Source organism: Dipodomys merriami, unplaced genomic scaffold (genome assembly GCF_024711535.1).
Source record: "Dipodomys merriami isolate MVZ:Mamm:240054 unplaced genomic scaffold, mDipMer1.0.p SCAF_1, whole genome shotgun sequence".
Lineage (NCBI taxonomy): Eukaryota > Metazoa > Chordata > Mammalia > Rodentia > Heteromyidae > Dipodomys > Dipodomys merriami.
In genome coordinates, this window is record NW_027202270.1 from 112,933,591 (window position 1) to 113,077,769 (window position 144,179).

At 34.8% G+C, this 144,179-nt stretch overlaps 1 pseudogene; it reads right to left on the bottom strand.

The window, feature by feature from the left end:
• Window positions 1-45,332: 45,332 nt before the first annotated feature.
• LOC138823728 (NAD-dependent protein deacetylase sirtuin-1-like) lies at window positions 45,333-88,947 on the bottom strand (annotated as a pseudogene).
• Between the last annotated feature and the right edge of the window lie 55,232 nt (window positions 88,948-144,179).

Sequence of the window (144,179 nt, forward strand, 5' to 3'; positions counted from 1 at the left end):
GTTTCCGATTTCTGAAATTCTGTCTGTAAGGCCACCTGGGCCTTCGTGGGCTAACAGCCCCACCCCTGCCATCTGACTGAAATCTTAGCCCAGAACTCGATGCTAGGGCATTCCATGGCCAAGAGCCCCTGTGGAGAAAATGTGAGAACGTTTCTTACAGGCACCCCCCCCCCGTCATTATTATGAGCCACATAGCAGTTATTTCACCTTCCCTGTAAAGAACTACAACTGGGCTTTATACTCTAAATGGAACTTTTCTGGCCCATGGCCAATGTGTGTTCTCCCATGTCATTCATGTTAACTGACCTTGTCACCTTGTCAGCGTTTTGCCTGATCTTTCCAAAAGCCTCTTTCAACAGGATAACATCCCCTGCCCAGGACACCACTGGGGAATGAGTCAAGGACATCCTGTTCCTACAGGCAACCAGAGACATCACTTACACTGCCCTTCCTTGCCCAACACAGACCCAGACCCTAAAGATCTCAGCTCCAGGGATTCCTTGATGCCCCTAGTCGAGCAGGAAGTAGCCAAAAGAGCCCATGACACCTGTTGGCTCTGGTACCTTTAAATATCTCTGCTACCTCTTTCTCAGGTTACTGTGAACCTGAAGCAGAAAAAGTCTTACTCCCCCTCTTCCAGGATGCTGGGAGTCAGGTACCATGCTATATCTCCAATCCAAGAAAAAAAGGCAATTTCAGGTCTTTGATATCCCCTTCTGGGAATCAATCTCTCTATGGCATATTCCTCTCTTGGGGTACTAACAACAATTTTTTTTTACCTTTTATTAATTGTGACTTGCATATTAGATAACTAATGCCAACTACTGCCAAGCAGATGCTTCTTGGAGGTACCTGGCCGAGCAACAAAACAGGGACGCCTGACTACTTTGTCCCTTGAAAGCAGGAAGTAGCTCCAGGAAAAAATGACCTCTGCCCGTACCCCCCAACCTGGTACCCCCTATTCTTATTAAACAACAGAGTGGGGAATGTTAGTATTATGTTCACCTTTGGTCCTCAACTCCACCCAGACCTGGTCCCCCCTCTCATTCCTGGAGATCCTTCTATACAGCTGGCCCCTCCCTCTCCACCCAAACCCACCTGAACTCCCATCCTTCAGACCCTCCTGCTACCTGGATGGGGACCATGTGCTCCCTCTTGGGGGAAATATGGCTCCTCTAATAAACCTTATAATAATCTCTCTCCTGTGCCTGCCTGCTTCTGGCCCCTTGGGATGGATGTGTGGGATCCTCCTTCACTTTCTTTAATATTTTCAACAAATTATTGTCTTCTTATTTAGATCCTATTGAAAGTTTGACATGAAAAATGATTATGCTCTTTATAGATTTTGCATAACATATAAGCCAGGTGCTAGTGGCTTGTGTTTATAATCCTAGCTACTCAGGAAGCTGAGATTTGAGGATGGAGTTTGGAAGCCAGTCCAGGCAGGAGAATCCATGAGACTCTTCTGTCCTATTAGATAAACAGAATAGCAAAGAATGGAACTGTGGCTCAAGTAATAGAGCAATAACCTTGAGGAAGAAAGCTCAGGAACAGTGCCCAGGCTCAGAATTCAAGCCCCAGGACCAACACTCACACACACACACAATATACTCTAACCTGTACTTTCTCAGCAAACTGATGTGATTAGAGAACAGGAAGTAGTGTGGAATACTCACCAATGAATCAGAGACCCCATTTCAAAATCAACTAATCAGACAACCTCTGGTAAAATCAGTTGTAAATGGATGCCAGTCATAACTAGAAACCCTCTTGGTTTTGCATTGTATAGTAAGATTATACTAGTCACAAACATGGCTACTCTGGTTCTAAGACATCTATACACTTTGTTCCCTTCTGACACTGAGATGTTGACAATATTCCTGTTCTTTCTCCAACACTAATTTTACCACCTTGGCAATTGATAAGATTGCTATGGATCTCTGAGAGGTCTCAGATTGCTATGGATCTCTGAGAGGTCTCCATTTATGTTTTCAAACAAAACTTTAGAATAAAAAGCTTATGGAACCCGATGTGGGAAAATCAGAGACTCTAAGACTGTCACATGTTATACAGAAAAACAAAACAAACAAACAAAAAACACCTTTCCAAAACATGATCCTAAGGCTTCTACAGATTGCCAGCTTCTCACTCCTCTGGGAGTTGGTAAGCCCCAGTCATCTGGTTGTTTTCATTATTTATTGAAAAGCACTGTAGAGAGCAATGTGTTGCTCCCATGGTGTTATTCAATAGATAATGAATTAATGAAAAGAGGAGTAGAGAGATTTGTGCAATAGAAGGGAAACAAAAGATATTTTTATGCAGCAAAAATAGACTCTGATCAAAAAATAGAAAAAAAAACCTTTCTAATACATTTGTAAGAAGAGCCTATATCTTGCTTTCTTACTTCACTGAAAAAAAAAAAGAAATATAAACTAGCCATCCAAATATAAAGAGGCCGGGTAGAAGAAGCTGAATTACCACAATTTGTGTTTTTTTTTACTGATCTAGTAAACAAATGTCAAAAGAAAAAAACTTATACAAAATGATTTTGTTCAAAAAACTGGTTATATGAAAATACATAGGTCAGTAGTATATAGCATTTATTTGAAATCTAGTATACTTGTGCCAGGTAAACAGGAAGACCAATACAGAAACTTAATATCATTCCAAAAAAATCCAAATTTTTACCTTAGTCCTGCTCTAGACTCTCCAAGATATGATGTTCTTTCAGCATGAAGATCTTTCATCCAGTCCACTGGGTCTTATCTATATGCTGTAAAATGTTATGGTGGGTGAGTAATCTTTTTCTAAAACCTGATTTCTAGTTACTTTTGACACAAACACATCTACAAAATGGTTACTAAATTTATATTTGCTTGTTTTACATTTACATTGTGGTCTTACAGATATAGCTTTTAAATATGTGGCTCAAAAACCTATCAATATTAAGTTAAACATGCCATAATAAATTTCTAATGTATTATCATCCTTAAAATTAATATGAGAAGCACACATTTAAAAATCAGTGTTCAAAAATATTTACCAAATGGAATTCCTGTCCAAAGTATGTTAAATATAAAAGTCAAACATAAAAGCAACACTCATAGCTGGTTGCTGGTGGCTTGTGTCTATAACCCTAGCTACTCACGAGGCTGTTCAAAACTACCCCAGTGTGGGTGGCTCATGCCTGCAATCTTAACTACTCATGAGGCTGAGATTTGAGGATCACAGTTCAAAGACAGCCCAGGGAAGGAAAGTCCATGAGACTCGTATCTCCAATAAACCACCAGAAAGTGGTGCTGGGGCTCAAGTGGTAGAGCACTAGCCTTGAGCTGAAGAGCTGAGGGACAGCATCCAGGCCCAGAGTTCAGGCCCCTCAACAGTCAAACAAAACAAAAACAAAAACAAAAAACAAAAAAATCCCTAGCCCAAGCAGGAAGATCCATGACACTTCTTATCTCCAATTAACTACCAAAAATATTGGGAGTGGAGCTATGGCTCAAGTAGTAGAGCACTAGCCTTGAGCAAAATAGCTTAGAGGCGGTGCTCAGGCCGTGAGTGCAAGTTGCAGGACTGGCAGACACACAAACCACAGCATGAGTAATCAATATATGTTTAAATAAACCTGACTAAAATGTGTATACATATATGCTTTTAAATATACAAGAAAGAAATATGAAATTTGTTGGAGGCAGTTAAGGTGAGTCTACTAATGATGTGAAAAGTAGGAGACCAGAGTGGATTAAGAGGGTCATCAAAGGGTTAAACATGACAAAAGATTATTATGTTCATGTATGAAAATGATATAATAAAGTCAATTCTTGTGGACAATTAAAATCCACTATCAAAGGCTAGAAATGATTACAAAGAGGAAATAGGAATAATAGCAAAAATCATTAAAAGCATTTAAATTAGGAGCTATTCAAGGATGTCGTAAGAATGAAGAGAACCAAAGCAACAAATGTCAATGTCACTGTTCTTATGTTGAAAATTTTAAATGCTATATATATAAGAAAGTTACTTTACATGACCTGCTTAACAATAAGCTTAAGCACATGTAGCTATATCAACACAAGTACCCTGGTGCATCTAGTAAGGTGAATGTTAAATACCAATAGTTCCTTTATAATGAAGCCCATGTTCCTCTATTTATGATAGTGAAAATCATCTAATATCATAAAGAGTAAAAATCAGATTCCAAATATTAGCTATGCCAGAAAACTACTTTGTACATTAGAACCCAGAAGCTGAATCTATTTAAAATATGTGGGTAAAATATCTGATATCAGTAGAAACTTTTTAGCCAGAAGCTACATAAATATGTAAAACATTTACAACACCTGGCACAAAATAAATGTTAGTAATATTACTGATCTTATGATGCTTTAAATATTCATAGTTATTATCTCATTAGGTAACATGATTTTAGGTTAGTAATGTGTTTTTCCTGGCATTTATTTAAATAATATAAAATATTGTATTTTTTTCTTTTATTTTTTTCTGGGTTTAAAAAATTATTTTAGCCATGACTGATGTTTCACATCTACAATCCCAGCTCCTTTAGAGGTAGAAGTAGAAGTAAGAGGACCAAGGTCCAAGTAGAGCCTTAACAAACACATGACTCTCCTATCTTAAAGCAAGCAAAAGCAAAAAAGACTGGGGACATGGCTCAAGTGGTGCTTGCCTAACAGGCATAGTCTTAAGTTCAAACAAAAACAATTGCTTTCAATGCTTTTTATAAAAGTCAGTTTTCTTTTTTTTTTTTTTTTTTTTGTCAGTCGTGGGGCTTGAACTCTGGGCCTGGGCACTGTCCCTCAGCTCTTCAGCTCAAGGCGAGCACTCTACCACTTGAGCTACAGCACCACTTCCGGTTTTCTGGTGGTTTATTGGAGATAGGAGTCTCATGGTCTTTCTTGCCCGGGCTGGCTTTGAACCGCGATCCTCAGATCTCAGCCTCCTGAGTAGCTAGGATTACAGGCGTGAGTCACCAGCGCCTGGCGTCAGTTTTCTTTTAACTGATGTACAAACCACAAAATTATACCTATTAATGGGCAACAAGTTATATTTTGATATTTCTGCATTGTGAAATGTTCCAATTTAGCTAAGTATATTGATCTCTTCAAACACTCATCATTTCTTAATTGTGAATGATTTTCAAATCCTTCTAGCTTTTTGAAATGTACAGTTCATTATTATTTATAATCCTCTTAATGGGCAATAGTATGCCAGAACTTTATTCTACCTAACTATAACCCTAAACCTATTGATGGAACCGCTCCATCCCTTCCTCTCTTCTACCCAGCAGCCTTTGGATATTTTACTCTCAACTTCTGAGATCCACATAAAAATTGCGCTGGGTCAAATGTTTAGTTGAAAATTTTGTCATTCTTTTAGTCCATTTTGTGTCTTTGATCCATTTTCTTTATTTTTTTACTCAATTTATTCTGTAACCAAAATATTTCAATTTTCTCATTTCCATTAAAATCTTTCCTAGACAATGGGAAAACAGCTATGCTTTCCAAATGATTCTGTAGCCATTGGGCTCATTAGAATTACACAAGTAGTGTAAGGGGCTTTCCACATTGTCATGACTGACTGCAAGCCTGTGACTGTGACATGAATGCTAAAGTCAGAAGCCAGGCTGTTTCTCTTCTTCCATAAGGAAAAGTTCCATTTCTGCCTAACCATTCCAGTGATGTTTTCCTGCTAGCCTTTGTGAAAATTTCCACAGCTGTGATCTGGCTGAGGCTCTCTGCCTTTTCAGATATCTTCCATTTAATTCTTCTCACCATTTTTACTGTGATCTCTGGAAACCTGCAGAAGAGTGCTGATAAATTGTCTTGCTTATTCATGACTTTAGTTCAATTTCCTTTTATGCTGAATACAAAATTCTGCCTTAGTATTTATGAGGTGTCTTTGGTGATATGACATAACGTTCAGTTTGTATGATTCATCCTATTTGAAATAAAAAGAAATTCTGTCAAACTCTCAAATGGTTTGCATTTTGTTTATGGATATTTATTTTGAGTATGGAAGCACCTGGTATGTATTCAGTCCATACTTTTCACTCTTTTAAAATATATGCAATGAATATTAAAATTTTTAAAAACCCAACAATTTAAGAATTTTTCATGAGAACAGAAAGTAGAAAACACAGATTAAAAAAAACAAAATACACACACAACACTGTATGGAGAAATGGTAATTGATGTATGTAACTTGAGATTCTTTTATGTATGTAAATAAAACAATAATATGGATTCATTATTATAAAGATTATATATAGTGAATGTTTCATATGTGATATAGATAAATATTCAAATCCTTTATCTTTATTTTTGTTCTAAGTTTTTTTGTTTTCTACTTGGTTCAGCTGCTTTATCATTTATGCTTAAGTTCTGACCACATCATATTTCACATATTTAAACTCCCTCAAGGAAATGTCTGACATTTCTTTTCTTATTAAAAATAGAATCCCAGCCCGGTTCTAGTGGTTCACAACTGTAATCCTGAGAACTGAGAACTGATTCTCCAAAATTGAAGCCAACCTCAGGCAGAAAACTCCGTACAAATTTATCTGCAATTAACCAGAAAAATGCTGGTTTGCTAGCTGTAAGCAAAATAATATGGAGCAGAAGTATGTGGCTCTGAGTTCCAACCTCAGTACTGCTCCCTGCCAAAAGTATCTCAGTTTTTCTTTAAGCATTATGCCCACCTTTGGTCCTCAACTCCACCCAGACCTGAGCTCCTCCCTGCCCTGGAGTTCCTGCCACACAGCTGGCCACTCTCTGTGTCCTCCCAGACCCACCTGAGCACTGGATCTATCTACCTCACTTCCTACCCCCAGATCCTGCTCCTACCTAGATAATGGAAGGTGCCATGTGCTCCCTCTCCAGAGGAAATATGGCTCCTCTAATAGACCTTGTAATAATCTTTCTCCTGTACCCGCCTGCCTCTGCTCATGGATGTGATGGATCCTTTCAATTTCTATCATGCATACAATAATATTTCAGTATGTCTGGTGTCACTATACAGCGAGTTTCCATTCACATTGAACTATCTGAAAATTAAATATGATATACAAGTATGCTTGGCTAATGTTTCTACATATTTTTGTACATTTTAAAAAGGAAGCTGATCATTCTGTGCTTTCTGATAACAACCACAATGCACAGAGATACAAAGGTCACAAAATTCAGACTTAATTCTTGCTTTTCTAAGAGAAATGGACTCTAACATGGAAAGCTTTACTTCTAGTTCTTCGTATACAATTTAGAGTTCTCAGAATACCAGCAGAATTTGATCATAATTTTGTGATTTTCACATGATACAGTAGGGCAGGAAATTTTAAGTTTATAGTCTTGGCTACTGCCTGTTAAAAACTTTTACTTGACTTTTATTTTATGCTAATCATTTTATCCTACATATATATCAAGTGGTGATCAAAGCTTTAGTGCTTTTTTCCTGTAGTTCTCAATCAACATCTGTATTAACCTGTTTGCCATTATTGTAGCAAGTCTTGATGCTTGGTAACTTACAAGAAAAGAGGTTTACTTCACATGTCTAGCGGTTTGCAGACCAGATGCTGGCATAGGCTTGGCTCTGGGCCAGGTCATTGTGTATGTTTGTAAGGAAAAGATCACACAGAAATGCAGAAAAGCAGAGTCCAGAGAGTAGCCTGAAATGTCTTCCCTCTAGGCCCAACATCTTTTTTCCATGTGTGTGTGTGTGTGTAACTACAGAATTTATTCTATTTTGTTTGTTTTGTGCCCATCCTGGGGGTTTGAACACAGGATCCCTGTACTATCCCTGAGTATTATTGCTCAAGGCTGGTTCTTTAACACTTGAACCACAGCTCTACATATGGATTTTGGTGTTTAACTGGAGATAAGGGTATCATTTTCCTGCCTGTGCTGGCTTTGAACTGTGAGCCTCAGATCTCAGCCTTTTGAGTAGCTTGCATTACAGTTGCTTACCTTAAGCCCAACTTCTTAAGAGTTTTTCCCATTTTTAACATTGCCTTGCTACTTAGGACCAACCTCCCACCACATAAAAACATCCTCAGGCACACACATTTCATATAAAACAACATGTTTTACTTCTATGTTTAAGGCTTAGGTCATTCTCACAGTACAATATACAATCATTCCATCCTTAATGATGTCAATATATTACTTTGTTCCAGAATTACACAAAAGTCCAGGTTTATAGTTTTATCTGAGACTCAGTTAACTGCTTCCATTTGTTAGTCAGAAACCACGTCACCTCATTTCAGTACACAATGGTACAATTGGATAGAATTAATGCTCCTATTGGAAAAGGGAGAAATAAAAAAGTTGAAAGAAATGAGTATGGCCTTCGGTCTAATAGCTTACAAAAACTATCTTTTCCATCTAGCCTCAAGGTTTTTTGTTTTGTTTTTGTTTTGTTTTCTTGCCAGTCATGGGGCCTGAACTCTGGGACTGGGCATATTCCCTCAGCTCTTCAGCTCAAGGCTAGCATTCTACCACTTGAGCCACAGCACCACTTCTGGCTTTTTTCTGTTTATGTGGTGCTGAGGAATGGAACCGAGGGCTTCATGCATGCAAGGCAAGCACTCTACCACTGAGCCATCTTCCCAGTCCCAGTAGTTTCAAGTTTTTCTACTTAGCCTTACCCTGTTCTTCAGAGCCATCACAGAATCACTCCCAGAACTCATTTTACAAGACTGTAAATGTTTCTTACCATTCCCTCAAACTCTGGGGTAATTACCACAGTTTTGGGTTACCACATTTCTGTATTACTCTATTTTAAGTTACTGTAACAAAATGAAGGCTGTGTAATTGGTTACCATTAAAGGCTAATAGAAGGTAGTATTAGAATGAGAGAATCAAATGGGAGAGAGGAAGGGATCCTAGGCCATACTAGGGACCAAACTCTTAGCACACAATTCCTTAGTCAACAAATTCATATCATATTCAAACCAAGGCAGCAGCATCTTGTGAAGCAATCATCTTGATTGCCTGAGTTCAGGAGAATAGATGGAACTGGAGATCATCATGTTAAGCAAAATGATCCAGTTTCAGAAAGGCAAACACCACATATATTTATTCTATATATGTATGACATGAATATAGATGTGGAACTGTGGTGAGGGAATGAATGGGAAGAGCAGGAAAGAGGATGATGAAGGAATGAATAATATCAAAATTTATTGTGGTTTTGTATGAAGATGTCACAATGAAACCCATTGCAAATTGTTACAAAATAGTAAGGAAGGTCTTAGGGAAAAGAAAGAGCAATAGAAAATAAAAAAGATTAAGCTTATTAAAATACTACATGTGTGTGGTGTGTATGTGTGTGTGTGCATGTGCAAATGTTGTAGTGAGACCCCATTGAACAAGTAACATACACTAATAATTTTAATAAAAAAATAAAAGTAAGCTGTTTAGTTGTAATATGTTGATCACCCTAGGGTTGCAAATTATGATAAAGGAGTGTCTTTTATTGTCTAACTAGAAACAACTCATAAAATATTATTCTTATAGCATTAGTTATTGTTATTTCTATAGCAATTGGTTGCTTTTAGTTGTTTTTAAAACACTTAGTTGTTCCTAAATTAGTTTCTGAATTTTACTCCTGTCAGAAGAAGTAAGTTAATAGTGAATGCTAGCTTGAATTCACGCTCACAAGTATTGCATCAAATGCTGAAAGCAAGGGCAGAGCTCAGGGTCAGTAGTGATTTGCTTCACCTTGGAAGTGGTTGGGGATAACAAATACCAGGGACTGAGGAGAAATGGCAGCTTTCCACTCGCATGAAGATCACCTGGGCCAGCAGGCTCGGCAACTGCTAAAATAAAGCCAGACAGTAAAAAGAGTTGAACTCATTCCCAAAAAAAGTCTGTGGTAATTAATAATTCAGTTAATGCTAAAATGAGTAAAAAAAAAGTAATATGTAGGAAAGGACAATTTTTGTGAAATATTGTAAAATGTAAAATGCCAGGTAAAATTACAGCTCCCAATATTTTTTTAAAAGAAAGGAAATTAGAAGGAAAAATGATGAAGACAGGAAAAGAATAAAGCCAGAGTTGAGGTGAGTATATGTAATACATGGAATCCTATCTGTCAAATTTAATCTAGATGGGCTACAATTCTGCCTCAAAAAGCTTAGAGGTCAAAGCAAAGTGGGGAAACAATAAATTATGTGAGTCAGTTGTTTTCCTAATAAAACAAGTTGCTGAATTTCTAGGTATTGAATGTTGAGAAAAATAGTTCTCATAAAGAAGACTTGGTAAAGTCACTGTAAAGTCATATATAATGTAGTTTCAAGACTAGACTTTATAAGGAATTAGAGCACAGTTAACAAGGCTCCTTATAATATGGTAACATATAGTGAATCATCAAAAGGAAATCTAAAACATCTGGAAAAGCAATCTCAAGTTACACTCATTTATACTTGCATAGGTATTTGCTTATATGTAAATACATGGGGCAAAAAATTAATATCAGATGTTGCTACAGCTGCAACTGCAACTACTACTATTATACTTATTTCTATTATTCCTATTATAGTGTACTGTCTTATTCTAACTATTAGTCTTCATAAATTTTAACAAGGGTTGTAAAGGAAGCTAGACTTCCATGTGCTGTGTGGAGACTACATTCCATACTCCTAAATTTATGATTCATATGCTGTCTTAAATTGTAACAGCCAAAAGTGTCTATATTTTACAAAGAAAGAAGACTGTTCTCTTCAAATGCCTGCTGATATTTTAGGAATTTAGTTCTAATGTTCCCATTTAGCCACTTAATCATATAAACTGTCCTTTCTCCATGTTCCAGTATTAATAAAAATAAACTGAATTACTTACAGCTCCAATAAGAATTGTGCTAGATAAAAAAAGTTATGTGTGACAAAAAAGAGAGAAAACAAAACTGCTGCTATCTATTTGAAAGGGTCTTGGGCATGGCTTTGTCTCCACAATTTCCCCAAAGTTCATTTAATATAACTGTCAATACAGAATTATAGTCTATTCTGAATATTAAATAATACAAGAAAAAGGTGATGTGAAGCTAGTATTTAGTTAGCAAGATGCCATGGATATCTATAGATTATGACTGGAGTCTTTCTTTCCTTTCTTTTGGGATAAAGCTAAAGTATTTCAGAATGAATTTCTTCATAAACTCATTGATCACCACAATGTCATTTCAGTCCAGCATCAAAATAATACTTTGGCTGAATTCTAGACTTCAGAAATTTCTTTTAGCTGTTGCTGCTGTCTTTGTAGCAAAGGTGATGCCAGTAACAAGAAAAAGAATTGAGCAGAACTTAGATTAAAGCAAATGTTTGTTATTATCATCAGTATATGTTTAATTAATTGTTTAAAATTAGCTTTGCAGTCAAACAGTGAGGGAAACTGCTTTCTGTTGTTAAAGACTGAATTAGTCAAATAACATGTAAAAGGAAAGATTGTCAAGAAAAATCATAGGATTGAACTTGTGCATTCATATAAGATAATTTGTGTGAAACAACTAAATGCTTTTGTGATTAGAAGTGAATATGCCTATGGTCAAAGGTCATATATAATATCTATTGAAAATGACACACACATACACAGACATAACTTCTTATAGGAATGTCAGGTAATATTTTTATAGAAACACCTTTCTACTGGGCCCATTCTATAAAATCTGAATAAAAATATTGTTAAAACATAATTTCTGCTGGGCGCTGGTGGCTCACGCCTGTAATCCTAGCTACTCAGGAGGCTGAGATCTGAGGATCGCGGTTCAAAGCCAGCCCAGGCAAGAGAGACCGTGAGACTCCTATCTCCAATAAACCACCAGAAAACCGGAAGTGGCGCTGTAGCTCAAGTGGTAGAGTGCTTGCCTTGAGCTGAAGAGCTGAGAGACGGTGCCCAAGCCCAGAGTTCAAGCCCCACGACCGACCAAAAAAACACAAACAAACATAATTTCTACTGTGATAAGAATTTATGAGGGCATTTTTCTTTTTCTAAATTTTATTTTATTATAATGATGCTGTACAGAGGTGGGCTTTTTCTTTAGAAGAAAGATGTATTCATCCCTTGAAAGTTGAAAACTAAATATTTAAAGTTAATTTCTCTGTGAGACATTGTTTCTCTTTTAGAGAAGCAAACATTTAACCTATAGCATATACAATAAATAAAAAGTTTACATGATTGCCAAGAGCCAACATTTCATAACAAAGATGGTAATACAAATTACTTATAGAAAGCACATCTGGGAATTATGAATTTATTTTTTTGGTAGGTTGTAGGGCTTGAACTCTGGGCCTGGGCACTGTCTCTCAGCTCTTCAGCTGAAGGTGAGCTCTCTACCACTTGAGCCACAGCATGACTTTTGGTTCTCTGGTGGTTTATTGGAGATAAGAGTCTCATGGACTTTTGTGCCTGAGTTGGCTTTGAACCACGATCCTCAGATCTCAGCCTCCTGAGTAGCTAGGGTTACAGGTGTGAGTCACCAGCACCCGGCTAAGAATTTAAAATGAATGGTAACTTAACATAATTGTGCATAATAAATTCAAGAAATTAGAGCAAAGTAACAGAACAGTACTGTCCAGAAATTGTTTCCTCACCAATTTCAACCGTGATCCCTAGGCAAAATTATCTTCACAGGAGCAAAGGAAATCAGATTGGAAAGTAAAATACCTGAAAATGGCATATAAGGCAATATATACTTGTGAGCACAGAAAGTACAGCTTACCTTATGTGGGTTATCTTTCTCTCTGCCTTAGAAACTTTCAGGAAGGAAAGGGAAGCCATCACTGGATTTGTCCTCAGACCCAACTTATCCCAGCACCGGGTAATCTCTGGTGGCAAAAGATTATAGGACTTTGGAGTCCAATTCAGCTTCCCAGCCTGCCCTGGAGGCAGGAGGGATCCTGAAGCTCCCAACTGTAAACCTGACAAGAAGCTCAGACTCTGGGATTCACTTCCATTCTGTCCTCCAGCCCCTCCTCCTGTCTTTGGTTTCACATCTGCTCCACCACTAGATGGACAACCCCAGTTGCTATTCATAAGGCAAACATAACCTTACCAAAAGAATATGATATTCTCATGTACTTAACTCTCTCCAAACAGAAATACCAACTTCATAACAAAAAAAATAGTGATTCCAAGAAAGATGAAATATAGGCAAATGATCCAATGAGATCAAGAAGACAATAAATTACCAAAATAAAAAAAAGGTTAACCTCTAATGGAAAGTTGTGTAGCATGGTGGCTAGCTATTATTCATAGGTCTCTCTCCATTGATTCACCAAACTAAGGAGTGAATCTGAAATCCAGCATATCCAGGAAAGCTAAGACAATCAGGACTGGTGCCACAGAGGATTTGTTTATGCTAGCATTATCACAAAAAGCTAGGAGTAGAGACATGGCTCAAGTCTGCCAGCTGTGAAGGAGCAATTAACACACACACTAATCAAAATGAATATTGGGAAATTGGAATACGACTTATCTGGGGAGTAGGCACTCATGGAAGACTGACAGAGAGAGGAAAGGATTGTGCATATAGTCAAAAAATTTTTTCTACATGTGTGAAAATTGAGCAGTATAACTTTCTGGAATTGGCTTGGATAGAGAAAGAAGGGAAGAAAAGGGAGAATGACAAATGGGTGTCTCTTATCAAGATGTGTTATTTACATAAATGGATATGTTATACAACTTGCTGATGCTAATTAAAAAGAAAACATTGACTATTACTTTACTAGATAAAAATAATGAATAATATTACAAGTTAGCAGAGTGCTTTATTGGAGCTGGGGGCAGGGAATAGAGTTGCAAAGACATATAAAATTTATTGGAACAGTTACTGGTGTGTGGGTAATTTTCTGTATTGATTCATTTGGTAGTAATAAGTCGTGCTTTTGTGATAATTGAAAGTTTCATGCTTGTAAATGTCATATATTATAAAGAGCTATTAAATTTGAAGTGAACAGCATTAGACTCATGCCTATAATATTAGCCACTAAAGAGGCTGAGTTCTGGAAGATCTCAGTTTGAGGACATTCTAACAGCAAACTTGAACTATTCTCCATAAACAAAATAATATGCATATATATGTGATATGACTGAAATTTTAATAGTATGCCAAGATTATTTCTCTAAATTGATACTTTTTGCTCATTTTGCTTAGAAGGGGCATGTGAGCCATCTCTGATGAATATTTGTGACCTGGATAATATAGATAAGGTCAGCAAGAGTGTGGCACATCATAAAGTCCTATAAGTTGAAAAGACAGGACTTTATCTCATAATTTTGGCTTTGTCAATCATCAACCTAGTGTTTCAGGAGAACAGAAATAACAAATGGTCTGTGGAAGAGAGGAAGAAGAGCAGGGTATGTATCTCAATGGACAAGATGTATATGAGGATGTTCTGAGAGTGAGCATATGCAATACCTCATGATACAGATCATGTGGCACTTTGTGAGAAATGTTTGGAAACTTGTGATCTATTCAACATAGTCATGAGAAGCAATAGAAATACTTTAGTTTTGACATTATCACTAAGATAATTCTAGCTAGTGAGCTAAACTGTGGACATAGTTTAAATTATATTTGAAGGTAGACTATACATCATTTTGTGGTTAAAAATTTTTTTAAGCCATGTAAGAAATAGTATATGTCATTCATAGTGTACAAACAGAGTGAAATGGGGAAGACTTGAGGAACATTGAGATTTAGTGTACTGGGCCTGAGGGCTTCAGAGTGAAAAAGAAGATATGGAAGAATGGTATCAGATTTATAATTTTTTTTTCTTTGATGGCATGAATTGTTTCTATACTCAGAAATAAAAAAAGGAGGAACAATAAAACAGAACTATGTGATATTTTGCAAAATCAGTTTAAGATACAATAATGAAGGCTTGATGTTTTACTTGCAATGTTTTCTGAAATTATGTTGTGGTATCTGTTACAATCAATAACAAAAATTAGCTCTTTTTTGATAGATTCAATCAGATTAGATCTTAGAGGACTTGGGATGTTGTGCTCATGCTTAAAAAAATCTCTGCGATTGGAGAGCTGAGAAGCTTACACTAAACACACTAATTTCATAGCAGGTAACTTGAATAATCTAACTAGGCTTTGTATGACAGCCTTTTGTTACACATTTCAAGGGGATCCTATTACCTAAAATAAATTTCTACAGGTGGTCTGTCAATCTTTCAGCTCTATGGCAGGCATCTGATAATCAGAACCACAGAGGACTGAAAGTGATGCATGAAATAGAATGCTAACATATCCTGAGAAGTAAAAGGGATGCACATACTACTTACCAGACTGTCTCCTTTCATAAAGAACCAATTTTTGACAATCAAGTAGCAATTGTAAGTAGGAGTCATAGGAAGTACAAGAACATACTGTATTTCTTGTTTTGATAGAAAATACTGAGACGTAAAACTTCACCTAATTTTTCACAATGTAAGTTGTTCCATTATATGTGGACTACCTTTACACAATTTCAGTATAAATTGATTACTTGGAATTACAAGTGTCTTATAGCTGAAATGATCAGGAGTTAACAGTTGTTGCAAGTGACAAGTTAAAGAATCCTTTTTTCCCCTACAACAGGGTTTTTGCAGAGCAATGAGAATAGACCTTTGCTGTGTGCCTAGGGAAGAGCATGTGTTCCACCAAGCTGAGATGGTTTGTATGAGTGTTGCCTCAGAGATAGTGTTGTCTTACCATAGGATGGCAGACACCTGACTCAGTGTGTTATCGTGAGGATCCTGAACAGAAATGTCTCTTCTGCTACTACTCAGTGCAAAGTTAAAAATAGCTCATTATATACCGTGAATATTATACATGGCAAATTACTTTGATTTAATAAAAAAATAGATTCTTCATATAGCTTTGAAAATTTTTAAATAAAATCATATTGAACCAGAACACAAAAGAACTAATGCCTGATAGTGGCTTGAAACTTCTACTGAAGTATTTATTTATATGTCCACCTGTATCTTGACTCACAATGACATATCTAATTGGATTGTTCTAATTCTGTTCATGAAAAATAACGCTTCCATTTTATCTGATTTTGAAATTTCTCACTGCATCCTGTTACACCTGTTTCAGGCAAGCCTGAGGATAATATAGAGAAAGGAGGGCAAGGAAGTTTGCGATAATAGAGGAATGCCATGCATCAGGATAAAAAAACATTTTAAATTAATAAGACTGAGTGATGATCTTATCAGAACATCTATAAAATGACTTTTCATATAAATGCTCCAGAAGCTTTTGGGAACTTTATTATTTATCAATTGCTAATACTATTAATTTTTATTGAGTTCACATTGTAAGAATTATGCCCACCTTTGCCCCTCAGTTCCACCCAGACCTGAGCTCCTCCCTGCCCTGGAGTTCTCACCATAGAGCTGGCCTTTCCCTCTCTCCACCCAGACCCACCTGAGCTCCCATCTACCTCACTCCCTACCCCCCAGATCCTGCTGCTACCTACAGCAAAGGCTGCCATGTGCTCTCTCTCTCTGGGGGAAATATGGCTCCCCTAATAAACCTTGTAATAATCTTTCTCCTGTGCCTGCCGGCCTCTGCATGGTCCCCTGGCATGGATGTGATGGATCCTTTCATTGATCTTTCATTGGTGGCCATACAGGACTAGGTCCCCTGGTAGATTTGCTCCCTCCCTCAACTTCAGATGGGGGGTCTGACCAGCTTCCTTGGGACCTAGCCTGAGATCCTACACACCGATCACCACAGAGGACCAACAAGGTAACTGTCTCCTGACCAAGCACTCTACCTGCTGCCCAACACTGGCTAATTAAGTCCTACCCCAGGTCAGTGCCCAGTTGACTGGAGTTCCGGGTTTCTGATTTTTGCACCCCCGCTGTCTGACCAAAATCTTGGCCAAGTGTCCGGATCTCAACCCCCCACCCTCCACCCAGGCCTTCTGTGGCCAGTGACCACCTTGGAGAGGGGCGACCATCCTTCCACGGGTAGGTCCTTGTTGGAGCTACATTGCACTGCTGAGGATGCTGTGCAGCTAGCTTTTGGCTCTTGTCACTTACCATGGAAAAGGACAGAACTAAATTTTCTTAAAATCAAATTTGGCCCCTAATTAAAAAACTCCACTTATGTGAGCACTGGGACAGGTAGAACTCTCTCTCTCTCTCTCTTTCTCTCTCTCTCTCTCTCTCTCTCTCCATTCCAACTGAAGGTAAAAGTATGGATGAGTTTGTTTAAACTTCTCCTCTGCAGCCTCCCCCGCGAGGCACCCTTCTTTTGCAATCTCCTCCACAAGGCACCCCCCTGTTTTGCTGCACCCTCACTGTCAAAATCTTCAGCTCTCTCTAGCATTGACCATGTGGCCGGTGCACCATCTTGGCATTATGGGAGCTCACTTGCTATTTCGTGCAGACCTCAACTTAATTCTGTGACCCTTCTTCCTCTGACCTGACCAGCAGAGACATTATATCATGTTTCGTGTCTGTCCTTCTCTCCTGTTTACTAAAAGTTTGTTGTTGGCAAAGTTTGTGTTTTAAACTGACCATGTGGTTCCATCATAATTAGGCAAAGTAAAATTCCAAAAAATCTTAAACGGCTGATTTAAAAAATTTAAGCACGCTCTATAATCTGTGTCTGTCTGTCTACTTGTCTATATGTAAACAGAGTTTCAGGGTTACCAAGTATTCTGGTTACTAAAAATCTTTGTCAATGGAAGTTGTGATTTAATCTAATTTGCTTTAAAACTTTGTGACCTGACTATAAGCCAAAGAAACTAAGCTAAGGTTTTAATTCTTTGTTTTCTCTCCTGTGTGCACATCAAGGGGCCACAGACAAATGCCACAGCCTCACCCAGACTTGGGCCTTGTTCTATCACACATGACCAAAAGCCTGCTAATTTGGGGTAAAACACAATCCACCTTAGATATTTGTTTCTGTAATGTTAATCCCCACAAGTTAGACTAAGGGGTATATAACCAAATGATAAATCTTTGGAGTAGAGGTAAAGGGTGCAGCACAGTGTTTCAATCAAACATTTAGAAAAAGGGATTAAGCTCTGGGAAGGTGGCTCAGTGGTAAAGCACTTGCCTTGCATGCCTGAGGCCCTGGGTTCAATTCCTCAGCACCACATAAGCAAAAAGAAAAAAGCCAGAAGTGGCGCTGTGGCTCAAGTGGTAGAGCGCTAGCCTTGAGTTGAAGAGCTGAGGGATAGCGCCCAGGCCCAGAGTTCAGGCCCCACGACCGACCGGACCCCCCCCCCCAAAAAAAAAAAAGAAAGAAAAAGAAAAAGAATTTAAAAAGGATTAAAAATGGCATCCCCTTTGTAAAAATTTGGGAAGTTGTGAGGAGTGACTGGCCTCCCAGTCAAAAAAGTTTAAAATTAAAATTGTCCTAAAGGTTTATTTCAATGTAATTAGAATTACCAGGGACCTGAGATTGTGTCCTTATTGAGATCTGCCTAAATCAGATTCCTCAGCCAACCAGAAAAATGCTTTTTTAAACCAGAGTGCTAAACAGGCTACCCTGCTGAAGCCTAAGATATAAACCACTTTAAACAGGCTGCCCAGAGGCAATGGGCGGTACTTAGACTTCCAATCAGTGTCAGTTAAAAAAAAAAAAAACTACTGGGTTTATTAAAAAACTCTGACAAGTAATTGTTATTCAATTGTTAACAAGTTATAGGTACCTCTATCTCATTGATCTCCTTGTTGCTTTAATTGGAAATAAAAAGGGCTTTTGTAACAAAGATTCCTTTTGCCACAGTGAAAGCCATGCCAGGCACAAGAATCCCTCTAAACCTCCATCTCCCAGCTAATCAGCACAGAACCAGGCTGGAGGCCTGGCTCAAGACTTACCTCTAAGACTGAAAGTGGCATTCTGACTCTTAAGAGGTAGAGCACTAGCCTGGAGCAGAAGTGTTCAGGGACAGTGCCCAGGCCTTGAGTTCAAACCCGGTAAATGCCAACTGGGATAAGCTATCCCAGCCACAGATGCTGAGATACCGGCCAGGACAAAGTCAGTCCTGACAATGGAAAACCTTGGAGAGGAGTAAGAGGAGCTGACATCCTAAATGGAGTCACATTATGCTCACCCTTCCAAAATTAATCAGAGCTGGGAGAGGAGAAATAGTTGTTTGTCCACCTAATGTCTATACCTGTCTACCTTCAAACTGGACAGAAAGTTAACAGTCTTGCTTTTGTTACCTGCCATTTGTATCTATAGTAGCCTCTGACCTGTACTCTCAACCAGTCCATTATGCTCTCCCCTACTCAGTTGCAAATGACCCTAGACACCATTTCCTGCCCTCCATGTCAGGAGTCCAGTTATTCCTCCTTCCCTGTAATTGGGCTTATACTCCAAATGGAACTTTTCTCACTCATGACCAACGTGTGTTCTATATCATTCATGTTAACTGACCTTGTCACCTTGTCAGCTTTTTGCCTGATATTTCCAAAAGTCTCTTTCAACAGGATAACATCCCCTGCCCAGGAACAAGTCAAGGCCATCCTGTTCCTTCAGACAACTAGAGACATCACTTGTATTGCCCAGCACAGACCCAGACCCTAAAATCCCAGCTCTGGGAATTCTTTGATGCTCCCAGGCCAACAGAAAACAACCAAAAAAGCCCATGACACCCGTTGGCTCTGGTACTTTTAAATATTTCTTCTACTCCCTCCTCAGGTTACTGTGACCCTAAAGCAAGAAAAGTCTTACTCTCCTCCTCCAGGATGCTGGAGTCAGGTAGCATGCTATGTCTCCAATCCAAGACAGAAAAGGCAATTTTAGGTCTTTGATAGCTCCTTCTGGGAATCAATCATTCCATGGCATATTCCTCTCTTGGGGTACTAACAACAATTTTTTTCCTTTTAATAATTGCCTTGCATTTTAGAAAACTATTGCCATGGAAAATGGAGGACCTTTACCAACCACTGTCAAGCACATGCTTCTCAGATGGTACCCAGCCAAGCAATGAAACAGGGACCCCTGACTACTTTGCCCCTTTACAGCAGGAAGTAGCTCTAAAAGAAACAACCTCTAACCATACTCCCCCAGCCTGGTACCCCCTATTTTTATTAAACAACAGAGTGGGGAATGTAAGCGGTATCAATATGTCTTCTATGTGAAATTTTTGTGCTGTAAGAAAGTGTCAGTGAAGTTATTTCAATGCCATCACAATTTGTTGTTGTTGTTTTTAGTATTGGTAACTACAAATAGACAACAAAGAAAAATAAAAAGACTCTGGGAATGTGGCTTAGTGGTAGAGTACTTGCCTAACAAGCATGAAGCTCTGGGTTTGATTCCTCAGTACCACATAGACAGGAAATGCCAGAAGTAGCACCATGGCTCAAGTTGTAGAGTTCAAGCCTTGAGCAAAGAAACTCAGGGACAACACCCAGATTCTGAAGTTAAGCCAAATAGGGAAAGATGAAGTGAAACTCTCCCTTTTTGCAGATGACATGATCTTGTATTTAAAGAACCCCATGGACTATACTCCCAAGCTGATCTGAAACTTTGTCAAAGTAGCAGGGCATAAAATTAACCTTCAACAATCAATGGCTTTTTTGTATGCCAATAATGAGAAGAGCCCTGCTGAAATCAGGAAAGAAATTCCCTTTGTAATAGCCACACAAAAAAATAAAATACCTACAAGGTAACTAAAGAAGTGAAGGACCTCTGTAATGAAAACATTAAAAAACTGAAAAAGGAAATTAAAGCAAAACTAAAAGTAGAAAAACATCTCATGCTCCTGGATTGGGAGGATTAACATCATGAAAATGGCAATACTGCCAAAGGCTATCTAAAAATTCAATGCAATACCCATCAAAATCCCAACCTCATTCTTCAATGAAGTAGAAGAAGCAATCCCAAAAGTCATATGGAACAATAAAAGACCCCAAACAGCAAAAGCAATCCTTAGCAGAAAGAATGGTACTGGAGGAATATCAATACCAAACTTCAAACTCTACTACAAAGCCATAGTAATCAAAATGGCTTGGTACTGGCCAAAGAACAGACCTGAGGAACAATGAAATAGAACTGAAGTCCCAGAAATGAACCCACAGACATATAGCCACCTAAACTTCAATAAGGGAGCCCCCCTAAAAAAATATAGAAGACAGCCTCTTCAGTAAATGGTGCTGGCAGAATGGGATAAACACCTGCAGAAAACTAAATTTATATCACCCTGAACCAGAATCAATTCCAAATGGTTCAAAGACCTCAAAGTCAAAGCAGACACCTGAAAGCATTGCAGGAAGGAATAGGAGAAACTCTTGGGCTACTTGGCACTGGCTGAAATTTTCTTAATAAAAACCCAGAGACACAATAAATCAAAGAAAGGTTGGACAAATAGGATTGCAATAGACTGCAGAGCTTCTTCATTGCAAAGGACCTAGCTAGAAGGATCAATAGAAAGTCCATGGATTGGGAGAAGATCTTCACTAGCCATACAATGGAAAAGGGCTTCATATCTAAAATATACTTAGAACTCAAAAAATTAAATCCCCCCAAAACAAGTTCTCTAAGAAACAGCTGCCCCATTAATAAATGGGCTAGACCCCGAATAGCAAAAATAGGGATACAGGTTGACCCATTGTAACAATGAGAGGCACAATACAGTATGTTGAAAATGAACCTTACAATTTAGATGAGGGGGGGAGGGTAAGGAGAAGTATAGTTGTGGAGTTGGGAAGGAAGGGATGGTATTGGAAAAACAAAGGAGGTGGTAACAATGCTTGATAGAAAATGTACTCATTACCTTGCTCATGTAACTGTAACCCTTCTGTACAGTATTTTTACAATAAAAATGTGTTCAAATGGGCTAAATACTTAAAGAGAGACTTCTCTAAAGAGGAAATAAGAATGGCCAATAGACACATGAAAAAGCATTATTGTTGACAAGGATACTTTGACTTAGAAACTCTTTTTTAAATTCCTGTGTCTAAAGAGTATCAATAATAAAATAAGAATCCACAAAGAGAAATGTTTCATAATCATAGAAGAAGAACATGTCAAAAAGATTCTAAAATTCTAGCTCAATTTATTTATAAACAAAAGATATAAAAATATATTCCTTCATATTGAGTACAAAAAATGAAGTCTTAACATTTGTGTTTGCAATGTTGGTTGGCTGTCCATTCAACACAATACCTCAGCTCTTGTTTCAAAAGACATTGCACTTTGGCTAATAACTTTACCATAAAAGGAATTCAAATCTAAAAACAACATTGAGATTCCACCTTGTCCCAGTAAGAATGGTTATAATCAAGAAATCCAATAACAACAGATGCTGGTGGGAATGTGGCCAAAAGGGAACCCTATTGCACTGTTGGGAGTGTAAACTTGTTCAACCACGCTGGAAACTGGTATGAAGGTTCCTCAAAAGACTCCACATAGTGCTTTCCTTTGACCCATCAATCCCACTTTTGGGCATTTACCCAGTGATCACAAACAAGGCCATGCTAAAGCTACCAGCACAACTATGTTTATCACAACAGTATTCACCATAGCTAAGATATGGAACTAACACAGATGCCCCTCAGTAGATGAATGGATCAAGAAAATGTGATATATATACATATATACATACATACATATACGTATATGTATATGTACACACACACACACACACACACACAATGGAATTCTATGCTTCCATCAGAAAGAATGGCACTGTCCTATTTCTTAGGAAATGGAAAGACTTGGAAAAAATCGCATTAACTGAAGTAAGCCAAACCTAAAGAAATATAGGTCCTATGGTTTCCCTTATTTGCAATAACTCTTATATGCTAGGATAATCTTTTTTTTTTTTTTGTCGGTCATGGGACTTGAACTCTGGGCCTGAGTGCTGTCCCTCAGCTCTTCAGCTCAAGGCTAGCTCTCTACCACTTGAGCTTAATGCCACTTCCGGTTTCTGGTGGTTTATTGGAGATAAGAGTTTCTTGGACTTTCTTGTCCAGACTGGCTTTGAACTGCTATCCTCAGATCTCAGCCTCCTGAATAGCTAGAATTACAGGCATGAGCCACCGGCACCGGCATGCTAGGATAATCTTATCAGATGAGCAGAAAACCTCAAAAGCTATGTATATATAACTATATAAGATAATGCTAAGTGAAATCAACCCCAAGATATGGACGCAAGAACTTTTCCTTTGTTGTTGTTGTTTTTAATGTACTATGTGATTTTTTTGTTAATTTTGTATGTTCTTCCTCCCTTGTATATCCCTGTTGTCACTGTATTTTATTTTATCACCTTGCATCTTATATATACATTTCTCTAATTTGGAGAGGGGAACAGGAATAACAAAATACTGAAACTTGGACACAAGATGACCCATTGCAACAATGATATTCATAAGAAACTACTTTGGAAATGACCTTTACAACTTTGGGGGGAGGGGTGGGAGATGTGGGGGAGGGAAAGGATAGTGGGAGAATAACAAAGGAAGGTGTAACAGCTCAACCAGAAATGTATTAATTAGTCACGTACAGCATCTTTACAAGAAAATATTTTAAAAAAAGAAAAGAAAAAAAAAGGCTAGGCACCTGTGGCACATGCCTATAATCATATCTACTCAGGAGGCTGTGATCTGATTGAAGTTCAAAGCTAGCATGGGCAGGAAAGTCCATGAGACTCTTATCTCCAATAAGCCACTCAGAAAATCAGAAGTGATGCTGTGGCTAAAGTGGTAGAGCACTAGCCTTGAGCTGAAGAGCTCAGGGACAGCACCCAGGCCCAGAGTTTAAGCATGACTGAAACAAAAACAAACAGAAAAAGAAAAAAAAGAAAAAAATACCAAAACTGTCACAGTAAAAAAAAAAATAATAATGCTTCACTGAGTAAACATGCTACATTGAGGTATATCTTTAATTTTAGAAAAACATTAGAAAAATTCTAGAAAGATTTTAGATCTAAAATAATACAAAAATATAGAAGGCTATGACACATTTAAAGTTGCAGAAGTGATTTTCAAATAAAATTACACAAAGATAGACCGTCAGACACACAAAAATATACATACACAAAGTGGGAGGTTGGGAACTACAGGCTCACTCTGAAATAATCCCCCAGTTTGAAGCCAGCCTGGGGTGGGTGGTCTAGCTCAAGTAATAGAGCGCTAGCCTTGAGCATAAAAGGTCAGGGACCACACTGAGCCCTGAGTTCAAGCTTAGGGCAGGCATGCGTGCACACACACACACACACACACACACACACACACACACACACACACACACACACACAAACACACACAAATATAGTTAGCTATAATTACTGAAAGGGCTGCTTTAAGAGGAACTGATATAGACTTCAGAACATTGACATAATGAATGAATTGGTGAGTTCTTACATGAAGTTTAGAATGCCTGAAAATCTTAAAGTCTTATAAACTTATCAGGGCAGAGGAATTTTTGCATTAGAAACAAGATATCATTAATCTGTTTAATTTTTGTGTCATACACACTTGTCCAATAATCCTACTATTTTATCATAAAAATGAGGAAAGAAAATGATTTCCATGTTTAGGGCAATAATATTTGAAGTATAGTTATTTAGTGTATTAGTCACTGAAGACAGAATGAGTAAGAAACAGCTTAGGTGGTTGTTACATGAGTATTGAATAAAATAGCACTTAGTTTTTAATTCCATCTGTAGCTACTCATGGTTTCAGCTTGACACTAAATATAAGAGTCTCAGGAACACATTTTACTCAGTGCTGTTTGAAATGTCCAAAGTGCTCTGAGGAAATGTGAGCAGGATCCACTCCAACAAAATTATTGTGAATAATACTCTCTGAACATCAGACATCTCTTTTTCCATCCTTTGATTAACTTCAATATGATGGAAAAATGTCAATTCAGAGGAGAATGTAGTCACTATTTTTTCCTTTTTAAAAAAATTATTATCTTTAGGTAGTTGTACAAAGAGTTGCCATTTAACAAAGCAGTTTATGAATACATCTTGATCAAGGTAACCCCATTGAACACTGTCACACATCCCTCCCATATCTACCCCTTTCCTTACTCTTTTAATTTTACATTAATACTGATTTTTGTTTGCATTCCCCCCTTCCTCTTCATTTGTCCATCATTTTCCCCATGACCCCACCCCATCCCTTAGGAATACCAACTTCCTGGTATTTTATTTTGCTGAACTTTGATTTTGTCTTTTATTTTATTTCATTAATTAATATTATTTTAAATTTATTATGAGATGGTGTACAGAAGGGTTACAGCTACATAAGTCAGGTAATGAGTACATTCCTTTTTGAACAGTGTTACAACCTCCCTCATTCTCTCCCAGTTTTTCCAACCCCAACTCCCCTTCACCTCAGGTTGTATAGTTCATTTCCACTTCTGAATTGATTCAGCTTTGTCCCATTGTTTCTGTGCCTCCCCTTTCCTTCCCCAAATCAGATAAACTTATATACAAAAACAAAGGGTACAGAAATAAAAAACAGAGACAGGAGGGAATAAACCAAAGTAAAAAGGAAAGAAAGAAACTACAAAAGTACAATAAAAAACTTCTTGTTTCCAATATATGGAGTTCATTTCATTCATTAAGCATCATTTTATATGATCATGTGCATACAGCTATTGAGCCCTTGTGATCTCTCCTAAGAATATACTCCTTTGTCCTCACTGTGTGAATGTTTAATTGCTATTTAATTAATCATGTCCAAGTGTAATTATTTGTCTTTTACTATCCATTGGGTTTACTTGTAGATTTATAGACACATTATAATTATTACAAATGAGGGAAACCATGCAGTGTATGTTTCTTTGGGTCTGGCTTACTTCACTTAATATAATTTTTGTCAAGTCTTTCCATTTCCTCACAAATTGGGGCAATATCTTTCTTTCTGATGGAAACATAGAATTCCATTATGTATATATGCCACGTTTTCTTGACCGATTCATCCACTGAGGCACATCTGGGCTGATTCCATATTTTAGTTATGGTAAACAATGCTGCAATGAACAGGTTGTGCTGGTGGCTTTATTTTTAAAAACTTTTTTATTGTGAAAATACTGTATAGGGGGGTTACAGTTATGTGAGCAAGGTAATGAATATGTTTCCTATCAAGCATTGTTGCCTCCTCCTTTGTTTTTCCCCTATCATCTCTTCCCTCTCACCTCCACAACTACACTCCCCCCCACCCTACCTAAATTATAAAGTTCATTTTTCAACATACATTTTTTAACACCAAATACAGTGAAAAACAGAGGTTATTCTGTGGAAGGAACATAGAAAGAAACAAAAACAATCACATGGTACATTATAAATATGTTAGAAACAATGGCAAGAAAGAAAAAAAAAACACTGGTGTCCCTATCTTGGGGTTCATTTCATTTTTCTGCTTGTTCCAGACAAATACTAGTTATTGCAAATAAGGGAAGCTATGGAAGACCTGGCTTACTACACTTAATATAATTTTTCAAAATCTTTCCATTTCCTAACAAATGGGGTGATGTCATTCTTTCTGATGGAGGCATAGAATTCAATTGTGTGTGTGTGTGTGTGTGTGTGTGTGTGTGTGTGTGTGTGTGTGTGTGTGTGTGTGTGTGTATTACATTTTTTTGATCCATTCATCTACTGAGGGGTATCTGGGTTGGTTCCATATGTTAGCTATGGAAAATAATGCTGCAATAAACATAGTCGTGCCAGTAGCTTTACTGTGGTCTTGTTTGTGATCATTGGGGTAAATGCCCAAAAGTGAGATTGCTGGGTCATAAGGGAGCTCTTTATGGAGTCTTTTGAGGAACCTCCATACTGCTTTCCAAAGTGGTTGAACAAGTTTACACTCCCACCAACAATGCAGTAGGGTTCCCTTCTGTCCACATCCCCTCCAGCCAAAGTGGTTGAACAAGTTTACACTCCCACCAACAATGCAGTAGGGTTCCCTTCTGTCCACATCCCCTCCAGCATCTGTTGTTTAAATTAGAGTTCTTGATTCTAGCCATTCTAACTGAGGTGAAGTGGAATCTCAATGTTGTTTTCATTTGCATTTCTTTTATGGACAGAGAAGTTGAGCAATTCTTCACGTGTCTATTGGCCATTCTTATTTCCTCTTCAGAGAAGTTTCTCTTTAAGTCTTTAGCCCACTTATTAATGGGGCAGTTGTTTCTTTGAGCATTTGTTGTTGGGATATCTAATTTTTTGAGTTCTAAGTATATTTTAGATATGAAGTCTTTGTCTATTGTATAGCTAGTGAAGATCTTCTCCCAATCCATGCAATCCCATTTGTCCAACCTTTATTTGATTTGTTGTGTTTCTGGGTCTTTATTAAGAAAATTTTGGCTGTCCCAAGGAGTCCTTCCTGTAATGTTTTCAGAACATCTGCTTTGACTTCAAGGTCTTTGATCTATTTGGGGTTGATTCTCATGCAGGATGATATATAAGGGTATATATGGATCTAACTTTATTTTCTACAGGTGTTTAACCAATTTTGCCAGCACTATTTACTGAAGAGGCTGTCTTTCTTCCATTCTGTTTTTCTGGCTCCCTTATTGAAGTTTAGGTGGTTATAGGTCTATAGGTTCATTTCTGTGTCTTCAATTCTATTCCATTGGTCCTCAGGTCTGTTCTTGTTCCAGTACCAAGCCATTTTGATTACTATGGCTTTGTAGTAGAGTTTGAAGTTTGGTATTGATATTCCTCCAGCAGTGTTCTTTCTGCTATGTCCTTTGCCATGCAGAAACTCTTCAGTTTGATGTAAATTCATTTATGCAGGCTTTCTTTGATTTATTGTGATTCTGGATGTTAGGAAGTTTACCTTTCTAAGGAATTACACTATTTGAGATCTCCCTTAAGTACACTGTTTATCAGTTAATACATTTGCATACACTGGCACAACACCCAACATATTTATTTACAAATTTATAAGCTAAATCTACCTTCCTTCCACATAGAATAGAACACATGGATCCTTTTTCTCTCTGGGCCTAACTTACTAACCAATTTTTTTTTTAAGTTTAAAATTGTGGTAAGAGAATAGCATACAAAAGCTGCTCTCTCTGAAGAGATTTTTTTTCTTATAGTTTCTGTTATGGAAGTATCTTTCAGGGAAAAGAGAATTCTCATTTCCTCCAAAAGAAGAATGACAATAGCATGTGATGGTATGCTTTGGTAATCCCAACATTTGGTAGCAAGAGTCAGGACACAAGTTTGAGGCCAACCTGGGCTGCATAGTAAGATCCTGTGTGAAAACAAAATAAAACAGAACAAATAAAATGAGAATATACATACTCAATATTTCTAGAATAACCTGAAATTAGTTCCATGGTGAAATGTTGACGATATTTTTTTAAAGTAGGGGCATAGTGCCCAGGGCTTATATGTAAAACAAAAGGGAAACATGTAGAATGAAGCAGATTTGCTTTCCTGAATTTTCTTGAAAGAGAAGCTAACTTTCAGGAAGTTGTTTTGCTTTCAAACATCTGTTTGAATTTGTTCTCCTGTGATTCTAACAGTTGGTTTGATTGCTAGCACTGCTTCTGGGTTTGCATAGACAGAGGTGATTATGAGTCACAGTGGGAGTGAGGACATTTAAATTTATGCCTGGCAATGGAGAGAACAATGCTGCTTTATGACAGGACAAAGAAGGGTCAAAAGCATGCACATATTAGAACCATTCCCAAACACAGAGGGTGAGCTCTTCCTTAAGTACCAGGTGGCATTTATTTTAATGTTCTGTAAATGCACCTGGATCCTACTGTTCAGAGCTGCATGCCCTAGACCATCTACATTTTGTGTATAACACATAGGATGTTGAGCTAATCATGTCTCATTCTTACACAGCTATTAAATAGCAAAAATATGTTTTCATTAATTAGCTGACATTTAATTAATATAAAATATCCATCTGATTAAATCTCAATTAGATGCCTATTGAAAACAGTGACATTTCCTGTGGCATTGAATAACCTTACTGCCCACACAGATGGCATGCAGTAAAAACATTGGCCAAATATTATACCACAACTGGTGGAACAAACTGAAACACATCTATCTTAATAAAATATATTATAAATCCAGTCTTTGCAGTACATCTAACAATGAAATAACTATCCTAACAGACTGGCATTCACTCTGACATATGTTACCAATCAAACATATTTTGTGTTTGTGGACATAACATACAGAATTCAGAGGTCTGATATTCCATCTTTAATATTGAGTACATTTTATTAGTATTAACCCCCAAAGTGTATGGATTATGAAGTGATGAATCTGCAAAAAGGCAATGACTATTCCAAATACGCCTGAAAAATATGCTATAGAAATCATTAAATAAAATTATCTGCTAAGATTATCCTAGACATATACTATTTATTGCAAATGAGGCAAACCATGGGACCTATGTTTCTTTGGGTCAGGCTTATTTCACTTAATATGATTTTTTCCAAGTCTTTGCATTTCCTTCCAAATGGGGAAGTGCCATTCTTTCTGATGGAAGCATAGAATTCCCATATATATATATATATATATATATATATATATATATATATATATATTATATATATTATACATATAATATATTTATATATTATATATTATATATAATTTCCTTGATCCATTCATCTACTGAGGGGTATCTGGGTTGGTTCCATATCTTAGCTATGGTGAATAAGGCTATGATAAACATAGTTGTGCTGGTAGCTTTAGTATGGCCTTGTTTGTGTCATTTGGGTTAATGCTCAGAAGTGGGATTGTTGGGTCATAGGAGAGCTCTATGTGGAGTCTTTTGAGGAGCTCTATGTGGAGTCTGCTTTCCAGATTTCCAGAGTGGCTGAACAAGTTTACACTCCCACCAACATTGTAGTAGCATTCCTTTTGGCCACATCTTCTCCAACATCTGTTGTTATTAGGTTTCTTGATTATAGCCATTTTAACTGGGGTGAAGTAAGTCAGACCCAAAGAAAAATAGGTCCCACAGTTTCCCTTATTTGCAATAAATAGTATATGTCAAGGATAATCTTAGCAGATGAGAATAGTTCAATAGCTATGTATGTTTGACCATACAAAATGATGATAAGCGAAATGAACTCCAAGACATGGACACAAGAGGTTTTTTTTGTTGTTGCTGTTTTTTTTTTTTTTTTTTTAACGTACTATGTGATTTCTTTTCTTTTTTTTTAATGTTCTTCCCCCTATGGTATATCCCCTGTTATCACTGTATTTGATTTTTATACCTTGGTATGTTTAGACATTTATCTGAATTAGGGAAGGGAAGGGGAAAAACAAAATGGTGAGAAAAAAGACAAATGGGGAACCAATGCAACTGTGCTATTTACAAGAATATGTCTGTCCAACTTGAGGAAGAAGGAAAGTAGGAATAAAATAAGGAAAGGGGTAACAAGTTTGACAAGAAATGTACTTATTACATTACTTATATAACTATAACCCTCTGTAGATCAACTTGACAATAAAAAATTATCAACTTGAATAATATTTTCTGTAATACTCTATTAATAACAAATCACTTTTCATTATTTTGGATAAAATGTTTCTAACAAAAACAAATTTATGAAGAATAGTCTTAATCTATCTTCATTATTCACGTATATCATGTATTCTAAGAATTTTCCTAAGATTGAATACTTCACAACAAAATAAAAAATTAGTTATACTTAATATTTTTCTAATGGAGAAGATAAATACAAACAAATGGTGTATATTCCTCCAAAGTTATATTGAGTGAGTCATGTTTTTTAGGATTCAGATCTGGACAGATTGAATCTAAAACATATAATTTAATAAAAACCCTATAATTTAAGAAATCTGCTGGGCTTCCTCTTTGAATACATTTAACCCAAACCAAGATATCAATGTTGCTTATTGAGTGTTAGCACCATTCTCTAGAGAACTGCTCTGTAGAATAATCTTTAAGGTCATCATGTAAAAAGGAAATCATTTATATTGATTTCTGTAATCCAGTTGCCTAGCCTAGTGCCTAAACTAAAAATGGCCATTCAATATGCTTAAATGATTTAATGATTAAGCAAATGAGCCATTGATGGTTGAGTTGCACACATAAATGATAGTGTGCTGGGAAGCCCTGAAATTTTAGGAATGTCTGCTTGTCTTATCTTCACACAGAATTGCTGATTAGTTGGGCTGTAACTATTATTAAATGAGTCATCAGAATTTTATATAAATTCCATAGATACAACTATACATTTATTTATACACACATCTGAATATATATGGGATATCCATATATATTTACATTGAAATATATTTTATGTATTGTTGTAATGATCAACAGAAAAAGTTATACTGTCTACCTTTTGCTCCTATATCTACAAGCAAAAACTTTAGAATATAATATTGGAACTGGAGTGTATTTTGGCATGAATGAAGGTTGGTGACTTATCACTTTCTCTGTGGCCGGAATCTCTCCCATACATTAACTGGCAAAAGTTCTTTTTCTTCTTTTTGTCCAGTTTTACTTGAATGATGTAGCTCTATTTACTGTTTCTTCTCAAACAGTGAGTTGGTGAGTTGAATAGCATTCATGTAATCAGTGTTTTGACTATGAAAAATTACCTGCTGCAGTACTAGGTCATTTACTAAATAACACAATGCATTGTTATTAAATACTGAATAAAATTCAGTGATATTGTGTAGTTGATTTCCATCTTATTTCCACACATTCTTAATTAATGGAGATATCAAACAAAATGATTCTGCATTTTTCAAATTAATGTCTCTGTAGTTCACAGAAACACACTGTTCACCGTTGAATTTTTATAAACTATTATTTGGAAAAATTCCAGTTTTTAGTGCATTGTTAACACTTAACTTCAAAAGCAAGCATTTCTTTGATAAATACTGGTCTCTCCATTTTCTTCCAGTTTTTTCAAATTCACTTTCCACATCACTTCTACATTGATTTGGCTTCTGAATGTGTCTCATTATGTATCTACCCATCTTATAAAATATTCCTAATTACCATTGCTTTCAGGGAGAAACTCCAGGTTACCACACTGAAAGATAAATGGACATCATCGAAATTGGACATTCTTTTACAGCACTCTAGCTCCTGAATGTTTATTACCTTTTGTCACTGGCAGCAGTGCTCTTCCCTAATTAGTATTTGACTTTGATATAGAGATTACTTAAATAAGCTTCAGAGAAAGTTGCAATTGGAGGTTGAAGAAAAATATTTAGATTTGTAACCCAAAAAGGAATCAAAGAGGTTTTTGAACCAAGGATTCCAGATTATATTCAAGAAACAAGCAATGTTCATATCAGAAGCTAATTGTGTACAGAGGATGGTGGGAAGACAAATACTGGAATTAGTGTAGTCAGTGACTGGTCTCCATTACCTCTCAGACGTGTTCCAAGGCCAGATGTCCAACACAACCAGTGACACAGAAGGAGTTCTCTAAGGAACCAGGTTGAAATCATATAGTAGGAATACATGCAGATTAGCCTTCTTTCTGGGGACAAGAGAAGTTATCATTCCAGTGCCAGTTCTACTAGGTAAAGTCTTAGAGCCAGTCTACCCACTGCCATATAGGACTCATGCCTATCAACAGGGAGTCTACTGTGGACCCAAAAGTAGTCACCCAGTCCCACTCAAGTGTACTTTGAGGCAATCCCATCAGCCTAATGAGTCAGCAAGAGAAAAATCTTCACCTACTGCACTTTGCAAAGACTGAAAGAGGCTTGTTTTACCACTCTAGAAAGCAGACTAAACTTAGAGCTTCCCTATGACTTAGCAATCCCACTCCTGGGAATATACCTTGATGGCCACAAAAAAGGCCACACTAAAGCCACCAGCACAATCTGTTCATTGCAGAACTATTTAGCATAGGTAAGACAATGAATCAACCCAGATGCCTGTCAGTGAATGAATGAATAAAGAAAATGTGTTATATTCTGTTCTTCCATCAGAAAGAAAGACAATACCCCATTCATAAGGGAATGGAAAGACTTGAAAAAAATATATTAATTGAAGCAAGCCATAACCAAAGAAACATAGGCTGCATGGTTTCTCTCATTTGTAATAACTAGAATATGTCTCATTATGTTTCATTATTAAACCAACACATACTTACTTTATCTAAATTAGAACCTGGACACAATTGAAAAACAGCAAAGGAAGGCTTTTAATTCTCCAAGCAGAGAAAATTAGAGCTGGATTACAAACTCACATAATCCTATTACATACTTCCATATAGGTTGTAAAGGTCTTTCCATATTAATGAATATTAATGACCCAAAAAATTCTTAATGGGTAAAAATAAATTGTTGCTATTTTTACATTTTTTTCTGTATGATTACAATCAAGACCATATAGTATATTCCCAGCATCATTTTCATGAATGAATTGTTGAAATGAATACAACAATTTGCTGATTGTTCCCTAAAAGCATTTCCCTGTACTCCTATGAAGAGTGTGCTTCTCCAAGCTTGATCTAATGGCCCAAGCCTGTCACCCCAGATTTCCTACGATGAAAGAGGGGTCTCTCAATGGATGAGAATACAAACATTAACATGTACTTACAATGTAAGGCAGTAGAATATACTAAATGTTATGGAAACATATGGCAATACAACATTCCAACATCCCTGTTATCCTTCTCTTCTTTATAGCACAAAAACACACATATATCTATGATTAATGAAAGTAATTATGAACTCACTGTTAGTCCAAGATTCCAGGGCTAGACAACTAAGTGGTAATGGTGCAAGGATTCTTTGAGTGCTGGTGTTTGTTTCACAAAGACTTTAAGAGCTAGCTTTAGTTAATTAGAATAAAGAAAAACAATGAGAAAATAATCTCTTTTTTTTTTTCTTCCAGATGTAAAGGAGGCAACCTGAACCTCCATGGTAAGGGAAAAACTTTCCAAAATCTGACATAGAAATTGTATGTCCCTCCCCCACAGTATAACCCTGCTATCACTGTATTTGATGTTGGTATAATTTGTGGAGGGGAAGGGAAAAACAAATCATTTAAATAGAGATACAGGTGGACCCATTGCAACAATGAGATGTACAAGTCGTAATGTCAAAAACGAACTTTACAACTTTGGTGGGGGATGAGGAGGATTGGTGGAGGGGGCGGGAGGAGGATGGGATGGGAAGGGGAAACAAAGGGAGGCTACAATGCTTCATAAAAAATGTACTCATTATCTTGCCTATGTAATTGTAAGCCCTCTGTACAGTATTTTCACAATAAAAATATGTATATATATAAAAGAAATAAGTACAGGGAGTGAACAACATGGGAGGCAGATGCAGTAGCTCCTCAGAAAACTTAAACTTTTGCTACTGTTGTTGACATACCAGATCAACCAGGCAACAAGCTGTTGCTGTATATTGTAGGAAACAATGCATAAACAACTCTACTGTTGTTCAAACCATTTTAATTGTATTTTTCCTATTTGCATTCAATAATGCATTATATTTGTTTAAGCAATTTGTGTTAGTTTTTTTTATTACTTCCATTAAATATCCTAATGGATTCCAGCATCTCTGTTTACGTGCAACCTTTCATTGCAAAAAAATGTTAAGTAAAATTGGAACTCTATCTACAAGTGATATAGCCAACAATGCAATAAGGACATGAAGTGACACTAACATGCATAAAAGTAACAAAGTACACCGTGTAAGATAATTTTTCAAAGCCATTTTCAGTCTTGTAGGAAACTTTGTTTCCAAATATGCCCATTATAATAGAAAAAATGTGATGATATTTATTATAAAAACAAATGATACATTTAATGCAAATAAATTTAACACATAATGATAATTACTTCAGAAAATAAAGTTAATATTATACAGAAAATTTATTAGGGAATTGGAATTATTGCAAGGATATCAGAATATGTCAAGACTGAAGTTACCAAAATATAATTTATTATCAACATAAATTCTATTGCAAATTCATTAGCAAAATGTGACAAATATTTTATTTTTCAACTTGCAAAAATATTTTGAATAAAGACGTCTGTGTTTACAGTGTAAAGTTCACACCAGATGGGCTCCAAATATCTCGTGTTTCATGATGGTTCAACAATTATTAATTATATTATATTATATATAATGCTTATTATGTATACTGTACTATGCAATATTCTATGTTTATAGCATTGAGGCTAATTGCTATTTCAAAAAAAATGTGTTTGCTTTCAGAAAACCAGAATCAAAGCCTCACATCTTGTAACATATGCAGAAAAGCTTGATCTTGGTAGTCAGTAAGGACAAATAAATTAAGTCATCAATAACAAACAACTTTACCTCATGAATTAAAAAAAAAATTAATGGAGCCTGGAAGTGTGTCTCACTGGTAGAATGGGTGCCTACCATTCAATCCCTGGCTTGAACTTCCAACACACACACACACACACACACACACACACACACACACACACACACACACACAAATAAAAATAACAAGGAGGAGGAGAGAAAGGGGAAGGAGATGAAAGAGAAGTGAAATGTTTATACTAGAAGCTAATTGAGAAAGTAAACTTTCAAACATGGCTAGCTTTTCTTAAAAACAATTTTCCAATATCTTACATTATTTTAATGTATTTAGGCAGAGTCACTATAATGCCATGAACAATTAATTAGCGATATAGAGAAATATTTTTGGAACATTTTATGAAAAGTAGGGTCTTTTTTTGCAACAGTTCCTACTGAAGGACTAAAATAATACATGCCAGGATGGAAAGAGAGATATTAGATATTTATATTAGAAAAGAAACTGGTAAAGAAAATGGTAATTAGAGATCGGAGGAAGATGGTGGAGGAGAGGCTAGGAGCTAAGCAAGCCCTCCCATAGGAACCAGTATTACTATTCCAGTGGAAAATCTAAAGCTAGAGAGATACTCCAAGTGTTTACCATCGTACAGAGTGTTTGAACAGAGAGGAAAAACTCAGAGAGCTTAGTTAAGGACACAGATTTGAGCACGCCCAGTTCACAATGGCAGCAGATGTGGCTGTCACCGGCTGCCATATCAACAGAGGGAGTCCCAGGACATAGGCGCCAGAGTTGGTGTGTGAGCAGATTCTCCTCACCACCAGCTAGAACTGACAAGGAAAGGAAATCTTCATTCCTCTGACCACAGACAGTCGCAGACCATGGATGGCCCAGAAACCAAAGGAAACCTATGAGTATGCCCAAGATACTTTCATTGAACAGTGGCAGGAAGGCAGCCCCTCCCCCACTACTGGAGAAAAACTCCATCTTTGATACAGACTGAGATCCAGCTAGAGCAGCTAGTGTAACTCAGGTCTGGGAAGAAGACAATAGGAGCCATTCAACAGGTCAAAAGAATTTGACCTACAGCAGGACTCAGCTCCACCCCTGGGGAGAGTTGCAGAGTCTCCTTAGTGGGTAAACAGAGCCAGAGGCTACCCTACTAGGTGCTGCACAGGAAGCAACTCCAGCTTTTGAGCAATTGGAAACTTGTTACACAGAAATCCTGAGATTGCCTTGAGGCTGGGCTGAGTCTCTCAGGAGCTAGCCCATCAGGGTAAAGCTACTGATTGCTGATAGGCCACAGCCTTACCTACAACCTAGCACTACACACAGCAACTCAAAGCTAGAGGAAACAGACACCTCCCTCTTTTGTGATACTCAAAGTAGATCACCCTCCCACTGAACTAGCTTGGGAAGAGGGACATAAAGTCCCAGATAAGGCAGAGCTTCCTTCAGCCTGCTCAAACAAACTGATTTAAGAAACCAACCTAAGCCACAGAACAACCAAACACCACAAGCAATCCAGAGTCTCCACCATCAAGACTGGTTACTGACATAGGGGAGACACAAAATTGGCACCCCCCAAAAAAAAAAATTCAAAGAACTTTTTTCTACCTAATTTTTTTAAACTGTTGTCTATTTTTTTTAATTTTAAGTGTTTTGTTGTTTTTTGTTGTTGTTGTTGTTGTTTATCTCTAATATTCTTTTTATACTGTTTTCCCTTTTGGTCCTTTTAGGGAGTTTTTTTTTTTTTTCCTTCTTACATAATTGCTGTTCTATTCATCCCCAGATATATACCTATTTTTAATTATTAGACCTTATCCTTCATTGTGTGCATACTTAATTCAGATATTGATTACTCAATTCACAAACTCCCAGATTTAACTCCATTAATTGTAGAATTATTTCTTTATACTTATATAATTTTTAAGTGTTTCATTTTAAATTTTTTATATTTTATTTTTATTTTTCCTTTTTCTTTATCTCCCTTCTCCTTTCCTGCTATCCCTGCCCTTTCTCAGAATCGCTCTCTCACTTTCCCTCTCTATGTTTCTCCAATCTTATGTTCTCCACACAATTATCCCTAAACCTATTAATTTCTGGTCTTCTGACCCCTTACTTGATTACTCTTAGTTCATTGATACCTAGCTGTTTGTAGTTGAACTAGATTGTATCTGTTGAACTAGATTATATCTGTACCCATTTTGGCTAGATCAAACAATCTGTGCAACCACAGGGCTCTGGTTGATGCTTGCCTTAAAATAGAGTTCTAGCTCAGAATCTGTTTGGCTATCATACCCAAATGGCAGAACAAGAAGAAACACAAGAAAAAAGGAAAATATGGTAATTCAATTTCCACTCATGTCAATCAGGCAACAGAGCAGTCAATGAATAACTGAGAGGAAAGTTCCCAAAATTCTCTACAAACACTACTGGTAAACATGTTGATTGAAAAGTTTGAAAGCCTGCAAAGGTCTCACTGTGAGTGGGATAGGGAAATGTCTGAGCCTGATGATGCTAACCAAAGATTAATACAGGAATATTGCAAGCCTGATGAGGCTAACCAAAGATTAATAAAGAATATTGCAAAAATGATGAGGCTATTCTAAGATTAATAGAGGAATTGCAAGAGTGGGATGAGAATAGACAAAGATTAATTAAGGCAATCATGGAATCCACAAAAAGACAGCTGGAGGAATCCAGGGAGACCACAAAGGAAATGCTGAATGAAGCCCAACAGAAGGAAAAGGAATCTAATGAAACCATAACTAATCAACCAAGGGATTTGAGAATGAACACTGAAAACCAAATTAAGGAGGTAAAGAAGTCCATACAAGATTTAAAACAGAGCTCCAACAAAGAATTTGAAGCCATCAAATCTGACCAATTAGAAGGAAAAACAAACAAACAAACAAACAAAAAATACAAAGTAGAAAGTCTTGACAGTAGGTTAGACCATGCAGAAGTTCGAATCTCTGGAACTGAAGACAGTCTAGATATTATAGAGAAAGTACATAAAACTATTCAGTATAAATTCAAGAAATGTGATAGAACTTTTCAACATCTAAAAGACAACATCAGAAGGCCTAATTTGAAGATAATGGGTGTAGAGGAACACCTAGAGACAGAAGTTAATGGTCTAGGAACTTTATTTAACAGGATTCTAGCAGAGAACTTCCCGAACATGCAAAAAAAAAAAAAAAATGAGCCTATTTAAGTACAAGAAGCCTTGAGAACCTCAAATAAACCAGACCAGAATAGGACATCCCACCATCACATTGTAATCTACATGGAATTAATTCAGACCAAGTAAATGTTCCTTAAAGCTGTCAAGGAGAAAAGATCTATCACCTGGAAAGGGAAACTAATCAGAATAACTTCATATTTCTCAGCAGAGACAATTAATGCAAAAATAGCCTGTAATGATGTATGCCACGCCCTAAAGATAAACAACTATCAACCAAGAATACTGAACCCAGCTAAACTATCCTTCATAAAAACCTTCCATGGCAAAGAAAAACTGAAACAATATATCTCCACCAAACCAGCCCTACAAAAGATACTTAAAGATGTCCTACACACAGAAAACCAACAAGAGCACAATAAAGGCCAAGTAACAGCCCCCAAACAAAGAATCCAAGAAGCATAAGAGGAACCCAGTTGTCACCCTCAAGGTGGATAACATGGCAGGAACTACCAAATACTTCTCAGTCCTAACTCTCAGTATTAATGGACTTAACTCTCCATTTAAATGACATAGATTCTATTTAGATCAAAAAGCAAGATCCTTCTATCTGCTGTCTTCAAGAGACACACCTTGCCCACAAAAACAAACATATTTTGAAAGTAAAAGGCTGGAATAAAATCTACCAAGCAAACGCCCCCCATAAACAGGCGGGAATTGCAATCCTAATATCAGATAATATAGATTTCAAATTAAAATTAGTGAAAAGAGATAAGGAAGGTCATTATATACTAATTAAGGGATCTCTCCTTCAGGAAGATATTACAATTCTATCAAACAACAGAGCACTCAAACTTATCCAAGAAACACTATTTTCCCTAAAATCACATATAGAGCTAAAGACATTGATTGTTGGGGATTTTAACACATCATTATCACCAATAGATAGATCAACCAGGCAAAAACTCAACAGAGAAACCACAGATCTAAACAACTGCATAGATCAACTAGATTTAACAAACATCTACAGAATATTTCACCCAGCAGCATCAGAATACAAGTTCTTCTCAAAATATTCCAAAATTGACCACATTTTAGGTCACAAAGCAAATTTGTCCAAATTCAGAAACATTGAAATTATGCCCTGCATTCTCTCAGACCAAAAGTGAATAAAATTAGAATTCAACAATAAAATCCACCAAAGAAAATCCTGTAACACATAGAGGCTGAACAACACACTGTTGAACTACCAGTGAGTCATAAAGGAAATTATAAAGAAAATTCAAATGTTCATGATATTTAACAAAAATGAACACAAAAATTACCGGCTCCTCTGGGACACAGTAAAGGCAGTACTCAGAGGCAAGTTTATAGCTCTGAGATCCTATATCAACAAATTGGAGAGATCTGAAACCAACAATTTAACAAGGCACCTGAAACTCCTTGAAAAAGAGCAATAAGCTAAACTCCAATCCAGTAGATTAAAAGAAATAATTAAAATTAAATCAGAACTAAATGAATTATAGTCCAAAAAATCTATAGAAAGAATTAACAAAACAAAGAGTGGTTCTTTGAAAAAATTAACAAAATTGACAGACCTTTAGCAAATCTTATCAGAAAAAGCAGAGAACACACCCATATAAACAAACTCAGAGATGAAAATGGTAACATCACCACAGAAACAACCAAGATTCAGAATATTATAAGGGAATACTTCTCAAACCTTTATGCTAAGAGAACCTTTAAGCATGAGAATCTGGAAGAAATGGATGAATTTCCAGCAAATATTGACATGCCCAAACAAAATCAAGATGAGTTAAACCAACTTAACAGATCCATATCAAGCACTAAGAAACAGCACTAAGAAACCTCCCACCCTAGAAAGTCTAGGACCGGATGGATTTACAGTGCATTTCTAAAAGGCCTTGAAAGCAGAACTCACACCAATACTCCTCCAACTCTTCAATGAAATTAAAAGAGAAAGTTTACTACCAAACTCCCTCTATGAAGTCATCATAACCCTCATCCCAAAACCAGGCAGAGACTCATCAAAGAAAGAGAACTATAGACCCATTTCTTTGATGAACATCAATGTAATTTTCTCAACAAAATTTTGGCCAACTGACTTCAACAACTCATCCAAAAAATCATACACCACAATCAAACAAGATTCATTTCAGGATCAAACAAGATTAATTTCAGGGATGCAAAGCTGGTTCAATATACACAAATCAATTAGTATAATTAATCACATCAACAAGAGCAAGGATAAGAACCACATGCTTATGTCAATAGATGCAGAAAAAGCATTTGAGAAGATCCAACACCCCTTTATAATGAAAGCTCTGGAAAAACTAGGAATCCATGGAACATTCCTCAATATAATAAGGGCTATCTACAACAAACCTACAGCTAGCATTATACTTAATGATTTTAACTCAAATGACCACAAACAAGGCCATACTAAAGCTAATAGCACAACTATGTTTATTGTAGCATTAATCACCATTGGTAGCTATGGAACCAACCTAGATGCCCCTCAGGAGATGAATGGATCAAGAAAATGTGATCTATATCTATATCTATAATGGAATTCTATGCCTCCATCAGAAAGAATGACACCACCCCATTTGTTAGGAAATAAGACTTGGACAAATTTATATTAAGTGAAGTAAGACAGACTCAATGAAACATAGGTCCCATGGTTTCCCTTATCTGCAATAACTAGTATATGTCTAGGATAGGCAGAAGAGGTCAAAAGCTATGTACATATGACCATATAACCTGATGCTAAGCAAAATGAACCCCAAGATAGGGACACAAGAAATTTTATCTTGGTTGCTTTTCTTTTTTAATGTACTTATAATAAACTATGGGATTTTTTTTGTTCCTTTGTATGGTCTTCCTCCCATGTTACAACCCGTTGTCACCGTATTTGATTCCAGTGTCCTGCATCTTGCATATACATTTTTCTAATTTGGGGAGGGGAAGGGAAATAACACAATGCTGAAAGAAGGATACAGTATGACCCATTGTAACAATGAGATGTACAGACAGTATGTTGAAAACGAACTTTACATCTTTGTGGGCGATTGGGAGGTGGTGGGAGAGGGAAGGAAGGAGTTAGGGAGGTCGTGAGGGAAGGGATGGTAGGGGAAAAATAAAGGAGGATGTAACAATGCTCCATAGGAAATGGACTCATTACCTTGCTCATGTAACTGTAACCCCTCCATAGCGTATCTTACAGTAAAAAAAAAATATATATATATTAAAAAAGAAAATGGTAATTAGTCTTGAATAGGCTCGAATACAAGTTAGCAGTTGTGACAAATAGTGTTTTGTTCCATCGAACACAAAACATACCACCTAAAAATGGTCTTCATCTCATAAGATATCATTAAAACTGGATCATCTTGGCAATTCTGTCATGAAAAAAATTATGTTTCTTCTTTACCTGCATACTTTGCATGTTTACACATGTTTAAGAAGTTGGAAGTGCCAAATGGTAGCTCATATCTTTAATCCCAGGTGTTTTAGAAGCAGAGATTAAGTGGATTGAAGTTTAGGGGCAGCTTAAGGCAAAGATTAGTGAAAGATACCTTTCATTATCAAAAAGTTAGACATAGAGTTACATGTCTGTAAAATAAAATGAACCACAGGCAGAGTTTGGAAGACAGCCTTGATTAAAAAAAAAAAAAAGACTTTTTCCAAAGAATAACTGAAGCAACACAGGCAAGTGGAAACCCTAGAAAAGGGAAAAAATATTAAAAATTTACTAGCTTCTGCTCCCAACTACAGTCTTGGGACCTATAATCATTTCATGCTAGAGCTTGAGAGTAGCCTCTTATTTAAATAAAAAGAGTCTTTTGAGTAAGAGAAAAGAGACATTTTAATTATTGAACTGAATGTGTTTTTTGAGTTGAAGTTAAGTGAAACTTTTTATTACCAAAGGGTGATTACCAAATCATGAACCTGGGATGAGGCAAAGAGATATTCCCTCAACATAAATATAAAAGGAAAAACAAACTAAAGCAGTGTTACCTTCTTAATTTCATCTCATAGGTTATTTAATGTACATCATTGCATAGTGCAGTTATTAGCACCTAAAATAAAATAAGACATCTTAACTATTAGGCAGTAGAAAATGTTTAAATAAGTTGTACCTCATTTTGTTTGTGTATAATGTATATGTATTTAGTGTATATATATATATGTATGATATAATAATGTTTAATAATTCAAATCCATGGAGGATTTGAATTAGTTTTTCTTAAATTTTAACCCAGGATGGGAAGGGGAAACAAAGGAGGAGGCTACAATGCTTGATAAGAAATGTACTCATTATCTTGCCCATGTAATTGTAACCCCTCTGTACAGTATTTTCACAATAAAAAAATAAAAATTTAAATTAAAAATTTTTTAACCTAATATTGATATTTGGTGACATGAAGAAAGATGGAAAGATTAACAATGATAAATCCTGATAGAAAATATAATAATTTTTACTTCAGCATTCTAGATACTCAAAATCAAATTGTAAGAGTGGAAAATTAATTGAAGTCAAGTATCTTAGGAATTTCTGACTAATAAAGAGCAAGAAAATAAGTGAACTCAAGGTAAATGCAGAAGACAAACAGATTAAGTTAAAAAAACACCTCGCAGAAAGTAATTATCCAAATCAATTAGAATTGGCAATTTATCAGGGAATATTCAATAATAAAACAAAACTCATCCACTCTTTGTGGGAATAATTCTGCTGTCCTAAGAAAATCTATCATTCAGATATCCTCACAATGTCCATGAACTACCTAGGAGACAAAAGCATTTTCTTGTAGCTATAAAGGAAGAACTGCCTGGCACTCTAATAATTAAAGCATGCATAGGCAAGTACAACCTAGGGGAGATTAAAGAAATATAATAGAATCATTGAATTGTTCAAAATATACTATATGCTTTTGTGGAATCATCATCATAAAACTCCAATGCACGCTATTTAAAAAATACATTTTTTTAAGTAAAAAGAATCAGACAATGCCTTGGAGTATAGAGAGGTTTTGAGTGACAGAAGCACTTTTAGTTAAGGGAAAAGATAAATTAGCTTGACAAATCCTTCCCCCCAGATAGCGTGAGTACTATAGATTTTTACACAAAAAAGTGTCTATAGCACAAGACAGAAAGAGAGTGAGAGAGAGAGAGAGAGAGAGACAGGCAGATAGACAGACAGACAGACAGACAGACAGAGAGAAGAAAGCATTAACAGTTAAACTCAGAGTGATAATTCACTATTTACTTATGTATTTATTTCATTTATTCATTTATGCTGGTGTTTGACTCAAGGCCTCCTGCTCACTAGGCAGGCATTCTAAAGGTCAGTCATGCCCACTTGGTAGGCAGGCATTCTAGAGCTCAGCCATGCCTCCAGGCCTTTTATTATGCTGGTTATTTTGAGATAGGCTCTCACTTTCTGCCCAGGCATGCATTTACATAAACTTTGATGAGGAGAATGATTCAAGCTTATTCAATTTGTGGCAACTAACAATCTCAACCATATATGTTCATATGCATTATAAAGCCAAATGTTTCCAAAAGTGAGTAAAACTGGGCCTGGTTGTTTTAAATAAATAGAAGAGAAAAAGCAGTGATAGCATTTTTAGAATTTCTTCACACTCTTGCTTGATACAGCTTCTAACATCTGAATTGACTCTTTCATTGCTTACAAATAAGAGGAATAACATAATTGCGTACAGCGTAGGTGGTAGAACTTCCTGTGTGTGTAAATTCTATTTGTTACAGATATGACCTTCAAGAAGCATCTATCTGAAGGATGGCAAAGTGAACAAAATCAAATTTCTGAACTTAATAGGAATGTCAGTGTAGCTTATGAACCCCTGACAACGTAAGCATAGCCATCTGGTGAGGGCATGGTGCATGTAATGTGTGGCTAGCTTCAGTGATCTTCTGAGTTCTCTTTGTGCTGCAATATATATGTGGCAGAGTGCCATGAAGACTAAGTAGAATCACTCAGTTTCCTTGAATATCAAGTTAGAACCACAACGCTTGACTAGGCAGGCTAGTTGAACATGAATTTTGATTCAGATGCCCAGTAAAATGTTTCTGATAACTTGTAACAACCAAAAAAAAAAAAAAAGAACTGAAGAATCAATAAAGAACAACTTATTTCTAGAGAATATACAACTATATTGACACTGCAATAAATTGAAAACATAAGCACAGTTTTTTCATTATACATACATATATATGTATATATATATATATATATATATATATATATATATATATATATACATATAAATACGGGCATGCTTTAAAATTTTACCACTTAAGTATGCAGACTCCCAATAAAGGAAAATTACACATGCTTGGACTTCAGGCTAACTGCTGTTGTTATGATTTTGTGGTAGTTCTAGTGCTTGAACTTGGGGCCTGGACGCTGTCCCTAAGTGTTTGTATTCAAGGTTGACACTCTACCACTTGAGTCATACCTCTACTTCAAGCTTTTCTGGCTTTTTTGGCAGTCAATTGGAGAGAATAGTCTTACAGAATTTTCTGCTGGGTCTGGCTTTGAAACAGAATCCTCAGATCTTGGTCTTCTGTGTATCTATGATGACAGCAACAGCACAAAGCTTAAATGCTAGTATTTAAAAGCATATTAATTATTGGTACTTTTCCAGTCTCATGCTTTTCAATTAATAGGTAGAATCCTTAGGGTTGGAGCAATGGTAGTTTTGGAAAGTATCTCACTTCTACTGAATGAGCCATGTCTGCATCCAGCAAGATTCACATGAAGGACTTTGAGGATTAGGAATCTTCTAGAAGACTGATGGATAGAATGAATCCCTCCAGGTACCTTCACAGAGGAATGAAGCCACCCCCTGTGCAAAAGTGTCAAACCAGGCTTGTCACAGTGAGGTGACAGAAAAAAAATTACAGTTGTTTTCGTGAATCCAAATCATCTACACAAAAAACAAAGAAATCAGGCAGGTGAAATAGAGAAGACAGAAGAACAAATATCAGCTCAAATTATAAAAAACAATATTTAGAAAATTAGAAACAATCTCAACAATGGTTAATATTTAATAAAAATGAGTTAATTTGAATTAGATGATTATCACTACTGACATTTAAAACCAGAAAAAGGCATAAAAAACTGTATTGTTACAATGTAACAGCTGGGCACCAGTGGCTCTTATAATCCTAGCTCTTTTATAATCCTAGCTACTCCGGAGGCTGAGATCTGAGGATTGCCGTTCAAAGCCAGCCCAGGCAGAAAAGTCCCAGTAAGATTTACCTCCAGTTAACCACCAGAAAACTAGACGTGGTGCTATAGCTTGAAGTGGTAGAGCTCTAGCTTTAAGCAAAAGAACCTCTGTACAGCACCCAGGCCCTGAGATCGTGCCCCACAACCAAACAAAAAGCAGAAAAACAAAAAAAATTAAAAATACAACAACAAAAGAAAATTAAGAGACAGGGCTGGGAATGGAGCTCATTTGTATAGTGTTTGCCTAGAATAAGGGAAACTGAAATAAATAAATAAATAAATAAGAAATAAAATAAATAAGAGTCAGAGGACAAAAGTTAGTATATTGGGGAGATAAATAAAGGAAATCTAACATAAAAAGAAATATCTGATGAAACATACCTTCTGTTTAGAGAGATGATATGGAGAAAATAATTTCATGTCAAACTAACTCAAATAAGTAAAGCAATCAGACTTGGTATTTGCAAGGTGCATACTTGCATAGGTGAATCTTTCCTTTCCTTTTTCAAACTCAACTAACTCAGTCTCCTCCTTTTCTTACATGCATATTGGCCAATATTCTTCTCTGCATCAGGAAGAATGTGAGTTGTGTCATCTCCCCTGGGGGTCTCTTCTTCTCTGCACCTATCTACCAGCAACAAAGTTTCTACCTGTAAAAGGATGAAAATAAATCCAAGAATAAAGGTGGATCCAAAAGAATAATATAATACACTAAAATAAAACCTCTAACAGCTAAAAGAAAAGATATTAACCACATAGATTCGTGGAGGTAAAAAAGAGGAAATCTATGTAAAGGCAAAAACTCATTAATTAACACACATAAACCATTTGTAGGTTCTTATTGATGAATATAACATAGTCAAACAATTGAGAAATCCTGAAGAGATGATTATGAATATAATAAAATGTGAAATTCTAACAACATCAAAGGTTATTTTGGGAAGGTTAATATCTTAAAAAGAAGGAACAGATTAAAATTTGAACAGAGAAAGAAGAATTTTATGTAATGACAAAAGAGACACTTTTGTAATGTCTCTTAAACAAGATGATAAATATTTAAATGAAGAATGACACAGGAGGAAATTTTAATATAATTACAACGAGAATGATCAGTTTTTTACTAGGAACTGAACCGCATTTTTGTGCATCTAGTGCACAAAAATGAAGGACAAGTAAGATCTGACAGATGTGGTGTAGAATCTGCTGTTCCATAAAAGATGCAGGGCACTGACATCGATTACAGTGAAAACAGGGATTATACCATGGGGGAACAACATACAAGAGAAACAAAAGAAAATCACGTATTACATTTTAGAAACATTAAAAACAATAGCAAGAAAGAAAAAAAAAACCCAAGTTGTGTACCTATCTTGGGTTTCATTTCACTTAAATGGGGAAGAGAAGGGAAATAACAAAATGCTGAAACAAGGATACAGCATGACCCATTGTAACAAGGAGAGATACAAGACACTAGGTAAGAACAAACTTTACAACTTTGGGGGGAGGGGAAAGTTGGGGAGTTGGGGAGGGAAGGGATGTTAGGGAAAAAACAAAGGAGGAGGTAATAATGCTCAATAGGAAATGTATTTATTACCTTACTCATGTAACTGTAACCCCTCTATACACTATTTTTACAATAAAAAAATAAAAAATCTGCTGTTCTTTACAGGTAAGATATAAAACACCAGATCCTGAGTCTGTATTTTTTAAGTCCATGCAGCATTAATAAAACTCAAAAACAAATTTGGCCATAAATAAGTTTTCCACCTAACTAAAAGATAGCTTCATTCTTTAGTCATAATCCAATTAAGGAAGAGAAAAAATAAGTAAGTATGATAAATTTGTTTTATTTGTGCTAGTATCAGGCCTTGGGCTTTCCTTAAGCTTTTTTACCACTCATGGCTAGAACTCTGTCACTTGAGCTATACCCTGTCTTACATTTTGTTGGTTAATTGGGAATGGGATTTTTAAATGCAATTTTTAATCAGATAAGAATACATTACTCTCTCCCAGTTTTTCCTTTCATTCCCATCCATCAGTGTGTATAGTTCATTTTCAACAGTGTCTGGTGAGTACCGCTGCTGCATTTGTTCACCCTTTGTCCCACCATTTCTGTAAGCCCATATACACCCAAAGACAGAAGGAAACAAAACAAAACAAAACAAAAGGAAACAAGAGGGTTTTTTCTTTGTTGCTGTTTTTGAAGATGGAATCTTATAATAGTGTTCTGACCAGACTGGTCAGAAACTGAGACTTCAGCCTCCTAGGTAGCTAGATGATAGACATCAGCCACTGGTTAAAGTAGTCAATTTGGTTGGAACTTTAATAAATGTACAGATACAGCAAACAACATATCAAGGAATAAACAGCTAAAACTTAAATATCCAGAAAAGAGTACCTTAACTTCAATGTTATAATATTGGTAGGAAACTATACTGAAAAGTTTTAAAGACTCACCAGAAATTTAATATCAAAAGTAAATAAACCAGAAAATATACTTATAGAACAAAGCAACTTAAAAACATGATAAACATGATAGGAAAATGTTATACTAGATCAAACATAATGCATTATTTTAAGGTGGAGTTTATTTCAGAAATATGGATTGATTGTATCAATATTAAGTAGGTAATCTAAGAAACTACTAAACGAAACGAACTAATTGGATAAAAATTAAACACTGCTGTGTGCTTAAGGTAAGTCTGATGCATTTTTAACATAGACATTGACTACAGGTTTTAAAACAAATAGAAAAAAATAAGTCAATTAAAGGAAATTCCAAATTCCAGCAGCAATATACCAGCACTGAAAACAACAGAAGTTTACATTTCAACTAAGTGAATAAGCTGCCTATTCTCATTATTACTAATCATTGACTTAAATTCCTTAGCTAATACAAAATAGCAGAAATTTGAGGAAAGAAATGAAACTGTATTTTTGTTTCTATTTATTATGTATGTCTGAGAATACAAAAGCAATAATCTACTATAATTTAAAGAACAGATAAATAATATTAAATAGACAATTTTCTCTCATAAATTTAAATACAATAAAAATTAAACAGCCTTTTCTTTATTGGCAATAAGTACCCAGAAATATGGAACAAATAATAATAAAGAAGTATTAAATAGGAAACAATTAAATACGCCAGAACACCAATATAAAGAACAATGAATGGACTGGAATAACATTTTCAGTTTCCATAATATTAAGATGTTCATAAATGCAATTCTAATGTGAATTCAAATAGTGTTTTCTGACATCAATATAAATAAGATAATTTTACACCTAATATTGAAGAATAAATGCAATATTATCCTGCAATCATATGAAGAAAAAGAATATTTAGAAGAAAACATCAAAAAACCAATATGATGAAAGGACACTTTTGAAATATATTTTAAAACATCCTAGTGTCTAAGAATATATGTTGCATATTGGAGTTATTAAATAGTATTGCCATAATTGGCTACTAACAAAATGTACAAAAGAAACTGTTATAATAATAAAACAAATCAGAAAGTAGAAGGAGATTCTATGGGTAGGAATTTAGTTATACACATTTACATAAATGGGATGTTATGACATCATTAGGCAAAAATAAAACAAGATTTAGAAGAACTCTTGTTACAAATATATATTTTTGTCCACTACTGAACTCTAAATTTACTATGTTTACATAAATATGCATATAAGATTAGACAGAAAAATAGGTAATCATACATGTCATTATTAAGATGTTTCACAGATAGAAAGATAGATAGAAATATAAGGAAAGAGAAAGGAAAAAAGGTAAAGATTACTTTGGAAAATACCACTCAATCATTATAGACTTTCATATGGTACTTAAAAGTTTAAATTTAAAAAAGTATGTACTTGTGTTAAGATAAATTTGAAAAAAATATTTGCTATGAGATTTACAGTACAATTGTATTTTTAATTACTAAATAAAATATTGTTTATAAACTAAAATTTACAAAGAAAATACTTAGGGGTTCACTCAATAATATTGAAGAGCACCAATTGATGGAAGATAATATTTAAATTGAATACACAAGATAATATTTAAAGTATTTTCAAATAGCATTTCTTCAAAGAGTAAATCTAATATTCAGAAGAAAATATTTAGTGTTTAGAAGAAAATGTTACAAGTAAAAATGGGTTATAAGCATAAAAAGCATTAAAGTAATCAGAGATATGTGTAAGGAAACTCTGGCTTACTCCAGTAATTCGAGCTATTATTATCTAAAATAGTATCTTATCTAATAATTTCTTATTCTATTAATTGGGAGGCTCATATTGGAAAGGTTGACATTTGAGCCCTGGCAAGGTTAAAAGCTAATGAAACTTCCTTCTCTGTTACCCTACATAGATAGGAAGATTTATATAGGGAAATTGTGTTGGTAGTCTAGCAAGGAGTAAGAAAGACCTGTCCCAATATAACCAGCAAATATCAGGATGGGAGGCATAGATCAGTAGGAAGAGTACCTGCTTAGTAAATATGAAAACCTGAGTTCAAATCCTAGTACTGTTGGGCAAAATAATGTATGACCACACTTTCTATATCTGAATGTGGATAATGTATTTTAGTTCTTTGGAAATCATTGTATTCTATCTGGCTTCTTACGTGTGTCAATGCTAGTGGATAAGAGAACAAATTAGCCTCACCTCCAAAACATTTATCTGAAAGAACTCAGTCAAGAATTCTTCATGGAATTACCTATATGGCACATGACATTATATGAAACTAAAATAAACTTTCTGAAATGGGTTTGTTTTTACTTACAAAATCACTAGTTTCTTTGTTCCATTAAGTTAAAATAAAACTGTGTATTTCCTAGAGACATTTTTTGTTATTCTCAACTTTTGTAGCTTATTTTCAACTTTATTAAAATATAAATTTCAAATAAAATTGCATATATTTATATTGTCCAAAATGATGTTTTGATGCATGCATGTATATTTCCTCCCATTTCTTTAAATAGGAATCAAGTAGTTGTATAAGGAGAATTATTTTGGTATATCTCTGTATACATACAGTGTACCTGGATCTTACTCCTCAATCACTCTCTCTCTTCTCCCTCTTCTCTTCCCAAACCAATTCTACTAAAGTTGACTGTTCCATTTTCAAATATGTACATAAAATAATTTGTCCATATTTAGTCTTCTTCACCCTCTGTATTCTCCTATCCCCTTCTCCCATTAGTGCCCATAAGCAGGACAAAAATTTACATTCCTTTTTTTGGTGGGGGGGGGGGGGGAGTCCGGTCGTGGGTCCTGAACTCTGGGCCTGGGCACTGTCCCTCAGCTCTTCAGCTCAAGGCTAGCGCTCTACCACTTGAGCCACAGAGCCACTTCTGGCTTTCTTCTTTTTGCTTATGTGGTGCTGAGGAATCAAACCCAGGGCCTCATGCATGCAAGGCAAGGGTTCTACTACCGGGCCACCTTCCCAGCCCCAGAATTTACATTCTTGTCATTATTATTATTATTTTTAATGTATGCTAATTTTCAAGAGATTTTTACTTTAGTATTTCACATTAGCATATACATTACTTTAATTATGTAGATGAGTTCACTTATTCTCACTTTCCCCATCCCCAGTACACCCATTGTTCAATAGCTTCCAGTGAGTTTAATTTTGCCATCTTCACTCACAAATGCAATGTATTTTGGCATTGTTCAACTTCTTACATTCGCTTAATTTCCTCAATAATTTAATCAGTCCAGACATACATTGCCTATGTACCACACACCAGGTCTATCACTACGGATACAAAGATGGATAAAAGAACCTGACTGAAAGGAGTTCCAATTCACTAATGAAAATAACTGGAGTAATTTACAAAGATTTTTGTTGTTGTTTTGATTGGTTGTGAGACTTGATCTCAGGGCCTGGGCACTGTCCCTGAGCTCTTTTGCTCAAGGCTAGCACTTTACCACTTTGAGTCACAGCTCCACTTCTGGTTTCCTAAGGGATAACTGGTGTTAAGAGCCTCAAGGACTTTCCTATTTGGGCTGGCTTCAAATGGCAATCCTCAGATCTTATCCTCCTGAGTAGCTAGGATTACAGGCATGAGCCACAAGCACCAGGGTACAAATATTTTTATATACAGAAAGCATTATTGAATCTCAAAGACAGCTAAATAAATTTTGAGTGTGTCAGGAATAATCTTCAGATGGTAATTCAACCTAATTTTCATCATGTATATTTCCTTGATAATTTTTCTTCAATCTTATATGAAAAATGAATATGAACCTACCTGCCTACCCAGCAAGGAATGAAGTGCAGAGTATAGTTGACCAATCTTTTCACAATGTAGAGAGCAGAGAGTGAGGGATAGAAATGCAGGAACAAAATGAGTTCTCTTTCTCCACTCTGTCTAAACTACAAGTCAGCTAGATAATGAATATGTGAAGGGCTGGATTTGTTTTTGAAATAGAAGCAAGAATAGCTGGCAAATTTAAGGGGAAGAAAACAACACACACATGTATATAAGTATGTATATCAGTTGAAGTGGTAGGACATTTGCCTTGAAAGAATAACTGAAATGCACATTAGATAAAATAAGTTGAAGGTAGAAAAAAACAAAATTATTTAAGATTATATTGATTTAGGGACTTAGAACCTTAAGTCAATACCAAAAAAAGGTTAAAAGTCCTGCTGACTTTGCCTTCCCAATTCATCAGTTGAATTTTGCAATTGATTTTGAATAGTTGATCTTGCTACTCTGTTTTTCGAGTCTGGTCTTCTGCTACAGTAGGTCACTTTCATTTTCCCCCAATCTGATAACGTTTTATAGGTCAAATGTGTGTTTCTCTGTAAAGTTTACATGGGATAAGAGTAAAATTTTGAATGTAGTTAAAAATTCTGCATCCAATTACTAGTCCCTTTGGCAATTATTATTTACCGAAGACTTTGACATGTGTTTTCTTCTATCACTAAAACATACTTTGAGAGTTAAAAAAAATAAATTTCAAAAAAAATACAGTAGCCGGGCGTTGGTGGCTCACGCCTGTAATCTTAGCTACTCAGGAGGCTGAGATCTGAAGATCGCGGTTCAAAGCCAGCCCGGGCAGGAGAGACCTTGAGACTCCTATCTCCCATAAACCACCAGAAAACCAGAAGTGGTGCTGTAGCTCAAGTGGTAGAGCGCTCGCTTTGAGCTGAAGAGCTGAGGGACAGCGCCCAGGCCCAGAGTTCAAGCCCCATGACCAACAACAACAACAAAAAAAATACAATGATTAATTCACCACATTATTCTCTCTTTTTTTTGTTAACTATCCAAGTGGAATTGAGTTCTGGAAATTTAATTACTTTCTTGTAATTTACAGCCACGTTACCAGTTAACAACATTTACCACAGAACTACACTTCATTTTTACGTGAATCCAAAATGAGTTACTTTTTTTTAAGTTGAGAAAAGGGGGAGGACCTTAGAAAATGAGATTTGTAGGATCAAGCTAAGGTAAATATGTGCAGAAAGAAAGTGAGAAATAAGAACATTTGTGTTCTGGCTACAAAGTAAATTGGTATTATTTCTTCCATTTAATCTTATTGTCCATAATTCCCATAACATATTGTTGAAATACTTATTTAGATATATTTTTTGCAAAAGAGTTTCAGATTTCTGTTTAATTCTGCAAGATAGAGTTCTGAAATTATTTAATATTACAAAGAAAATAGTGTCATAAAATGACCAGATTATTTTACTAACATTATCAACCTATGAATATTTTGTATATATATTCTTAATATATTTTACCTATATTTGTGTAACTACAGTTAATTACATTTATTTTAAAATGTAATTCTTATTGAGATTGAAAGATCTGATTTACCTGATTCTTGAGTCAAATTTTAAATTATTTACCGAGCATTTGAAGTAAATGTAAAATGTTATCAAATTGAAATTTTATATGAAGTTAGATGAATAACTTTTCATGAAGTCTATGCATGATGACAGCAGATAGACTTTTGCTTACCATTATGATATGGAAACATGAGAAGGAAAAATACATTCTGTTCTGCACCTGTCATTAACAAAAACATTGCATGTACGGCCAAAGGGAAAATTCATGAAACAGAAATAAAAAGAAATCATTGGAACTGTTTTCAAGACAGCCATTGATTAACTTAACTTGTCCTTTCAAACTTCCATGAAGACAGAATTGGAACAGTGCACAAAGAAAACTTTCCCAAATTTGGAAAGAGTTGATGCTGTAAAAACAATGTGGGAATTCTGTAAGTGAAAACTATTTCTTAAAAATATAAAGAAGGTAGTAGGTTAAGTCAAATTATCTAGAATTAATTTCAGGATAATGATTGATCCAGTTATATAATTATTTTCCATAGAGATAAGTCATATGTGTAACAATAAATGATTTTTATCAAAATTATTATCATTTTTTAGAAATGCAATAAGCCCAGACAGAAAAGTTAAATTAGGCATTGGCTGTTCTCCCTAGCAATTCTTAGGGAAATAAATCTTACTTAAATAGGTAAAATTATATTCTATTTGAAACTAGTTCTTTTGTTCCTTCTCATGAATTTTTTAAATAAGAAAAGAACATTAAATGTTCTTCAGATCCCCTTTATAGCATTGTGGAAAAAAATTATTGAAGTGTGAATGGTGGTGCATGCCTGTAACCCTAGCACTTGGATTCTGAAAACTTGAAGCCAGCCTTTGAAATGAAATGAAACCCAACGTATGTATGTAGCATATATGTTCTCCAGCTTAATCCCCATCATTGAGCAGAAGATAATTAGTTGATGCCAATGCCATGTATTAAAAAACTAATGAAATGATAAATCTATGAAGCCAATGAGTGTCATCTGTGAAGTAGATTTTTTCTCATTTTTGTTTGCCTCCAAATAACAGAGCAAGAGTGCCAAACCTAAAATAAGAGCTGGCTTAATTAAACTAAGAAACAACCTGTCACTTGAGTTAGGTCAGTCAGAGGAATATTAAGAAATGAGGATGCCAGGCAGAGATTAAAGACAGTGGACAAATCCAGTGAAGCAGCTATGAGGCAGCTGAGATCACAGTTAAAATAAAATATTTATGTGTAAAATGGCACTAACCATAAGGTCAATGGTACAGCAGTTTTATTTAAATTAAATCTGATAAGTGTCTTTACAGATGGTAAATATCTAAATATTATCCTAATTTTCCTTTAAATGTAGGAACAATAAAGTCCAGTATATTCATACTTGAGTACTATGTTATTTTGACATATATTTGTAGACATTTAAATAGAAGCTAATTATGTTTGTGTGCTTTTTGCTAGGTGTAAAATTCATTGACTTGATTAAAAAAAAGACTCAGTAAAGACATATTTAGATAACCAGGGAACAAAGAGTTGAAAACAACTAGTATGTTTTCAAAGAGAACTTGGGGTCACAGCATAGAACAGATGTCAAGCAATGAATGACAATAAGATCAATTTAATTTTATAATGAAAAGAAGTTATCTATAACAGTGGTTTTACAACAGCTAGATGATAGTCATCGCAAAATAATTAGATTTGACATCAAAAGATGGAGATGAAAAATGTTATTAGTAAGATAAAACACAAAAGGTAGAAAGTGCAAATTTTTTCACATTAAAGGAATGAGGAAGGTTAATTAGGAACAAGAATGAAAGAAGAATATTAATAAGAATTTGAAATCATTCAGACCATTGTTGACAAACTAAAACAAAGGTGAATCAAATGTGTCCATTTACTAATATCCACATGTAAATCTCTCTCTGATTAAAGAACATGGAAGTAGTGATGAGAATTTATTATGTACCTATTTTATAAGAATATTTAAAGAAATGATAGTAATTAATACTTTAAAAGGTTGTCATTTACTGAGAAGACATTAGGTATCTATGTATGATTATGATTACATTCCCACAATATTTATCCAAGTCTATACAATAATTGAATCTCTGTACAAGTTTCTATTTTTGGTAAGCCTTGAATAAATATCAACAACAAGTTTGCCAGGGACAAGAAATACTCTTTGAACATACTTCTTTGGGCAATATTCTTGATAGTAGATTCCCAACATCCAGAAAGTCTATTTCTGCTAGAAAAATAAGAATAAAATAAAAAGTGAAGACCAAATTATACCTGTTAAATGGAAAAGTTAGTGACATATTTTTTCAGGTCAGAATTTACAGTACTTCATAATAAAATGCATTTCTTTGAAATTTTATATTCAATCTTACTTGAATATTCCAAAGTTGCATTATTGAAATGAGGTACTCAGATATTTTTAAAATCATGTTTTATTGATTTGGTTAACTAAAATATGGTTTTATTTCCCTTGGGTATTCTATTATTTAGTAATTCAGTCTCAAATGGAATGTCTATACTTTCCCCTGTAATTTTATAAGATTTCTGGCTCAAATAGAATTTGTCAATGGTAAACTGACTTTTATTATCTTCTACTCACCTTACTTTTTATTCAATGGGCAATAATTGACAAGAAATATTTTCTAAAATATTAAAACTGATTTTGAGTTTCTTACATTTGCTTCCTAATTTAGAAAACGAGGACTATGAAGATAAGATAACTAATGTGATAATTAAACAGTGCCTCAACATATGAATCCAGCCTGGGCACAAAATATTTTTAGACATAGCTACTTACGTTAGTACTACCTGAGTACCAAAGGGTTGCTTTAAGGAATGAATTATTTTATCATAGATCACAGTTTTATCATAGGACACAGTTGAAATAAAAAGCAGACTACAAGATAGCTAGTGTTAACCATGAAAACAAATATGAAATAACAATATATGAATAAAAATTTATTTGAACTGTAATCTAGTTAGACAAAATGTAAACTACCTTTAAAAAATATTACCATTAGTCCATTAATTACATTGACAGCATTTCACAATGTACTATATGCTGGCCACTATGAAAAACCTACAAGCCACATGCCCTCTGGGAGTATCAATGAAATTTAATTGGTTTTACTGAAAATAAATGATTGTAATTTTTATGCCTAGGTACCCCCATCGAAAAAGCAAACAGAGAGGGTGAAGGAATATGAACAGAGTCAAAATACTTTACATGCATGAGATGGATCAATAAAGATTGTTTGGAATTGTTAGGGGAGAAGGAGAAGGTCAGGCATGTTGAGGAAGGTACAAGATGGGGTGAATCTGGTCAAGGTCAAGGTATATTACATGCAAATAGAAACATGTCAACGTAAAATTTCCTTGTAAAACTATTGTTGTCAATGAACACATGAAGAATTTAAAAAAATGCATGTGGATATTATCTTAATATAATAAAAAAGCTACATGTGAACAATATAAATTGCTTTCCTTGCAGTTTACAGGAAGAATTCTAAACTTTGAATAAACTAATCTCAATCATAGAGAATTAAAAAAATAAAAAATTAAATCCTCTGATTTGCCAAATATGAATGAAACTCTAGATCATTATGCTAAATAAAATAATCCAGGTGGAGGGAAACAAGTTAGCACTTCATATCAGTCATATGTGAGATCTAAAAAAGTTGGTATCTTAGGTGTTGAGATATAGTGGCATTTATCAGTGGCTGGGGAGAAAGAGGGAACACAGAAATGGAATATATCCATGGGTATGAAGTTACACATAGGAGTAAGAAGTTCTTGAAATCTATTTAATCATATACTTCAAGATAGTCATAATATACTGTATATTATCCAAAAGCTCAAAGAAACACTTTGAAAAGTTTTCATCACTAAAGAATGATAAATGTTGAAGAAGATAGGTTTGTTTGTTAAACTGGCTAATCATTGCACAATATATCAGACAAATTGTTATTTCATCCTACTAAGATGTGTAATTTTACATTTTCAGGTAGAAAGCAAATTTAAGAAACAATTTTCCAAAAATAATTTCTTCAGTGTTATAACATTTTAGATGCTATAACTTAAATTTATTATAAATTATTAATTTCTGTAACATTTATACCCTATTATGTTACATTTATTTTAGTTTGTTACCCATCAAGAAACATTGCATTCTATGTTGTGGTTAATATAGAGAATTCTCAGTTACACATATGTTAGATTCCCTAACCACACAGAGATTCAGCTGTATTCATTTAACAGAGGACATTTCTAAAGATGTAGTATTTACTTCTACTTGATTTTGATAGCTTTTATCTCTAACTCCTGTGATACTAACCATCCTTAAATTTAATTAGCAGTTTGGGAATCTGTACATAGACAAGTGTCAGGTAGATAGATAAATGATAGCTAGATGATAAATCCATAGATACATATATACCTACACACATCCACACATATTGATGATATGTAAGCCTACACTTGTACATGTATGTATGTATTAGCACAGTTATTTTCATGATAAATTAAACTTACTTCAATTCTATCATATAGTACAATCTCTGAAGGACTACCTTTGTATTTAAAACAGTGAACAATGTAAGCTATAGATTTTAAATGGGGGTTTGATATGCACAAATTACAAAATTTGAATATAATCATCAAGAGTGGAATGTCATTTCTTTAGGTTACTTTTTTGAAGCTAAGAGAAAGCTCAAGAGTAATCATCATTACTGAATGTTTTATGACTATTATATGATAATTTTGTCATGTTGATTATTTTTGTCTCTATACATAATCTATTAATGCAAGTGTATGGTATGAAAGGACCATATTTTGAATATCAGGCCAAAATCTGGCACACCTGGTAGCAGGTAAGTTTGGCTAATGCAGTGTTTGAAGATTGGGAAATGACTGATAAAAGAGTATGGATAATTTTAAAATCACAAATATTTAATAGAGAATGACTGGCTACCACCTTCATCAGGGTGTGGGAAGCAAGGTAGCAAGGGGATGATATTAATGCTCTCTTTCCAAGGTTTTGAAACCAAAGCCCTTGGTCTATGAATTTCATCCCAGGGATCTGAGACTCTCAATGTTGGTCTACAGAAGCTGTGTTAGTAGTGGCATTACTGTAGGTTAGCAATGAGCCAAGTAGAGAAAAAAGAAAGTGCAAGCCCAATGTTCGACCTACACTACTAGTTTTCTTAACTTAGGCTCTCATCTGAGTTATTTAGATAAATTTAAGGAGTTAGGGAGTAAAGCGGTGCTCAAAGATGAAGAGTAAATAATATTTGAGTCCTTATTTTCTTTTCAGTGATAGAAAACAAAAACCCAATCAGCTTTCTTTCCTTTGATTATTTTCATCTTGGATTCATTTCCCTTCATATATAATAACTATTGTATTCATTAAGGCAAGTAAAAGATGAGAAGTAATGGCTTAGAACTAACTAAATGTAGACTTTTCTTATTTACAATTTCATTATTAACCATTAGCACATTTTTTCTATTGAGAATTTTATAATTAATACATTTGAAAGAGAACTTTATTTCTTCAATGTTATCAAAGCATTTTCTAGCAGCATTATTTTTCCAAGTATTATTTTATTAACACCTACTAATAAAACTTAAGGTATCATTGTGATTAATCCATATTTCATTGTGTTTATTCTAAGCTACTCTTAATCAAAATGAGTACATTAAAGCCTCAGCATTCAGCCCAATTTTCTCAGGGAAATGAAAGTTAACAAAGATAATGTGCTATGGTACTACAATTTTTAAAAGCAAGTAAAAATAGTTCTTCCCTTGTTGGTTTTCTAGGACAGCTAGAGCTGGAAGGATTTGAGGTTTTTCTGTGGAAAAAAAATGGACATAAATTTTGCAGAAGTTTAACTTAAATGAATTCCAGCACAAGCAATAGTTAATCCCCTAATTTCAAACTTATGAAAATTAAAGTTTCAAAAGAATAAAGTAATTTTATTCTGAAAATGTGTATAAATCTGTACTTTATTTTCTTTTTGCATATTCTAAAAAGACATTTTGATTGTAAATGTGGTATTATATACTGATATAATATTCTTCATAATCAGATTTTAATTGTTGTCAAATTTATTCCTGCCCTCAATGTAATATATTTATTAAAATTACATAAAGCATTGTCATGAAATTTTCAAGAAGCTTCATCCAGGTTTCTAAAATGTGCCATTAAGTTAAATTCTAATGCATATTTTTACTTCCATCCTTTGTTACCTTCTGTCTCTTTATATTTGGGGTCATTTATCAAAATACAGTAATATATGTTGTAGTACAAAAGATATCCAAAATATCAGTAGTTCAACTGGATAAGTTTATTCTAGAGCACACCATAGTTCTACATGGGTCGGGAGGAGCTTGGGTCTATAGAATAGACTCAAGTAGATTACCCTGTTCTTTAAGGCTTTGCAATATCGTTGGCTGTCTCCCTCTCCTTGTCCCTCCCTCCTTCCCTCTCTCCCCCCTTCCTCCCCCCAACCTCTCTCTCTGTCACACAAGGGTTAGAATTTAGAGTTTCATGATTTGCAGGCAAGCTCTTCACCATTTGAGCCATGGTTCAAGTCCTTTGTGTTCCATATGTAAGTTTTAGTCAATGTTTCATGCTTTTGCCTAGTGCTAACCTTGGTCTTGTTCCTCCTACCTGTAGCTCTTGTGCAGCTGGTATTATAGATGTGTGCCAGTATATAAGACTGGTTCTTGGAGGTAAGGTCTTAAATTTTGCTTGAAGTAGCGTTAATCAACAATCCTCCTACTTCCACCTCAAGTTTTACAGCTATGAAACATTGGTTTTAACCTCTATTCATATTTCATTGTCCAGAAATAGCAACATGCCCTCCATTGAGTTGCTAATAGGTTATGGAAGATGTGGGAAAAATATGGTGAACACCATTATCTTTGTCATAGTGCTTTTTTTCTCTGTTGAACAAATTTCTGCTTCCCCAAACCACAGTATCTTAGCAACTGATCTTTCATTCCCCTCTGTCCCTGGTTGATTTTCCAAATACTGTCTTTCTGTACCCTCTGCTTCACTTTTGCAATACTCTCTTGATGGACCTGTGAAAAAATGAGAATTTCTTACTTACTGTTTCAAAAATGAATATTATCATTGAGAATACATAAAATATGGGAGAATCTCAGAACAGAAATTAAAATAAATTTTAAAATGACCCTATTCTAAAATTTAGAAAACTTTTTTATTACCAACAATCACTTCTGACTCTCTGCCTCATAGGCTCTTGGAAGAATGAAATCCTTCAACAACAGGCTAAGAAAGATGAGAAATAGTAATTCTGATTTAACTTTTCCTTTTCCTCTTCTTTTCCCACTGTTCACCATCTTCCTTTTCCAGAACATAATTTCTTCTTCATTCATGTGAACTTTAAAAAATGTTTTATTAGCAAAAATTTATTGTACAAAGGGGACTTCTTTGTGATACTTATGACAGGCCTAAAATGTAATTTAGTAAAATTCTTCTTATGTACAATAGTCTTTCTTAATCTCTTTCTTTCCTTCCTCCTTGCCTGTTGAACTTTTAAAGCATATCGAGAAATAAGGTACAAAATAAATAAGAAATGATCTAAAGATTTGGTTTATATATTGCATTACCATTAGTGGATTTGTTTCTGGGATTTGTTTCATATTTTATGTAGTGAAGACTCTGGTAATGTATAGGATCATGGAGAACTGTTTTCTGCTGCTTTCATCATGACGGATGCAAAATATGTTTATATTCTAAAGACAGGCTAGGATGGAGGAATAGGGTGAAAGAGGTCTGAACTCCTTGTACCTAAACTTTTCAATCAAATAATCATTGCTCTGTCTTGAGGAGAAAGTGGTAAAGAGGAATATTTGCATACCCTCTGCATAAAAAATAGAAAGAAAGGAGAAATATTTTTAAAATATTATCGTTTAAGACTTACTAGCTATGAATATATGGTTAATGCCCACCAGGATCTGTTTCAGAGACTGACTTCCTGAAACAAACATGGCTTCCTTATGTCTCCTGGAAGAAGGGCAGGAGACATCTGCTAAGAACTATTAAGGAGTCAAAGAGTAAGATGGTAGCTTATGGGAATATTCTGATTCCAGAATCAGAATGTTGAGTGGATTTTCCTCTTTTATTTCCAATCTGAATGTATGATAAGAAAGATGGAATTAAAGGGACTTGATATATCCTCTCTAAACTTGTTTTGTTTCTATTCTATTTTTATGTATACATATTAATTATATATGATCATGGAACTCTCTGTGATGTTCGTTTGGTTAGTATGTTTGGTTAAGATTCTTTCCAAACTTCTTCCACCCTTCTTCCTTAGCTCCCCTTAAGATCCTTTCCTATTCTTAGTACTGTCTGTTTTCAGTTTTATTTTAGATTCAATATGTGAGAAGAGAACACTACATACTTGTCTTTGTCGACCTTATTTTGCTTTGCACGATGCCCTTCAGTTCTATATAGTTTATCACAAATGGCAAGGTTTCATTCTTTTTTAAAAAATTCCAACCACTGGAGATGACTAAGAAGAACATGGAAATGAGAAGCAACGTCAATTCACATTTGCCCATTTTACTGTCTTGAAAGAGTTCCAAGCTCAGTGCAGAGAGGGACATCTGAGGTGGAGTCTATATTTGTCCTCCATTAAGCTATGTCTGTGAAAGTCTGAGGAGCAAAACGGCTAATGCTTCTAGAAGAGTCTAGAAGTGAGAACACACCACTGAGCATATCCAGGGAGCATGCACTGAGTCCTCCTAGAATGTGAGGGATTCATCTCCACACGCTTGAGAAGACAGTATCTGTGGCCAGGGAAGTAACCAATAAAAACCCCAACCCAAACCCAGCAACAAAAGTAGCAGCAGCAGGGTCAGTGGTACCACCAACGAAAACTACACTAGTAAAATCAAGTTAGAAATGTGAATAAATGCTCTTCCTACTAGCTAATCTAGGAAAATTAACTTAATGCAGCAATGTTCCAGAGTGTCTAGCTTTAGAAATTTGGAATAACAATCTCTGGTTCCTATACTGCCTTAAAACCTACACAGAACATCATAATAGCAAACATATACTCAATCAAAATCAAGGGTAAGAATTTGAATTTGAAGAATAAAAAATTATATAGCTTGCAAAGATGACAGCATATAACTAAGTGGCTCATGCGAGTAATTCTAGTTACTCAGGAGGCTGATCTGAGGATTGCAGTTCAAGACCAAACTGAGCAGGAAATTAACTTCTCCCCTGCCCCCCCCACATAAAATTTGGAAGTGGAGCTGTAACTGAAATGGTAGAGTGCTGGGTTGGAGCAAAAGGGACAGTGCTCAAGTGTTGCATTCAAGTTCCAGGACTGGCACTAGAAAAAAAAAGATTATCACATGTTCAGAGGCAAGGAAGAACAAGTCACAAGAAGGAGAAAAGGCAAAACAAAACAATAAAATAAGATCTGGAGCTCATAAAGATGTTTGAATGATCAGAATAAATCATAAATCTGTTATAAGAGATTATGATTAAAAGGCAGAAGTAGGAAAGACATCAAACATCTGAACATGAAAACTAAAGGATCTGAGATTTTTAAATTTCTGGATGTGGTAATGAAATATTAGACACTGGAAAATATAATAAGGATTATAAATATGAACAATACCAACTACTCAAATTGTTATACAGAGAAATAAATGTAAAGAAATGAAAATCATCAATAACATAGGTCAATTTCAGACAGCCTACTATATATTTCATTGAAAATTTGGTGGAGAGGGACAGAACAGACAAAAGAATAAAACCTGAAAGAATAATACCTAATATTTTCTTCAAAGTAATTATCATTTATATAATGCAAAAATTATTAATAATATAATCAAAAATTCTTAATTCATCCAAGATACAATACATTAGCCAGATGCCAGTAGCTCACAACGAATTTCAGGAGTCTGAAATATGAGGATCAAGGTTTAAGGCCATCTTGGACAGAAAAATCCATGAGACTCATCTCCAATCAACCACAAAAAGAAGAGAGAGAGAGAGAGAGAGAGAGAGAGACAGACAGACAGACAGACAGACAGACAGACAGACAGACAGACAGACAGTTCTAGAACTAGAGCTGTGGCTCAAGAAGTAATATTATTTTACTACATCCTTTGATGATAACTGTGTTGCATAATTTATTCAAAAAGAAAATTTTAAAACAGCTGGAGAAAAATGATAGGTTTTATACAGAGATTAATATATGTATGAAAGAATTTTTTTGTGTGTGTGCCACTCCTGGTCATTGAATTCAGGGCTTGGGCACTGTCCTTAAGCTTTTGTGCTCAAGGCTAGCACTCTAATACTTGAACCACAGCTCCACTGCCAGCTTTTTAGAGTCTCATAGTCTTTTCTGCTCCAGTTAGCTTCAAAACGTGATCTTCAGATCTCAGCCTCTTGAGTAGTTGGTGCCTGGCATAAAAGAGCCTTTAAAAAATATTAATGGGCCAAGGAAACAGAAATGAAGTACCTATTAAATAGCTGAAAATGTTGGGGTCAGAGTGTAGGGTTGTTATAAAGGCACAATTTTTGTGATGTCTGTTGTAAACTGACTGAGGTGGTAAGACAAGTTTCTGTGTATTTGTCAGAACTCAGAACTGTACTGTGTGGAGGGGGATCTTTTGTATACATAAAACACACACACACACACACACACACACACACACACACACACACACACACACACACACAAATAACATAGACCAAATATGGGGAAAGATTGAATGAGGACAAATATGTATAAATGTTAAAAAACAATCATGTTGCACACTAACATAAATGAAAAAGAAAATGGTGAAATGAAAATCAGTGTTTTATCTACATAGTATAAGGCTAAAAGTAAAATATAAATTAGAAGAGTCTCCAACCCCCACTGTTTTCTGTTCCTGTTTTTCTTCCATTAATATGCAGGGCTTGGCTTCTATTGAGTGTCCAATGAATGATCACTAATATTTCTTACTTGGGCTCTTTATGGTCATGTACTTCACAAAAATGGATAAACCAGCATCCCAAATTTGAAGACTGCTTGAAATTTGGTGTGACAAAATGATGGATTATGAGAAAAGCTGTAAAATTAGCTTTGAAGAATGACAGGAAGACCCTAATTAGGATTTGGCTGCTATGTTACATGCAGTATCCTCTAGGATATAACAGTTTGACTGGACAGGCACTAGATTATTGCTGTGAGGAGGTTGATAATTCCAATAATAACAGGCTAAAAATATGGAATGCTAAAAATATGCTTTTAATCTGTGTTGCATGATTCAGGATGACAAAATAAACAAACACAAAAAATAGTATTTATTTCAGTATTCACAATATGGAGCTGTTTAAGTATCTGATGGTGGATATGTAAATAAAGAAAATGTGGTACATATACAGACACAATAAAGTATTACTCAGTCATAAAAAAAGAAATTCTGTCTTTGGCAACAAGCGAATAAGCCAGATATAGCAAGACAAATCCAGTTTGATCTCACTTCTCTGTGGATTCTAAACTATTCAAATTTTACACAAATGGAAAGTAAATGGAGATTGCCAGGGTGATAGGGATGTGGAAATGGAAAAGCATTGACCCAAAGATACCACATATTAATTCTACAAGGAAAATAAGTCTTGGAAATCTAAAGTACAACACAGTTAACTACGTCACCAATATTGTAATGCAAACTTGAGATTTGCTAAGATGATATATCTCAAATGGGAAGAAGGGATGGAGAGAAGGAAAGAGAGAGGGAGGAGAGAGGAAGAAAGGAAGGAAGGAGAAATAACTATGAGAGATAATAGATATGTTGACTATCTTGATTATGTTGATAATTTCTTTTGTAATGCTTACATATAACAAATCAAATTTGACACTTTAGTAAAGTTTTTTTCACATCTTTATATTGTAAAAATAATGTACAGAGGGGTTACAGTTACATGAGTAAGGTAATGAGTACATTTCCTATGGAGCATTGTTACCTCCTCCTTTGTTTTTCTCTTACCATCCTTACCCTCCCCACCTCCCCAACTTCTCCCTCCCCCCCCAAGTTGTAAAGTTCATTTTAACATAGTGTCTTGTACATTTCATTGTTACAGTGGGTAAACTTATGTCTTTATTTCAGCATTTTATTATTTCCCTTCCCCTCCCCCAAATAGTAAAATGTATATACAAGATGCAGGTCACAGCCGGGCGCTGGTGGCTCACGCCTGTAATCCTAGCTACTCAGGAGGCTGAGATCTGAGGATCGCGGTTCAAAGCCAGCCCGGGCAGGAGAGACTGTGAGACTCCTATCTCCAATAAACCACAAGAAAACCGGAAGTGGCGCTGTAGCTCAAGTGGTAGAGCGCTCGCCTTGAGCTGAAGAGCTGAGGGACAGCGCCCAGGCCCAGAGTTCAAGTCCCACTACCGACCAAAAAAAAAAAAAAAAAAAAAAACAAGATGCAGGTCACCAGAATCAAATCCAGTGAAAACAGGGGTTATAGTATAGTCTTGTTTGTGATCATTTGGGTAAATGCCCAGAAGTGGGATTTGCTGGGTCATAGAGGAACTCTATGGGGAGTCTTTTGAGGAACCTCCATACTGCTCTCCAGAGTAGTTGAACAAGTTTACACTCCCACCAACAGTGCAGTAGCGTTCCCTTTTGTCCACATCTCCTTCAGCATCTGTTGTTAATAGATTGCTTGATTCTAGCCATTCTAACTGAGGTGAAGTGGAATCTCAATGTTGTTTTGATTTTATTTGCATTTCTTTTATGGCCAAAGAAGTTGAGTATTTCTTCCTGTGTCTATTGGCCATTCTTATTTCCTCTTCAGAGAAGTCTCTCTTTAAGTCTTTAGCCCACTTATTAATGGGGCAGTTTTTTCTTTGAGGATTTCATTTTGGGGGATTTAATTTTTATTTATTTTTAATTTTTTCTTTTAAAATTTTTATTAGCATAAATTATACAAAAGAGTAACATTGAATACATTCACCCACCTACATTACTCTTTTATAGTCTCCCTTTCTTCTGGCTCTTCTTTTTTCTCACTAATAATTTTTTTTTATTGTGAAAATACTGAACAGAGGGGTTACAATTACATGGGCAAGGTAATGAGTACATTTCTTATCAAGTATTGTTGCCTCCTCCTTTGTTTCCCCTTCCCAAGCCCCCCTACCCCTTTCCCCCTCCCCCCTCCTTCTTTCCCCCTTCCCTCTCCTCCCCACTGGCCAAAGTTGTATGTTTTTCGACATAATGTCTTGTACATCTCATTGTTGCAATGAGTCCACCTGTATCCCTATTTAAACAATTTGTTTTTTCCCTTCTGAGGGATTTAATTTTTTGACATATTTTTTAGATATAGCACAGGTGTATTTATCACAGTATTATGCACTATAGCTAAGATATGGAACCAACTCAGATGTCCCTCAGTAGATGAATGGATCAAAAAAATGGAAAGAATGACACCACCCCATTTTTAAAGAAATGGAAAGACTTGGGCAAAATTATGTTAATTGAAGTAAGCCAGACACAAAGGAACATAGGTCCCATGGTTTCCCTTATTTGCAATAATTAGTATACATCTAGGATGATCTTAGCAGATGAGCGGAATAGCTCAATAACTATGTATACATGACCTTATAAGATGATGCTAAGTGAAAGGAACCTCTAGACAGGGATACAAAAGGTTTTTCTTTGTTGTTGCTGTTTTTAATGTACTGTGTGTTTTTTTTTTGTTTCTTTTGTATGTTCTTCCCCCTCTGGTATGTCCCCTGTTGTCACTGTACTTGATTTTGGTACCCTGGTATTGTATATACGTTTATTTGAATTAGGGAAGGGAAGGAGAACAAAAGAATGATGATGGGGACCAATATAACAGTGATACACACAAGACAATATGTTGGAAATGATCTGAATAACTCAGGGGTGGGGGAATTGGGGGGAGGGAAGGTAGGAAAAATGGAGGAAAGGGATAACAAGTTTGACAAAAAATGTACATTTTACCTTAGTTATGTAACTGTAACCCCTCTATACATCACCTTGACAATAAAAAAGAAATAATTCAAAACATTTTACACTTTAAATTTGCCTCATTCTGATTTGTCAATTATATCTATATAATGCTAAAAAGAGAAAGAGAATAAATAAAATTATACTGAAAAAGAAAGGTCCTAAGAATCAAATCCTCAGAAGGACCAAAAAGCACTTAGTTAGGAAATTTGAAAATATACAAGTTAATCAGATTATATTTTTTACATGGAAGATATTGCAAATACAGTTGTTTATTAGTAAATGGTCATATAACTTTGTATATGATTTACAGTGTCCATATTGGGTAATTCTATTGGATGGACTTTCTTGAAGAATATCTTAGTGAAGCAAAACTTTCAAATTCTGTTGACATAAAAGCAGAGATATTGAGTTACTTTGAAGAACCTAAACTCTGTTTCTAAGGAACATGCTGTACTTAGCTGTACTTTGATTTGAAATAGCAGATGAGGTCCAACATACTTGCAGAAATGGCAGGTTTTTATGAAGAAATCTGTAGGTTGCCCCATCTTTACTATGAGGAGGATTGTGCTAGGAGACATCCTAGATGTTACTCTTGGGCAGAGTCGGATTTTTGTTATGGGCTCAAAAGACTGTCTTACAGTTGTATGTACTAAGCCTATTCTCCAAGTGTCTGTCCTGATTTAGTCAACCAGATAATATGAATGGGCTTCCTTACCAATAAGGTTATGCATTAAAGAACAATGTAAACGGTTTGGAATGCATCCTGAATAATGGGCTTCAGGAATAACATGGGATTTCCCTTGTGAGGTGATATACCTCACTGTTTAATGAAGGATGGAGATTTGGTAAGAGCCTCTATATGTTTGTCATCGAGACATATTTTGTCATTTATGTCCCTTCTGGAAGGCTGTTCTTTCATCTCAATTTTTTTTGGGGGGGGGGAGGAGGGAGTTCTAGGGCATAAGCACAGGGATTCACACTCTCATTCATCTTTCTTGCTCATGGCTGATGCTCTGTCACTTGAGCTATAACTCGAGCCTTGCGGTTTTTTTGGTTTAGTTAGAGATAGAATCTGATGTGCTCTTCTGTTGTAGCTGCCTTGACTTGAGATCCTCAAATCTCAGTCTTGAATAGCTAGTTTTATAGGCTGGAGTCACAGGTGTCTGCTACATTTCAGATTTTTGAAAAAGAAATTTTAGTGCTCGCACCATAGTTAGTCTTGTGAACCCTTTATGTTAAACTATGGGTCCTAAGAACCACAAAACAAGGTGGGACTGGATCCATTCCAACAATTCTGTCACAATATCTATTTTTTAAAAAAATAATTTTGTAACAACTTGCATTTTAGAGCCTTTTTCTTTAAAGAATAAAAAGCAAAACCCAAGCATGTACTAGGGTGTAAATTATTAGAAAACTGAAGGGGCAAGTAGAAAGAAGTGTTGGAGATGTGTGTAAAGTCTCACAGTATAGTACTGAAGTATTGCATCAAGCTGTGGGTAACCTTTCTGAGGGGTGCTCAGAATGCTTCCTAGAATATCAGCTGAAATATTTACCCATGCTTCCAATGACCTGTAAATACTGTCACAGGTGAATCTGCTTTTTTACAATGAGGATTATAATCAATATGAATTTGGGGAAAATAAATGTTTTTCAAGCCATCACGATTTTCCTAATAGTGTGGGACCATCTTGCTATATTTTAATATCTATTACATACAATCAAATCATAGATAAGAAATTTAAGACTTATATAGCTTTCAAAAATGCTAGTTTTCCGGAAAAAAATAGACTCTGGGAAATTTTCAGTATTCTATAACTAAACCACCTATAAATACAACACCTTTCCCTATTTTATTTTTACAGTTTGGTATACAATAGAAGAAGTGGTTGGGTCTAAAGAGACTTAGATTTAGAGCTGTGACAGCTCTGCATTTGTTCTTTCAGAAATTAAATGTATCAGATTTTACAAAATTCAAAGTTTTGAATTTTGTAATCCAAACCAGGAAAATTAACATCTAAAGAAATGAAGAGAAATTTAACATAGACATAGGATTATCTAATCAGTAACATGGATTCAGTTTCTTGGATTCTCCCAAATCTAACGTTTATCTCTTTTTTTATGCTTTGTATTGAAGATCCAATCCATATTCATATAGGAGAATTTGTTTTAATGTCTCATTTAAAAATTATTATTTGGGAAGATTCTACTGCTGTTTTTTGACATCTAAATCAATGAAAATACTGGCATTTTCAGAGCCTACTCGAGTTGCTTTTCAGAATCCCTTACAATCTGATTATATTGCTTCCCAATAATTATCTTCAGTAAAAATCTTTGTCAAAGACAACCTGCAGGTGCTATCATAGACATTTCACATTGTACTTCACCAGAAGATGGGCAGTGTTAGCTTTTCTGGTATTGAAAGTATTAAATTAAATCACTTGGTTTAGATACTGTGCTGATTTTTAGGGTTCAGATTATTATTGATAATACTTATCCATTAATTATTAATAATAATATAATAATTAATAATAATATAAATATAATTATTAATAATAATTAATGAATAAGTTATAAATGTGATTCTGTCACCTATAATTGGTAATATAATTGTTCCCAATAATGTTTTATTGATTGGTTTAAGAATTCATTTACTTGCCTGTGTCCTGACCAGAATAAATTATTCTATCAATGGATATTCTAATGGTGGGTTTTTTATTCACCCAAGCCTTCAATCCTATATTTGTGCTGATGGTTAACTTCCTCTTTTAACTGTTGCTATGAACTATTGCTAAGTCTTAAAAATCCATGATTATGATTTATTCTTTTTGATGTCCTACTTGTACAAACTTGGCAGGTAAAGCCCATCAAGCCATGTCCATTCATTCTTAATTCTTTGGACTTTCAAGGTCTCAGGATACTTGATAAATCATATATCATTTCTAACATATGCCTATCTCTAAATAAATACCTGGTTCTTTGTGTTTGAGACCACTGCATTTGAAGACAGTCACTATGTCTGAGTTCTAGTTATTGACATTCAACTTTCAGACTACATCCAAAACTCTGATCAGATATTAAACAAAAGTTAGCCATGGTGACTCATGCCTGTACTCCCAGCTGTTCAGGAAGCAGATGTCATAAGGATTGTGGTCCAATGACAGTTGAGTTAATCAGACCCCATCTCAGCTAATATGCTGAGGATGATGTTTCATGCCTGTTACCCCAGATATGCACAAAGCTTAAACAGGAGTATCAAAGTCTAGGGCACCTGGAACAGAAGAGAGAGAGAGATTATATAAAATCTATCTAAAGCAAAAGGGTTAAACATGCAGGACTGTTGGAGGCATCAACTTACATGACCCCATCTGAGTTCTTTTGTGCCACAAAGGTGCATGCTAGCATGCATTCCTCTGGGGGAAGGAGGGGAGGAGGGCGCCCCTTCCTCCATGGGGGGCAAGGGTTCTGAGCCTGGCATCAGATTCAGGTGATGGTTTGTGGGAAGTGTCATTCGTGCTCCTCCTAGTTAGCCCTGTAGAATAAAGCCTTGAGACTCCCTTTGTGTACACCTGTGCTTTACCTACTTTTACAACCTCTGATTACTGGAACTGCTCCACATTTCTTGACAAGGATTAACTTTTCCTGCTTACTAACTTAAAGTTAAACTCTCATTGTCTGTGCTCCGGTCTGCTTTAAGATTAACTCTCTGCCCCCTGACTAAAGATTTGCTTCTCCTGCCTGTGTGCTGTATATAAACATGTGATGTTTCAATAAACTTTGTCTATATCCTGCATGGCATGGTCCCTTTCTGCCTACCAGACACTGCGTTCCCGAGTCTTGCTGTGTGAACAGCAACACAAGACTCTGAGTTGAAGTACTAGTATTCCCCAAAAAGTAAAGAAAGGAATTACTAGTTATTGCAGTCAGTAAGATTTAATTAATTAAGGCAAAATGTGTCTATGGCATCATAAGTGCCACCGTATTTGATAAGAGATTTAGTCATTCATACACCTGGGAATGTTCATCCAGTGCTTCCCTTGTCTTCCTCTAAATCTTTGGATCCAACGATATGCTGAGAACAATTATAATCCTGGCTAGAGAGCATAAGAGAATCTCCTTGAGCTAAATCATTGGTTATGATATTTACTGTCCTCAGGTGCTGGATTGGATCTATTACTGAAAAGCAAGTTGCTTTCCTTTTCTTTCCTTTTTTTGTATCTTTTATTATCCTGTCTTTTATTCCAGGTAATCAATTCATGGCTTCTGTCTCTATTTGGGGTTTCTGTGCTTGCCCTCCAGCCAGTCAAAGCTTAACTATACAAAATTCAAACTAGAATTTATCTGTAGCTATATATACTTACTATGTTTGTTTGTGTGTTTAAGTGCTAAAATTACCCTTCCTAACACTAAAGAAACTTGTCCGCATTCATAGAATTATTGGAGAAGGAAAAACCAAAGATCTAGGATCCAGTTTATTTCTCTGTGAAACAATCCTAGTTTGGATTTGTGTTGCTGGGATTTAACACTGCATTTATTGGTGCATTATGTCATGATGTATGCATCATGTCCACATAATAGATTTTAAATTAAAATAATTTGATTAGAAATAGTAATAATATAATTTGGTGCCAGAATTGGATTTGGATGTTATTTTGTCCAAGGTTTCCTGTCCAGGAAAAAAGTCTGTGCCACATCCCTGACAGAAGATAATTCAAATTTTATTTGCAATCTCAAAGACAGTTCCCCCATCCCTGCCAAGTACGAAGTTTGATGCTATTTTTCACAAAACAACTTCTATGAAGCTATTAGTTATTAATATACGGCTGAGTTACTAATATATATGATAATGATAAAATTCCAACTTCTATCTTTCTATTTATCTATCTATCTGTCTGTCTGTCTGTCTGTCTGTCTGTCTATCATCTATCTACCATTCATCCAGGCATTCATCCCTGTCCAAAGGCTAAAACCTGACATTTGACATTTATAGGAATTGGTAACAACAAAGAAAGAACTCGTTCAAGAACTTTGCTTGTGAGCATGAGTAGCATTCCTTTTTCTTCTACTGATTTCACCTGGGCCTTTAGTCTACTGGATGGTGTTGCCCACACGTAGACAAGATCTCCCCTCAGTTTGTTAACATACATGCCAATTATATCTGACAATACCCTCACATACCCAGCTAGAAGTGTGCTTTACCAAGTTTCTTAGGCTTCATTCAATCTAGTCAGGTTGATAACTAAGATTAACAATCACACCATCTATCAATCTGTCTGTCTGTCTAACTATCATTTATTTTCTCTGTACTTAGGAAAAAAAGAAAACTAAATCCATACACATTCCAAATGTACATTAAGAAAAGAACACTAAAAGATGAAGGAACACAAAAATTTTAATCACATACAAAAAGAAGTATGATAATACTTTTATATGACAGCTGAAGTGTGACATACATAAATAGCTTTTCCCACCTGTAAATGTAATTATAGTTGAGCATCTTTCATACTTATAATTCTCTAGAAATTCTTTTACTGAGCTTTCAAGAATTTTTATTGCTGCAATAAATAACATTTTGTAAAAGGTTTACCTCTGATAATTGCACTAGTTCCTATACTAACAGAAAAAAGAAGCTGTACTCAATGTATATGTATGTATATGTATATGAATATAGGTATGCATCTCTCCCAACCGCCTAAGTTCTGTATCATGGCCAAAATAAGATTTAATTGTGTAAAAATCTGTACTCTGATGAAACTCAATTTAAGAAATAGTCAAGAGATACTCATTTTGGAAACTATTTTATTTATGTGGGCCAGTCAATCACTAAGGTAAAATTCCATAAAAGACACTTTTGAGGTTCAGATTAATTTAAGGATTTGTAACTTGTTAATATATTATTGAGATAAAATTAAATGATTTAAATAATTATGAAGGCCCAATTACCCTTCCTTGCATTTTCCTTTGCTTATAAAGAAAATGTTCAAACCTAAACACTTAAGAGGGAGTTTTGCTTGTCGATTTTTTTCTAATTAAAATTACACTACAAATATTGAATTAATCCTACCATTTTTAGTGTTTATTTCTATAACATAGTACTAGTTGTTTATTTCTATAACATAGTACTAGCTCTAAAGACTTAAAGAGAAAATTTTCTGAAGAGGAAATAAGAATGACCAATAGACACATGAAGAAATGCTCAACTTCTCTAGCCATAAAAGAAATGCAAATCAAGTTTTAAGTTTATTGAAAAACATCATTTTTGAAGTTCTGTAGCTGTGCCTCCTGGGTATCTTCATTTTGTTTGTTTCTTTCTCTGGGTCCTGTTTACTTTACTTCAAATATTTCTCCAAGTCTTTCTATTTTTCTTACAATGATACAATATCATTCTTTCTAATGAATGAGTACAATTCCACTGTGCATATACCACATTTTTCTCAATCCACTCATCCACTCAGAGGCCTCTGGGCTGATTCCATATCTTGGCTATGGTGAATAGTACTGCAGTAAATATGATCATGCTACTGGCTTTCTGTCATCTTCTTTGGGTTCTATTGGATAAATGTCCAGGAATGGAATTGCTGGGTCATAGGTAGTTCAATGTTAATTTTTTTTGAGGAACCGCCATACTGTTTTCCAGAGTGGTTGAATAAGTCTAATTTCCCACCAACAGTATATTAGAGTTCCTTTTGGGGCACATCCTTTCCAGCACTTCTTGTTTGTTTTCTTGATTTTAATGGTGTGGTGAAGTCTCAGTGTTGTTTTAATTTGCATTTTCTTTTTTTGAGCAGTGCTCTTTATCAGAGTTGGAGTATACAGATACAATGGTTTGGGGTATAACCATATTTGGCTAGCAATTTATAAAGGACATAGATGAATCTTGGGGAATAATATCAATTATTGAAAGTTAAGTCATGTAATGAATTCAAGTTCATTTATGTCCTATACACATGATTCTTATAGCAAATAAGTACAATCTCTGTCACCATATATAGAGGTATGGAGTTGACAATGCTTTTTAAATTTAACTTGTTCTGCATCAGTGTAGTGCAAGTTTGCATTGATTTTCTTTCTTTGAGCGGTAACATAGTTGTTTTCAAGCATAACAATTTTTTTGAAATAAATGAGCACCAACTCAGTGTATGTTTTTACTCTTACAGTACATACATGCACACAGACACAGATACATACACATACACATTGTTCTGTATTACTATCTGCAAGTATAATGATGGTATTACTTACAACAGGGTTTTCTAATATTAAGCAATATTTCTCAGATTAGCCTATATGCATGTATGTGATTTAGCTCATTTTGAGCTTCATATTTAACATATATTCTAATATGTATGCATGCATGTCAATATACATGCATGATAGTTTAAAACATATTTATCAAGGCATTTATAATTTTAAAGATTCAGATATTGTATATATATACAGATATATATATATATATATATATATATATATATATATCTGTATATATATACCACTAGAATGAATATATATCTTTGGGCATGTATTCAAAGTTTCTTTATAGGTTATATAACTAAAATAGAATTATTGGGTCACTTTACTATTGCATTCAAAATTGCAGACCTAAGTGGTTATGCAAATTTAGACTTACTTGAACATTGTCTAAAGGTTTCATTGTTTTGCAACCTTGCCAATACATTGCATTGTAAAACTTAGATTCTTGCCAATTAATATATACAAAATACGGTACCGATTGTGTTTCATTTATGAGCAATTTTATAGGGATTGTCTTTATATTTTTATTCATATTTTTTGTCCATTTTATTTAATTGTATTAGAATTAAAATATTTATATACATATAGATTATCTTTTGTCCACTTGAAATTAGGATATTGGTCTATGTGCATTTAAAATTATTTTTTATTGGTATTTTAAAATGTGAAAGCTGTACCTATTACTGAGTTTCTGTCATGTTACAACACATGTATACATTGCATAAAATTTAAATAGGGTTATGCATATCTTTCTACTCAAATATATATCATTTACAATAAAAATGTTCAAAATCCTTTTTTTCTTTTTTTAAACATACAGCATATTATTGATAACTATAGACACCTTACTATACAACAGCACAGCAGAACTCTCTCCATTATTTATTTGAAACTTGGCAAATGATGATGTTTGAGATTCCAATAATATAAAAATGTTACTATTTATATTTTTTATTCTTATAATTGGCTAAGTTAGATTATAAGTATTTTGTAGTTTGCTAATACTTTAATAGATTTTTATGATATCTTTGTATCAATGTTTTATATTTTATTTTCAATATTATCAGACTTTGGAGATATATAAACATATATATACGTATATATATATGTGCATATATGTTATAAATATATATGCATGTGTATATATATATACATACATATATACACATATGCATATATTTGTATATATAAATATATTGGATGTATATGTGTATATGCACATGTAAATATATACATATATGTATGTATCTATATGTGTGTGTGTGTGTGTGTGTGTGTGTGTGTGTGTGTATGAGAGAGAGAGAGAGAGAGAGAGATCCTGGAGCTTGAACTCAGGGCATGAGCTTTTGTGCTCAAGGCTAGTGCTCTACCCCTTGAGTCACATTGCCACTTCTGGCCTTTTTGGTGATTAATTGGAGATAGAAGTCTCACAGGCTTTCCTGCCCAGGCAGGTTTCAAGCTTCATTTCTCAGATCTCAAGCTCCTTAGTAGCTAGAATCACAGATGTGACCCATTGGTATCTGGCTAACAGTATTTTTAAATTTTATTTTACCATCTTAATTATAAGATAATGTTTCACCTGCTATTTCAAATACAATTACTAGTATTTATTCTAAAGTTTTAATAGTTTATATATCTACTGAGGATGCACATCTCTTAGCAGCTTTGTTTTAGCTATGACATATACAACAATATAGTTTCATCTCTGACATTTACATTCTATTCTAACTCCACATTATTCTATTTAGCTATATCTTTATATTAAGTCTAAATATCTAGTAGTTTCCAGAATTGTACTATCTATCCCTTTTTCTCTCCCATTTCTTCTTCTTTTACTATTTCTATCTTTTCCTTGTCTTTAGCCTGAATGCATTCCATGCTATTATCAATTTTACATTTTGTGTAAAAACACTTTAAACTTTTAGTGGAATTACAATAAACATCCAGAATATTTTAGAGAATATTAACTTACTCTTGCATTTGCCAGTGGAATAACTTCAGTTCAAACTCAAAATTTGATGGAGAAAAAAAATCTATATTCAGTTGAATAAAATGATAGTATCTTCTCGAAATCTTCTCAGAGATCAGAAATATTTCCAAGCTATCTGTTCATCCTTTAGCCCAGTCAAGTTGACACATAGCATGAACCACAACAATGTCTTCTAAAGTACTTCTTATGCTTTCTGAAAACATTCACAGTAATGCCATTGCAATTAAAATCATGATCATGAAATTTCTCCAAGATCTTCTGAAGTCATGTTTGCCTCTTCTTGACTATCATGCAGATAGAATCATGCAACATGAATGATCCTGAGTTTAACTTTTTTAGCTTAGTGTAGGATATGAGGTCCACATTATTGCATATATTAGTAATTTGTTCTTTTCCTTGCTTATTACTATTATAGGACTGTAACACTCTTTAGCTCCCTACTGGTTGCTGGTTGATGTTTACCTTGTTTCCAATTCTCTTTGGTGATTATGAAGATGGAATAAAAACAATTGATTTATAGGTATTATATGAGTGTGTTTTTTCACTTCTCTGTTGGTACGAAAGTAGGAAAGAAAATACTGGAATATATGATGAGGAGATTTTTAACTGTATAAGAAACCTGCAAACTCTTTCAAAGTGCTGTAAAAATCATGAAGGCCCATTATAGTGTGTGAGAGCTCATGACTACATTGCCACCAATAGGTAGTTATCATCATTTTTCTTAGCCATCCTTATAGGTATAAGTATTCTCTTGAGATCTTATTTAATTTCTAAAAACTGACTGGCTTTAAAAATATTTAATCACATTTTCTTTATTTTCAGTATAATCTCTTTCCAAATATCCCATTCATTATTTTAACAAATTTTTGGATTCTTATCATTGAATATGAGAGTTGTTGTACTTTTAGATATCATTCTGTAATATGTTGATTTCTGGGTGCTCCCCCACATCATGTGTTAAATCCAAACCTTCAAATTGATGAACAGAGGTGGGTATCTGAACATTGATTAAGTCATGATGTTTGTTGGAGCCCACAGGAATGATTGTAGGACATGTCTTTGTGTTTCATGTGGTACTAAAAGAATTGCTTAGAGACTGGGAAATTTATAAAACAGTAGAGATTTATTTCTTTACAGCTCTGGAGTTTGCTGAGTCCATGATTGAGGAGTTCACTTCTGACAAGAATCTACTTGCTGAGTGATTCCGTGATGAAAGGCAGAAAATCAAGAGGTTTTTATGTACAAGGAAGCAGAAAGGCAAGCACATCATTTTATCAAGAGTTCCCTTCCACAGACTGGAAACTACTCCCATAATTATGGTGATCAACTAATAAAGGCTTGCCTTCTTCACCTAAACATCTCTTTACGATCTCACCTCTTAACACTTTCAGTGTGGATTTTCCCAATACATAAGCTTCTACTAACACATTAAAATCACAACCACTGCCATGTTGTCAAAGGAGAGCACAAGGATGAAACACCTAGATATAAACGAAGAAACCACCCTCATCTTGAAGGTCTAAGCTCCAGAACGGTGAGAAATTTATGAGCTATTAGGCAAGTGACATTTTGTTATATCAGTTTCACTGGGCTAAAATATACACCTTTATTAAATATGATTTTTCATATACATTATTTTTCAGTTCATGGTTTATATTTTTATTTTTCTGACACAAATGTTGAATGTTAATGAATTTCAACTTATTTTATTTTATTTTATTTTATTTTATTTGTGAACATACTGTACCAAGGGGTTACAATTACATGGGCAGGATAATGCATACATTTCTTACCAAGCATTGCAGCCTCCTCCTTTTTTACCCTTCACATCCCTTCCCAGAACAACTATTTTTATTGTAGCAATATTTACCATAGCTAGGATATGGAACTAATCCAGATGCTCCTCAGTAGAAGAATGGATCAAGAAAATGTGATATACATATACATATATATTACACACACACACACACACACACACACACACATACACACACACACACACACACACACACATATAATGGAACTCTATGCCTCCATCAGAAAGAATGACATCGCCCCATTTGTTAGGAAGTGGAAAGACTTGGGAAAAAATATACTAAGTGAAGTAAGCCAGGACCAAAGAAACATAGGGCCTATGGTTTCCATTATTTGCAATAACTAGTATGTCTGGGACAAGCAGAAAAGGTCAAAAGCTATGTACATATGACCAGATAAGATGAAGTTAAGTGAAATGAACCCCAAGATAAGGACAAAAGTGGTTTTTTTCTTTCTTGGTATTGTTCCTAATGTATTTATAATGTACCATGTGATTTTTTTTGTTTATTTGTATGTCCCTCCCCCACGGATTAACCCGTTTCCACTGTATTTGATGTTGGTGCTCTGCATCTTGTATATACACTTCTCTAATTTAGGGAGGGGAAGGGAAAAAAATTGCTTAAATAGGGATACAGGTTGGCCCATTGTAACAATGAGATGTACAAGACACTATGTTGAAAAATGAATTTTACAATTTAGGTGGGACGGGCGAGGATGAGGGGAAGGGGAGAGTAAAGTTGTACAGGTGGGAGGTAAGGGAGTGGAGCATAGGGGAAAAACAAAGGAGGAAGTAACAATGCTTGATATTGTACTCATTACCTTACTCATGTAACTGTAACCCATCTGTACAGTATTTTTACAATAAAAACATAATAAAAATAAATCTGACTCTCTTTAGTTTTTAAAGTTTCTTTGAAAATTTCAATAATTTTTATTAAGACTATAACTGAAATATTAATTTTTGATATGTTAACAGTTAAGGATTGACATTTGTAAGAATTCTTGCATCTCTTTGCCATTTGCTAAGAACATTTAATTATTTTATAATTATATAATATTTATAATTATATATATTTATATAATTATATATATAATTATATGATTAAATAATTATATATATAATTATATGAATATATAATTATAGTATATAGATTATATAACTATGCATAATATATATATAACTATATATAATATATGTAACTATATATACTATATATAACTATATATAATATGTCTATATATAATTTATATATTATATATTATTATTATATATAACAGAATTTATACTTTATAATTATATATAACACATATAATTATATACAATTATACAAAATTATAATATATATCATATATATTATGTATGTATATATTATATATTATATGTTATATATTATAAATTATACATAATTATAATATATAAATATATAACCATATGTAATTATAATTACATATATTTTTATATAATATATAATTGTATAATACACATTTATATATTGAACTATATATAAATATACATTATATATTATATCATAGAATGATATAAATATAGATAGTTCGATATAATATATGTATAATTATAATTCTATTTATTTTTATTTACATTTATATGTATAATAATATATCATATCATATAATATATAAATATGTGTTATATAATATAATTATATATGGTCATATGTATTTATATAGGAATACATATAAACTATAAATTGTTATGTGCAATTATAATTATATATAGCTATATACAATTACACATAAATATGGTTACATAATTGTCCATAATTATATAAAGTCATATAACTATATTTATGATCATATTAAATATATAATTATATAAAACCACATATTACCTTGTACAATTATATATAAGTATATATAATTATAATTATACACATATAATTATATATTTATAAATATATAAAAATACTCGTATTTTATTGTAATTATTGTTAAATAATTTAAATAATAATTTCATTATTATATAATAATAACCTGTTATTAGTAAAATGGTAAAAGTCATAGAAATTAATTAATTTATTCATTCATATTATCTGAGCTCTGTTCTATTTCAATGATGTGTCTGTCATTCAGAAATAAGACTCGATTACAACATTTTGTAGAGTTTTAATCTACACATTATTCAATAAAATGTCAACTAATGCTTTATCAATGTTATAACTAGTAATTCATTTCATCCTATGCATCATTTGTTTCTATGTTTATGTTACTGTTGATTTTAATGTTGGTGCTGTATCCAACTACCTTGCCAAACTGGTTTTTTTTTTTTTGTTTGTTTGTTTTTTGGCTCTTGTGGGGCTTGAACTCTGGGCCTGAGCTCTGTCCTTCAGCTCTTCAGCTCAAGACGAGCACTCTACCATTTGAGCTACAGCACCACTTCTGGTTTTCTAGTGGTTTATTGGAGAGAAGAGTTTCATGGACTTTCCTGCCTGGGCTGGCTTTGAACTGCGATCCGCAGATCTCAGCCTCCTGAGTATCTAGGATTACAGGCGTGAGCCACGGGCACCTGGCCTAAGTGGTTTTTATACCTCATATTTCTTAATTTAAATGAAGTGGTCTTCTCATCTCTCAATTACTTAAGTCATTTGCTGTAATTTTTACAGATAGACTCTATCAGACTTTTATTTATTTCTAATTCGCTAAGAATTCTATGTCTTTTTCTGCTAGTATGAAATTGTGTTGAATTTGCTTTGTTTTATTGAGAAAATACAATTTTGTTTTCAGTCTATGAACATGTTGAGTGATATTAGTTATTTTGTTAATGAAAGTGGGTACCTGACCTAACTCTGTTTTCTCTTTCTCCAACCCTGTTTCCTCTGAGTCATTCTCTTCTGCAGTTCCCTTGGATTCAAGGAATGGCCAGCATGATCAATAAACACAATTGTCACAAGAGACTATCCCAAGCAACAGCCGTTCTCACAGAGCAAATCATCCATGATGGTATTTGTCCCCCTAAGTGGGAGTAATTATTTTGTGATGAGACCTGAGGCTGTACCACTAAGCAGGGGTAATAATCTCATGGCAACTGGATTGTCCCCTCAAGTGTCAACAATGATAACTTCTCCAGAATCATTTTGAAGAACCAGAATTCAGATAATGATCAACCACACCACAAACTTACAAGACTACCAGCTCTGTCAGTCAGAAAACACCCAAACCTTGCCTTTTGTTAATTTATTTTTCTAAAAATCCAACATTCCTCTCAGCCTTGAAGACAGAGCTAGAATCATGGAGCCTATTTATTGTCCTAACCAATGTGACCACACATGGTGTTCCTGTCTTGTCTTGCTAATCTCCTTGTCATATTGATACAGATGGCCCATCCTGGTACACTGGAGCTCAGGGAGCTGGGCCTTCAGTCCTAAAACTTCAGTAACATCAAGTTGGGATGTGTAATTTTTGTTAAATTGTTTGGTTATGTTTCATTCTTGTCCTTATATTTTGAATTATTTTGACTAGCTCAGAACTAATGTCATTTTTTTCTCTCTCAAGAGAGAATAGCATCTTTTTAGAGGCTGACTTACACAATGAACATGATTACCTTAATCTTATTTTATTTCTTTCATCAATCATTTATGATATACTAACTTTACAGTTTCTAAGTTTTATCATTTAAGTTCTTCCCAACTCTATTCTTTGATTTAAGAATTTTTGTTTACTTCTACATCGTGTTGGTGGTTATATTACCATTCTTTTGTATTTAAGTTTTAGCAAAGTCTTTATTTTTATATTTCAGGGTTAAAGTAGTAAGAAATAGAGAAACATTTTCCACTCATCATTAAGAAAATGGGAGTCAAAAGCTCCTATGTTATCAATATTGGCATTCATCATCAGTTGTTTCTCACTCTCTTGTGCATAAACAAGAAATTAAGATGCTTACTCTGTTTTTATCTGTATCATTGTTCTTAGTAGAAATATGTGCTTCCTGTTTTTTCTTTCATACAACTTTTTGATTCATATAGGTTCAAATCATCTACTTTACTCTTAGTTGCTTGATTGAACAGTGTAACAATTACTTCAGCCTGACTCTTCTAGAATATGAAAAGGTGTTACTGGTAACTCTGATAAATTAACTGACTCTTTTTGTGTTCATGGAGGTTTTTCAGTAATTTCCAAAAGTTTAACAGGATTACAGCAAAGTTGGCATATTCTCCAAATTACCTATGGCACATTCATTAATAATGATATCAGAGCCTCCAAAAAGCTTGACACCAAAATGCAGATCAGACAATGGTGGTTCCCTATTAATATCTGGAGCTTTTCATGGGGCATGGAACTTGGAATTAGTGCTACTGGTCTTACTTAACAATGAGGAGACTGATGTCATCTCTGCCATATTTCATGGCTCTATGAAATTGTTCTGGTAAATTTTCAACAAAAATGACAATCTGGTTTCATATGAGAGCAAGTGATTCATTAGTTGCACACTTAAGACATCAAGGAAATACCTGGATAAAAATATCTTGTACAGTTTCTCAGTCAACTTTATAGTTACAAATCAGGCAAGATGCTGTTGCAAAGGAACCATGAAGTTGAATTATCCTTTGGAATTTTGTAACTTGTTCCAAGTTATCCATACTCTGAAAATAGTTGAGAAGTAGTTTTCCTTCCTTATCTGATAAGACTATAAATTTGTGACAGAGAGATGATTGGAACTGTCCATGATATAGTTCCTTTGCAAACATGAAGAATGCTCTTGGATCTTTTCTGAAATAATATCAAGCATTGCTTGAGGATCTGAAACGTCTGGAAGACCTGCTGAAAGTGTAAATACCATTTCTTGATCTGAAGTCAGGTATTCCGCATAAAACAGATACTCAGCTTCCGTTAGAACTATTATTATTTTTTTCACTATTGAAGTAATTTCACAGCATCTCCAACTGTATTAATAGCTTGTCTTTCTTCCCCTTGTTGGTGGTTCTGAAAGGCTATTAATAACAATCTGCCACAGTGTCATACCATTCAATTCAAGCAGAGGTGCTGCTTCTGGCAGTAAATCTTCAAGAATTGTTTGAATATGTGTCCCAATCCTAAGGTATTGCTGAACAGAATTATATGGACCTTTTGGTGGCCTTTTGGTCTAGTTGCTGGGGCTTTCATGTACAGCTCTGTTATCCTCATTACTCTCACTGGAATGAAAACCATGAATGATCATGTCATCACTGAACAGAAGGTTATCTTTGTACTCACTGACTCTTTGGTGGCCTCTTCCTCCTGTTTATCAATTTAAAAAATACTCTAAATTCTTTTGCTTTTATTTTATTTTTTACAGACAGGGTCTCACACTTTTGCCTAGGCTGGTGGTCTTTTATTCAGTGCTCATATACCTGCCTCCTGAAAAGCTGAATTGCATGAATGTAATACCATGCATACATTGATTTTAGCTACAAGCTCTCTAATTAGCCTGCGCTGAGCACAAACTGATTTCCTTTCTATCTCCTGAGCAACTGGGAGTACAGGCATGTGTCAGGATCAAGAATGAGATGAAGGCTTGATGCTGGTGGCTCATGCCTGTAATCCTAGCTCCTGAGAAGGCTGAGATCTGAGGATTTCAGTTTGAAGCTAATCTAGGCATGAAAATCTGTGTGACTCCAATCCCCAAACAAGAAGTGGAGTTATGGGTCAATTGATAGAGTTCTTGCTTTAAGCAAGAAAGCTCAAGGACAGAGCCTGGGCTCTGAGTTCAAGCCTCAGGACAGGTGAAAGGCTGCCACAAGAAAAATAACTGAGACACATTGTCAGATACACAGGAAAAGGAATTTAATGTCAATTACCTGACAGGATACCTTGACGGGCTGAGAGTAGCAGCTACAGGGGACTACAACCCTGCTTCTATGGAGTTGGGGTGCGGCATAGGTGTGGTGTGTGTGTGTGTGTGTGTGTGTGTGTGTGTGAAAGCAGGGGATTTTGTTGCTGTGAGGCTATATGGTTGCAGTTGCCTGTATCACCCGATAAGGCCTGAGTCAGCTAATTTCGGGGAAGGGCCTGTGTTACCAGATTTCGGGGAAAGGCCCTGCTGTAAATCAATAGCACAGGGGCTCCTAAGGTGGAGGTGGTTAGGCTAACAACTGGAACACAAACAAAAACAGAAAAAGAAAAAGAGAAACAAGAATGAGGTGATATAGAAGAGGAGTATGCAGGGGTTCAGGAGAGGTTGCATTCCACACATACACAACTCTTACTGAAAACCTATCATTGTTCAAAAGCACTTCACGTGAAATAATTTCATTGATTTCAAATTCTGATCATTCTCAGTATTTAATGCATCTTTACAGTAAAAGAATAAATTGTTTTATTAAACCAATTATTTAATAGCAAATTTTCCCAATATTTTGGATGACAAAAAATACATTTACAACTTTTCATCATTTATGTTATAGAAACAATATACAAGATCTTTCCATTCACATATTGGAATTCTAGTCTTCAGGAAGAGAGTAATTGTAGAGAAGATGTTAGCTCATGAATGAATCTTCATAGTGGAATTAATCCCATAGCAAAAATAGACTAAAGAAAAGTTGGAAGAGTTTTGAGGTTCCAGTTACAGAACAGTATTGCCAAGTAGAGACAGAACAATGATTCTGAGGATGTGTCAGAACAAAAACAGAACCAAACAGAAGACACTGTCTTCTAGAGAATATACAAATCATCATAAACACAATGCCAATAGGCACTGTGGAGAGGAGAGGGCTGTTGTAATTAGGTCTCTGAGGGAAATGATAAACAATGATAAAGCAATCCTTGTTACAAGGTGGAAGGAACATTGTTAGATTGCATGCTTATGCCAATAATTTATAGAAGATAGAAACTGTGGCTGACATACTTGGATATTTTGTTGAAGAGATTTTTTAAAAAACCAATGTGCAAGAGCATCTTGTTTCCTCCTTACTTGCTGCTTCTAATAAAATGCAAGAAAATTGAAATGAGTTGAGAAAAGGCATTACCACGCCAAAGGAACCACAATTTAAAGATGTGGAAAATTTTGAGCCTTTCCATAACATAGAGAATATTAAGAATGTAGCCAAGCTGATATTTGCCAAAGAGATTAGCAGGGATATGAGCAAGAGACCTAATTAACCATCCTAGCTAGGATGTTGACAGGTTGAAATAAGTAGATGAAATTAATGAAAGCAAATTTGGGGGAGTCTAGGTAAATTGCTATGAAGTGTAACTTTCAACCTTCCCCAAATTAATAATGTCAAAGCTTTAATCTCTAATGTTCTTGTATCTGCATGTCATTGGCACAAAGTCAGACACACATGATGAGATTAGAGAACCTAATATGTAGAGACAGGAGAAAGTTTTCTTTTTCTCTTTCCAACTTGTAAAGCTAAAGCAGGGAAGCAGCCATAAAGAGCCAGGAGGTCGGTTTTCACCGACCTGATGACAGTACCCAGATCTCTCAGTATCTGGCAATTTGCAGTAGAAACATGAACTAAGAGAGATAATCATATATAGAATTTCTTGACAATAGTTATAAGTAGAATCTGAAGATGCATTCACTTATAACTCTGGACTGACATTAAGTATAGTTATTTCAAGTTAAATTAGATAAAAACATTTTGCAGGTAGGTTCATGATATATACTCATAGCCCACTAATAGGCATTATATTTTATTCCTTAAAATTATCCTATGCACAAAAAAATGAAAAGAATATTTAGTGGTAATATATTTTAAAGAAATTTATTAAAAGTCCATTGTTTTTTTTCTTTTTAAACTTAATTTTATTGTCAAGGTAATGTACAGAGGGTTACAGTTGCATGTGTAAGGTAATGAGTACATTTCTTGTTAAACATTATTGCCCCCTCCCTCATTTTTCTCCCAATTTTCCTCCTCCACACCCCCCACATTGCAGAGTTCATTTCCAACGTATTGTCTTGTGATGATTGCTTATTAGATAAAAGAAGTCACTCTCACTTAAATTTTTTACATAAATATGTATGTGTAAATATATGCATAATATTCTGCATAAAATAGATAAAATTTGACCCATTTTTATTTAAGAAATTTATAATTAAAGTAGCATATAAGATTACCACAAAAATGTACTCACTACTTATGTAACTGTAACCCCTCTGTACATCACTTTGACAATAACATTAAATTTAAAAGATTAAAATTTGATTCTATAAATATTTCTGAAAATCTTACAATATAAGAAACTCTGAGCTGGGCACTGGTGGCTCATGCCTGTAATCCTAGCTTAACCCTGGTGATAACACCTGGCTTGGGTAAAAATCATTAGTTTTGTCATTAGGCTTTTCCTGTTGCACCTGTCCAATGTAAATGACACACTGCTTTCTGTAAACCAGGACTATTTTGCCAATGTAGTGACCTTTATAGTGTCCTTGCACAACTTGTACCTCATCATCCTTCCGATAGGCATAGAATGCACATTGTACTTCAGTCTAAACTCACTGGAAAGAAGAAAAGATGGAATCTTCCTGGAAATGCAAGAGGGTGTACTGAAATGCCTTTTCTAGTCCTTGAATCTGACCAAAGTAACAAAGGGATTAAACTTTATTTTGGCCACGCTAGCTTCAGCCATGTCTGAAAAGGGGCAGCCCACTCATATTTTTTTTAATAAAAGAATACCTAAAATACTTTTCAATGACATAAAAGTATTATAAGGATTGTATCTTGTAATGACTTTGAAAGAGCAAGCCAGAGGCATAGCTTAAGGGCAACAGTACTCATTTTACAGATAGATTAGAAGTGAATTCTTAACTATTGCTAGAAAGGGAATGCAAAGTTTATTGATTAATGGTTGCTAGTACATAGTTTGCAGAGAAGGAATCTGGAATAACTTGAGAAAAATCTTAACCTACTTCACCTCAATTGTAGATGAAAGATTTGGGCCAGCATAAGATATACCTTAAGACTTGCTTTATATGCAAGTTATAAAAGTAAGATGCTTCCATATCTGGTAAATACAGTAAGAAACTTCATTTTCTTCCAAGTCGTCCAACTTGTTAAAATACCATAGTGTTTATTTATTCCTGCTAAAAATTAAAAGTGGCAATTAAATTACTTATTCATCTGCTCCTGAAAAAGACATACTTGTATATTGTCTTTTTAAGCATTTGTTTTTATTCTGTGTGAGTGAGTGTACATATTCTGAATAATACATTTGGGACTTGTCTAATACTATTTCTTAGTTTATTTAGAGATAAAAATGACTCTTACATGGAAGGAAAGACTCAGATTTGTAAGAAATCTTTCATTTCTATCATGTGTATACTGAGAAAATCAATTTGGAAATAACCTATATAACATCCTAAAGTAAATGCAAACCTGCATATATTTCTATGAGGTCTCGGTTGAAAATAAGGAGAGTAGGATGTTAGTCTTTTGTAATACAAACAACTAGTGTCCATGCATATGGAAATACATAAAGCTCTGCTCAAGATGCTTCTTATGGCTCATTTAATTTAGTCAATTACAAAGGGGGAAACAATTAGCCAATGAAATGTTACATGTGTCTTCTAACATGTACCTACCAATTAGCAGAGAAAGACTAGCATAAGTAGAATTTGAACTCTAGTTCACTAAGTTCAGTTCGCTTTCTCACTATAGTGAAGCTTCTGTCCCAGAGCACAGAAAGACATCAGTGACATGTTGATTTCTCTCACCCTTCTGGTTCTAATTCTAGAAGCAAATAGGATGGTTTAACAATCAAGTCCACATTTACTTAGAATTCATTGATTATATATTAAGTACAACAGGAGGAAAGATTCCAACACAAAGGCAGGATTCTCAACTTCAATCCTCCAAAACCATGGATTTTTTCTTTTATTTCTTTTTTATAATGTCAAAGAGATATTTCAACAGTTATCATTTTCATATGTAATGAACACTGCAATAATATTACAGAGGAACACTAGCCTAACAGTAGACTAAAGCTCCAAATATCTCTAAATAATTGAATTGGTCAATCACCTAAATTTAAAATGCATCTTAAATGCATCTGAGTTTGCATATGCATGTGTACACACTCCACCCAGTTGCCTGCAAATTTTCACACACAGTTACACAAACACACATTCATTTAGCAGTAATTTTGTTAATAGATTGATTTATCTCAAGCTTTCTTATCTGTGGTGGACAAACAGATTTGGTCATCATCCAGAATGGTATCATTCTTAACACCTATCTTAAAACTAATTGCTCTGCTCTTTAAACCATGCACCACTTAAAATAGTGATTCCATATCCTAAAACTTGAAAAAAAATGTGTATATGTGGCCATATACACAGAGACACCAATGACATGAATTCTTAGTTTTTTGGTCTCCTATTATGTTACCAAAAACAGCCTCTTCTATAACCTGCGATTGTTGAAGTTCCATCATTCCTACTTTCGCATATGAAAAAATAATAAACCAGGGTTAAATTATACTATATACTTACTTAATGCTCCAAAGAAAAAAATGAAAATGAGATATATAAACAAATAATTTTGCTGGTAAAGAAAGAAGGAGTTACCAACTCCTTTTATGTGTAACTAGCTCAATTATAGGCTGGAAACATAGGGTAAAAGAAGTGTGGGAAACAGAAAATGGGTGTGGGAAAAATGTACATTTTAATAAAAACTAGACATTATCTTTGATTAATTTTAACTCTATTCAACTTGATGTGTTGAAAGCATGTGTGCAAATGAGTATGTTTTACCTATGATTTCCTTATGACCCTATCCTTCAACCTGATGTATGGTTTTGTTTGTTTTTTTGTTTTGTTTTGTCGGTTGTGGGTCTTGAACTCTGGGCCTGAGGACTCACCTTGAGCTCTTCAGTTCAAGGCTAGTGCTCTACCACTTGAGCCATGATGCCAATTCCATTTTCTGGTGGTTAATTGGAGGTAAGAGTCTCATGGATGTTCCTGCTTGGGCTGGCTTTGAACATGATCCTCAGTTTTCAACCTCCTAAGTAGCAAGGATTAGAAGCATGAGCCACTGGAGCCCAGTATGCTGTAAGTTTTGCTATGTGCTTACCTTGCATACTACTGTTTTCAGAAAACACAGCAAAATGACATATTCAATTGCATTTACCATCTACAAACCTTGAATGTGTTAGAAAATGAAGCCACTTCTAAAGAATAAGAAATATACATATCATTATTCATTTAAAGTCCTAATAAGTTCTCTAATGGAAAGGCAGAAGGCTCAGTGAAATCATGGACTCTAGATATTTGACCTATCGCAGAGCAATTTTCTAAAATTGAAAGGAAAATGTCATCAGTTTAAATGAAAATACTATCGAACAAGGGAGAGAATATTGTAGCCTTAAAGTTTAAAGTGACATCGAGAAGACTTGAAATTAAGGCATTTGAAATTAGGTATGAAAAAGAAATTCTTTTGAAAATACTTTGCATGGAGAAGGCTGTTTTATGAAATCCTCAAGATAACTGACAAGAGTCAACACCTTACAAAGTTATCTTTACACCTTTTAATAATTTGGAAGATATGACAGGAATGCATTGAAAAATATATGCATTTGAGTGAGATGACAATATTTACATATCAGCAATTCTATTCTAACTTTTTCCCTGGATGATTATTGTGTTTCTGTATACATAGAAACACTGTAGTAGGTATCACACTATGCTTTCTGTTGCTAATAAAAAATATTACAGTTTTATTAAGTTATGTCAGCTCACAGTTGTGGTCCAATGTTGAAGGACTCAATAACGACATTGTTTTCTGACAGAATACAGAGGCCCTGTAGTGCATTGATCACCTGCAGAGAAAAAGTGAGAATGAGAAGCCAAACTGGGTTTTATAGCAGACCTCCCCTCAGTTAACCTACTATCTCACCAATCCATTAATTATATTAATGTGTTAATTCATGCATGAGGGGCAGTGCTCTAATTACCTCTTAAAGGTTCCAGCTATTCCAGGTCTTAATGTTTCATAATGAGGGATCTGATTTCATGATTTCATCCTGAGTTTTCCAGTGAACGCTATTCACAACATAGCAATATTCATTACAATACTCCAAATAAAAACGTTTGATGAACTGTCCCTAAGCAAGGGCTGTGGGGGTGGGGGAGTGTAGGATTCAGGTAATGATCATCTCTGTGTATCCTCCACCAAGTCTAGATACAATGGGTGACATCTGTCTTTTAATTGGCCTGAGGATGAAGCCACCCAAAGAAGAGTTAAGAGACAAGAAGAAACAATAGCAAGAAAGAAAAACCATTTGAGACCTTATCTTGGGGTTCATTTTTCCTAACATCAACTTATCTGACCGTTTCTGCTTGTCTCAGACATATACTTGTTATTGCAAATAAGGAAAATCATGGGAGCTATGTTTCTTTGGGCCTGGCTTACTTCACTTAATATAATTTTTTCCAAGTCTTTCCATTTCCTAACAAATGGGGCAATATCATTCTTTCTGGTGGAGGCACAGAATCCCATTGTGTGTATATACCACATTTTCTTGATCCATTCATCAACTGAGGCATCTGGGTTGTTTCTATATCTTAGCTATAGTAAACGATGTTGCAATAAACATAGTTGTTCTGGTAGCTTTAGTATGGTCTTGTTTGTGATCATCTGGGTAAATACCCAAAAGTGGGACTCCAGGATAAGGTTTCAAATGTTTTTTTTTTTTTTCTTGCTATTGTTTCTAACATATTTATAAGATGATTTCTTTGTTGCTTTGTACGTCCCTCCCCCAGGCTATAACCCCTGCTTTCACTGTATTTGATGTTGGTATAATTTGTGGAGGGGAAGGGAAAAAACAAATCGTTTAACTAGGGATTCAGGTGGACCCATTGCAACAATGAGATGTACAAGACGTTATGTCGAAAGACGACGAACTTTACAACTTTGGCGGGTGGGGGTGGAGAATGGAAGTGCGGGATGGTAAGGGGAAACAAATGAGGAGGCAACAATGCTAGAAAAGAAATGTACTCATTACCTTGCTCATGTAATTGTAACCCCTCTGTATGGTATTTTCACAATAAAAAAAACTTATTAATAATAAAAATGGAACAAAAAATAAAATGAATAAAAGAGACAATAACTTCAACTAAATTTGATTTCCAATGATGAGAACTGGGAGCAGATGGAATGATGTCTATGGTAGAGCAGGTCTTGATAGTGCATGCTGACCAAGTGTCGTTTTCTCAACAATGGGGATTTCTTCAGATCTAAAGATTACTTCTGGAGTGAAAGAAGTCCTGGAATAATTATACTAGATACCTTGAGAGGTGGGAGTTTAGAAATAATCTAGTTTAAAAAAAAGAAATAATCTAGTTTAACATCCAGTTCATGGACCATAAATGGCTCATGTAATCATTTGGTATTCTGTGAGACAGCTTTTGCACAGCCCCATCTTCCTGAATTGATCATTTGTATGGCAGCAAATGGTGTCACTGATGACATTTGGATATCCAAATAGCCAAATGGCCCTTGGCAGGAAAAAACATTCTCAACTCCTTATAATATCAGTACCAATAATAACCTCACAAAGTAAAAATTATTTATAGACATTACAAAGAGCACTGGTTTACACTTTGAAGATCAGTAAGACTGTTATCTTCTCTCTGAGACTCCCTTATAAAGAGATGATTCTGAAAATCCTATTAGACATGTCAAAATTCAGTGGAATTAATTGACTATCATAATGATAAGAGTATATCACATGTATCTCTCCCATTTTCTTAAATCAATTACATTATGATAGTATTGCATTGTTTTTTTAAGGAGATTGGTTGGGATTGGAAAGATGGCATAGAGTGAAGAAAAAGGTGACATTGATCAAAATGGATTACATTCACAAACTGACATGTTAAATTAAAATTCTTCTGTACAATTACATAAGGATAATGAAAATAGAATTGCATTCTATATTTATTGTTAAGCATTATTTCACCAAATTGATGGACTCCCACCAATAATCAAGGCCCAACTAAAGCAAGGATGTACATTTATTCAAGAAAAATGATCACAACTAAAACACTGGATGTTGGATGATCTTAGAAAGAAGTGAAACACCAGAGATGTTTGCTGAAGAAGAGAAAGATTTGCAGAGAGCTATGATAGTAATTCACCAAGAAACAGACATAAATGTAGAGAAGCAGAGCTCCATACAGCTATGCAAGGTTCAGTACACAAGGTTCCTGAAATATATTTTCAGGAATGCCAAACATATCAGCCACAAATCTTACTTCAAAAGAGCTGCAGGAAGGAAGAGAAAGAGAAAGTTACCTTAAAAAAATAGTTTGGTATAAAATTAAATTTGCATTCTATAGCAGATATTGATATAGAAAAGAGAAGAAGCTTATTGAGGTGATGAAATATTTTCTTGATCAAATTGTTAATAATGATGGGAGTGTAGATTGGCCACACTCACTAAATTGTAAATTTTGTTCAGTTTAGCATATAAATTATTCTATGGCAAAGGCAAAAATTTCAAACAACTCTTTAGTATCATGTAAATATTTGACATGCTTTTGAAAAAGAGAGAAATGAATACTAGGCTTTTTTCCCTTGAATACCTGTTTTTAATATTGAAGGCTGGGTGACACATGGTAAATTGAGGAGAAAATATATAATTCCTTCAGAGTTTTACTTTTCCAGCTTGCTTCAGATACTAAGCAGTGAAACAGAGAACAGATCTCAGAACATTTTCAGTGGAATTACAAACCTGAAAATACTGTCTTATATGAAGTGATTAAAAACGCAGAAGTAATTTGTGTGTTTGGGATGGAATACACAGAAAAGTAAACATAGACTGGACTCTGGACAAATTTAGCATTTTAAATTGGACCAGAAAGAAGGATTGACTTAGAACCATCATGATAAGGAAAATCAGTTTAAACCTTAGCTTTCAATAAGTAGAAAATGGTTAAATCTAATAAAAAATCTGAAATAAAAAGACTGAAAAGTGTCCATTACAATAAGGAAATAAAAATTTATTAATGATGTCAAGAACAATAATCCAGGGATACATGGTATGCAATGAGTTCTATAATTTTGAAATTTGTAATTATTAAAGAATGTTCAAATGCTGATAGAACTATCAAACCTGGAGAGAGATGAACAAAGATCCAGGAAACCTAGTGGAAGAGAAAAACTGGACATTATGGCAAGGGATGACCTTAGAGATGGAAAGTTTACATTATTGTTGGAGGAAATGATAATAGATAAAACTAAAGTAAGTATGTAGATTTGATGTCAAACCAGATATTTTAACTGGGTCATTTATTTTCTAAATGAAGAGTCTTACACTGTGACTGGCATTGAGTATCCTTATATACTGAGCACAGCACAGATAAACTGAAGCTCAGAGAGCCGGGAAAATGGACTAGCCAGAAATTTCCTCATAGAACTGATTGTAGGATGGGTTTTTAAAAATAATATATGAATATATTATAAACAATGTAAAATATAGAGACCTATATATGTATATATACATAAAATATTTGAGACTAGTTTTTTCAGTACAATGCTATTTTATTAATTATAATTTCTGACTGGAGGTAGAATGATCTAATCATTACACTAACAATAGTTTGCATCTATTAAATAAATAGTTATAATGCTCTGTTAAAATACAGTTGCAAGATTTTAGTTTATTAAGGTGAGTGCTAGCAGGGAGAGATCAATGTTATTGAAAGAAGGTTTTTATTATATTTTGTATTTTCTAAAAGTGAAAAACAGGGAAAATACTAAGTTTGATCATGTGAAAGAAGTAAGGAGAAAATCTAAGCCAAAATCTTCATGGAAAGGTAAAACATGGCCAAGTAGAGTTTAAAATTGATTAATCTGAGTAATGTCCCTAGGCTATAGGGTGATCTATATTAGCTGGCACTTCATCATAGAATAACTTAGGGATAGAAAAATATTAGCTTGGCATGTGAGAGCTAGACAAAAAGGTACTTGGTACAGTAGATGTGGAAATATTGGCATGAATATGAAAGATACATTCTTGTCTAGACAAGTTCTTTACCATCTTTAATAATCAGCTACCTTGCAGAAGAAAATTGTATACCCAGGCAAGCTTTCTGAGGCTAAAAACATAAAATTCAGAATGTAAATAAGGTGATTAGTAGATAGACTGCCAGTTTACATCTTTGGGTGTTTTCTCTGAGAAATTTCCACTCATTGTCCTAAGTCAAGAAGATGATGGCTAATTGATTCTTTCAGCTTTGGGTTTTCCATAATTAGTTTTACTATGACGCATGGGGAAGGCAAGGAGAAAGAAGCAGAAAGAAAGAAATAATATGCATTCATGTGCTTACATCTTTATTGTTATTGTTTTAATGTACTATGTGAAGCTATTTCTTATTTCTTTCATTTTTTCTCTTTTTTCTCCTATGGTTTATCCCTTGTCACTGAATTTGATTTTGGCACCCTGTGTATTGTATATACATATGTCTGAATTAGGGAAGGGAAGGGGAACAACAAAAAGGTGAAACAAAAGACAAAGGGTGAACCAATGTAACCACGATACTCACAAGAAAATATGTTTGAGATGAACTTTACAACTTGGGGGCAAGGAGAGTTAGGAGGGGAGGGAAAATGAGAGGAAAAACTATGGAGGGGGTAACAATTTTCAACAAGAAATGTACTCACTACCTTATGCATGAAACTGTAACCCCTCTGTACCTAACTTTGACAATAAAATAAATTAAAAAAGTGAAATTTAGTGTGGTTATGAAGACACTATTGCAGGAGACAAAGGAGCAAATGCAATTAGGTTTCTGAGTAAGCAAATCTGAATAATTAAAGATCATGTTCAGAGGGTAAGATGTTTGAATTAATGACTGTATAGGTGATAAGGTTAGAGTATTGACAGGTGTTAAGATGTTAGAGAAGAGAACTTCATTTGAGATGAAATGCCCAAGGAGGTAAGAGGTTAGAGCTGAATCTATAATTAGAGTGGACTCTGAGGAAATCTAGAATTACAGCAAAACAAAAAAAAATCTTACAGCAGAGGGGAAAATACAATCTAGACCTAATTTAAAAAATAGCCAGTGCTACAGGGGGCCAGTGGTTCACACCTACACCCTTAGCTACTCAGGAGGCTGAGATCTGAGGAACGTGGTGTGAAGTCAGCCCAGTCAGGAAAGTCCATAAGACTCTTTTCTCTAGTAAACCATCACATGGAAGTGGAGCCGTATAAATCAAGTCATAGAGCACTAGCTTGGAGCATAAAAGCTCAGGGAAAGTCCCCAAGCCCTGAGTTCAAGCCCCAGGACCAGCACACACACAAAAAGAGTTCTAAGAAAATGGCAGAAATAAACACATTTATAAGATTATTTCTTTGTTGCTTTGTATGTCCCTCCCCCACATTATAACCCCTGCTTTCACTGTATTTGATGTCGGTATAATTTGTGGAAGGGAAGGGGAAAAACAAATCGTTTAAATAGGGATAAAGGTGGACCCATTGCAGCAATGAGATGTACTAATCGTTATGTCGAAAACGAACTTTACAACTTTGGTCCGGGGGCGGGGGGGGGGGGGGGGGGGGGGCGGGGGGAGGTGGAGGGGGAGGGGAGGCGGCGGGGAGAATTGGATTGGGGGGCTGGGGGAAGATGGGAAGGGATGGGAAGGGGAAACAAAGGAGGATGCTACAATGCTTGATAAGAAATGTACTCATTATCTTGCCCATGTAATTGTAACGCCTGTGTACAGTATTTTCACAATAAAAAAAAAGAAAGAAAATGGCAGAAATAAAGAGAGACAAGGACGATAAGAGAGATAGACACACACAAACAAGCAGATAAAGTGGAGAGGGGGTCTCAGTGGTACTTAGAGTGATCAAAACATTGATAGATATAAGATATAAAAAATGCATTTGGGTTTGCATGGTGCAGGAAGCCTTGCCTTACATAATGTCTAATTCTTAACTTTGGCATTAAAAGAATCATTTTTATACTTTGCATTGCTGTATTATTTATTTATTTATTTATAGTTAAGTTCTTTAAGTAGTTGTAAGGGGTTTCAACAAATGAGTTTGTAAGTACAGTGAATCTTGATCAGTGTTGCCATTTTCATCTTCTCCTCATCTTTCCTTAACCCTAGCCATCCTCTCAAGTCAACTGCTTCCATTTTTACATAATTACTTACATTGGGTAGGATGACTGATTTTACCTACTCTTCCTCTATATTATCAGTTTAAATGGAGTTTTCATTATTTTACCCCTCAAAACTTAACAATTTTCAAAATGCTCCTTAGAATATATCTATGTGAAATCTTTTATAGAAGTCCAAAGATACTTCCTTTGCTACAGTTAGTGATTTGTGAGTATTCCATTGTCTTTGGCCTTGGGAATCCAAAACTTGCACGCGAGGTTTCTTAGTTTTTGAATTTAGTCTGAGAGTCTCATGGTTCTGAGAACTTTAGACTTGGTTCAAAACATACTACTGGGATTCATTTTGCCTAACATCAACTTATCTGACCGTTTCTGCTTGTCTCAGACATATACTAGTTATTGCAAATAAGGGAAATCAAGATAAGGACTCAAGTGGTTTTTGTTGCTTGCTATTGTTTCTAACGTATTTATAAGATGATTTCTTTGTTGCTTTGTATGTCCCTCCCCCATGATATAACCCCTGTTTTCACTATATTTGATGTTGGTAAAATTTGGGGAGGAGAAGGGAAAAAACAAATTGTTTAAATGGGGATACAGGTGGACCCATTGCAACAATGAGATGTACAAGATGTTATCTCCAAAAACGAACTTTGCAAATTTGGCACGGTGGTGGGTGGAGGTGCTGGGGACAGGGGGTCGGGGAGAGATGGGAAGGGATGGTAAGGGGAAACAAAGGAGGAGGCAACAATGCTTGGTAAGAAATGTACTCATTACTTTTCCCATGTAATTGTAACCCCTCTGTATGGTATGTTCACAACTAAAAAACAAAAAGGACATACTACTGATTTACCTGATTCCCAGTGTTTTCAAGTAATTCCAGTGTCCTTCAATACAGTCAAACTGACACAGAAGCAACCATCACAAAACTCCATCTCTTCTGTAGATATGTGTGTATTAATCATGGCTTATGCCTATGATCCTAGCTATTCAGGAAGTTAAGCTCTGAGAACTCTTAGTTTGATTCTAGATAGGACAGAAGAGGCTATGAGACTCAATTCCAATTAAGCACCAAAGCAACAAGATTGGAGCTCTGGCTTAAGTGGTAGAGTACTAGCCTTGAGCAAAAAGCTCAGCGATATCATCCAAGCCTTAAGTTCAAACCTCAAACCAGCACATAGAAACAAAACAAAATTCAATTATAGCATAAAATATTCTTTTTGAAAAAGTTCCTGTCTGTAGTTTCATGGCTCATGCTCTGTGCTGGTTTACAACTCATTAAACCAAACTACACATCATCTTTATACCATAAACAGAATCACATAGGTGTATAGTAAATTGGTCCTCTTAACTCAATGTCATCTTGTAAGCTTCCTCTCAGTTTGCATTATTTAGAAAGCTTCCTTTTATTCCTCAATGTGAATCTTCATTTAAAGTGTCTATAATATTTTTAAGAGTCTTGATTAATAACCTTGAACTTAAATTTCAACATTGTAAGCAGAAAGATGCTTCTACAGTGAGGTTGCTGAAGGATTTAAGTGAATCTTGACTATAAAATTGTAGTTTCTAGTATTGTGCAGTATGTCCTCTACTAGTGGCCTGGATAAAGTCACAAATAGAAATACAACTTTTCTCAAAAACTTACATTCTATAGATTTTTCAAATTCTAAAAGGATTGAATAAATAGGGCAACAAAAGGAGCTGAAATTTGTCCTGGACCTTAAAAGAAGTTTAAAATTCTGTGGGAAAAATTATGATGGGGATTTAGTGTTCAGTACTTAATTAGAAAACACCTACAGGTGTTTAGGGACCACTTTTGGAGATAAAGCTAGAATGCGACTGAAATCATAGAAGTGGATATACATTTCAACAGTGAAAATGCATATGAAAAGCAACAACAACAAAGAGAACCAAGAAGAGAATAGAGTTCAAGGCGTGGACAGTGAAAGACAAATGTGAGAAGAAGTGTCCTGCTAGCTTTGAAAATTTGAGCATTTTCAAATGCTAGATTTGAAAATTGATGAAAAGGAAGGGAAAATCAACAGTTCTCTATCTGAGATGATAGATGCGGATATAATTTCAAGAAAGACAAGACAAAACATGTATTCATGAACCCCAAATTGTTAAAAGAGAAAAAAAGGAAAATAACATTTACTTTAACAAAGTACAGGTGACTTTGGGCATACGTCACTAGATAAGAATGCCTTGTGTGAAGAGGGAACTACTGAAGAAATTAGCAGGGACAGATTATATGGAGACATTAAAGTTTTGACTATGAAAGAGAAGATGGAAATATGCCACCCACGGGAAACAGATTCATGTGAAAATATTTATTTTGTAGGACTAGAAATTTCTATTCAATTTCACACAGTATGAAGACAGCACATTGCACTGCAATTCAATTAAATGTATTTACTGTCATTGCTGTCATGTGTTTCGTTAAATTCTGAGGGTTTTCAGAAACCTTTTCAGAATTTCATAGCTTAGGGCTCACTGGGTTTTCTTTTTCTTTTTCCGATGGTGGTGGTTGTGAAATCTCTTAAATGATCCTACAATATGCCACATGTGACCTCATATTTGGGAATTCTCAAACTTTTGGATACTTTTCAAATTTTTAACAAGATCCTGATTGGCTTCTAAGATCAGAAAACATTGGGTGCATTCAGAGTAGTATAGCTATAGACAGGAATTTGTAATTTTGTTTGTTACTAAGGCAAGAGATCACAAAGTAGAGTTCAGGGAATTGAGTCATATGGTATAACTAGAAGAACAAGACTTATACAAAAGTGGTACCACAAAATTAACCAAAGAGTTCATGATCATAATTCACTTGTATGCCAAGAAACATACATTTTTATTACAGCAGCAAAAAGAAATGTTAGATTTTGTGAAATGTTTTATTTTCGAAAGTACATTCTGAAGGTAGTGTGTATGGAAGTATCAGGTCAATTGTCACCGATCAAATGCTTTGAAGGAACAAAGGAACATGGAAAAATCAACTATTGACCTATGCAATCTTAAATAAGGAGAAAGTAGAAGATAATTAATTAAGATAATGCCTTTTTCCTGTTTTAAAAAATCTTTAAGTAGTATTGCTCATTAACTCTTTAATGTATATATATATGTATATATATAGATACACACACACACACTCACACACACACACACACACACACACACACACACACACACACACATATCCAGGAGAAGACAGAAGGAGAAGATAACAGTTCCATCCCAGAAAAGAAAAATCTATAAATCAGAATCCAAACATGCTTCACCTGGATCTCAGACTCCCTGTTTTCAGAGTTGTGAAATATACATTTCTGTCATTTTTGCGCTACTTTGTTTTAGCAGAGAAAGATACTGTTTCTTTTGCCCTTCCCTTCCATTTTTTTCTTTTCCCTTACCTTCCTTTTTCCTCTATTTCTTCCTTTCTCCCCTTGTTTTTTCCTCCCTTCCTTCATCCCCTCCTTCCATTCCTTTTTCAAAAGCTTTGTGCTTCCATTTATGATGAAACCACTTTGTTGGTGTAGTCTTTACTTTTAAGACATACTAACTAATTCCATTCATTTCTGGTAAGTTTTCTTTTTTATATGTTGTCATTTATCTTAAAAGGTAACATGCTCTTTCCATAATCTCATACATTAAAATTTCCAGGTAAAATTTAACTTATCTATAATTTCTTGGACAAAACTCATTTGGTTCCATTAAGGACATTACTCAATACCAGTACCATGAAGAAGAAAATAATTGCTATTGTTACTTATAAATGAAAAAATGGGAAAATAGAGATAGTCAATTGTTTACTTAAGAACTTAATTCTAATAAAGAACAGAACTTGCACTAGAGACACAATGTGTCATGGTATTTAAATTAGATTCCATTTTAACCTGCCTAGTGTCTAGTCACTTCAGGTCTTACTGGAAAGAGAGAAAATTGGGACACTAAATATCAACTAATAATGTCATTTGCAAAAATGAGATCCCAAGTAGAAGAGCATTTAAGAGATTTTTTAGAAGGGTACTATGCCCACGAAGGTGTTGTACAAAAACTTGTCAGAGTTTGGATTACATAGGTAGGGAAGACCTTATTAAATCTATTTCAGAGCCAGAGAGAGATTGAAAGGAACATGGTTAGGATAGATAGCAAGAGGATGTTTAAACTCAGAAGTAAGCTAATGGAAAATCACTGGAGGACCTCTGAGGAAGATTGATCATGAAATCAGGCCATTTGTGTTCTCTAATTTCTACTCAAAGTAATCTCCTATCAACTCACAAAGACCAGTTTATAGAGGCCTTATCTGGATATTTCTTGATGATTATATTTCCAAGAAAGGAGTCTCTTCCCCATGTCTTATAGAAAGCCATGCTTATGAGGTAGAATATTTGCCTCTGGAAGGAATAAAGAAAACAGGTTAGAATAATTTGTTTTCTAATGTAGATGAGCTAAGGAAATGGGTAATGGTGCTGAAAGAAAAAACTGTTCAAAGTTTAGTTAAGTAGAAGGAGATTGGGAAATATGTGGTTGCACTAAGATTAAACATTTTAAATTAATGGCAACTTCCAAGTGACTTTTCAATAAGCAAAATGGAGTGACAAATCATCTTATATATTCCTTTGTAGTTGTGGAAAATAGAATGGAAGCCAAAGTAGTGAATTTTCAGTAGAGTTAGGAAATAGAAGATATATATTTAAAGATGAACTAAGCTCAAAAAACTATTTTCTAACTTGGAGCAAAGGAGCATGGCTGAAGAAAAGGAGAAGCATTTTAGGTATTGGAGAGGAATCCCTGAGAGGAGCATTTGTGAAGGATACAATAGGACCTTAAGAAAGAGGGAAAACTTACTGGTGATAGTGGTATAGATTCATTCAAAATAAGTGAGATCAAGTAGGTATAATGAGGCTATTAACAGAATAGCTAATAGAAAGCTTAGAGAAAAAGAAAAGAAAATTACAAGAAAGCAAAAACAAGAAGAAAAGCACTGATTTTATTTTTAAAAAGTATTCTTGGACCAATTGTCTATTCCTAGAACAGACCTGAAAGACCTACAGCAATCTGTCTCTGAAATCATGGAAGAAAAGCAAATTTATGAGCTAGCTTCAGTCACAACAGGACTAGTTTAGGAGACCAGCATTTTTATTTTGTTATGGAATGACTTGTAACTTTCTGTAAATTACCTATATTCTTTGTACTATACTTTCTTTATCTTGTGAAATTGGTTATTAGCTGGAGGGTTCTCAATACATACTTTTCACATCAAAACATTTGCTTCTTGGTACTTTAATGAGTATTATGTAGATATCTTAATATCTATACATTAGTGATGATCTATGATACCTTGAAACATCTTTCACATATGGTGCTTATACCTAGGAGCACTATAGAAACCATGATGCAATAAATTAAAATCTGCTCTGTCCCTTGTCATTAAATATGTCAACTAAAAAGCAACAGGGATATTTTAACTTTGTTTTTATCTTTTAACAAAATTTCAAACTAACCTGCTCCAACCTATGTCATATTCCTGAAATAAACCAGGCTATATTTTCCTGTTATTATTTTAATGAAGTAGCAGAAAAAAGAAATCAACTCACTATAGCTACATATGGAACCAACTCAGATGCCCTCAGTAGATGAATGGATTAAGAAAATGTGGTATATACATTCAATGGAATTCTATGCTTCCATCAGAAAGAATGACACCGCCCCTTTGTTAGGAAATAGAAAGACTTGGAAAAAAATCATATTAAGTGTAGTCAGCCAGACCCAAAGAAATATAGGTCCCATGGTTCCCCTTATTTGCAATAATTAGTATATGTCTAGGATAATCTTAGCACATGACCAGAATAGCTCAAGAGCTATGTACATATGACCATATAAGATGATCTTAATTGAAATGAACCCCAAGATACGGACACAAGAAGTTTTTAGTTGTTGTTTTAATATACTATGTGATTGTTTTGTTTCTTTTCTTTTCTTTTGTTTTTTTTTTCATCTTGGGCTTGAATTCTGGGCCTGGGCTCTGTCCCTCAGCTCTTCAGCTCAAGGCTAGCGATCTACCACTTGAGCCACAGCGCCACTTCCGGTTTTCTGAGCAGTTTATTGGAGATAAGAGTCTCAAGGACTTTCCTTCCCGGCACTGGCTTTGAACCACCATCCTCAGATCCCAGCCTTCAGAGTAGTTAGGATTACAGGCGTGAGCCACTGGTGCCTGGTTGATTTTTTTGTTTCTATTGTATGTTCTTCCCCTATGGTATATCCCCTGTTGTCACTGTATTTTATTTTGGCTCCCTGTATCTTGTATATACATTTATCTGATTTGGGGAAGGGGATTAACAAAATGCTGAAACAAAGACACAGGATGACCCATTACAACAATGATACTCACAAGACACTATGTTGGAAATGAACTTTACAACCTTGGGCGAGGAGTGGGGAATGGGAGAGGTAAGGGCAAGTAGGAGAAAAGCAAAGGTGTTAACAATGTCAGACAAGAAATGTACTCATTACCTTATTCACGTAACTGTAACCCCTCTGTATAGCATCTTTACAATAAAATAAAAATAAAAAAATCCCCAAACCAAATGAACCCCAAAACCCTAAGAACTAACGTAAATCAGAAAGCCTACTTTGAATATCCTTCACAGCATTAACTTAGTAGGTGGGTAGTTAAAACTCAATCAAAGAATAAATCCAGGAGAAATTTCTCTTGCTATATGAATAAGTAGATAAATTTTAACATGGTAGGCACATTCCATATGTGAATATATCTTCTTCTCCACTAGAAATTCGCTATATTAATTGTGATAGGTTGAAGAGCAATGGGAAAGATAAGACAAACTTAATAGACTAATACACACTAAGATGATTGTTCATACCATTGGAAAGGATAAAGAGTAAGGCATCTCTGCAGGGTTCATGGTTGCTGAAAGAATAAAATGTGGTGGAATTGTGCAAGACTATTTCCTCCCAACATCTTATTTACTAATATGGCATAAACTTTCATTAGTGTAGAATTTTAATAAGGGACTCATATGTTTGTGGGGTTGTTATAAGGGAGTAATATCTGATCTTTTTAAAGAGAATTTTACTAAGGAAAATTCAACATAAGAATAAAACTGGAAACATATGCTTTCAGGTATTCCTATGGCAAAAATCTTTCTGCCATTTGTATTTATTACAAAGACATTTGTCATATATGAGGGCTTGCTATTCCAGTGATAAAGTTATTTTGTGTCAAGAAATCTACTGACCTTCTAGTACTGTCAAGCTTTGTTTATGAGCATTTGTTAACATTACCACCTATTGACTATCCTCTGTTTTCTTGATTATATTACAAAATAATGTATTTAGAAAATGACAGATAAGGGCAAAATAACATCTCTTTAAAAAATCTTATTACAGTATTTCCAAAAAATAGAGTTTAAAAAAATACTTATTATTTTTGAGCTTGAATTCAGGGCCTTGCACTTGCAAGTCAGGTACTCCACTGCCAAGCCATTCCTCCAGCTCCCCTCACCTAATTTTTTTTTACTGGCAATGATGAAATAGTCTTGCTTTCTTCTAAGCATGCAGCGGGACCCTGATTTAAATTTTAAATTAATTAATGCAGTTTCATTTAAATTTGGGACATAGATAACAAGTTATTGATACGTTGGATTTTCCTTATGAAGTTTCTTAAAAATGATCAGATACTATTCCCTTATAGCAATTTAACAAATGTATTAGCCCTTTATTCAAATAAAGAAATGGAATATATTCTTGAGATGCTACTAGGCCTAACTAGTCAAAGCTAGTCAAGGAGTAATGAAATACATATTATAGCTTAAGAAATTTAAATTATAGCTTAAGAAAACTGTATTATTGAAGACCCAGCACCTGGTAAATCACTTAACATATAATTGTAATACTTCATTCACATATTACATTTTAGAACCCTAGGTTATTTTTCTGTTCTACACTTTCATTCACATATCCAATATAATGAGATGACTACTGTGGTCCTTTGCTTTACTCTTCCTCTTTTCTTCTTACCAGATTACTGAAATGCTCTCGTGGGGTGCCCAGAGTTTAGTCATTCAGATAACTTTCTCTTTGTATAGGCAGATTACAAACATTAGAAAGTTCCCTTAAATTGATACTTGCTTTCTTTCTCAATTGTTGATTCTAGTAAAGCTAATTATTCTATCTTGGCATCTGGGAAGAGTGAGTTAGCTCCTGAAAATGATCTAAACAAAAGTGACCTTTCCTGCTATGAGATACTAAGAACTGTGAATTCCAGGAATATTAAGGTTTCAGAACTCTCAGCACAGCTTTTTCTAGTCAGCAGTTGCCAACTCAAGTTCTAACTTCTTGAGAGAAGTCCTTGCTATCAAGGACTTGGAAATGCTGTAGCTCTTTAAGGTTGCTGAGATGTCACTGCAAGTTGTTCCTATAGATGTCTGAAGGGAAATAAATTGGTAGTCGTTTGAAGGCATTTAAAAAAATCGTACTTAATCAGTAAATAAACGCCATTACAGCTACAACCCCTATGGTTTTGCTGGCATTTAATGCATGCCTTGATTATTTACTTGTTTTTCAAAAATGTATTTTTTAATATTTATAAAAAATAGCTGCTATTTCAGAGAAAAAACTGAATCAATTAATTGATTGTAACATGCATTTTTAGCTATAACTATGAGACCAAATTACACTTTTAACAAAAGAAAGCAATGAGTTGGATTAAATTTCCTTTTCCTCTCTTTTTTCAGCTTTAAGATGGTAAAGAAAGAATTCTATATAATGAATTTTAACTATTATGGGTGTCATATAAAAGTCACCACCTTTCTGATCCTTCAGTTTAGCATAGGGATTTGAAAGGATTACCAGGCGAGTGTTAAAGGCTGAGATCTTGGAAAATGTTCTCTCATTCTGCATGTACAGATTGTAGCCATGGAGCTTCTCATGACAGAAAATTAATAGACCATCTTAATGACCCTCTGATTTTTCCTGTTGCTCGAGCAGCTGACTCAATCCCCAACAGCTATAATTAAGGAGAGCAATCTGTCCAGGAAGATCGCTGTTCTTGTTAATTTGGTAAACTCCCATACTGGCTTTCCCTATTATGCTGTGTAGCTGACACACACATAGTCTTGAAAGCTTTTTGCCCAAGCAAACTGCCAGGGAATAAAGCTCCACACAATTAGTTGGTAGAATGAAGATGAAGTTTGGGAAGCTAAGAGCATTGCCTCACTATTTTCAGTTTTGAAACTCGTTTTCATAGGGCAAGTAAAATAGAAATACACTAGGGTATTTGTAAAAATAAAAATATGTTCTTGTGTTATACCAAAATTCGGGGACCCCCAGAAGACCACCAGAGACCACGATCAATGTAAGCAACAAAGAGCCGGTTTATTGCAAGCTCGAGCTTGGACCTCTGCGCACATGGTAACTGGTGACGCTAAGAGGCCCTGAGCATAGAATCAGGGCCGTTTTTATAGTATTGAACAAACAACTTAAGGAACTTTTACATAAGAAATTACATGATTGGCTAACATTTACATTTTAAGCAAGCTAAACTGGGCAAATAATGATTGGTCGATCTTTACAGAAAAAATGTCCTTGGTCCATAGCTTGACCGGAAAAAGGTTACTAGTCACACCCGGACCAACAGAATGCATGGCATGTCTTGCCCCGGGCTCTGAAGAATGGGTTGGTTAACGTCCTAGGTGGGTGGGGGGGGCAACACCACTTGGGGGCTAACACCTGCCTTAAGCAAATGCCATCTATGGCTCCAAGAATTGTGCATGGCTTTCTGTCATAAATTCCTAGCATTGGGGCTAAAGTGGATCACGAGTCAAGTCGCTGAACTGAGATGGAGTGTTAAACAAAAATGGAGTTGCTTAGGTTTCTTAAAACATTATAATTCTTCCCTAGGGCCTTACTGCCTTGGCCTCCAGGAGGGGCGTTGCAGCTGTGGGGGATAATTCTGAGGACTTTGCCCCCTTTGTCAGGGCTGTAAACCCTTTGAAGTCTTTTACTAAGCAACTCTAGGCTCCCAGGCTGACATTCCACTACTAAGTAACTAAAACCAGTCACAGTTAAAATCATACAAAAACCATACAATCATCCAGTACAAAGCAATTCATACAGAAGCAAAAATGGCTGTTAGGTGCTGTCATTATATATATATAATATATATATAATATGATTTTTTTTTTTGCGTTCTTCACTTGTATCCTGTAACTGAATCTCAGTGGATCAGTTGAAAGCTATACTTGTATAGATGCTCTGAGCAGTTTGTTTCCTTGAAAAGTGATATCGGATAAGTTAAATTCTCTCAGGTGTTGTCTCAGTTTCTTCCATAGTAAGTGCTTTGCCTTCACCTGTTATACTTTGGGGAAGCAGTTCCTCCATATCTGAGACCAATTTACATGCAATGTAGAACAGTTTGAGCTAGATATAGGACCAAATTTATACTCATCATTGTTACGTATTTTTTAAACACATTATGTAACACTGTTACAATGTAGCATTTATATTTTGTTTGGTTAGGTAAATCTTACTGAAAATACAAGGATACTTGAGTTCTTCAAGCTGAATTCGAGGGGTCCACACATTGGGTACAAATAAATTGTTGAGTTGATTTTACAATTGGAGATTTCAGGATATTCTTATCTTTCTGAATAAGATTGTCCCAAAGAAAAATAAATGTATACTCTGAGTACACATGATTGTGAATGTATAAAACTATATTACCATTGAGTTACATGAGTTAATTATTAATCTCCTGTGGTTTCTTTTATTTTTTTTTCCATTTGGTCTTCTTTATCCTGAATATTTATGTTCTCAAATAAGGATAGATATAGTGTCTACAATAGTTTTCTATTCATCTGTTAACTAAAAAATAATGAAGAATTCAACACTGATACTCATAAGACACTATGTTGCAAATGAATTTTACAACTTGGAAGGGAGGGGAGAGGAGGAGAGATATTGGAGAAAACAAGGGAGGGGTAACAATGTTGGACAAAACTTGTTCTCATTTCCTTACTTATGTAACTGTAACCCTCTATATATCATCTTTACAATAAAAAATACTAAGACAAAAAACAAAACAGAAATAAGACAATTATTAGGTATAAGAACATGTTTTATATCTTTGAAAGTTTGGAATCTATCACCAGAAATTCCAAGCACCACTAACTTCCTGTACAAAACATTGTAGCCTAACTTTCCAGTGTGGGTGGGGAGGCTTTTTTGTTGTTGTTGTTTTTGTAAGTCGTGTGGCTTGAACTCAGGGTCTGGGAGCTATCCCTGAGCTTTTTAGCTAAAAGTTAGTGTTCTAACACTTTGAGCCACAGTGCTATTTTGGGTTTTCTGGTGGTTAATGGGAGATAAGAGTCTCCAAGACTTTCCTGCCTGGGCTAGCTTCAAACCACTATCACCAGATCTCAGCCTCTTAAGTAGCTAGAACTATAGGCATGAGCCACAGACTCCTGAGTCTTCCTGACATCCTGTGGCCACTCAACTTCCCTGTTTTATTTATTATTTATTTATTTTTTATTTATTTATTTATTTTCAGGGATGTTTTATTAGAAACCAAAGCATTAAAGACATTTTATTACAGGAGAAGAAAGCTGGCCTATAAATGAAGTAAGGGCTGGCATTCCATACACTTTCAGCATCAATGAAACAAGACAGAAAAACTCATTTTAATGAACATTTTCTGAGCATAACTGCATCATTTTGATGGCACTTTGGAAGAAAGAGCTGAAAAAATGTTGGTAGGCAAAAAGTGAAACAAACTCATTTTGTTTAATCCATAAGTTTAGACATGCTTTTAGCAAGATAAATTCTTCACAAAGCAACTTATGCTTCCTGAAACCATGACTGTCCAAGTAAAAGATATGGATGAATAGCAGTTATGAGTTATATTATTGTGTGCTTTAATGTTTCCTAAGTATCTTGGATAAAAAGAAAAATTTCAAATCAATTTCTCCAGAGAAAAGGGATATGCAGAAAAACTTTGTTGTTTTTTAATGTAGTTAAATGTATTTTTTTTTCTCTTTTGTGTTTTATTTACCCTATGGTTTAATCCTATTATCACTGTATTTGATTTTGGTAGCCTGGATATGTATATATGTTTATCTGAATTAGGGAAGGGTGTGATCAAGGACAAAGGGCAAACCAATGCAACAGTGATACTAACAAGACAATATATTTGAAATGAACTGTACAACTTGGGAGAGTTGGGATGGAGGAAAAGTGAGAGAAAAATGAGGGATGGGTAACAAGTTTGACAAAATATGTACTAACTACCTTATGTATGTAACTGTAACCCCTCTGTACATAACCTTGACAATAAAATAAAATAAAAAGGCAGACATTGCTGCGGTACTATAAGGTAATTTGGGAGAATTAAAACTCTAAGCACAATGACAGGCATATGATATATGAGTTAGTATTCTCACTATAATTAAAACGAAAATAGATATAGCTATTCTGATCAATTTTAAAATATTTTAGGAAAAGATAGATCAAATGAATGTGTAAGAAATGTCTTTTCCTTTTCCCCAAATTAAGTTGATAAATGCCACTAATTTTATAGTATTTCTCTGCCAAAAAATTGAATTCCATCCAAAGATTATTATTGATTTCATCAGGGAGGATATAAGTAGAACTTAATGTTAGTTGAACTTATATAAATAAAAAAAATGACAAACTTAATTGCCAACACACATCCTAATGAAGAACTTTAAGTATTAAAAAAACTACAAAATTGTGAACATATGGTATCTATTGAAACTCAAATCTGAACATTTAAATTGCTTTTTTCTTTGACCTTGTGACCAAAAAACCAAAAATTAAACATTGCAGGATTCAAAAACAAATAAGCAACCAAGAAATTTTAGTTGCTCAACATTATCTCCAAGTATCTCTCAGTCTATTTCAATCATTTTTTAGGTAATTGGTCTTTTATTCATTGCCCTAATTTATAGCCAGTGCTGCTAATCACATTCATGCCTTTTAAACTTAAGTTACTGAAGTGAGATTTCTTCTAATGAATAAGAAGCTCTCATGCCCTGAGAGACAAAGGGTGTATACTTTTCCTTATATGTGGAAGCTATGTGTATCTTATACATTTATAAGTTTAAGTATGTTGGGTGATGTGCAAGTGTATACAAATATATTAACTGAAATATGTTAGGTTCAAGTGAGTTTTTTTAGTTGTGAAAGTGCCATACAAAGGGGCTACAATTACATGAGCAAGCTAATAAGAAAATGTGGTATATATACACAATGGAGTTCTATGCCTCCATCAGAAAGAATGACATTGCCCTATCGTAAGGAAATGGAAAGACTTGGAAGAAATTATATTAAGTGAAGTAAGCCAGACCCAAAGAAACATAGGTCCCATGATTTCCCTTATTTGCAAAAACTAGTCTATGTCTGAGACCGATAAGTTGACGTTAGGTGAAATGAACCCCAAGATAAGGACTCAAATGGTTTTTCTTCCTTGCTATTGTTTCTAACATATTAATAAGATGATTTCAAGTGAGATCTTAAATAGTATAATTTATTAGAAAGGTAAAGTTAAAGTTCAGCAAAATAAGACACCAAGAATTGGGTATTCCAAAGAGATGGAGTGAGATCAAAGGGAAAAGGGTAGACAAATAAAGTGAATGCAGTCAAGAATCCAATGTATTTCCTACAAATTTCCTACAAAAAGATTGAGGGAAGGGGTGAAGAGGAAATAAGACTAGCTAAGAGACACATGAAGAGATATTCAACATCTATGGATATAATAGAAATGCAAATCAAACCTATGTTGAGATTCTACCTCACCCCAGTTAAATGGCCATTATCAAGAAAACTAGCAATAGCAGATGCTGGAGGGGATGTGTTCAAAAGAGAACACTACTATGGGGTTTGTGGGAATATAAACTTTTAAACCAGTCTTGAAAGTAGTATGGAGGTTCCTCAAAAGATATAGAACTCCCCTATGATCCAGCAATCCCACTCCTGGACAAATGACCACAAAAAAGGCCACACTAAAGTTACCAGCACAACTATGTTCATTACAGCATTATTTACCATAGCTAAAATATGGAATCAGCTCAAATGCTCCTCAGTAGATGAATGGATCAAGGAAATGTGATATACATACACAATGTAATTCTATACTTCCATCATAAAAATGACATTTCCCCATCATAAGGAAATGGAAAGACTTGGAAAAAATATTAAGTGAAGAAAGCCAGACCTAAAGAAATATAAGCTCCATGTTTTCCAAATTAGTATATGTGTAGGATAGCAGAGGATCATAATAGCTCAATTGCTATGTACATATGACCATATAAAATCATGCTAATCAAAATGAATGCCATGATATAGAAACAAGAGGGTTTCTATTTTAATGTACTGTGTGATGTTATTTCTTTTCTCTTTCAATTTTTTTCCTTGGTTTAATTCCCTGTTGTCACTGTTTTTTATTCTGGTACCCTGTATCTTGTATACACATTTATCTGATTTGGGGAAGGGGAGGGGAATAACAAAATAGTGAGACAAAGGACAATGAGTGAACCAATACAACAGAGATACTCACAAGACATTATGCTGGAAATGAACTTTACAGTTTGGGAGGGAGAGGAATTGGGGGAGGTAAAGTGGGAGAAAACAAGGGAGGAGCTAAAAATGTTTGACAACTTGTGGGGGGAAGGGAGTAGGGAGTGGTATGCAGGAGAAATGAGGGAGGGAGTAACAATGTTTAAAAACAAATGTACTCATTACCTTACTTATATAACTGTAACCCTTCTGTACATCACCTTTTATAATTTAATCTAATTTGATTAAAAAGAATAAAAGCTGAGCTTCAGGTGAGTATTTTGGGCAGCTGATAACTTTTCACACATTTCCCTCCATTCATGCATAACTAGGTTCAATAAAGAAAATCTTAAGGAAGTGGTTGTTTGATTTTCTTTTTTATCATGAGTTCTCCCACAGATTTTGGCTAGACAAGGAAACCCAGATATAGAACCTCATAATCCTCACAAAATGAAATAGGAAAGAAAAGGAGGGGTGGTGGAATGAAGTGGAAAATTAATTGTGTGACCAAACAACACAACAGACATCAACAATCACTATGCACAACTTCTGTATATAGCAACATCATAATTAAAATTAAGGAAAGAATGCAACTCCGTTTCCTGTGCACTCATTTCTCCACTGATAGAGAATCAAGCAGAAGGAAAGGCTATTTTTATATCACTCTCAGTAAGAAACAATAAATCCTTTCCCCATGATCTTAGGCCTGTCCTAAGTGTGTTTTACTGTTCATGAAGTACTAAACAGCTAATATGTTATTTAAGCTTCAGTACAGCTATGAGTTTAGTGGTATAGACATTGCTTTCCTTTTTTCACAAATGAGATGACTTGATGATCAGTAAAACCATTCTAAGCAAGGAAAGACAATTCAAGAAGCTCTTGGCAGTACTAGAGGAAGAGCAATTGGTGCACGCTTAACTTGGTCTATAAATATCTTATACTGCTGGTAATGAGAAGAGCACATCTGAAATCAGGAAAACAACTACTTTTGTAATAGCCACACAAAGAATAAAATACCTAAGAGTTAACTAAAGAAGTGAAGGACCTCTATGATGAAATCTTTAAAAACCTGTAAAAAGAAATTAAAGCAGAACTAAGGAAGTGGAAAAACCTCCCATGCTCCTGGATTAGGAGGATTAACTTCATAAAAATGGCAATACTGCCAATGGATATCTACAAATTCAATGAGATACCTATCAATATCCCAAACTCATTCTTCAATGAAGTAGAAAAAACAATCCAAAAATTCATATGAAACAATTAAAACAAATAGCAAAAACAATCCTTAACAGAAAGAACAGTGCTGGAGGAATATCAATGCCAAACTTCAAACTCAACTACAAAGCCATAGTAATCAAAACAGCTTGGTACTGGCACAAGAACACACCTGATGACCAATAGAATAGAACTGAAGACCCAGAAATAAACCCACCCACCTACAGCCACCTAATCTTTGATAAGGGAGCCAAAAAATAGAATAGAAGAAAGACAGCTGGTTGGTGCTGGCAGAATTGGTTAAACACTTGTAGAAAAGTAGTGCTGATTTTAATCCTGAAATCCATAATACTGTTGCAATGCTGAACACAGGACCCTGTGAAATAAAAATTAGTTTTAGGGGAAAGGAATTGGTGCCTCTTACTTTGAATACATGACAGTTATATTAGACTGATGAAGGAATACCTAGGAACATGGCAAAACCTTATTGTTCTCTGTGTGTCTATGAAGAGATGTTACTTGAGTCTAACAGCTAGATGGAGAAGATCCACTCTCAAGAGGAACCCACCCTATGCAGTTGAATAAAAGCTTGTGAGAGCAAATACAAAAGTTTTCTGACAGTATTAACCTTTAATAACATCAGAACTCCAGGCCTACCTAACATCCTCAAACTTAGACTGAGCTAAATTGCCAGCATCTCAGGTACGATGATGGGTTCTGTTCTGTTCTTATTTATATCTCAAATCAACCCTCTCTTTGAAATATAAAGAGATACCTTTTATATTAATTTTCTGTAGAATAAACGTTTAGGATTTTGATCTTTAAAGGATTTTAGACTTTAGGGATAGGATTTCAGCATTTGGGGTTATGGCATTTGGGATTGTGCCATTGGAGTTTAAGGTTCAAATCCCTGGTAAAATAATATGAAATAGATTTCTAAGGGAAGAAAGGCAATAAAGGATGATTTTTCAAGCAAGCAACCTTGGTAATTATTGGTACTGAGTAACTATCAATAATCAGTAGAGGGGGTGAAAGCTCAAGGTAGGAGAGAGCTGGACTAGTTGCATACTAACTCTCTTAGTAAGGATGTTCCTGAGGCCATAACTGTCTAGCACTGATGACTTGACTTGCAAGCATATTTCACAGATCTGGGGAGAAGGTAGGTAGCACTGTCATGCAAGAAATATTCATATATTAGAACCTGGAAACAATGTATACTTAGACCATAACTTTAGAGCCAGAGAAAATACCACATCTGGTAAATATTAAGTTTCTCATTCACCCCAACACTGTATAAAAATACATGTTAAAAATGTTCATGCTATATCCTGTGGTCATTGATCCTTGACATTGTTAGTCTGTTTACTATTTCTGATGAAGTGCTATGAACACTGGATTTTCATTGTTGCATAAAGTCATATTGGGCAGATTTGGCATAGAGTACATGTTCAATGAGAGTGTTTTTATGAATAGAGGGAAGTAGTGAAACAAGAGAAAAATGTAATCAAAAATACCTAGATTTACTCAAGAAGGTGTATGCTTTTAGGAAAATGTAGTCAAGTGGAAGAGTTTATGATGCAGGCAAATTAAAAGCCTTGTTAGGATGACTCTGGATATATATCGAAAAGGTAGTTCATAGTGCATCGTGGGTGTCTTGTCCTTAGATGGGAAAATAATCAAGTGACCCTTAACAAGTGGTAGAAATTCCCCAACAACCTTTTTCTGATCCATTTCTTTTCACTAAGGGTTTTAAAAAACAAATTCAATCTGTCATATGTTCAGGATTATTTGAGCTATTTTGAGAGAGCTCTGCTGTGTTTTTCTTCTTGCAGGAATTGGTTCATTTCATCTAAGGTTGTAAAGATATTGACATAAAGTTGTTTACCATGATTATTATTTCTTAATAGTTGTAGAATCTGTCATCATGCCACATAGATCTTCCCTGATGTGGGTATTGCTGTATCTTCTCATAATCTGGTAGACATTTGTCAATATATTGTATTTCTCAAAGAACTGATTTTTGCCTTTATTAGTTTTTCTCTGCTAATTTTCTATTTATATTTCACGATTTACAATTGCATCTTTCTCTTTTCCTTTTATTTTATTAACTCACTATTTTATTTACTTTGCTATTTTTCCTCTATATTCTTGACAATAGGTTTTGCTTTGAAGGTACTCTGTTAATGCTGAAGTACCCATGCCAGTTATTTATCTATTTATTACTGATTAGTATTAGTTAGCTTGGCATAACTGGCATAACTCAGTTACTTTTGTTGTGAGAAGTCAAAATTGCCCTGTATAATTGTGTTTCTAATACAAATTCATACGTGGCAAGGAAGTTAATGTTGTAGAGAGCTCTCTGTTAATCTAAACTTCCCCTCAATTTTGCTGGACCAGATTATAGATAGTTGCTGTAATTTCATGTTATAATCTTGATTGGTCATTTTGAATTATCACTGTAATTGAATACGATAGCAAATGCAAGGAATACAAATAAGCTGAAAAGGAAGACAAAATCATTTTTTGAGTATTCCTCTTTTTCTGCCTTAATAAGCAATTAGAATTTTCCAATGCTATGAAATACACATTATGAATTGATATTATGCATAAAAAGAAATATGAATTCCAGATTTTTCATAACACATTTCTTGAAATAAGAAACTCAGAGAACTCAAAGTGACATGAGGGCCCTGTCCTCAGGAGCTATGGTATACCCCCAGAGAATAGAGATCCTTATCTTCAGAAACACAGAGAAAAGGATTTGTCATTTCCTGGAGGCAAATATATTTGATAAATGTCTCCATTAATTGATTCTACAAACTAACTACTAATCCAGAGCTTTTGATTATGAGTACTGCTAATCAATTTATTTCATAGCAAGCTCTCAGCCATTTGTAAATTAAAAATTACTTACATTTTTTTCTGGGTTGGTGTAATTAACAGATTTATCCTGGTAGTGGAAATGCAAGATCTTCACTTTTAATTATCTCTTGACCTGCTTTCTTTCTCCACAGGGTCTCTTTTAGAGATACTTCAGAAGAAGAAAATTAAAATGCTGTCAATAGATTAAAACACTATTGAACCCAGAGGAGTTGTTGTTGTTGTTGTTTGTTTGTTTTGACCTGTATTTTATGTGGAGACATGTGAAGACTACTTCATGGGGGAAAAATTCTTCAGATAGCCAACATGAACATCACATGGGCCTCACCCTAATACATGTGGATGAAAACTACCTCCTGCACTGGATCAAAATGCTGACATTGTTATTTCCTGACTGCATTATCAGTGAGCCAGAATGACATAATCAGTTGATCTCCTGGCTGTTCTAATAGTGTCACATCTTCACCTGCATCAATGATAGACACAGAAAAAAAAAAGTTAGACTAATTTTGTTAAAATCCTCCAGAGCCACTTAATTTGAAAAGAAATGAAACTTTAGAGACAAAGAATGTGGATCTTTATCTACCTCTATATTCATCACTGTTATTTATTTATTTTATTTTTTTATTTATTTATTTTTGCCTAGCTATTTAAAAGAGGGGGCTGGGAATGCTGTTCAGTAATAGTGTGCTTTCTTAGGATATGCAAAATTATGGCTTCATTCTTCTGCACTACCAAAAAAGAAAGAAAGAAAGAAAAGAAAAAAGAGAATAAACAAGAAAGAGATGAAAGAAGGAAGGAAAGAAGGACAGAAGGAAAGAAAGAAGGAAAGAAGCACATCAGTACAGCCCAAATATGTCCTTGATTTTGAAAGTTTTTTGTGTTTCTTTAAATTTTTTGTCATATTGGCATGTGAATGTAGGGCATTACACCTGATAGACAGGTGCTGTACACCTTCTGTGTGTGTGTGTGTGTGTGTGTGTGTGTGTGTGTGTGTGTATGTGTGTGTACACACACACTCAGGGCTTCATGTTTGCACTCAGCTTTTTTTGCTCAAACCTGGTCCTCTACCACTTGAGCCACATCTCCAGTCAGACCCTTACTGTTCTGGCATACTGGAGCTGGAGTCTCTTAGACTTTTCTTCAGTCCTTTAGGTCTCAGCATTCTGAGTAGTTAGAACTACAGACATGAGCCACCAGCACACAGATCTATCACATTCTTGACTAGTTAATGATTACATGCTATATTGAAAAAAGATTTTCCAATTTATTCCATTTAAAGAAAATTTAAGAAAAGCGACTCAATGCTCTGACAATTAATTTTTGTAAATTTTATTCTTATCAAGGAACATTATAGAAAAAAGTGAAGACTTTTATTCCATCAAATTATGATCAGCTCAAAATTAGGTGCTAGTACCTCAAAAAGATGCCATTATTAAATTCAAAAAGCATAATTCAATACTTCAAATCAAGCTGGTATTCAAATCTTCTGGAAGTAATAAATTTCAGAAAGAAATATTTTTAAGTAGGAACATAATTATACTGTCACACATAAAATGTAATTTGGAAAAAGAACTGAGATGAAGTGAGTAGCCTACCAAATAATAATTTAGAGCTAATTATTCCATTTGCGTCACTACTTCTCTTGCATATTCTTCACATCACCCTCACCATGGAAAGATTTGAATTATGAAAGGTGGTTTGTCTACTGCTTAGTAGTTTCCAAATATGAGTTCCCAATAAATGAAAAATTGCTTATTATCAATTTGATGATAAAAAAACTAAGAGGAATTTAAGAAAGGCACTAAAAACTGACTTACCTTCAACAAGTATTTTAAGGATTACTAAATATAACAACCTCTTGCTTTTTATTGACTTAAAGTCCTTTTGGAGATTCCTTCTAAAGAAGCATAAATGCACAAATAAACATCCATTTTCCATCATTCCAATGTCATGTGCTATAATGATAATAGCCCTCTCTGCTTTTAAATCAATGTGCTGCGTCATTATACTGTAAAATGGGAATTTTACTTTTGCTCTGCTATGCCATATTAGATTTGGTGGAATTAATACAACTCTTTTCTAAATAGTAATAATATTATGGGAGAATTAAAGTAATGACCTACCTTCCTTCCTTCCTTCCTTCCTTCCTTTCCTTCCTTCCTTTCCTTCCTTCCTTCCTTCCTTCCTTCCTTCCTTCCTTCCTTCCTTCCTTCCTTCCTTCCTTCCTTCCTTCCTTCCTTCCTTCCTTCCTTCCTTCCTTCTTTCCTTCCTTCTTCCCCTCTTGCTCTTCCTTTTATCTCTTTTCTTTCCTCTCCTTCCTTCCCTCTATCCTCCCTTCCTCCCAACATCTCTGTCTTTCTTCTCCCTCTCTCTCTCACTCTTTCTCTTGCTCTCATTTTGGAACAGGATCTCAGAATATAAGTTCAGGTTACCCAGTTCTGGAATTGGAGATTCTCCAGTCTTGGTGTTCCTGGGGATGAAATTACAAGTGGGAATCATCATGCTCCATCAGGAAAGAAGCTTTCTTGGCTCATCTACTCATCTATGTGAAATCTTTCCAGAATCACTGGAAGTAAAGAATAAAAGAAATCCATGTTGGTTTGTAGCACATAGCTTCTCTATATATCAATGACAATTTCCTGGGTTCTTCTTTGTACAGTTTCTATAATGTTGATTTGCACTGAATTGTCAATTTTCTGTTATGTGCAAGAAAGTCTGTGATACAGTTTGCTCAGCATCTAGGTGGCAGTGGTGAAGGGAAAGAAGTGACAACTTTGAAGAACTTAAGATCTTAGAGCTGAGATCAGAATTGCTTTCTCAAATGTGCTTAAACACAACTTCCATGACTCTTATTGTATCTACTTATAATTGACCCATGACTCCAGCCCCTTTTGCTTTAATTATTTTTAGAATAGAATTTATGCTGGGGCTGGCCTGGACCACCATCCTCATATTTGTGCTTCCTGTGTAATCAGGTCAACTATACACATGACACACAGCTATTATTGGTTAAGATTGTTAAACATTTTGCTGAGGCTAGCCATCAACGATGATCCTCCTGAAGAGCTAAGATTACAGGTATGAGTCACCAGAACCCAGCTTCTTTCTTTTTAATCTCTTTACCACAGCAGTAGTTAAATGACAGCATATTTACAATGAATTCATCTTGAATGAACCAAATAAAGAAGAACTACATTTAACCATATAGTTGGAGGATACTAATAAGCAAAAATAATGCATTTTGACTTTATTCCAACATTTAGAAGGCTATATTGCACATGCTTCTTTAACCAAATATGTAGTGGCATCTAGAAATAAATACTTTGTTTTGTGCAGCCAAGAAAGTTTCTTTTAACTAGAAAAAATAAATAAAAGTTGACATTTTTAATGTTGACATATGTAGCTATGTAAATTTTCATGACATGTTTCATTATGACTTGCAAAAGGTCTGAAAACCAATAGGAACTTCCTTCTATTTTTCTTTATAATTTTTGTCCCTTTGATCTGATTGATGACTAAAGTGCTTTCAAAATACCCTTCATAATTTTCAGCATGTTTTTCTATTATTTATCATGGCATGATTGTTCATGTTTTATCTCTCAAAGAGGAACAAATGTCTGAATATAGATTCCTATAATCCATGTTTCCATTCAGCAATTCTTTAGGCTTCAGTCCTTCAGAGAGTGTAATACATGATGCAGCTTTTCCTGAGTTGGAAATTTTGAATTGCTGAGTCAGGTGAAGGATGTATTAACTCAGATTGAACATGACTGCTTTCCATTGACTATATATTAAAATACATTGTTTTATATGAAATTGTTTATGAGTTCCTTACATATTTGTTTCAATTTTTTGTGCTGATTATGAAACAATTGAGATCTTGTGGTAGAACAATGATAGTAATGAATCAATGGCTTCAATGTTGTTGATGCAAGGCATCTCTCTCTCTTCAAAAATAGTATTTATGCTTTTATTTGACAGATTATTTAAACTAATTTATTAATCAAGAGTAGTTTATGGTATCTATACAGAGGATTTGTTATTAGTATTGATATATACTGGAGAGTGTAATTCTTTCCTTTTTAAAAACAAATTATTGTATTGTACATTAAATTGTGCACGGTAGACTTTCTCACATTTGCATGTCTTTCTACACATACATATTGATCCTATTTACATCCTGTATTACTCTTTATCCCCCTCCTCCTTTTCCTTTTCCCTTTTCTTCAACCTCCCTATGTTGTTTTGTTTTATTCTGTTTCATTCCACCCCTCCCCCAGTATCTACAAGTAAGAGAAAATATGTTTTCTTCCTCATAATTGAGAGAAACTTATCTTTGTTAGATTGACTTATTCATTTATCATAGAGCAACTCCACGTGTTTCACCTATTTTTCCATTATGTCCAACAATATAACTTCATCCTTTGTTCTGGCTGAGTGAAATTCATTGTGTAAACATGCTGCATGTTCCCTAGGAATGAGGACATGTTATTTTTCACACGACTATGCTTCTACCATGACACCTAGCATTAACCCATATTTATCTTTAGCACTTAATACTCTCAACTCCTGCTTGTACCTTGACTCCTTCCCTAAACTCTGGTTAGTCATCTTTTTATTTTACTCCTCTTTCATATCTGTTCCAAGAGTAACAATTCTAGCATCATGTTCTCCTGTGCTTTTTCAACAACCAGTCACTAAGATTTGGCATTTGCCAGATGGAGAACTGCACAAAAGATGTGTTTGCTTGATTTTAGTCAGCATATGTTATTTATACTCGTATGCCCTTTCATCCTCTTCCCTCAGAATCTCTAAGGCAGTATTTTAAATATTATTTTGCAAATTTGCTGAACTTATCATGTAGTTAATGTTATGAGTGGTCCTCAATATTAGGTTGATATTAAAATTATAAAGAGATTGAAAATTAATTATTTTTAGATCTTCCTCCTAAAAGAAGTTTAAATCAAAAGTGATGTTATCTTGGCATCTAGATTTTCAAAGCCATATGACGATCTTTATATGAATCTGGTCCTGAAAATCACTTATATAAATTGCTAAATTAAGTACTGATATTGGTTGCATTTATTTATTGTTTTAATTAATATTACATTTTAAGGTACTATTTCTAAAGTACTATGCTAAAGGGCCCAGGGTATAATATTAAGTGAATAAATAATTTCAAAGGATTTCATTTGAAATATTCAGTTCTGACTTTGATTGAATGGCTAAGAAATCATAATAGCTACCCCAAAATATAAAACAACTATATTCAGATATGAGCTACACATTCACACTGAGTTTCTCATTTGGGCCATTTTTCAAACAAGACTCCATTCCCAAATATACATTGTCTGTCTGTTGGTCTGTCTGTCTGTCCGTCTGTCTGTCTGTCTGTCTGTCTATCTATCTATCTATCTAGAGAAATCTGTTTTAAAAATTACTCCTTCTTTAAAGGAAAAAACATTATATTACGTGAAGCATTCCAGACCCAGAGAAACAAAGGCTGCATGGTTTCCCTCATTTGTGGTAGCTAGAATGTGTCTATAAATCTATGAGCAAGCACACTGAATGATATCCAAGGGGTTATGAATGACTTAACTGAAGTGTAATAGACTAGGAAGAGCTGATATAGTATAATTCTTTAGAGAGTCTAATAAGCACCAATAAATGGTAGGTACTCACAGGAGGGGGTGGGGTGTGGCCAGGGGGAAAAGGTAGACAAGGGGGAAGGGATGGAAAATGTAGTCAAGAATTCATTATACAGACCACAAAATTAAGAAAAATAAGAGAAAGGGTGGGCTGAAGAGATGTAAAAATGTCGAAGGGAGTAACACAGATCAAGATGCATGCAGCATCCATACATAAACTGCTTTGTTAAATGGGAAAAAATGAATACATACCCTAAAAAATTAAGAAAAGGAAAGGAAGGGCTAGGTTGGGAGGGATAAATGAGAATGTTGAAAGGGGTGCATTGTGTTCATAAACTGCTTTGTTGAATGACAACTCCTTTGTACAGCTACTTGAAGATATTAAAATATTAATAAAAAGAGTAAGAGATGAGAAAAGGAAAACAATCATTTCTTTTGCTGGCTTTCCTAGAAAGTATATATGTATTTAATTGTGCTCCTCTATTAAAAATATACTTCCTGATACTAATGTACGTGTTGTTTTAATATTTGGAGCTAATTGGGTGATCTTTAATGACTAACTGGAGCAATATTTTCTTAATGATTTTTTGACATGCTAGATGTGAGGGTTAAAGTTAAGATAGGAACATTGTCATTGCTTTGATGAAGCAGAAACTGCTAGAAGTGCTTTAGCTAGTTATGAATATCAATTCACCCAAATCATTATCAGTTTGCTAGTTAGTAGTAATTCTAATCTGTCCATAATCACCAAGATTCTCCTTAGCTGTGGCTGCTCTATAAGTATAAATATCTTTTCATATTTGTAAATTAAATTTTGCCTGATTTAGCTACAAAAGCACTCAAACTATAAGGACAAAAAGTTGGCTTATTTAAATAGTAAGTTGACAATTATATATTTCCTAAAATTTTACATTGCTATGAAATATCCAAACAATATAAATATTTAAATATGGGTCAGGTTACAAATGCTCAAAGAATATAATTTCTATGGAGATTCACTGGAAACAAACAAGTATTTGCATTTTCTCTCTACATTTTGCCTGCTGACTTTTGTATGAGATGCTGCCAGCTTTCTGCCACTCTAAGACACAAAACTCACTTCTGTAAGGTCACTAGGGTGTTTTCTGAATATATTACAATAAATCCTTAATTATTTAAGGATTATTTAAGCTTATATTATTTAAACATATGTGCATGCACAATATCATGAAGGGTGTAAATTACCTGTGTAATGAGCAGTTAAAAAGCAGAGATGGTACCAGCTTTATTCTCTACCCAGCAATGCTGTAATGTTAAGTAGGAAAAGGCTAGGCTTTCTCACCTGGTTCTCATTCAGCAGAATTTGAAATTCTTGCTTATTTTTGTCTCTATGCTCTTATTCCTTGTGCAGCACATAAGATTGAGTAAAAAGTTCAATAATCAATGTAGGTCCGTCCATCCGTGTGTGTGTGTGTGTGTGTGTGTGTGTGTGTGTGTGTGTGTTTGTGCTCAAGGCTTTTGCTCTACCATTTGAGCCATAGCTCCACTTCCTGGTGGAACTCAACTTTTGGGTGGTTAATTGGAGGTAAGAGTCTTGTGGATTTTTCTGCCCCAGCAGGCTTTGAAACGTGATCTTCAGATCTCAGTCTCCTGAGTAGCTAGGATTAGTCATAAACCACTTGTCAATAATATTTTCAATGGGAAAAGTAAAATGTTTGATTTAAGCTTTTAGGCACATTTAGTTTTTATCTACACCTGGAAAAATAAAGGACTACCTAAATATAGACTTAGAACTCCATATGTTATGTTCTTTACAGAGCTGTGTCAACAGATTTGAGAATCCTGGAATGTATCAGTATGCTCAAGAATGATTACAGAACTGGAAGAAAGAACTGCTTCTGGAACCTTTAGCTCAATTTAGAACAGGTTTTATTGCTTGACTAAAAGTAAGTTATGAGTAAAGTCCAGAAATAAAGACATCACTAACCATAATGACCATATCTGAAGCTCAAAGTAGTACTAACACTAGACCTAATACTACTCTTTCCATTTTGGAATGTATTGACCATTAAGTAGATTATAGTGAATTTTGATCACATAGGAAAATATGACAACTAGGGATTTTTAAAAATATAAATTCAAATATACATCCCACTATGACCTACAATATATATATATATATATTTTTTTTTTTTTTTGAAGAGGTCACACATTCTTTGCGTATTTTTTCCTCTTGCAACTCACAGGTTGACAAAGAAAATAATTGTGTTTTCATTCAAAATTCATATGTTAAATAGCATATTTTTATAAATGTTAAAAGTTCTATAAATGTAACAAGAAAATTCCAGGTTCTGAGGCTTTGAAAATTAAATGCAAATAATTTTAAGATTTTTAAATTTCAAACATAAATGTGAAGGAAAAGGTTTAGTTTTAAAATGATTGATAGCTTAATTTAGGGATCAAGTGATAATTTAAAATAATTTGATACTCAATTTGAGGAAATTTATAACATAAACTCTGTGACACTCTGTGAAGTTTTAGTAAAAATCTGGAAGTTTATACAAACTATGTCAAATATTACCTAATGATACACTGTAAATTTCTTTGGAGTTTTCTTTCCTCTTTTTAAATTTTATTTTATTGTAAAAATGTTGTAAAAATGTTACACATTTAGCTGATTAAATGTCATTCCAAACACTTTTAAGATTATGTATGAGGCTGGGAAGGGATGTGAAGGGTAAACCAAAGGAGGAGGCTGCAATGCTTGGTAAGAAATGTACGCATTATCCTGCCCATGTAATTGTAACCCCTCTGTACAGTATGTTCACAAATAAAATAAAATTAAATTTAAAAAAAGAAATACAAAAAAAGATTATGTATGATACATTTAAATTACAGCTATTTTCTCATTATCACATTGGATAAAAAAATATAAAATGGATCAATCTGGAGGTAGATTTCCATAATTTCTTATGGAATTAATTTTGATAAAATATAATCACTGTCTATTTCAGGAAATAGTCTTATGTTTTTACTGCTTCAATGTAAATATATAACATTTTTACATTGCTTTTATCTGACCATATTTCGGCTGCAATTGAAACAAAATTCATTACCAGAAGAGAGATAAACAGTACATACACATACATACAAAATTATATATGTACATGGATGAATGTACAAAGACCCACACATGTTATACACACTTATACACAGGCCATATATAACCATACAAATACAAACATACATAAGTTTATAAATTGGAAAGTCATTCAGTTATATACCCTAAGAGAATTTATGTAATATACTGTGTCAAATTATTTTATCTAATCTGTTTGTAAAGTATGGATGAAAATGTATTAAATAATAACTGATTTATTCTAATATTTCTAATAAAATCCTAATGTAGAAACAAGGATATCACAAACAGAAGCTGAGACTAGAAAATATTGTGCACAAACAATGTAAATATAAAAATAAACATTACAACAAATGAAAAGTGCCATCTATTTTTTCTTATCTGAATATACATTATATATATGGATATATATCTGAAAAGATGCAAATTGTGCAGTTAACATTGGAAAATACCTATACTTTACAAATATTTTTTAGCTGATTCTCATATGGTTTTGCCAAATCATTTAAACTGTGTTTTTCCTTTCAAAAAAAATCTTTAGATATATCTAGGTGTAATATTCAGCCTGAAATTAGCACTTAATTTTTAAAAGGTCTTACTCTCTCATACCAGTTCTCTCTTCTCTAGTTTTGTTATGTATTTTAATACATGGCCCATGAAACATAGTTATGTATCTGGATACAATATTAGAGGATCTACTCTTCTCTTTCATTGGCTAATTGTTTTATTGCTGGTCACTCAACTTTGGTGAGATTGCTTCTTGTATTTCAAGAATGAGAATGAATAAAGAGGCTGAAATTTCTGTCACATAGAAAATATAGTGGTTTTGTTTCCATTCTTGGGCTTTTGGCTGGTCTAAATGATTTTTGAAGATCTTCCTTCATGATTATGTAACTGTCTCTTTAATCATTTCAATTGGTCTTTTCTGGACTTGACCCAAAATCTCTGCATCATTTTGCCTACTGAGCTGCCTGAGGTTGGCTGCAGGATTGTACATATGCTTGTTGATTTCTAGAAGAGTGAGCACATAAGTCAAGCCACAGGCAACACGAAAATAAATCTTTAGATGGAAATTGTCACTGTAAACTTGGTTTTGACTCCTCAATGCTCTTCAAACTATGACTTACTTGACAACTTTCCTTAGCATTTTCCTTTTCTAATATTTCTATCATGTACATTTGCACCTATGGAATATAAATCATGATAATATTTTATCATTTATAGAAAGACATCATTTATATTTGGTCTATATGAAACAAGATTTATTTCCTCTCAAGACACTAATTCAGTTTTATTTTTTATTTTTTTATTGTGAAAATACTGTGCAGAGGGTTACAATTACATAGGCAAGATAATGAGTACATTTCGTATCAAGCATTGTAGCCTCCTCCTTTGTTTCCCCTTCCCATCCCTTCCCATCCTCCCCTCTGCCCCCCCCAATACTCCCCCCCCAACAAAGTTGTAAAGTTCTTTTTTCCACATAAGGACTTGTACATCTCATTGTTGCAATGGATCCACCAGTATCCCTATTTAAATGATTTGTTTTTTCCCTTCCCCTCCACAAATTATACGCAATGGAATTCTATGCCTCCAACAGAAAGAATGACATTGCCCCATTTGTTAGGAAATGGAAAGATTTGGAAAAAATTATATTAAGTGAAGTAAGCCAGGCCCAAAGAAACTTAGGTCCCATGGTTTCCCTTATTTGCAATAACTAGTATATGTGTGACTCAAGCAGAAAAGGTCAGATAAGTTGATGTTAGGGAAATGAACACTAATTCAGTTTTTAAAACTCAACAGAACTTTCAAAATTTTGCTTTTGATGGAAAAAATTTCCTTTCTAGTACTTTTATTATTCATGCTACATATGTGATTTTAAACCCTAAAAATGGATCATAATATACTTAATTTAAATTAATTTAAAATTTTATATTTGTAAATTATTGACCAAAGGGGATTAAATTGTTCAAGAAACACCATGAACTGTGATCCAAAGATGATATTTAAAATCTAAGTTTGAGAATTAGTGATACCTACATGCTTATCAATTAAGCTCAAAAGAACACTTCATTAGACTTTGCTGTCAAAGTTCACTCTAGTATTCCACAGGGATGTTGCCTTCTGCATCATATGTCCAAATCTATTTTACAAATCTTGAAGGACATTAGAAGAATGGTAAAAATTGTTAGATGAAATAACTTGGATATTTCAATTTATTCCCAAAAGAGTTTAAGAATAATTATTTTGGTTTCCAGGTATTCCCCATTTTAATTTGGTTTTAATAATTACATCTTGAATGATAATATATTAATTTGATATTACTTGCCAGTTTTTTTCTATAATCATGTAATCTGAAGATCCCCAGATGAATGGCCAAAATTTATCTCAGTCATAAAAATTAACGGTGATAATTCCTGAGCCAAGCTTTCTATTCTCCCTTCTCAAGCCTTCTATTCTCCCCTCCCAATTATACTGTCACAATCTTCTTAAAAATAAAATTGAAGCTGGGTGCCAGTGGCTCATACCTGTAATCCTAGCTACTCAGGAGGCTGAGATCTGAGGATCGTGGTTCAACGCCAGCCTGGGCAGAAAAGTCCATGAAACTCCTAACTCCAATTAACCACCAGAAAACCAGAAATGGTTCTGTGGCTCAAGTGGTAGAGCTCTTGCCTTGAGTTGAAGAGCTTAGGGACAGTGCCCAGGCCCAGAGTTCAAGCCCCACAACTGATGGGGGGGAACAAAAACAAATTGACCTGAGGACCAATGGAATAGCACTGAAGACCCAGAAATGAACCCACAAACATATAGTCACCTAATCTTTGATAAGTGGGCAAAAAAAAAAAAAATAGGATGGAAGAAAGCCTCTTCAGAAAATGGTGCTGGCAAAATTGGTTAATCACCTGTAGAAAATTAAAGCTAGATCCCCATATATCACACTGCACCAGAATCAACTCCAAATGGATCAAAGACCTCCAGGTAAAAGAAGACGCCCTGAAACATTGCAGGAAGGAATAGGAGAAACTCTAGATTTCCAGGGCAAAGGCTGAAATTTTGTTAATAAGGACCCAGAAATACAACAAATCAAAGAAAGGTTGGACAAATGGGAGTGCATTAGCTTGCAGAGCTTCTGCATGGCAAAGGACATAGCTAGCAAGATCAATAGAAAGCCTACAGATTGGGAGAAGATCTTCACTAGCCATACAACAGACAAGGGCCTCCTAGTTTTTTTTTCTTTCATGCGATTGTTTCTAACACATTTATAAGATTATTTCTTTGCTGCTATGTCTGTCCCTCGCCCACAGTATAACCCCTGCTTTCATTGTATTTGATGTCGGTATAATTGTGGAGGGGAAGGGGAAAAACAAATCGTTTAAATATGGATACAGGTGGACCCATTGCAACAATGAGATGTACAAGTCGTTATGTCAAAACTGAACATTACAACTTTGGTTGGGGGGGAGGATTGTGTGGGGGTGTGTGTGGGAAAGATGGGAAGGGGAAACAAAGGAGGAGGCTACAATGCTTGATAAGAAATGTACTCATTAGGAGTTCCGGGAAGATGGCGGAGGAGAAGCTGGAGGGTAAACAAGCTCTCACATAGAAAGCAGTTTTAGAGTTCCAGTGAATAGTCCTAAGCAAGAGAATCACACCAAGTGTGCCATCACAGGACAGAGAGTTAGGCCAGAGAGGGAAAATCCAGGCAAGGAGACAGATCTGAGCTCTTGCCAGCCGATGTGTCGGTGGCCGTACTGCCATACCTGAAACAGAGAGAGTCCGGGACAAAAGAGCCAGATGCGGCTAGTGAGCGGATTCTACTCAACACCAGCAAGAACCAACAAGGAGCAGACATCTTCATCCTGTAGTTCGCAGACCAGAGAAGACCCAGGAACCAAGACTTGGCCTGAGTAGAAGCCTGACATCCTTACTCCTTAGCAGGGAGCAGAGGAGGGAAGGCCACCCCTCCCCTCCCAGCATTGGAGATCTCCATCTTGGATACCGACAATGTTCGGTGGAGCTGCTAGCTCCAACTCAGGCCTTGGAATTAAAGGAGTCATTTAGCAGGTCACAAGAACTTAACGGCGTGACCTGCCAGACTCAGCTCCACTCAGGGAAAAGTCACCCAGTTTGGGCGCCAGCTCTAAGAGTGGCTTTCTTCACTGGGTAATCAGAGCCAGAGGCTGCCCCTCCCTTTAGCAGCCTCGACATTAGTAAACAGAAACCCTGAGAGTGGCTCCAGGCTGGGCTCTGTGAGTTTCTCACAAACTAGCCCCCTGGAAAAGCTACTGTTTGCTGAAAGGCCTCAACTCTACCCAGAACCTAGCCTCATCACAGCATCTCCAAACTTGAGGAAAAAGCTGTCTCCCTCTTTTGTGATACTCAAAGCAGACCCCCCTCCCATTGAACTAACTTGGGAGGAGGATCCTAAAATCCTGGGTAAAGCAGAGCATTTTTCTGCCTGTCCAAACAAACTGACTTAAGAAACCAACCAAGCCACAGGTCCACAAACAGACCAGAGACTCCAACCAGAGGCTGATTACAGACACAAGGGAGATACAGGATTTTTCCCAACCCTCCCCAAAAAATCAAAGAACTTTTTTTCTTCTTCTTCTTCTTTTTTTTAATCCTTTTACAAAAATTTTTTTTTCTTTTCTAAAACTATTTTTAATTTTTGCCTTTTTTGAAAAAAATTGTTTTCTAGTAACTTTTTTCCCCCTTATAATCTTTATTTTAGGGACATTCGTGTGTGCATTTTTCTTTCTTTTTTTTTCTTCAAAAAAAATTTCTTTTTGTTTTTTGCTTAGCTCAACTGAACTTCTGATCTTTTTTCTTTCTTCCTTATCCTTCTCACCTTTTCCTCTCTTTTGTTCTTCTTCATGAGACTTAATTGTTGTTCTGCACATCCTCAGATAAACCCGAAGTTGACTATTAGACCCTATCCCCCATTGTGTACACAATCCACAAATTTATTACTCAATTCAAAACCTCTGAGACTTAAACTCCTTAATAGCAGTGCTACCTCTTTATACCTATATAATATTTTTAGTTTTTTTTATTTTTAAGTTTTTCACATCTCCTTTATATCCCTCCCTACTCTCATTATATTCACGTTCTTTGAATAGTTTGTTCTCGATTCTGCATATTATTAATTTTTATTTTTCTATTTTTTCTCGTCTCTTTTTTTCCCTTTCTCTTTCTTCTTGTTTTCTCTCTCTCTACTTTGATCCTATCCAACCTATTTCCTGCTTTGAGACTAGGACTTGTTTAAGTTAACTCTCCCTGTACCTTCCCACATCACTCTATTCCTATTTTTTACCCACATCTCTCCCTAACCCTAATAATTTCTAGTTTACCAAATTCTTCTTAGTGGTTTGTAGCCCATTAATATATAGTTGTTTGATGTTGAATAGAGGTATCTGTTGAACTAGATTGTATCTGCAGACTACTGACTGTGCAAATTCAGACTTTGGTTGATGCTTGCCTTAAGTTAGTGTCCTAGCACAAAACTGGTGTTATTTTCATCCCAAATGGGCAGAGTAAGCCAGAAAACTACAAGAAAAATGGCAAGTCTGGGTATCTCCGCTCCCACTCATGATAATCAGGGGACAGAACAGATAATGAATAATCCAGAGGAGAGTTCCCAAATAGCTCTACAAACACTACTGGCAAACATGATAAATGAAAAGATTGAAAACATACAAAGAACACTGTATGAGCATGATAGGGAGAGAGAGGAGGCAAACAAAAGGTCAATGCAGGAAAAGATTGAAAACCTACAAAAGACTCTGTATGAGCGTGATAGGGAGAGAGAGGAGGCAAACAACAGGTCAATGCAGGAAAAGATTGAAAACCTACAAAGGACTCTGTATGAGCGTGAGAGGGAGAGAGAGGAGGCAATCCAAAGGTTTATACAGGAATATCATGAGCATGAGGAAGCTACTCAAAAACTGATACAGGATTTGTGTAAGCAGCTTGAGAATACTCAAAGAGAAAGGCAAGAATGGTGTGAACAGGCTGAGAACATTCAAAGAGAACTACAGGAATGGCATGAATGGGAGGAAGCTAGGCAAAGAGTAATACAGGAATTGAGAGAGCAGGATGAGAATACACAAAGATCACTAAAGGCATTCATGGGATCCATTAACAAAGAGCTGCAGAAAGTCAGGGAGACCACAAAGGGAATGCTGAATGGAACCCAACAGAAGGAATGAAAGTCCAAGGAAACCATAAACAATCAACAAAGTGATTTGAGAATAAACACTGAACACCAAATTAAGGAAGTAAATAAGTTCATACAAGATCTAAAACAAAGCTTCAACAAAAAATTTGAAGCCATCAAAGCTGACCAATTAGAAGGAAAAGAAATAAAAAACAAAGTAGAAAGTCTTTACAGCAGGTTAGACCATGCAGAAGATCGAATCTACGGGATTGAAGATAGCCTAGATATTATAGAGAAAGAACATACAACTGTCCAAGACAAGTCCAAGAAATATGACAGATCTATCCAACACTTGGAAGACACCATCAGAAGGCCAAATCTAAGGATAATGGGTGTAGAGGAGCACCTAGAAACAAGTTAATGGTCTAGGAAATTTGTTTAACAGGATGCTAGCAGAGAACTTCCCAAACATGCAAAAAGATAGGCCTATTCAGATACAAGAAGCTTTTAGAACTCCAAATAGATCAGATCAGAATAGGACATCCCACCTTCACATTATAATCCACACAGGTAAAACTCAGACCAATGAAAAGATCCTTAAAGCAGTCAAGGAGAAAAGATTAATCACCTATAAAGGGAAACCAATTAGAATCACCTCAGATTCCTCAGCACAGACAAAGCAAGAAGAGCCTGGAATGATGTATGCCAAGCCCTAAAAACAAACAACTATCAACCAAGAATACTGTACCCAGCTAAACTCTCCTTCATAACTGAAGGCCAAATAAAAACCTTCCATAGCAAAGAAAAATTGAAACAATACATCTCCACCAAACCAGCCCTACAAAAGATTCTTAAAGATGTCCTACACATAGAAAACCAACAAGACCACAATAAAGGCCAAGAAACTGCACCCAAACTGAGAATCCAAGAACCATAGGAAGAACCCAGTTTTTGCAACCCACAAGAAGGTGTATAACATGGCAGGAACTCCCAAATACCTCTCAGTCTTATCTCTTTACATTAACGGACTTAACTCTCCAATTAAGCAACATAGACTGTCTAGTTGATTTACAAAACAAGATCCTTCTATCTGCTGCCTTCAGGAGTCACATTTTGCCAGTAAAAACAAACACATTTTCAATGTTAAAGGCTGCAGCAAAATCTACCAAGCAAACGGCCCCTATAAACAGGCGGGAGTTGCAATCCTAATATCAGACAAAAGAGACCTCAAATTAAAATTCGTGAGAAGAGATACAGAAGGTCACTACATACTAATTAAAGTATCTCTCCTTCAGGAGGCTATTACAATTCTAAATATCTACTCGCCAAACAACGGAGCACCCAAATTTATCCAAGAAACATTACTTTCCCTCAAATCCCACATAGATCCAAAGACATTAATTGTTGGGGATTTTAACACACCACTCTCCCCACTAGATAGGTCAACTTGGCAAAAACTCAACAGTAAAACCGCAGATCTAAACAGCTGCATAGATCAACTAGATTTAACAGATATCTACCGAATATTTCACCCAGCAGCATCAGAATACACGAATTTCTCAGCAGCACATGGAACATTTTCTAAAATAGACCACATTTTAGGCCACAAAGCAAACTTGTCCAAATTCAGAAACATTGAAGTTATACCTTGAATTCTTTCTGACCACAAGGGAATAGAATAAGAACTCAAAACCAAAAACTACCAAAGAAAGTCTGGTAACACATGGAGGCTGAACAACACACTACTGAATCACGAGTGGGTCATGGAAGAGATTAGAAAGGAAATTCAAATGTTCATGCTATTCAACAAAAATGAGCACACAAATTACCAGCTCCTCTGGGACACAGGAAAGGCAGTACTCAGAGGCAAGTTTTTAGTTCTGAGCTCCTACATCAACAAATTGGAGAGATCTGAAACCAAAAATTTAATGACACATCTAAACCTCCTTCTAAAACAGCAGCAAGATAAACCCCAATCCAGTAGATGGAAAGAAATAATTAAAATTAAATCAGAATTAAATGAATTAGAATCCAAAAAAACTATAGAAAGAATAAACAAAAAAAAGAGTTGATTCTTTGAAAAAATTAACAAAATTGACCCTTAGCAAATCTTATCAGAAAAAGAAGAGAACACACCCAAATAAATAAACTCAGAGATGAGAATGGAAACATCACCACAGAAACAACCAAGATTCAGAATATTATAAGGGAATACTTCTAAAAACTTTATGCTAATAAGTTTGAGAACTTGACAGAAATGGACCTTTTCCTAGCAAATATTGACATGCCAAAACTAAACCAAGATGAGTTAAACCAGCTTAACAGGCCCATATCAAGCATTGAAATAGAAACAGCAATAAGAGACCTCCCAGCTAAGAAAAGTCCAGGACCAGATGGTTTTACAGCAGAATTCTGCAAGGCCTTCAAAGCAGAGATCACACCAATACTCCTCCAACTCTTCAATGAAATTGAAAGAGAAAGTTCACTACCGAACACATTCTATGAAGCAATCATAACCCTCATCCCAAAACCATCCAGGGACTCTTCAAAGAAAGAAAACTATAGACTCATTTCTTTGATGAACATTGATGCAAAACTTCTCAACAAAATTTTGGCCAATCGACTTCAACAATGCATCCAAAAAATCATACACCAGGATCAACCAGGATTCATTTCAGGGATGCAAAGGTGGTTCAATATACGCAAATCAATTAATATTATTCATCACATCAACAGGAGCAAAAATAAGAACCACATGGTTATCTCAATAGATGCAGAAAAAGCATTTGACAAGATCCAACACCCCTTTATGATGAAGGTTTTGGAAAAATTAGGAATCCACGGAACATTCCTCAATACAATAAAGGCTGTATATGACAAACCTACAGCCAGCATTATACTCAGTGGTGAAAAACTAAAGCCATTTCCTCTTAACTCAGGAACAAGACAAGGATGCCCACTCTCTCCACTTCTCTTCAATTTAGTATTAGAATCCCTAGCTACAGCAATAAGACAAGATGCAGACATAAAGGGGATCCAAATAGGGAAAGAAGAAATAAAACTTTCCCTCTTTGCAGATGACATGATCTTGTATTTAAAGAATCCCATAGACTCCACACCCAAATTATTCAAGCTGATTCAAAACTTTGGCAAAGTAGCAGGGTATAAAATTAACCCCCAAAATCAATGGCTTTTCTGTATGCCAACAATGAGAAAAGTGTGGCTGAAATTAGGAAAGTAACTCCATTTGTAATAGCCCTTCAAAAAATAAAATACCTAGGAATTAACTAAAGAAGTGAAGGACCTCTATGATGAAAACTTTAAAATCTTGAAAAAGGAAATCAACACAGAACTTAAAAAATGTCAAAACCTCCCATGCTCCTGGATTGGAAAGATTAACATCGTGAAAATGGCAATATTTCCCAAGGCTATCTACAAATTCAATGCAATACTATCAAAATTCCAACCTCATTCTTCAAGGAAATAGAAGAGGCAATCCAAAAATTCATATGGAACGATAAAAGACCCCGAATAGCAAAAACGCTCCTTAACAGAAAGAACACTGCTGGAATATCAATACCAAATTTCAAACTCTACTATAAAGCCATAGTAATCAAAACAGCTTGGTATTGGCATAAGAACAGACCTCAGGACCAATGGAATAGAATTGAAAACCCAGAAATGAACCTACAGACCTATAACCAACTAATCTTCGATAAGGGAGCTAAAATAATAGAATGGAAGAAAGACAGCCTCTTCAGTAAATGGTGCTGACAAAATTGGTTAACTACTTGTAGAAAACTAAAGCTAGACCTTATATATCACCCTGCACCAGAATCAACTCCAAATGGATCAAAGACCTCGGAGTCAAAGCAGACACTCTGAAAACATTACAGGATGGAATAGGAGAAACCCTAGGTCTCCTTGGCTTAGGCCGAAATTTTCTGAATAGAGACCCAGAAACACAACAAATCATAGAAAGGTTGGACAAATGGGATGGATTGCATGAAGTTGCAGAGCTTCTGCATGGCAAAGGACATAGCTAGCCAGATCAATAGAAAGCCCACAGACTGGGAGAAGATCTTTACTAGCCATACAACGGACAAGGGTCTCATATCTAAAATATACTTGGAACTCAAAGAATTAAATCCCCCAGCAACAAATCCTCAAAGAAACAACTGCTCAATAAATAAGTGGGCTAAAGTCTTGAACAGAAACTTCTTTGAAAAAGAAAGAAGGATGGCCAATAGATACATGAAGAAATGCTCTGCCTCCCTAGCCATAAAAGAAATGTAAATCAAAACAACATTGAGATACCACCTCACCTCAGTTAGAATGGCAAAATTCAAGAACTCTAACAACAACAGATGCTGGAGGGGATGTGGACAGAAGGGAACCTTACTTCATTGTTGGTGGGAGTGTAAACTTGTTCAACCACTTTGGAGATCAGTATGGAGATTCCTGAAAACACTTCACATAGAGCTCCCCTATGACACAGCAATCCCACTTTTGGGCATTTACCCAAATGTTTACAAACAAGACCACACTAAAGCTACCAGCACAACTATGTTTATTGCTGCCTTATTTACCATAGTTAAGATACCGAACCAACCCAGATGCCGAACAGTAGATGAATGGATCAAGAATATGTGGTATATATACACAATGGAATTGTATGCCTTCATCAGAAACAATGACATTTCCCCATTTGTTAGAAAATGGAAAGGCTTGGAAAAAATTATATTCAGTGAAGTAAGCCAGGCCCAAAGAAACATAGGTCCCATGGTTTCTCTTATTTGCATTATCTAGTCTATGTATGAGTCAAGCAGAAAAGGTCAGATAATGAGATGTTAGGAAAATGAACCCTTAGATATGTATTTAAATGTTTTTTTTTCTTTCTAAATCATTTATAAGATTATTTCTTTGTTCCTTTGTATGTTCCTCCCCCACAGCACAACCCCTGCTTTCACTATATTTGATGTCGGTATAATTTGTGGAGGAGATAGGGAAAAACAAGTCATTTAAGGATATAGGTGGACCCGATGCAACTATGAGAAGTACAAGTTGTCATGTTGAAAATAAACTTTACAACTTTGGTGGGCAGGGGGATGTTTGAGGGGGTGGCAGTGGGAGGCTGGGAATGGATGTGATGGGTAAACAAAGGAGGAGGCTGCAATGCTTGGTAAGAAATGTACTCATTATCTTACCCATGTAATTGTAACCCCTCTGTACAGTATTTTCACAATAAATAAATAAATAAATAAATAAATAAATAAATAAATAAAATGTACCTAGAACTCAAAAAATTAGACCCTCAAAAAAATAATCCTCAAAGAAACAACTACCTGATTAATAAGTTGGCTAGAGACTTAGAGATTTCTCTGAAGAGGAAACAAGAATGGCTAAGAGACACATGAAGAAATGTTCAACTTCTGTAGCCATAAAAGAAATGCAAATCAAAACAACCTTGAAATTCCACCTCACCCCAGGTAGAATGGCTAGAATCAAGAACTCTAATAACAACTGATGCTGGAAGGGATGTTGTCAAAGGGAATCCTACTGCATTGTTGGTGGGAGTCAAAACTTGTTCAACAGCACTGGAAAGCAGTATGGAGGTTCCGCAAGTCTTTGTTGGTTTTGTTTTTAATGTTCTGTGTGATTTCTTTCTTCTTTTGTGTTTTTGGTTCCCCATATTTTTTATTCCCTGTTGTTACTGTATTTGATTTTGGCATCCTGGGTATTCTATATATGTTTATCTGAATTAGGGAAGGGAAAGGGAAAAAAGGAAAAATGGTGAGACAAAGGACAAAGAAGGAACTAATGCAACAGTGATACTCACAAGACTATATGTTGGAAATTATCTTGGGGGGATGAGAGGTGGAGGGAAAGTGGGAGAAAAATGAGGGAGGTGGTAACAAGTTAGGCAAGAAATGTATTTGCTACCTTACTTATGTAGTTGTAATGCCTACATACAATTAAATTTTAAAATGACATTAAAAAACTCAAATTGAAACTCTGTTCTCCAGATTCTCAGGCCAAACCTTTGTTCATAAGCCTTACTATTAACCTTTTATCACATCTTCACATCTGATTCTTTCTTCAAAACAAATCCTATGGATAACCAGTTTTTCATCATTAGTATCCTGTATTAGTGTTCGTATTTCTATCATTAATATTCACACATACAGTCAATAGCTATCTAGTACATATTATAGTAATTTAATTAACCTATTAAACATATCTTCTCCCAACACCATATATTTTAAATTTTATTTTGATATTTATAACATTACGTACTATTATTACATGCCTAGTTGACATGTCATGAACCAAAGGAAGAGTCTAAATAAGTTTCCTATGATCAAATACCTATTAGAAGGTCATATCAAAGTTTCCATCAGAATATAAAATTTTAACTACATATTTTCCAAAGAGGCAAGTAAACCAATTCATTTCTGCCAACTCAATAAGTAGTAGAGCAACAAACTTCAAAGTTTGATTGAATACTTAAAACTGTGTGAGGAAGTTTGGAAGAATCAGGAACCTAATTATAAATGCGATTAATGAACTGGAAGACATAAAATATGGTTAACATAAGAATGTTATATGAAGTGATAATTATGGAGCATTAGCATCTGATCTGATTCTGCTAGATGACTAGTTGAATCATACAAGGCCATAACTATGTTAGCTCTTCTATAAACAAAGACCTGATTAAGATTCCATTCATAAACAGAAATTGTGATCAAACTTAATGGAACAACAAAAATTCAATAAAAAATATAGTGGGCCAGTACCTGAGATTTTAACTAACAAAATTTTGGAAGTGGATTGAAAAATGTTGCTACAAATTCTAGCACAACCAGAAATTTTGTGCCAAAAAATTTAGGGAATATGTATTTTAGAATATGTCATGAAAGTAGGGAACATGGAAGCTGCTAAAAGGTAACCCTGAAACAAGAGTTACTGATAGCTAGTTTAGCTGTTGATCAAGATTAGGTAAAAGTCTGAACAGATGGCTTTTATCACATACTAGGTTACAATGTCAAGTCAGCCAATTAAGGATCAAGACAAAGAATTAAAGACATAACCACATAATGTTGTAAGGGGTGACATGGATCAATATGTTCTGTATTCATAAACTCCTTTGTTGAATGACAATTCTTCCTTACAACTAAAGTATTCAAAATTAGATAAGCACATAGTATAAAAATACTAAATTATTCAGGTATATTTATATTATGAGAAGTCATTTTATCAAGAAAATGTTTACTTAATGGCTACTCAGTGGTCATGTAATGTTCTAGTATTAAAACTTTATATAAGAAAAATATGAAAATAATATCCAACTTTTGTATTAAAAGTTTCTGGGTCATTGTACATATACAAAATCCAATGTAATTGTGAAATTAAAAAAAAGAATTTGCTTTAAAAATACAAAATACAATATAGAGACATTTATTGGAAAAGTCAGGGTCTAGACCATGCTCTGAAGGATCACAAGGTTTTATTGATGATTATCTTGGAAAAAGACTACCAAACAGCAGGAACAGCAAATACATCAGAGGAAAAAGTTCATATCCAGGGGTTATATTTGGCAAAACTTGCATCTGATTTTAAGTAACTGAGACAGTCATATGTTTTAGAACTTGTGTTTCTTTCCATACTGAGTCATTTCAGAATTGAATCTGTCTTCAAATTCACTGTATTAACAGAACTGTATTGGAATTGAAGGGAGAAATATTAATGATGGCATGCTGATGACACTAGATGATCACACTACTAGCCAATAGAAATGAATTTGAAGTTAAGAAGGAAGATTCTGAGGGCTTGTGTCCTGTACATATTCTACATCTAGCAACATAGCTACAAGAAAATCAATGTATTGGCAGTAAGAAGATAACTGTAGATATAAATACCTTTCCATTGCTGTACAACAAATAGAGCTAACACTAGAGATTTCCATAATGAGATAATACTTTGATTTTGCCAGAACTTAAAGAACTAGGGATTCTTAGATGCAGGGTATGCTTTGACTGACGGGCCTAGTATTTCCCCCTCAGAACCTCCAACTTTAACATTTTGTTGTAGTACTGAATTCACTCATCACACATCACCAGTTTTTGTGGATCCATAGGTGGACTCTGAGCAGTCTTTAGGAGACCATCATCCACAGTGAGTCAGATTTTCAACAGTCATTAAAATTGTATTATTTCAGAGCTATGGACAGTCACCTAGGATAGTCGATGGGCAATATTTCCGAGCCAATTTCAACTCCAGAAAGCTTCTTCTTTGTAAGCCCCCAGTAATAATAGCTTGCACTTTCTTTACAAGTGTTTTTTTATTTATATGCTAACATATAACATAGTATATTTTGTAACTTAAGTAACTGAAGAGACAAAGCAATTTGTATATTTATTCATATCAGTTGAAATTATTTTTATACCAGAACTTTTATCATTCAGAGCAAGTCTACAAAGTTTCAAAAAACTAATTGGAGTATACTTCAGAAGAAAATACATATAAAATTTAGTCATTACCTTGCAGACATTAATCTTGAACTTAGACAAAGGATATAAGAATTACAATTTCAAACTTGAAATAGCTATCCTATTGCTAAAGTAGATAATAGATTTTTACTTCAAAATAAAGTTAATAGGAATTAGGAAAACATTTATGAATATTCATCACCTAATTAGTAAAGTTTGCTCTTCTTTCAGTTGAAAGTTTTCTCAAAAAATGAAAAATTGACTTATAAATAGGTTTCATTGTTTTATTGCTTGCAAGCTTTTATATATTCCAGTTGTAAATAACGTGTAATCTTCCTTTAATCTGGTGCTCCTCAGTGAATGATGGAAATCTCCATAAACTCACTGTAAGTTGAAAATTTCTTAGATGAAAAATGTATTTAACCTACTAGACCTCATAGCTTTGCAACATAACACACTGTAGACTGTTCGCACTTGTGCCCACATATCTGATTGGGAGCTGTGGTTCTCTGCCCAAGGCCAACATCCACAGAGAGTATGTTGTACATATTGTAGTCTATCCACCATGGTTTATACCGAATGTGTATTGGTTTTATATTGTGCACAGACCAAAAATTGTAAGTCAGGTCATTCTAAGTCAGGGATCTGTATGTTATCATTTTAAAGTGTTTGTGTCATGTATTTCTAGAATCTCATCTGTACTTTTGTTATTAGTGCTAATTTTTAAGTCCTCCCTCAGTGCCAGATCATTTTGTACTGTAGTGTTTACACTCTGATTCAAACTTCTTAATCTGTGCTATTAGTTACACAGCCCATTCATTCAATCCCACTTTCTCCGAATGAAATGAATAGAAGCTGCTTTTATTCCAGATCTTTATACCTTTCTTTCAATTGCTGGTGATTTTTTTTTCCATGCAGGTTGATTGAACTGTGTGTTACATATAAGCTATAACTTTCAGTATAAGTATTGCCTTTCATTTGATTCTCTGCCTTCTGTTCTTCCTTTTAAATGCATGCGTCATTTTATATAATAAAGGACAACATTCTGATTCTTAGGGATTGTAAAATATGCACAATTTTGCCTATATTCATATATTTAAACATGAATCTGTGTGTATGTGATTGCCAAAAGAAATACCATATTCTATATAAAATGGCTTGCATACTTAGGGAGAAGGTCCCTACTACCAAGACCAGTAGCAGTCAACAACTTCATGCAAATATCCTAGAACCTCATTTGAGTTTCATACATCTTATAAAACACAGAACATGGAAATGTTTCAGGTAAATATAAAGAAACTCATATGATTTGAGGCAACTAAATAACCTTATAGATATGCATACAGCATTTCTTAACGTTTGCATTCTAAATCAATACAAGTGTTTACTTTTGAATAAACTTAGGATAAAGAGTAGTAGCACATTACATTTGTTCCTTCTTTTTTAATTTTTAAATTCACATATATTATTATACAAAAGATTTTTGATGTGGTACTGCACAAACACACACATCTATCTTTATCTATATCTATCTATCTGTATCTAAATATATATATATAGTACTTTGATCAGATAAACCCTTTCTATTGTTTTTTATTTTTTCCATATCTTCTGACCCCTATTTTCAACAGTTTTTATAGGTTTCATCGTGCTTTCTTCATACATAGAAACAATAGACTTGTGTGTGTTGAGTTTGGGTGTGTGTTTTAGGTATAGTTTCTGTATCTAAGAGAAAACGAGGTTTTACTTTCTGAACTTGGTTATTTCACTTAACAATATGATCTCTAGTTCCATTTATTTTCCTGAAAATGACAGAAATTTATTCTATTTGTGGATAAATATATTTTCTTTACACATTTACCAGCTGAAGGACACGTAGGTTGATTTCATGAATTGGCTATTGAGAACTCCAATAAATAGGGGTATGTAAGTGTCTCTCTCATATCCTGACTTACATTCCTACCTGCAGGTACAGGCCATGAATAGAATTGCTAGATCATATAGGTATCCTTTTTTTAGTTTCTTGAGAAAATTTTGCACTCATTTCCATGGAGTTTGCACAGTTTACATTTCTACCAACAGTGTACATTTCCTTTTCCCCATGTTGTTGTTTGTATTCTTGATTATTGCTATTCTGACTAGAGTGAGATGAAATTTCAATGTCGTTTTGATGTATTTTCTTTATGACCAGGGATATTGAATCCTCATATGTTTATTGGCAATTTACACATTCTTTTGAAGATTGCTTGTTCAATTCATTTGCACATTTATTAAATGGATGTTTGATTATTTTGGAGTTCAGTTTTCCTAGTTCTTGGCAAATTCTGGCTATTCTCTTGTTAGATGAGTAGCTGGAAAAGATTTGTTTCCATGATACAATCTCTTCATTCTCATGACTATTCCTTTGTTATATTTTAGTTTGATGCCATCCCATTTGTCCAGCCTTTAAAAAATAATTTCTTTGGGCTGGGAAGATGGCTCAGTGGTAGAGTGCTTGCCTTGCATGCACGAGGCCCTGGGTTCAATTCCTCAGCACCACATGAGCAGAAAAAAAGCCAGAAGTGGCGCTGTGGTTCAGGTGGTAGAGTGCTAGCCTTGAGCTGAAGAGCTGAGGGACAGCGCCCAGGCCGAGTTCAGGCCCCACAACCGGGACTCCCCCTCCAAAAAAAATAAATAAAATAAATAAAAAATAATTTCTTGAGCGTTTGGAGTCGACATAGGAAGTTGTTGCCTACAACTACAGCTTCCATTGTTATCTGGATATTTTCCTGTAGTAGTTGCAAAGTTTCAGATCTTTCACTTAAGGTCCCTGATCCATTTTCAATTGATTTTAGTACAGAGTGAAAGAAAGTGATCACGTTTCAGTCTTTTTTTTTTAATTTAATTTTATTTGTGAACATACTGTACAGAGGAGTTACAATTACATGGGCAGGATAATGCGTACATTTCTTACCAAGCATTGCAGCCTCCTCCTTTGTTTACCCTTCACATCCCTTACCAGCCTCCCCCCTCCCCCCCAATCCCAATCCTTCTCCTTCCCCCCCTTCCTCCCCTCCCCCCCTCCCACCGACATTGTAAAGCTCTTTTTGGACATGACAACTTGTACTTCTCATTGTTGCAACAGGTCCACCTGTATCCTTAAACATATGTTTACTCAGTTTTACCAACATTATTTGTTAAGGAAGCTGTCTTTTCTGCAACGTATGCATTTAGGATCTTATTCAAAAATCTACTGGCTGTAACTGTGCAAGTTGACTGAGGTCTTCTATTCTGTTTTTGTGCCAATATTATGAAGGGATTTTTTTTGTCCCAATACTGTGAAGGTTTTGCTATGATTTCTCTGTTGTAGAGTTTCAAATGAGTTTGAAGTCAGGCATGAACATACTTCTCTGTTTTGCTCAAACTTTCTTTGTCTATTTGGGGTCTTTTCTGCCATATGAATATTAACATAGATTTTCCTACTTCTGTGAGGAACTATCTTAGTAGTATAGCTATTTTCACAATATTGATTCTGCTGATAAATTAACATGGTGTTTCTATTTTCTGGTGTTTTCAATGTTTTCTTTCTTCATGTGTTTTTTAGCTTTCATTGCCAACCTCTTTTACCTGTTTATTTACATTTATTTCTAGGTATATTTTGATTCCTAGGTATTTCATGTTTATTCATGAATTCCACATGGGTCATATTGATCACACTGAAATATTGAAGTCTTCCATTGTGTCATAATAACAAGGAGTCTAGAGCTCATTAGCCTTCAAACTCCAAAATGTATCTCTTGCCCTTTCTATTTGTCTGTCACAGCTTTGTCTCATGTCATAGAGTAGCTCATAGCTGGAAAACATACAGCTCTTTAAGTGGAAGGAATGAGAGTAAAAGTAAGCAAAACCCTTATTCCTTCCCAATACTTTTGTCAAGATATGACACAACACTTCTACTTTCATTTTATTACCTGAAGTATTTAAACTATTATTTCCCAAATAGTTAATCTATATTATTTCCCCCCAAAATATTATTTTCCCAAGTTTATTATTTTCTCAAGTTAAATAAAGCAGGAATGAATAAGTATTATCTGGAGATGGGCATTCTAGATGTAACTGTTATGGTTCTCTACTGGAGTGTTCTCTACTCCAATTTCATTAGCTACTCCTTAAAGGCAATTAACATATGATATATAGTTTACCTCTGACAAGTTCAATACTTGGTTTCTAAGAGGTAAATGACAATAAAAGACAATGGAACAAAATAATCAAAAAATAAGCATCAGTGGTAGATTTGTTAAGGAAATCACACTTTAATTTAGACTTTAATATATTTTTATATGGCAGAGTATACACTGTGTGTTATAAGCAATACATTTAAAATTCTCAGTTGCCTATAATTACCTCACCAATTAAGAATGCACATAACTTCAATTTTATTGATATTTTGTGATTCTTTAAAAGATTCTTATTCAGTCCTCAAGCAGAACATTGCTCTACGACACAAGGTATCAGCATGTACTGTATCGGAAATCACAATATACTAGAACACAGCAATTATTCTTAAGTGTATCCTATGCTTTATGTAGTTGTAAACATAAGCAAAAAACACATGTTTATTCTCAGTAAACTCTTCCCAAATTGTAGAAAATATTTAATATTGTCTCTACTCTCCAATTTAATAATGTTTCATCAGGGGTCATTTTATAACATACCAGCTAGTACTTATCAAGAGCTAAAGCTTGAGATAGTTTCCAAATCATCCTGAAGCTGCTAAAATAATGAGAAGAACTGCAGACACAATATCATCACTGGGACACAAAAAGCTAACTCTAGGTTTGGAATATCTATATGCTATTAATAAATCCAGACACTGCAGATGGAAAATTGCCATTTATTAATGCTGCAATTGATTTTTTAAAGTTAGCACATGAAAAGCTTTTATTAAAATTAAGATTAAAATGAGTTCTACAAAATCAAGTGATTGGCATCGTCAAGGAAATCGTTAAATACCCAGAGACTCAAAACATGGAGGGATATATTTAGAACTGCCAATTGTTTAACATGTGATATAATGACACATGATATAATAGAAAATGAAGGAAATTGCACCTAAAATCATGCATAGAAGACCACAAAAGTCTATTGTAATAAGGAATTATGAAATGCAATTTACCAGAATGCTTCTGTAAGTTGATAATCAGAATGGGAATAGATAGGAGAAAAGGCAAACCTGTACTATATTGTATGTATAGTCAAATGTTGTCAAGTTGTGAGCAGTGGAGGACCTGTAGCTGAGTTCATCTCTCATTGAACTCTCATTACAGAAAACTATGCATTTTCCTGAGGAATGCACATAAATACCTGATAAAGGTGAACTATGACTTGGGGGTAGAGTTAAGAGAAGAATATGGTGTTTAAATAAAATTATGGCTATCACCCTAGCTACTCAGGAGATTGAGAT